General features: G+C 42.7%; 1 protein-coding gene across 1 annotated transcript; it reads right to left on the bottom strand.

Annotated features, from left to right (window-relative positions):
- Positions 1 to 53,520: 53,520 nt before the first annotated feature.
- IBR3 (acyl-CoA dehydrogenase-like protein) lies at positions 53,521 to 100,903 on the bottom strand. The gene is made up of 17 exons (XM_087684276.1): positions 100,523 to 100,903; positions 99,543 to 99,677; positions 99,298 to 99,438; positions 98,968 to 99,099; positions 98,680 to 98,868; positions 98,222 to 98,299; positions 98,022 to 98,138; positions 97,789 to 97,887; positions 97,427 to 97,553; positions 55,849 to 56,081; positions 55,434 to 55,619; positions 55,140 to 55,282; positions 54,963 to 55,047; positions 54,668 to 54,877; positions 54,436 to 54,588; positions 54,168 to 54,272; positions 53,521 to 54,058 (listed from the first exon to the last, which is right to left on the bottom strand). Exons 1-17 carry the CDS (start codon positions 100,658 to 100,660, stop codon positions 53,867 to 53,869), a joined length of 2,463 nt encoding a protein of 820 aa, XP_087540402.1. The 5' UTR covers positions 100,661 to 100,903; the 3' UTR covers positions 53,521 to 53,866.
- Between the last annotated feature and the right edge of the window lie 43,276 nt (positions 100,904 to 144,179).

The raw sequence follows: 144,179 nt of genomic DNA, 5'->3' as shown, positions 1-144,179 counted from the left end.
AAAGCCTCTACACACTTTATACTTTTGGTTGTGATTGAGGAGGGGTGTTGAGATATTTACAATCACACCTACTTTAGTCCCTTTGTGAGAAGCAGTGAAGGCTCAGGACCAAAATCTCATATGCACAGTAGGAGAAAGTACCACCACTCAATTCCTATAAAGCATTGTACTTGCACTCTTTTTCTAATGCAATGATAGTACTCTTTTCTTTCCAGTAAAGTGTCATGTCACTGTCAATACACAAGATTGTGTTTATGAGTCCAAGTCTCAATCTTGGAACCTAATTCACTTGTGTAACAATTTGTCCTAGTCAGGGTCAATGTCTTCATGAGTTTCTTTTTCCTCTTTCAACCTCCATAGCTTCCGCATCTGCCATGCTCTAGATCACGCGTATTTCACAGGGTACTTGCTTGCCTTTTGGATCTTCCTGGGGTACATCTAGTAGTGGTGGGCTAAGATCTCAGGCCTATTTCTCTTCTCCTAACTCCTGCTTGAAGTCTCGGCCCTTCTTTTGGCGGTTTCTATTGTGGGATCAAAGATGGGGGTGGATGCGGTTGGTCCTTCTCTTCAAAACCTAGCTCCTTCAGCTCATCAATGGGGTGGAGAGGCCATCTTGCCTCAAATACTAGCATTCTTCTTTTCTTGTTAGGCCAGTGCCGGTTGGGAGAGCATGCTCTTGTAGGCCGTACTTCAGGGCTATGGTGGTCAATTCTAACTTCCTTCTTGTTCTCTTCACAGAATCCTCATTGTCCACTTGTGTTACATGGAGAATTGTGCTTAAAAAGGCTTGCCGTTGTGCCTCTGAACTTACTTCTGTGGCTTCGGCTCTAGCCTCTATCAACACCCACCCGCTCCATTTCGCTATGGCCAACTGCTCTGCAAGTTCTCACACCCGTTCGAAGTTGTGCTCTTCCCACTATTTGTCTCTCTCTTTCAAATCCCCCTTGCCCTTCTCCATGCTTTGAGACAACATCATTACCACCTATTGTTGTCCATTCCATACTTCTAGCATGTGTGTTTTTTCCTTGTTCCGGTGGTTCAACTACTCCTCGCGGCTATCTTCTAGGCTTCTTACATCACGAAGAGCTCCATGGAAGTTTCCAACAACCTTTTCTAGCTCCTCATTAAGTTGTTGCATATTTACGAGGTTTTGTTTCTGCTCAGCCCACCTTGCTTCCCACTTTCCTTCTTCTCCTTCCTTTGCTTCGAGCTGCTCTTTTTGCTCTCAGATTTCTCATTGATGCTTTGCTGCTGCTGGTTTGCTTCCAACCTAAGTGGTACTAAGGCTTCTCTTTCAATCTCTAGCTCGTTGCTGCCGCTCTCTTCTCCTCCTTGGCCTTTTCTAGCTGCATTAGGAGCTCTTTGACATACTCATCACATGTTGTAGCCGTGGGCATCGTGGTGGATGATGTAGTCATGGAGGCCTCTAACTTCTACCTCTTGGGATCCTACCTCGACTTAGCATCGTGGCTGCGACGGCCGGTCTTTTAGCTCTTGTAATGGGGACCCCTACTCGTGAATCTAGAGCTATCTCCTGTATCTTCGTCACCAAAAACTCCATCATGGTCATTAACTTACTAGTGTCCATGGCAACTGCAGTGTCTTGGGCAGTCGAGGTGAGCATGGCGTGGGATGTGAAGATTGATGGGAGGGGGTGCATTGGGGCCTTGCCCGTGTTTGATACTATCAAGAGGACTGATTCAATTTTTGAGGCCCTAGCACTACTTCTTGGCTCTCCTTCCCTCCGGAGGCTCATGGTGGCTAGCTCTTCCATACCCAAAGTCTCCTCCATTGACCTATGTATGGGCTCGGCTATGTCTACATCTTCCTTTCTCCTCAAATCTTCCACCTCTTGCTCTGCCTTTCTTTTTCTCTCTTCTTCGGCCCTCTTCGACTCTCTTTGATCCCTCTTAATCTCGGCTCGTTCCTCCTTTGCCATTGTTTCTTTTATTTCCTTCTGTGGCTTCGATGGGTTTCTCTTCTGTGGCGCCTTGGGCTCTCTCTAGCCAACAGGCTGTGTCTCTTACTCTTCCCTATCACTTATAGTTCTCTCACTGGACTGATCCTGCTCGGGGTGCGGCAATCAGTCAGGGGTTTCCCCTACTTCCTCTTCACCTCCTTCTGTGTCCTTTAGGGCCTCCTGGATGATGGCCATCAGTACTCCACCAAACCTATGGTGGATGCCTTGGAGGAGGACTTTTTTCGAGCAGCTGACCTTGCTGTGGAGGTTGGGGACTCCCCTCCTACTATTGTGCTTGTGGTCAAGGCTTTTGCTAAGATTTCTATGGTCTTTTTCACAAAGGTTTTCCAGTCCATCTCATCTGAGGATCCAACTGCAATGCTTTCTAGCAATGGTACCCCGATTTTGTTCATGAGGGCATTGTACCTTTGATTGGAGAAGAGGGTATGAACCATCTTTGCCTGTAGTTTGATTTCATGATTTGGGATGTATGTCAAGCTTATCCCATCCACTGTGTGCACAATAGCCTTGCTCATCCCCAACATGCTATACACATCCCTCTTTGGGCGTTTCTCTGTCCTGCAAGCCAAACCCAGGGCCTTCACCATCACAGGGCTCAATTCCACCTCTACTTGGTGGGCTTCTTCTCCTTTTATTATCATCACCGTGCCACAGTTTCTTTTGGTGTTGAAGCTCCTCGGAAATTTTGCACACTTGCTGTAATTGACCACCTACCTGACCTTCTCTACATACTTCTGTAGGTTGCACTGGTCCATGAGTTGTTTTATGACCGGCCCTTCCATGATGGGGTCTTCTAGGTTTAGGGTGTGCTTGAATGTAAACTGACTGTAACCCCTCATTTCTATTGTCAAGTCGTACTTTGCTTGCTCTTCCTCCATGAATGGGAGCTTGCCACCTTTATCTTGCCCTACTATTTTAGCTTATTGTCATATATCATGACCCACTCTGAGTTTTCTTGAGTCAGCTTCCATGAAGAGGTAGATAAAACATATATGAAAGCTTCTTGAGAATATGAAATGCTTAAGTATAGAGTAAAATTTTTGCTTCAAGCAATCCACACGATTCAAAAATATACATGAAATTTTTCTCGTATTCTAAGTCTTGCCATTTCAACATTGATTGACGCTTAAGGCATGTTTTTTTTCTTCTTTTCCAATTTTCTTTTTATGGTTGTTTCCTTTCCACCTTACCCCCGAGAATGATTTGAATCCTTCCTAGGATTGGAGGGTGTAGGGCTAGGGATGTTTAAGAGCCTTTGGGTGGGACATGACTTTACAGAAGCCAGGCAGAGAATTGTGGGTTATATTCCAAATGAGCATGGTGGTCCATATCGCAAGGTCTAATGCCTACATGTGTAATATAGGTTAGGATATCACTGATAAGATCACTAGAGTTGATTCTACTAGTAGTGATGTGTAGCTCTTCTTTAGTAAGGACTCGATCTAGGTAATGGTGGCTCATGACATGATCTTCCAATGATTGATTGTGAGTGATAGCCAACACCCTAAAAGAGGTAGGAGCTACATAAGTGGGATCATACTCGAAGGTTCTAATGGTGCGCCACTGCTCAGCATTGGTCATGATTTGGCAGCCTTCTTATTCCCACTGAAGTCGAAGAATGTGCCATTTACGTAAGAAAGAGGAGTCGTTGGCAAGGAGCTACTTCAACTACACAATTTCTTGGTCCGTGGTAGCAAGGACTTTGCTCTTGACGTAAGATGTGATTAGGCATTGTTTGCGTGCTTGTTCAATGGAGAGTTGGTGGCAATGAGTTCCTCGATTTCCCAGACAATTTTGACAAATACAATTTCAAATTCCTCCCATGAGCAGGGTAGCGTGCACACTTCTGTTTGCTAAAGGCTCTGTCTATCGAGGTCTGAAATTTGTCAGAGAGCATTTGTCTCTAGTAGAATGCTATACTGCAAGTAAGTCTAGCCAACCGTAGCTCTCAACAAGCATGGTAAACATGGTATCCAAACGTCTCGAGCAAGCAACCAAGTCATCACCTATATTCTCAACTAAGTCAATGATGGCCAGGGTTATAATGGATCTCTGCTAGTAGGAGGGTCTAAGGCCGGCACATGGGTAAGGTTTGGTAGGGGCCAGATAGTCTCACAGCTTACCGTCGGATGCAGCTCTTATTGCAGTTCTGGCATTGGTATACTAGGGGTAGCTCGTGCAGTGCGTGGCACGCTACCAGATGCTTGGGTGGCGATTGGGGTACTAGTAAGGCAAGGTTGAGGCAATTTAGGAGTAGTGGGCTACACTTTGGATCGATAGACTTGTTGAGTTGCGATGGGTTTAGGTTTTGGAAGGGCGATAGGCCCTGCAACTAGGGGTTTTTGTGATGTTGCTATTTGATTTGCCTTGATGCTCCATGTGATTAAGCTTGAGGGAGGTGTTTGGGTAGTGTGCTTGGCCATCGAGGCTTTAGGTACCCAAATCCAGGTATTACCCCCGTAATAACCTTGCGCTTGCAGTAAGGTCTTGGGGACCTATCGTAGCTTGACCATTCGTCAAGGCCTATAATTTCTTTTGGGCCTCCTAGGTTTTGAGGGAAGGTTCCTAGCCTTGCAAGTTCATGGTTGGGTGCTCCTATCTGGTGGTCTTGGATGTTTCAGTACCCATTTGAACTAGTGTTCAAGGTTTTAGCTTTGTGGTCGGCTTTTTGGTGGTGATGAGGCTCCGTGGGGTGTGACAAATCACGACCCCCCTTCTGAGGCTTGATGGTGGGTTTCTCTACTAGTGACTTTGCAGACTGTGATGAGGTCATGTAGCCCTTGATGAAGGTTGTAATGATTTGTACATTGCCAATGGCCAGGTGAATACACTGTGACTGGTAGTCAACATTACAATGAGCCTACTTCTTAAAGGTTTGTCCTAACAACGATTTCGTACCTGCGTCTTTCACGTTTGGCAACACATAAAAGACTGTTAACCCCAAGTGAAGAAGGTGGAAGAATGAATGAAAAAGTGGGAAGAAGATAGAAAAAGAGCAAAGACACGCAGGCAGCCTCTAAAGCTAAGCTAGGGCCAAAAGCGTAATTTTAAATGAAAGGTGCCTCAAAAAACTCCAAAAGTTCGTGTAAAAAAGTGCCAGGCTCCCTCCTATGCCAATTGTAAAGTATTAATCGGGTGTAGGCTAGAGGCACAATGCTAGAAGGGGAAAATAGACAAAGGACCTTGTATATATAAAGTTCAAAAAGTGAATGGAAGCTCATTCTTTGGTGTGTGGCTAACAAGAGCTCTTCTCTTCTTCTCTTCTCTTCTCCTTGCTTGTGTGTGCTCTTGAGAGAGAGTGTGTGAGAGTGTGAGAGAGCGAGTGTGTGGGAGTGAGGGATCAAGAGGGTGAAGCTCTTCACCATCTCCTCTTCTCTTCTTCTCTTCTCTTTTCTTCTCTTCTCTTGCACGAATGGCTATGGTGGATGGAGCTTGGAGATGGAGGAGGCTTGAGGATGCTTGAGCTAGCATCTAGGATCGTGGAGCTACCGGTGTCTGCAAGAGAGAAGGCAACTCATGTTAGCATCGAGGTAAGGTCACTACACTCGTAGGATCGATGGCATGTCGGCTAGGTGAGAGATAGCCATTAGTACTCGGCTTGGAATGCTTGAAACAATAAGCGGTCCGTGGGTCTTGGCGGTTGAGTGAAAGCTCCCACAAAGACCATGGGCAACAAGCTCTCAAACTTGATAGGGACTACAACTTTGCACTTTCCCAGAAGTGTAAATGTGTGGCAACCAAATGCGCTGAGTTTGGCAATAGGGGCTTGTAACTGTGGTTTGCCTATTTGAGTCCAATGATTGTAAGTCAGGATGTCAAAGTCAATGCCCTCATCGATCAATGCATCAATGACGTATGTCTGTTGGGCTGTAATAGTCATCCGTAGATAAGCTAGAGCTACGGTTTCTTCATCTCATCTTCAACCTTCATAATGGTGGCTACTCGTATATTGACAGGGGCTTCTAGCATCGAGGGTTCGTGAAGTGGATATGTGGGGGGTAGTACTTCTTGATGCGGCTGCCATTAAAGAAGCATATGCCCTCACTTTCCAGGGTTTCAAGTTATACATTGCTGGTCCCCATTTTATGGTACAAACTCGGAAGGGTCCTAACCCCCTAAACTTCATTTTCTACTTATGTCCCTTGACCGGGTACATACCAAGTCTCCCTATGTGAAATTGTGTTGTTTGACATGCTTGTCAAACCAACTCTTGTGTCGTTCCTTTTCACAAATCAGCACATTTCCATCCATTCTTCCTTTCCTTGCCACCTTTCTTGAAGAGCGATTCTCAAGCTAGGAATGAAGAATTCTACAACTAGAATTGCATATGTTCCATAGGTCAACCTAAAGGGGCTCTATCCCATAGCCATTTTATAGGCTGTCCCATACGCCCATAAGGCTGCCATTAGCTTGTTATCCCAGTCACTGCACAAAGCATAGACTACCTTGGTCGGGACGTTTACCAAAATCTTATTTGTTCATTCCTATTGGCCAATATCCTAAGGGTAATATGGTGAGGATTTCGATGGATGATCAGAAAGGTGGATAGGAGATGAGCAATCACCTGATTGTGATGAAGTGTGTGCCTTGATCATTGACAAGTTCGATGGGGTAGCCAAATCGAGAGATTACCTGCTCCCATAAAAAATTAGCAGTGGTTCATGCGTCGTTCTTTCAGGTGGCTCAAGCTTCCGCCCACTTCATGAGATAATCACTGGCAACGATGATGTGTTTGGCTTATGAATATTGAGCCACATGATTGATAGGCCCAATGAATTCAATCCCCATTTCTCGAATGGTTGTCATGCTATAATGGGGCTTAGCTCTCCATTTTGTCATTGAGAATTGGCACCTTGGTTCATTGGCACTCATCATAGTGTTTCATGAATCGTGCTACATCTCAAAAAAGCATGCACCACCACATTTGAGATTACAACACCTTGCAGGCTATCATATCTCCATTGAAGTATCCTCCTGCAATTCCATCATGTGCCTCAACTAATATGTCATCCATCTCGTATTTACACACACACCTGCATAGCAACCAGTCTTGCCCTAGCCTATAGAATTGGCCTGCTATTAATTGATAGGGTTGGATTTTGAGAATGAGCCACCTCAGGGCCTTCTCTATGGGTCGATTAGGTAGTCTATGCTCCAACACTTGGACTAGGTCATCTGCTTAGTATGGCGTTAAGTCGGCCCTAAAGATATCTCTTTCGTTGTGGATAGGGCGAATAGATGTGCGACTAGCAATTTGTCACTAATACCCTGTCCAGTGGCTTCTCCCGTGCATATGCAGGACATATGATCAACCATATAGTGTGGTTTTCCCTTGCGAATGACAATGGAGAAGTCAAATTCAAGAAGCAGAAGTAACCATCGCGCTATGTGTCCTGTAGCACAAGGTTTGTTTACTAGATACAACAAGGCTTGATGGTCAACAAAGAAAATAAAGGGTGTAGCCAAAAGATAATGCCAATTTTTCTTTACAAAAAACACCATGGCTAACCCCTCCCTTTTAGTTGTGGAGTAGTTCATTTCTATGTCCATGAGTTGTCTACTAGCAAAGCTCACTGGATAGTCCAGTGTGGTCACTAGGCTAGCACAACATAACTCTCACTGTGAATTTTGAAGCAAACATGAAAGGTTATATTCTAGTCTGGGGGCTATTAAGATTGGTGTGGTGGCTAGAGCCTTCTTCAGTTCCTTGTATGTGTGTTGGCATTCCTCGGTCCACTCGAATATGATCAATAGCTTATACAATGGTCTAGCAATCAATGCATAGTTTAGCACAAACTGTCGTTAGTACCCCATATGGCCTAGGAAGCATGGAACTCCCTTGTAATCGATTGGGGGTGAAAGATCGACAACAACCTTGAGTTTTGAGAAGTCCATAGCAATGCCTCTCTTGGACACCACATGCCCTAGGATGCATTCATGCTTTACCCAGAACTAGCACTTTAAGGGGTTTAACAAGAGGCGATATAGTCTACACCGCTCAAAGACTTGTCTAAAAGTTCCTTCCAGTTGGAGTGAGCACATAAGTCGTGAACAAAGACCTCCAACTCTTTCCTACGCATGTCTTTGAATATTGTGCACATGAGTCTCTGAAAAGTAACATGTGTGTTAGTCAACCTGAAAGGCATGACTATGTAGGTGAAGACACCCCACACAGTGGCGAAGGTGGTCTTGTTCCTATCGTTAGGGTGCACTTGCATCTGATTGTATCGTGAAAAGCCGTCTAGAAAGCTATAGGCCTCCTTGCCCGCTACCCTCTTGAGAATGTGTTCATTATATGGCAATGGATAATTGTTCCTCTTGGTAGCAACATTCATCTTCTTGTAGTTGATGTACACTCTGATCTTTACATTCTTCTTCAATCAATCACCATGGGCGAGACCCAGTCTATGTGCTCAATCTCATAAATAAATCCTACCCTTAGGAGCTTGTTAATTTCTTCCTAGACCGTGTGAGCATGCTCGGGATTCATGGGGTGTAGTCGCTGCTTGACCAACGTTGCGTCGTTGGGGATCATGGGGATATTATAAGTTACGACACTCAAATCTACCTCTTTCAACTCATCGAGGGACCAAGCAAATACATCCATGTACTCTCGCAAGAGAGCCATGAGACTTGCTTCCTCTTCCTCGATCAAGTCATCTCGGCAATAAAGACAGGTCGAGGTGTCTCCCTTCCTTAGCTAAATTAACCTCCTTAACTTTGGCTAGTCCTTCTATTGGATCGTTCGCTTGCCCTTGTCGTTTGGCTCCTAGCAAGATCACCACCCTATCACCTTTCTTAAACTTAGTAAATCCCTTTGGTAGGTCTAGCAATTTCCTTTGCTCTTCAGCTTCTGTATCCCTAGGCTGCTTGTGGTGTTCTTCCTTCAACCTTCAATACCTCAGGTGGACTGGCAGGTCCCCTTTGGTGCATCTGGTCTTAGGTGGTTGTGGCACCTCAGGATCACTGGTTTGAACTTACCTTCGACTAAAAATAAAACTCTCCATCTTCACTAGAAGAGGGAGTCTCGCCTGGTGGCCATAGCTCATCAGACAGTGACTCTGTCCTAAGCACGGGTGCTCATAGTCAATTGCCCTCACGTGCTCCAACCCAAGCTCTAGATGCAATCCATGCACATGACTCCTCTCTTGATTCTAAAGGCATTCTTCCTACGCGGTTAGGAGTCTACTTGAATTTTCTCTATCACCTTTTCCTTAGTGTCATATTCTATCATTTCCAACTCTCCTTGGCTTCCATCACTAAGGAAACAGCAATCCTCGTATTCTTCGATAGAGCCATACTCCTCTGAGGCTGCCTGTCATCTCCTAGGCCTTGGTATGGTCTTTCCTTCTTGACAGTGTGGCTAAGGCCCGATTGTACATTAAGTTTAAGTCATGCACTTTGGCCCATCTCCACTTAGGTTTGTCCAAGAGATCTTGGAGAGGTTTAAGGTTAGTGGCTAGATTGCCTGCTAGCTTGCTTGTCAGATATTCTAGGATCTCCAGGAGTTCTCACTTGTTACTTGGGGGATGGAGTTCGACGAGGTTGGATCGTCCATTCAAGCTTTTGGCCATCATGAAAATTGGCACTAAGGGTGCATCTTTAGGCTTATCAACTCTCTTAGCAGCTTGCTCATATTCCTTAGTATCTAAGAATGGCAAGTCTATCATGGCGAGCACGTGCATCTAATCTCGCTCATCCTCAGGACAAGGGATATATTTGGTCAGTGACCCATAATATTTCCTAAATCTACGCATTACCCTTCAGCATGGTGGAGATGGCATCCAACTCAACTGGTTGTTGAGATATCGAGCTCCACTCGTGATATGCCAGGGTGACCATTGCGCATGTATGTCACCGACTTGTCAGTTTGCAGATGCGGTTGGTACACCGCCCATGAATAATAGCTAGATGACAGCTATCCTTATCTACTCTAGTTCATGGCTCAGTTAGCATGCCACCTTAGTTAGTTGAGTTTGGTTTGACACCCATATATAGGGTTCTTCTATTTCTATGTACTTGAGTTATTTTGGCTTTCACAACTAAGAAGAGGAAAACTGTTTTCAGCCTCCACCTGTGTGTGTATTCCCCCATTGTGCAAGCAAGAAAGCTACAAGTGAGACTCCTTCCTTCTCTCCCACAATCTTGACATGGTATCAGAGCCTTGTTCGTGGTAAGAAGCTCAAGAAAGCAAGCCAAGTTTGTCGTGTTTTGGTAAGAGGACCAGTGTTGCTTTCATTCTTCTGTTTTGGGAGCAAGTCTCTACAGGTAGCACAGCCGAAAAGTGCAAGAGTGCATTGTCTCAGGTTGAGACACCCTTCGCGGTGAAGCAAGAGGGCAGTATATGCTGCGGGCTAGGGCTTTAGCCCTTGGCGACCCTGTTTTTTTTATTTGAGGCCATTTCAGGGCCTGTTTTGGAGGCGGAACTTTTCTGCACAAGCACTCAGGAAAAGGCCCAGTTTTATGCTATGCAACCACTGTTCTACAGGTTGGTGAAAAGTTACTGTAGAAATTGCATCGTATGCCTATGCGCAGAGACATTGGGAGTTACAGAATCATTCTTGTTGCCTGTTGATGCAAAATCATCACTAGGAAGTGACTGTGTGGTCAAATACCACTTTCTCAGTTTTGCAGATTTGCCCTTGTGAGACTGAAGCTGTGTTCTTTGCAGTGACAGAATTATTTGCAGTGTTTTGTAATGGCGTCTGATTCTTTTTCACAGATTGTCACTGAAAAGATTGACAAGAACAACTTCCAAGCATGGAAGTTTAGAATGACGAATTTCCTTATGGGAAAAGGATATTGGGAATTTGTTGCAGGAAATGAAGAAGAACTAGTTCTTCCTAATGTTCCCAATCAACAACAAATGCAGGCATTTAAAGCATGCCATGAGAGAGCCAGGAAAGTTATGTACTGGTTGTCTATCAGCATTTCAACTCTATGATTGTGCATATTCAAGATGCAAGTATGCCAAAGGAGGCATGGGATACTTTGTCAAAAATGTATAACACAAATATGCAAGCCAGGAAAATGCAGCTCAAGCAAGAGTTGCATAATGTGCAAATAGAAAATATAAGCATCAATGACTACCACATGAAGGTGAAGATTTCAGATGCACTTGCTTCCATTGGATCGCCAGTGGAAGATGATGATTTAGTTTCTGTGACCTTGAATGGTCTAGGAAAGGATTATGCACAGTTTCGAACATCCATTTCCATCCTGAAAGATTTCCTGATTTTGAGGAGTTGATTGCTCTTCTAATTTCTGAGGAACAGAGAAATGGTGGTGCATCTTCTTCAGGAGGAGCTTCAAAAGAAGTTGTCTTCTACTCAAATGCTGGAAGAGGTAGAGGTAGAGGAGGCCGATCTGCAGGCCGTGGTAGAGATCAGAATATGCAGCAAACTCAAGAAAACCAGTCCTATGGAGGAGGACGTGGTAACTTTAGAGGCAGGGGGAGCCAAAGAGGTCATGGTGGATGGCAAAGAGGCCAAAATGCAAACAGTAATGTTGAATGCTACTACTGTGGTAAAATGGGTCATATGGCTAAAGACTGCTATAAAAAGCAAAATGACATCATGAATGGAAAATTGCAACAAGGGAATTATGCATCTTCTAGTAGACAGGGTGATGACAGAAATGAGCATTTGTTTATGGTGCAGCACATGAACAATTCTGTGACAAGTGCAGAAAAAAGCAACGATGTATAGTATGTTGACTCAGGTGCATCAAACCACATGACAGGTCATGCAGAATGGATGGAGGATGCAAGGAAAATGGAAAAACCAGGATTTGTGGAGACTAGTGATGATACTACACATCCTAGTGTGCAGATTGGAAAAATTCCCTTGTCTATGCAGGATGGGAAAAAGAAATACCTGTCCGATGTATTTCGTGTCCCGAATATCACCAAGAACCTGGTTTCTGTTGGTCAAATAGTTGAGCAGGGCTTGCAGGTCAGATTTAATCCTCATGGATGCTTTGTTGAGGATATGAAAAATAAAGGTCGCTTAACAGCAAAAGGAAAGAAGAAGGGCAAAATGTTTACGTTGGATGCAGACATGTCTGAATTGAGTGCAGCAATGTTTGCACATGGGACCAGTGTAGTTGCAGATATTGATATCTGGCATAAACGCATTGGTCATGTTAATGTACAACGACTTAAATCAATACAGGCCCAAAATATTGTTGCAGGATTGCCTAAATTCAAGGTTGCAGAAATGCATAAGGTATGTGAAGCCTGCTTATTTGGAAAACAGGCAAGGAAACCATTTCCTAGACATGTTCAAGAGAGTAAGAAGCCATTGGAATTAATCCACTCTGATGTGTGGACTACTAAAGTTGCATCTCTTGGAGGCTGTCATTATTTTGTCACTTTTATTGATGACTATAGCAGAAAAGTTTGGGTGTATTTTATGAAAAAGAAAAGTGAAGTTTTTGGGCATTTCAAAACTCTTAAAGCTATGGTTGAAAAAGAAACAGGCCTGCAAATAAAATGCCTAAGGTCAGATGGAGGGGGAGAGTACCTCTCAAATGAGTTTGCAAGGTTCCTGTAGGAGCATGGCATAAAGCAGCAATATTCATGCAGTCATACCCCACAACAAAAAGGAATTGCAGAAAGGAAAATCAAGCATATTGGAGAGGTGTCTCGTGCCATGCTCAATGAAAAAGACTTGCCAGATTTTTACTACGCTGAAGCAGCTGCTACAACAGTCTACATAATGAACAGGTCTCCTACTGCAGCAATACATTGGATGACTCCAGAGGAGAGGTATACTAGTAGAAAACCAGATATTTCTCATTTGAAGATTTTTGGTTGCATTGCCTATGTTCATGTGCCAGATGAGCTGAGACCCAAGTTGGATCCAAAAGCTGAGAAGTGCAACTTTATTGGTTACTCTCTGCAGAGCAGAAAGGGTATAGATGCTATAACCCTTCTACTCGTAAGTTTACAGTGAGCAGAGATGTTGTTTTTGATGAGATGAGTAGCTGGTATAAACCAGTAAATGTGATTGATGATGTAGATGCACAAAATGGTAATGCTGCACAGAATTCATAGCAGCAGTCACAAAATATTAGGGGACCTGGAACGTCCTCTAGCAGTGGTTCACATTCTTTGCCATGGACAGGCAGATTGAGATCAGGAGAATCTTATCAAAGCAATGCAGATAGTGGTATTCAGGTATCATGAAAAGGAAAAGAGAAGGTAGATCAGCCCATGTTTGATGTGAATGCAGGTCACTCTTATGTGGATGGTGAATCCAGTGGCTCAGAACAGAGCATTGATGATGAGTTGGGTATTCCTTCTATTGTTACACCTGGAGTAAGGAAGACCAGGGATGTTTTGAGAGCACCTGGGAGTGAACCTACTTTGCGCAGGTCTACTAGATCTAGGTATCCTGTGGATAGGCTAAAATATGATGGATTTACAGCCATTCACTATGCCTATATGGTCAAAGTGATACAGGAACCAGAACCCACTTCTTTTGAGCAAGCCATGGGAAAAGAAAAATGGGAGAAAGCCATGGATGAAGAAATGGATGCCTTGGAAGCAAATGCTACATGGAAATTGGTACCTTTGCCTAAAGGTAAGAATGCAATTGGCTGTAAGTGGGTCTATAAGGTAAAGCACAATGCAGATGGTTCTGTGAACAGATACAAGGCAAGATTAGTACTCAAGGGGTATGCACAAACATATGGCATTGATTATGAAGAAACATTCAGTCCGGTTGCAAGGATGGCAACCGTAAGAGCAGTCATTGCTATGGCTGCATCAAAGGAATGGTCTTTACATCAGATGGATGTAAAGAATGCCTTCTTGCATGGTGATTTGCAAGAAGAGGTCTATATGGAGCAACCACCAGGTTATGTGCATGCTGTTCATCCTGAGTTTGTTTACAGGTTGAAGAAAGCATTGTATGGCTTGAAGCAAGCACCTAGAGCATAGTCTGACAAGATAGGACAGTATCTTGTCACTATTGGCTTTTAGATTTCCAAGGCAGATTTCTCACTTTATGTGAGAAAAACAGAGAAAGGTATTATGCTACTTGTCATTTATGTTGATGATTTGATTATCACAGGTGACAGTGAGGAAGATATCCTTCATGTGAAAATGCTATTGAAGCACAAGTTTGAGATGAAGGATTTGGGAGAGCTGCGTTATTTCTTGGGCATTGAGGTGATTAGATCACCAAGTGGGATACGGCTCTTGCAGAGGCAGTATGGATTGGACATGCTGTCCAAATATGGGATGATAGGCTGTAAGCCTATTTCAGTTCCTTTGGAACAGAATATGAAGCTAAGCACAGATGCACGTGAGCTTCTGGAAGACCCTACTATGTACAGACGCATAGTAGGAAGTTTGATTTATATGACTATTACCAAGCTAGATTTGAGCTATGCTGTTGGATTGGTAAGTCGGTTTATGCAGGCTCCAAGGAAACAACATTTGGATGCGGCTAGACGCATACTCAGGTATGTGAAGTCCACATTGCAGTATTGACTACTTTATGAGACTGGGGTTCAAATACAGTTGCATGGATACACTGATGCTGTTTGGGCTGGTAGTATTTCTGATAGACGATCTACTAGTGGATATGTGTTCTCTTTTGGGAGTGCTGCAGTCACTTGGAGTAGCAAGAAACAACCTACAGTTGCCTTGTCGAGCACAGAGGTTGAGTACAGGGGTGCAGCAATGGCCGCATGCGAGGTAGCTTGGTTGCATAAGCTACTTTATGATATGCATCAGCCTACAGATGGGCCAGTTGTCATTTATTGTGACAACATGAGTAGTATACACTTGGCAAATAACCCAGTCTATCATGCTAGAACAAAGCACATTGAGGTGCATTATCACTATGTGAGGGAGAGGGTTTTACTAGGTCTTATTGATCTAGTTTATGTCAGCACAGAGGATCAGGTAGCTGACATATTCACAAAGGCATTGGGCGCAGAGAAGCTGCGCAAGTTTAGAGACCTGCTTGGTGTGCAGGAATTGGGATTGAGCTCGAGGAGGAGTGTTGAGATATCGAGCTCCACTCGTGATATGCCAAGGTGACCGTTGCGCATTTATGTCACCGACTTGTCAGTTGCAGATGCGGTTGGTACACTGCCCATGAATAATAGCTAGATGACAACTATCCTTATCTACTCTAGTTCGTGGCTCAGTGAGTATGCCACCTTAGTTAGTTGAGTTTGGTTTGAGACCCATATATAGGATTCTTCTATTTCTATGTACTTGAGTTCTTTTGGCTTACACAACTAAGAAGAGGAAAATTGTTTTTAGCCTCCACCTGTGTGTGTATTCCCCCATTGTGCAAGCAGCTACAAGTGAGACTCCTTCCTTCTCTCCCACAATCTTGACACTAGTGTGGTCTTTCATGTATCCATCTCTACTCTTATTGCCTCTGTTTGATTTCCTAGGAAGATCAAACCATTGCCCTAGTTTTCTATGACCCATGCATTGCGCATCTAGGGCCGGCCTAACAGGATGTCATAGTCCACTCCCTTCATGACTACAAAGTCAACAGAGAATTGGATTCCCGCAATCTTTAAAGGCCAGTTCTTTAACACTCCAAATGGCTGCACTTTCATTCCATTGGCTAGGGTGACATTGACCCTAGCATTCTGAATAGGTGGGTTACCCCAGTCCTAGAGTAGTGCATGGCTTAACACACTAACTCCTATTCGTGTATCCACAATTCCCTTTCTCATGGTGTCTCTTAGTGCTGGGATCGCTAAGAGTGCATGCATTTTGGTGCCTTCCAAAAAAGCATTCACATGTAAGTACTTTGGCACTGAGTGCAGCATCAAGCTGGGTATTTGAGTTATCGCATCATGGTCATGTAGATCAACCGCCCCTTGCTCCATTGGTCCTTCAACCCACTGCTTTAGTTCTTACCATAGTGTCAAATGCTGCCTAAGAAAATCTCCTAGGCTTAGAGTCAACGGGATGGTTACTAGCATGGTGAGGCGACCGTTAGTTTCTTGCCTCTCTCCTAACTCTTCATTTCTTGGCCAACAACCCTAACTAGTTTGCTAGCTCGTAGCATGTAGACTTTGTTTAAGTGGCACTACTACTTGTGGTACAGTTTTGTTCCTCGACTTTGGTCGTGGAGGTGAGACTGGTGTGCTTACACTTGAGAGATTATCTAGCTCATCTTCCAATATGGGCTCAGCATCCTTTAGGTGCTCTTGGGCTTCTTTTACCCAAGAGCATCCTTTAGGTGCTCTTGGGCTTCTTTTACCCAGTCCTTGACCTTTTTGATAGCCTCGAGTTGGCACTTTGGGTTGGGAAACTCCCTGACCTTTGCACTCCCCTTCTCAGCCTTCTTTGGAGCTAATGTTTCTACCTCTGCTTCTGTCACCTTTTTCCGGTAGGTAGCATCATAACACTCTTGATTTTTAGCGTGACCTTTGCGTCAGCTTTCTTTATCCTTCGCTTTGACTTTTCTTTCTGATTGAGGTTGCATCTAAGTTGCTGGGTCCAAGCAGTGATATGCCAACTTTCTTTGTCTATGCGTAGGGTCATGACATGCAGTAGGATGGGTGTGTCCTCTCCTCATTAAATGTCTCAACTCCGAACAGCCCCAATGGTACAAATGGATCATTTGCCACACTTGAGGTTGGTCTTCGTCTAGGGCATTCCGCAAACAAGTGAGTGATTCCACACTCTCGGCATCTAAGATCAGCCTTTTTCCGATTAGCTGCTCATGTTCGGGGTAGCATGAGGAGATATATCCTAGGTGTCCACAAGTCCAACTTGGATCTTCCCTCCAAAGCTCTACCTCTACCTCTCCCCGCCATCACTGGTACAAGTTGGTAATCTGTAAGGATTGCATTGCCCTCTTCGTCATATGACAGGTAGGGGTGCATGTAAGGCTCTTTTTCATTTGGCTCCTCCACGTAGTGGCTTGGAGTATCACTCAATGGACGGGTTATGTAGGGTCCATGTGGTCTAGATATGCCTATCGGGTTTATCTCCATCCTTGGAATGGTTGGTTTGGTGTCATTAGGTACCGGGAGAGCCAATGGGGCTCCCCTTCAAAAGAAGTTTTGCTGCCTATTCACTAGGTAAGGCTATCTATATGATTGTGAGTAGTACGGGAGTCTCCTCGATAGTCGATGTAGTGCATGACATTGTGACCAAACCTACTGCAATTAGCACAAGTTCAGAACCTCGGGTCCTGACACTCAACTGGCAAGTGGTTTCCACCACAATACATGCATTGGACATTAGGCCATGTTGTTCGTCTCATCATTTCTTGTAATTTGGCTAGCTCCATCTTCATCTCTACTAGCTCCGTGCCCTTTTCTTTATCCTAAGAACTTGGGCTTGATCTTTCACTTGATGTTGAAACTCTTTCAGAGTTTCTAGCATTTGTCTCCTCTCAGATTGAGCTCTTGGAGCTTCTCCCTTTGAGATGGTCATCCACTTTGATTGCCTCGTCAAAGACCCTAGCTACTGCATCTCACTACAAGCTTGAATTTTCTACCAAGGGCTTGTAGAGTTCCTCGCTTTGTATCCCATTGATGAAGATTGTGGAGACCGCTCTTTCAGTAGGTCACCCACCAGCTGGAATCCTCTTGAAGAGACTCTACACATGGGTGATGCCTTGGATTTCTATTGGGAATCCACCTAGGTCAAACTCTTCGTCCCGTCCATGGTTACTACTTGACTCACCCATGTTTGCGGTCTCTTGCTCCACCAGGGTGTCTATAAGATTAATCAAGTCGGGTAGATTCACTCCTCCAATGGTCTCAGTTCTTGCTTGGTCCTACACTTGGGGTTCTTAATCACCCGACTACATTTTAGGGTCTTCTCCTACTAGTGGGTTTGTTCTAATGGCTAGGTCTGAGTGATGTCCTTATTATTTACTGACACTCCTCAGCTTAAACTGACTTGGTGAATGTGTGCATGCTCTCTTCTGTGCAATGTGAAAAATCAGGCTCTTAGCTTTTCAGTGCACTTCAAGCGATTAAATCAATGTGGGGCACAAATGCAAAATGGAAAATGCAACTTAAGATATTCCTCTTTTCGTTCGTATCAGCCTAATGTGGCTCTAGGCACGTTATCTAACTGCTCCTAAGAATTGTCTAGGGTCTCTACTACTCCTCTCTACTTGATCACAGTGGAATTGGAGTCTATGAGTTGATTTCAGCTCTAAGTGGGTTGGACTCTTGACCAGGGCACCAGGGGCCTCCTCTAGGCCATAAGTCACAATTTCCTATGTTCTTGGCTTCTATAAGCTGAGTCGTTTATCTCAGGGGTTTTTGGGGGTCTAGTTTAGCCGGTACTTGTCAGAGGCTGCAGGTAATTTGGGCACATTTTTGTTTTGCCATGTTGGTCTGATTCCCATAGTCTGATTTTGTGTGGTCGACTCAGGTTGGTCCGATTATTGTGGGTGGTCCCGACTGTGGTGGTCTGATTGTGGGTGGTCCTTGGTGGTCCAATTGTGGGTGGTCGACTTGGGTTGGTCTAATTGTGGGTGGTCCGACTCTGGTGGTCTGAGTCTAGTGGTCAAGTGGTCCGAGTCGGGGTCCAAGTCAAATTGTGTATGTTTGACTGGACACAAGTGGTGTGAATGGTGTGTTCGATTGGGGTTGTCCGATTGGACAGAAGGTCATTTGAATGGCACCGATCTTGATTGACTAGTCTTGGTCCGCGGCGACCACAATCCTAGTCCGGACTGACCAATCGAACAGTCCAATGCTACCAGTCGGACGATTTGACTGGTCCGATTCTAGGAGTCGAACACCAATGGTTGGTCTCACTGACTATGGCAAGCGCAAACACAGATGCCGTCACGATCAATGCTAGAGGTCCCTAGGGTTTGCCACCTAACCTATAACCTTCTAGAACAAACAATTAGAACACAAGGCCTGGAGTTACTTAGAATGAAATATTAGACTCGAAATCAACATGCTCGATTCGTTCTAAACCTGCAACTCTCTCTCTGTCTTGGAAGCTCTCTCTCTCACATTGAAGTGTAGAAATGAGCTCTTCCATGTTGGTTTTGGGCTTTTAGGGTCCTATCCATCCATAACCTTCCAATTCCATGTCTTGCATGCATTAAACCCCAAACTCATTTTTTCCCCTTTTCCTTTCCCTGTTTTTCTTGTTTCACAGCAACAAAACCCTATTGTTTCCCTACAAGTTTTTGGTCCTAATCTACCTAAATGCAACCAAAAATCACAAAGAAATCCCTTAGTTGAAGTAATCTACTTGTCTACTCATCAAAAACCCCAAACACTTACATGTTTCAAAGATCAAAGCACATAAATCTCCTACCTATATCAAGCACCGGTTTGGGCGTAAAACCCTACTTCAATACCTGATTCGAAGCATGCAAGCACTCAAGGCTCGAATCCATTGGTCCTGGCAATGAAACCAAAATGTTGGGAGCTCACACTCGACCACCAAGACCCACGCACCGCTTATTGTTCAAGTGTTTCAATAAGCACTAATGGCTACCTCTCACATAGCCGACACGCTATCCCTCTCTATGAGTGTAGTGAGATTACCTCAATGCCAAATTGAGTACCCTTCTCCTTCAAGCACATCAATAGCTCCACGATTCGTAATGCGAGCTCAAGTAACCTCAAGCCTCCACCTTCAAGCTCCATTCTCCATAGCCGTGCACGAGACAAGAGAAGAGAAGAGAAAATAAGAGAAGAAGACAAGAGATGATGGAGAGCTTCTTCTTCTTGATCCCTCACCCTCCCACACTCACTCCCTCGCTCTCTCACACTCCCTCTCTCAAGCACACACAAGCAAGTAGGAAGGAGAGAAGAAGAGAAGAAGAGGAGTCTACTTTGCTACACACCAAATAATGAGCTTCTCATTCACTTTTTGAGTTTATATATAAATCCCTTATCCCTTTGGGCGCCCATCCCCTTTTTTATGTTATCAACCATTATGGCAAGGTCCTCTTTTCCCATTCCCTTCTAGTTTCCCTTTCTCTTTACCTATGCAGGTCTACCCTTTACAATTTGCACAGGAGGGAGCATGGCACTCTTTTACAAAAGTTTTTTGGGTGCCTTGCATTTAAAAATGTACTTTTTCCCTTGACTTAGATTTTGAGGCCGCCCTTGCGCTTTTGGCCATTTCCCTTCCTACTTGCTCCTTTGTGTTCGCATTTGGAGTTTTCTTGGACTTCTTTTTCTCCATCTACAACTGGGATTAACAATGGTCAAAGGTGCGCTTTGCAATACTTAATGCAATGAATCTTGATCTACATGCAAGTGGCTAGGTAAAATCTAGTCAAAGGATTTCATGCATCAAAGCTCGTTAAATAATAGAAGTATATCCAATAGAAGTATATCCAATTGTCGTAAGACATTGAGAACATGTTGCCCAACATTTTGATTCCATTGCCAGGACCAAGGACACATTGACCATGAAGTTGCTCACATACCACATATTATGGAATAGGAGGGTTGTGGGAATATCCACATTGACCATGAAGTTGCTCACATACCACATGTTATGGAATAGGAGGGTTGTGCGACTAGTTATATTTTATTTTGTTCGGACATGATTGAGATTTATTTTGGGTTTTCTAAAAATAAAAAATTGTGATATTAACAAGTTAATGACTAGGTTTACCATTGACTCATTTGTTTTATTATTTCTTAAACCATTTATTTATTCCAAAAAAATCATAGATCTTACTTGAGTGGTTGGTTTTGCATCAACAGCATTTTTTGGCATAGGTTTTTTATTCGGTTGAAGAAAAGAAGAAAAGAAGAATAAGAAAGAAGTAGAGGAGAAGGAGGAGGAGGAGAAGAAGAAGAAGAAGAAGGGGTTAGGTTAGATGAAAAGAAGGGAAAGAAAAAGAAGAGGACAAAGAAGAAGGGAAAGATGACAGAACTGGGGGGGAGGGGAAACCTCCATCTCCACCCCTACTCCCCCACCTCCATCTCCTTCTTCCCTTGCCATTTTGACCATCAGGGCTACTACACAAACCACCGGCCCTACCTACCTACCTTTTGGCCTCTCGAGTGCTGCTTGTGCTAGGCCACTTAGCCATATCAAAGAACAAGAGTAAGAATAGAGATAGAGAGTTTGAGCAATGAGCTCTCATCAGTTTTCTTCTTTATTATTCTTCATGGTTTATACCACACTAAGAGTAATGCACAATATTATTGTTGTCAAGATCTATCACTAATTAAGATTCTAATTGTGGTTGAGGTTATGAACTTAACTTATTTACCACACACACACTATACATTTGAGCTACAAGTAGATATAGCTAGATAAGTCAGGTAAGCCAATGAGCTTTATCTTCAACACTCCCCCTCAAGCTCAAGAAATGCATTGTACCCCAAGCAGCTCTCTAAAGTGACTAAACCTATATTTACCTAGTGACCGGGTAAAGATAACAACTACTTGGTCTTTGGATTTGATATGCAAGAGATCTATTTGCCCTATAAGTACAATCTCTCATATGAAGTGATAGTGTACTTCTATGTGTTTTGTTCTTGCATGATACACATGATTCATAGCCAAAAGTACACTTTTCATATTGTCACAATATGATGTGATTGTAGCATCTATCTGCATATCCAAATCTATCACTAACTTCAACAACCAAGCAATCTCGCATGCTGCTAATTCAGCACCTCTATACTTTGCCTCAGTACTAAAGAGTGCAACTATCGGTTGCTTCTTGCTTCTCCAGCTAATCATTCCGTTGCCAAGGCTAAATACATACCCACTAATATACCATCTATCATATGGGAAACCTACCCAATCTGCATTAGTATATCCCATGAGATCCCATGAGTTTCATGTGCTTACCACTCTCATAGAAGAGTCCATACCCGCTAATATATTGTCTATCATATGGGAAACCTGCCCAATCTGCGTTAGTATATCCCATGAGTTTTAGGTGCTTACCACTCTCATAGAAAAGCCCATAGTCTACTATAGCCTTGACATAGTGCATAATTCTCCTTACTTCATCCAAATGGGTTTTTTAGACTTTTGCATGAACTAATTGATAAGTCCGACTAAGTAACTGAGATCCGGCCTAATGATGGTAAGGTAGATTATGAGACTTCCTGGGCCATCCACCTTCATGTAGCTTCTTCTGTCCTTCAATTTTGAATATTCAATATATGACATGTCAAAGCTCCATTCCTTGAACATTATCGACAATTCTTACTACAAGGATTGAACCCCCCCAAGATCAACTCGACTCTACGTCAGGTTGCTTAGCAAACTACAACAATCAATAGCCCTAAAAGTTATGATGGCCAGCTAGTCAGCTCTTTCTTATCAATTAGATTGATGGTGACTAGCCCTGAGTTGCAAGCTACTCCCTAATACTTTTGTTGCAAGAAGTGTTCTAGGGTAGATGATGCTCCTCTATGTGATTACAACCTAATCATCTCATTGTTGAATAAGGTGAAAAATCTGGAAAAGCTAAAGCAGAAGACAAAGGCCAAGGCAAAGTGAAACGGAAGACAAAGGCGCACCAAGAAAAATCTAGAAACACAAGAAGCGCAAAAAAGTCCTAAATAAGGGAACAAGGCGCACAAGGAAGAGCACAAGTCAATACTTTTGTAAAAGATCGCAAGCGCATCATGGTTTAATTCAAGGAGAGCCGGGCTCTCGCCCGTGCAATTTGTAAATGTAGACGCGGGCGGTGGAAAGGAAGCTAGGAAGATAGAAGGACAATGGGAAAAGGGCCTAGGCCATGGATGGCCATGTAAAAAAGGGAATAAGGAGATGACCGCCCAAAAGGGATTTAGGGTTTTGTATATAAAGTTGAAAAGTGAATGAGAATCTCATTCTTGTGTGTGGCAAAAAGTGGCTCTCCTCTTCTTCTTCTTCTTCTTCTTCTTCTTCTTCTTGCTTGCTTGAGCTTATGCTTGAGAGAGGGAGTGTGAGAGTGTGAGTGTGTGAGGGTGAGGGACCGGGGAGGAGAAGCTCTCCATCTTCTCCTCTTCTCTTCTCTTGCTCGCGGTGATGGATCTTGGAGCGTGGAGCTTGAGGATGGAGCTTGTTTGAAGCTTGCACTTGAATCGTGGAGCTACCGGAGTGCACGGGAGAGGAAGTAATTCGATCGGCATGGAGGTAAGCTCACTACACCCGTAGATATGGATGGCGTGTTGGCTATGTGAGAGGTAGCCATTAGTGCTCAGTTTGGAACACTTGAAACAATAAGCGGTCCGTAGGTCTTGGTGGTTGAGTGAAAGCTCCCACATTTTGGTTCTGTGAGACCAACGGATTCAAGCCTTGAGCGCTTGCGTGCTTCGAATCGAGCATTGAAGTAGGGTTTTCCCTGAACCGGTGCTTGAGGTAGATAGGTAGGAAGCGAGGGAGTTTGAAGAGGTATTCGATCTCCTTAACAAGTAGGTTTTTGTTGTTTTGGACTTGGGAAATCATGATGGAGTAGAGTAGGTATTTTTCTTATAATTTTTTCTTGCACATAGGAAGGATAGGAGCAAAACATTAGAGCAAATAGTAGGGTTTTCTGTTGTTGTATATCAGGCTGAAACATGGAAATAGGGGCACAGATTCAGATTTATGGCTAGAAGAGTATAAGGGACTAACTTCTGAGGTCACAGCAGGCTGGGATGGGGCAATAAGAGGCCCAAGGAACCAGGAAAGACCACATTTGACATTTTTCCTTGTGAGAAAAGAGTAAGCTTGAGAGCCAGGGAGAGAGCGAGAGAAAGAGAGAGCTGCGGGGAGATCGTTGAAGCACCAATCAATTCAAGCGCTGCCTTGCTTCCAGGTATGCCTGGCAGTTCCTTCTATTGTTTTGCACCTATTTGGAAGCCACAACACGATTTCGTGGAGTAGGCATTGACCTTGAGGTATCACACGCAACCCGCAGGCCGTCGTCCGCACCGTCGGACCACCCCGTCCGAGTCCCCGAATCAAATTTCTCTAAAAATCAAACCACTTTCCCAATCCAACTCCCAGAATCGGACCACTATGAAAATTGGACCACTTTCCCAATCCGATTCCCAAAATCAGACCACTACAAGAATCGGACACTCAGACCCTGAAAATCGGACACACTGAAAATCGAACTTCAGAATCAGACACACAAAGATCGAATGCAAGGAATTGGACGAGTTCAGAATCGGACGCCTATCAAAATTAGACGTCCGATTCCAGAAATCGGACGTGACCAAAATCGGACCACTAGACCGATCGGACCAACCCGAAATCGAACGTCCAATTCTAATAATTGGACTCCTAAAAATCAGATATCTGAGAATTGGACAAAAATTTGTCAAAATCGGACAGGTATCTAGAACTCAAATTTTGATGCATCTAAACCCCAAAACTGACCCCAAATGCTAAGAGCTAAAGGCACATCACAGATCCATCACTGGGCTGAAACTTAGAGCAAGTAGTTCAAAATTTGACTATAAACGGTCCTCCAAATTGCGCATGGTGTTTACCGTAACGGCCCTGCGGGCCGGAGGGACTGCCCCCCCCCCCCCGGACCCCCGCAGAGGGGGCTCTACCCCCTCCGCACCTCCCCCAAATAGGTTGGAGAGAAAACGCACGTCATGACAAGTCCTCCAAATTGGACCCTAGTGCAGTAATGGCTCTACACAAGCATGGATTCTCACTTGCAAAAGAGCAACCAAAAGCCCCTACCCGAACAGAGAGAAACAGAGACCCTAGAACATCAATCGACCAATCTAGCCAACAAGGGCAAAAAGGCCACATTGCAAAAACACATACGTGTTGCATTCGGACTGCATCTAGTTAAAGTGGAAAGCAACAACATCAAGCTACAATAGCGAGAATGACTAGATATGATAGTCCTAACAATAGATGCTCCTTGAATAGCACTGCACTGATGATCCAAGACATTAGTGAAGAATCCACATCTGGTCGTGCAATTGGGGACTCAAGAGCATTTGTCAAAAGGCTTAAATTTACAAGCCAAGACTCAAAAAACGAAGACGTAGTACCACCTTCTTATCTTAGGGTCAAACTCACGGCGAAAAGAGAGCACACTATCGATGCTTTGATTGATGAAGGATCAGATTTTAATATCTTGACCTATGAAGCATGGACCCTACTAGACCAACCAGAGCTCACACCAATTAATGCAACTCTTAGTCCTTACGGGGGACAACCACAAGCACTCATAGGGAAGTGCAAAATCCTTGTGATAATTGAAACTGAAAGCTTGTCTATCCTATTTCATGTTCCTCCAAATAGTGCTAATTACGTGAAGAAAACCCTCCTAGGAAGACCCTTCAAAAGGGCAACCAAGTGTGAGGCCGACTATGTAGCACAGAGGATACACCTGACACAACCGGGTGTGAGGATAGTCACAACCTTTAGCAAGGGTGACCTCATCGAACCTCGAGGGAAAGGCAAAGAGGGTGCTGGCATAACAATCAAGCCTGCTAATGAGAGCAAGGACTTGTTGGAAGAGTTGATACAAGCACAGGTCAAACAACGAGAACCAGTGAGTGAGACCATGCCTAAGGCAAGAAGGTCAAGAGAGAATGCCAAGGACGGGCTTTGGACTTACAAATATCATAGAAGACCCCAAAAGAAGCCCAAGCCTTATAGACAAAGGCATCGATGGAGGGTCAACACAACACCACGATGGATATCCAAAGCATTGCTACGTGCTCAAGGGTATTATGTAGGTAACCGATGGATTTGGGTACCAAAACCCCCTGCTAAACCATCTCTATCAGCTGAAGGCCAAATTGCATCAAAAGCAACAAAGCACAAGAGGAAATCTAAGAGAAACTCCAGGTCTCAAGGCAAGAAACCAAACATGAGTGTTTGAAAGAAGAAACCTCAGCCTAGCATGCTTAATAAGCAGATGTCATATGTAACCATTGAGCATGTAGAAAGACCACTAGTGCTCAAGGAGATTTTGACTTTCCACCAAGAGGATAATGAGCACCAGAGGCACAACACTGCTCGTAAGAAGGCTGATTGCTCAACAAAGAAAATGGCACAATCATCTAATAACCTTGAGCAAATCATTCACCCAGTGCCAAGTCCACCTAAGAGTCCTAGATCTCCTACAACCTCTTTCCCTAAACGGACACAGGAAGCACAACAGCAATCATCAAGGGCAGCTACTCAATCCCAATCTCTATATCCATCTAAGCTTCCAAATGTCCAAGAGGTGGGACATGACACCATCCCTAGCTCTCGGCCCAAGGATATGCCTGTGCAACCTAATGTAACTAAATCAACTCATGCTCTCAATCTACACAAGTGAATGCTCAAAGGGCAACAAAAGGCACGGCCACTTCCGATCGCCCTAGGGACTTGACATCGCAATCCACCAAGATTAGCCAGCCCACTGGACTAGCTGCTACCACTTCCAATTAGGGATCACAGCAGTCTTCACAACCCCCCTTGGTCGTGACAACGACCCTTGCGGAACGTGTCCTTAGCAGTTCACCTATGAAGGAGGTGCCGCAACCAGCATCCTTGACAACTCCAGCACTTCCAAAGTGCTTAAAGCCTAAGCTAGAGGAGTTAAAATAAGGGAATTGACTGAAGAGCTAGACTCTCCAAAAAGAGAGGTAGTTGTATCCTCACAACCTAGCAAGGGTGTTCAGTAGGCCATGGCTATGCCCCATGAGGACACACTAGAGAAAGAGAATGCTGAGGCCCAGCCAAGCACATCAACGACTGACCTAGTGCAAGGTCCTGAGTCTTCAAGGGATACACCTCGATTGCCTAAGAAAAAGAAGAGAAATGAAAGAAAACAACAACGGCAGTTACAAGCGGTTGTGGACCCCAAGAAGATTGAAACCAAGAGTGCCAAAGAGCTAAGGAATAAAGTATTGAGACCATCCACCAATGAACCCATTGATGCCTCCCCTAATAGTGGTGAAACCTCAGACACATCAGTGTGCTCTGAAAAATCAAAGCAGTCGTTACCATTAATGGTTGCTTGCAACACTCAACCCATCGACAATAGAACTCGCATTGACCAATCAAGAGTGGATACAATGCTGTCACAACAAGGTGAAAAATTTATGCTAGTCACGTCCAAGGAGAACCATGACACAATAACAAAGCCTCAGGAGAAACATGGAAACCCCAAGAGCATAAGAAATCCTAGTGTTGACCAATCTTGCTCGTCTAGGCCTGAGCCCCCAACTATGCTAAAGCCTAGGCAAACTCCTAGAACCTTGCATGAGATAGCAACTGAGAAAGCCCTCGTTGAACATAGAAGTGTCGTAGAAAGCTTAACCGAGTTGGATACTAAGCTCAACGTGTTCGCACGTGTCTATGTCCTGGCAGACATGGGCGCATTCCCTAAAGAGTAGCTTGAAGAATACTTGCCATTTCCCTTATCCTAGGAAGAGCAAGAACATCTTGACGAGCACTATAACATGCTCCTATACGAACGCATGCGACTCATCTCTAACGAGGAAGCCGACGAACTACGCTTAATTGTAACATTCAATGATGTGCTCTACCAACCAAACCTCTTAGAGATAGAGCAACTAAAGCAACAATCAGAGTGTCGAAGTCAATTCGAACAATGTTGGTGTGAAAACCGCATTGCAATGGCCAAGCTAGGAGCCCAGATCATGATAGTCTCAGAGGAGCGATTGGCCAAATGGCGGTCTCAAAGAGACCCAACCTATGTGGCACCAACTTCCTTTCGAGTGGCTAACTACCATTCAAGATACGGACTTAGCTGAAACTAGTCAAGAGAACTCTCTGCCTGATAAGGTTCTCACTGAGGAGGAGTTACATGTTGCCAGTAGACTCGAACAAGGTTCCATGCTACTTGATGTTGCAAAATATCTATCAGTATTGAGTAAGCTGCCATGAGTACTAGATGCATGTGCCACACTCGAGTACAATCCGAAGTTCTACAATTGGCTTTTATCCTCGTGAAGTGACATGGATTCGTAAATATGTATATAAATAAACAATGAATTTTGTGACCCTGTATAGACAATATCAACACACACAAGCAATGATAGTCAAGCGCAGGGAGAAGAGTGGGTTCAACAGGCTAAGCTCCTTAAGTTCTCCTCTCACCACACATTTAGAAGATGTGTGACCATTCCCACCTCTAGGGGGAGGGCATGCAACCCTCATTACCACCATAGGAAGCCCTGACCAACATCTCTGAGGGTGTAGACAGGGTACTGTCCCTTTCTATACACCTTTCCCCCTTTTCGGTCTATCCTTCCGAGGATGAGCCCTGCCCCACTCCATGACAACTAGTCCATGCAACTTAGCATAAGCCAAGATCTGCTAATGGCTGGAGGCAAAATGAACATCATCATGGGGGGCCATCCCTCTACAACAAACACTGCATGCCTCACCTCTCCCCTTCTCGTCATGTGCACTTGATAACCCACTGTATAATCCCTTCCATGCAAGTAGTTTTATCCTGCCTCAAGGCCTAATCCTTGATTCGTATATTGCAGGTCCCCCTACGATAGCTGACATGGAGCACCCAATGCAGCTGGCTTACAAGGACGCTATTCGCTGTTGAAGGGAGCATGCAGCACAAGCACCCCCACCAAAACACTACGTGCCTACTCTAAAGAGGTACACGCCGAAAAAAAGAGACCCTAAATGACACAGGCCAAAAAACCCGCAAGCCAGGAGGACGAGGGCTCAAGGAAGCACACAGGGTGTGGCAACACCAGCCGTGCAAGCTCCCACTAGACGCTCAAGCACCACGTGCTCGAAAGAGGAGAGGGCAGCTCGGGACAAGCAAGAATTTGATACATTGTTTAAAAGAATCTTGAAAACAATTGCAACCAGGGACTATACCATCCGGGTCCCAGCCCGCATCTTTCTTGACCAGTCTCACAGGAGCCCCTCACCAGCACAGTCTCAGTCACCTGACCACCCAGACTCGCTTGGCCTCGTACAAATAGAGTAGCCCCATGTTGTATAAAAGTCTTATCAAATGCTACCTGGCCATGACTTTTTGTCTTTAAATAGGTCAAGTGTTGACATGTTCCCCCATTGTACAAACTTTTCATATCTGCGTTTAATATATTTCACGTCTTTAGCAAAAGAAAAAGCTAATCAAGCGCAAGTGATAAGTATCCAAGTCAACACCATGGAATTCAGATAAGTGATGTCTCCTTGCATTACACTAGTTTATTATAGTTGCGGCATATACCGTGCATGTACTCTCATGAAGTGACAAGTGGATGCATAATGATACAGGTCTTTGTGCGAAAGTGTTCAATGCCCGATCACTGCAAGACCATCGACCCCACAAAGAGCCGCGATAAAGCCACGCTGCCGAAAGTGAAAATCACCCTTGCCGACCGCCCACATCACATGGCCCAAAGCATAGTCATGGGCTACACTCTCTTTTTGGGTCAAGCTCTATAGTTGGCTCACGGTAGTTGTTACCTCAATTGTATCGACATCACATGTCGCAAAGAGGTTTGCAATATCTCAAGTGTATCTCCCCATCTCAACAATTGCTTCTCTAACAACGAGGTTAGGGCACAATCATCACTGTAATATCCATTTTCTGAGCCTTCAAAGCTTGACATTTTCCAACCCATTGAAAGGCTGATAGTCTCAACATATTGCAATGGTTATACTCATGCAAGCCCCAAAAAAAAGAGAGAGAAAAAATGAGAAAAGAGAAGAGAAAGAAAGAAAGAAAGAAAGAAAGAAAAAAGCACAAGAAAAAGAAACAAAAAAGAAAACAAAAAAAGAAAAGAAAAGAAAAGAAAAGAACGAAAAGACACGAAGCACCCACGATCACAACACAGCACCTAGGGGTCCTCAAATTAGGTACGTCCAGTGACCTTGGTCGGTTGGCTCCGTCCCTAGTCCCCTAGCCCTTTTGCATCACCCACAATTGTTCAGGGCACATCAAGGGCAGGACATACCTAGGGAGCTTGTCTCGCTGCCTATGGTTAGACGTGTCACCCTGACCCATTCGCATGATTCCCTCTTGCACTCTGTCCTTAATACCATTGCAATCAATTGTGGTAAGCACTGCACGATTGGCCATGAAAAGTACACCGTCCTCATCAAGCAAGTCCAATAGCTCCCAGCTACCAGAAGTGCGGTGTCCCTGTGTTCAATTATGCTACGTCGTACAGTCACAATGCAAAGGATGTCTCATACACCTTCACGTGCACTCTTCTCAACATGGACAACTTTGCTTCATCCACACATTGTTACGAGAAACCAACCCGCGATCTTCTAACTATGTAATATCTAAGTATGCACGAGCACTCACATAATATCTACATCAAAATATATACATTGGGTCCTCAAGTGTAGGACAATACTCTCATCTTGCTTCGAGTTCGACCTATCTCCCAAACTAATTGAACTATGTCTTGTGCACGATAGAGAAGACTAGCACTACCCCTAGGGAGAGACCACCTATGAAAGGTTTTCAATTGCAGGTATTGAAGACTCCAACGAAAGTGTTGTTCGCTCTTCATCAACACCCAACTCTGAATTCTTATCCTTTATCATCTTGTAAGCCTGCTAAGAATCGTCATGTACAGAATCCCCAACAAACCAACACTTGTGCTAGCCATCAGTGCAATCCCCAACAAAGAACAACCCTACCACCAGCCACCTAGGCCACCAACGTGCCCCCAACGACCTTCCTCCACACCACCACTAACGTGCCCCCAACGGCCTTCCTCCACACCACTACTAACACTCCTCCATGGCAACCATCAATGTCCATTCCACCCACATCTTCAGTGCATGCCAAAGCCTGTTACCTACACAGTGAGTGCCATGGGACTGGCACTCGTCTAGGAGGGGGGTGATGTTAACCCTCAGACGAACAAGGTGGAAAATCTGGAAAATCTGGAAAATCTAAAGTAGAAGACAAAGGCCAAGGCAAAGTGAAACGGAAGACGAAAGCGCGCCAAGAAAAATCTAGAAACACAAGAAGCGCAAAAAAGTCCTAAATAAGGGAATAAGGCACACAAGAAAAAGTGCAAGTCAATACTTTTGTAAAAGAGCACAAGCGCATCATGGTTTAATTCAAGGAGCGCCGGGCTCTCACCCGTGCAATTTGTAAATGTAAACGGGTGGTGGAAAGGAAGCTAGGAAGATAGAAGGACAATGGGAAAAGGGCCTAGGCCATGGCCGACCATGTAAAAAAGGGGATACGGGGATGACCACCCAAAAGGGATTTAGGGTTTTGTATATAAAGTTGAAAAGTGAATGAGAAGCTCATTCTTGTGTGTGGCCAAAAGTAACTCTCATCTTCTTCTTCTTCTCCTTCTTCTTGCTTTCTTGAGCTTGTGCTTGAGAGAGGGAGTGTGAGAGTGTGAGGGAGTGAGTGTGTGAGGGTGAAGGACCAGGGAGGAGAAGCTCTCCATCTTCTCCTCTCTTCTCCTCTTCTCTTCTCTTCTCTTCTCTTGCTCATGGTGATGGATCTTGGAGCGTGGAGCTTGAGGATGGAGCTTTCTTGAAGCTTGCACTTGAATCGTGGAGCTACCGGAGTGCACGGGAGAGGACGTAACTCGATCGGCATGGAGGTAAGCTCACTACACCCATAGATATGGATGGTGCGTCGGCTATGTGAGAGGTAGCCATTAGTGATCGGTTTGGAACGCTTGAAACAATAAGCAGTCCGTGGGTCTTGGCGGTTGAGCCAAAGCTCCCACACTCATTGAGATGATTATGCCTTCTCCCAATCTCCCCTCTATTTGTAGGGCCTCCCCCCTTGACATGCAATAGTATTCAATCTCTTATGAAGGCTAGGCCCTCAATTATGATGCCCCTAGCATGCAAGTTTATGCCTCTATCAATCCAATTTCCCAAATGCTCCAGTTGACCATTGTTAGTTTCCAATATCCACAGTTAGCATAGATCTCAATACTTTGTCCGTCCTTTTGTAGGTTATTGCTTTTAGTGTTCTTGTCCTTCTTGACAAACTCTTGATGTTTCTCATTTTCTACCATATTATTTAGCCTTTTTATTTACAAGAATAAACGGATATACAATAACTATTTTTTGTTAGCTTTCCATTTTATTTTTCCAATCTACCATCTCCTAGTTGTGAGCTCCAATTCTGAGGGAGACAAAGGAGTTCTAGTTGTGTTTGTCATTCAGTCTTGTGTATACTTCTCCCTTGGGATCATCCCTATTTAACCGTAATCAGCTTGAAACTGCAATGTAAATGATAACACTTATCATGTCATTATTTACATTTCCCAAACTAGTAGTTAGATTACATTTAATGCAATTGACTAGCTAATAGCATAGGCCAGTTGCCAGTTGGCCAATTTCAGCATGTTTTGGCTTTAAATAGCCACATCTAAATGGATAGTCATTATCTTTTTTTTTTAATCTTTTACAAGTGCTCTTACAGGGTGCAACATTCTTCTCAACCATTTGTGAGGATTTCTTGCTACGTACATTGTTTCCTTCACCATCACCATCTCAATCACATCGTCTCTCGTGGTGCCATCATTTTCTAGCTTGATGATCTGATGCCCTCAGTGATGCTTTGGGATACATGCAAGGATTGATCAATCCATCATTGTATTTAACATTATTTCTAGATTCAATGCAAATTTCTCTGTCTCTTCTACTATCTTCCTTCTTCTCCTCTTCTCTTCACGTTCATGTTTCTCTTCTATTACACGCAATCTCACATGGCATCATCACATAAGTAAGGATACTAAGGTTTCCTTTATAAAAGACCACCCGGTTGCTAAAAACACAAATTTATAGCCTATTGTTTGATCTAGAATATGTACTTTTTAGTGTTTCATAGGTTCTTTCAACAAAGGCAAACATCTACAATTGTTTATTACAGTTTAGCTAATTATTCTCTCCGTTCACACTCTTTTATAGCCAAATGCAACAAATTTAGTGTGCTTCCAAGTCTAGAGACATGTAATAACACCAATTCCAAGGCTTTCATGACCCGAATGGGGAGTATATTCCTACTTACTCTGAGAGATGGCATGATCATTGTGAATATCAAGGATCTGAATCCCATTCTAAATGGAAACTCTCTCTTGACCAATCAAATAGATCAAAGTAGTCATCTCTCTCTCTCTCTCTCTCTCTCTCTCTCTCTCTCTCTCTCTCTCTCTCTCTCTCTCTCTCTCTCTCTCTCTCTCTCTCTCTCTCTCTCTCTCTCTCTCTCTCTCTCTCTCTCCCTCTCCCTCTCCCTCCCCCTCCCCCTCCCCCTCCCCCTCCCCCTCCCCCTGCCTCTCTCTCTCTCTCTCTCTCTCTCTCTCTCTCTCTCTCTAGGGATCGCGACCCATGGGAGTTGTACGCTTGTGAAGGTGTTTTTTTGGAATTGCAAAGGGTTTCCATGGCATAAAGGTGAAAGCATTAATGCTATGGTTGGTGATGCTGACATTATGTTCCTTTCCGAGACGTGGGAGTAGGAGACGTGTAGAATTTAGAATATCCCAGGGTACATAATCCATAGCGCATATTAGCCACATGTAGGAAAAAGAGGGCAAGGAGGAGTTGCATGCATATACAAATGTCATTTGGAAGGAATGATTGATGTATGTAAAGTAGACCAACATAAGCGGTACATATGGATTATGCTCAATCACACTACACCAATGTACATTGTGGGATGTTACATTCCACATAAGGAGTCCCCCTTCTATGCACGACATGAAGTGGATTCGCAAGAACCTTTTGAAGATTTGAGTATGGATGAATGCACATATATCCAACAAGGACATGTGATGATCTTAGGTGACCTAAATGCGCATATTGGATGTATTCAATTTCAGCCCATAGGATGTGATAAGCTAGACAAGGAAGAGGTTGTGGATGTAGATGCACGTTGGTGTAGATAGTCTGAGGATACTGATATTAACGCTCATGGACATGCTTTGATGGATATGCTTGTCAAGATTGTGGGAGAGAAGGAAGGAGTCTCACTTGAAGCTTTCTTGCTTGCACAATGGGGGAATACACACAAGGGTGGAGGCTGAAAATAGTTTTCCTCTTCTTAGTTGTGTAAGCCAAAAGAACTCTAGTACAAAGAAATAGAAGAACCCTATATATAGGTCTCAAACCAAACTCAACTAACTAAGGCGGCATACTAACTGAGCCACGAACTAGAGTAGATAAGGATAGCTATCATGTAGCTATTATTCATGGGCGGTGTACCAACCGCGTCTGCAACTGACAAGTCGGTTACATAAATACACAACGGTCACCCTGGCGTATCACGAGTGGAGCTCGATATCTCAACACTCCCCCTCGAGCTCAATCCCAATTCCTACACACCAAGCAGGTCTCTGAACTTGCGCAGCTTCTCTGCGCCCAATGCCTTTGTGAATATGTCAGCTACCTAATCCTCTGTGCTGACATAAACTAGATCAATAAGACCTAGTAAAACCCTCTCTCGCACATAGTGATAATGCACCTCAATGTGCTTTGTTCTAGCATGATAGACTGGGTTATTTGCCAAGTGTATACTACTCATGTTGTCACAATAAATGACAACTGGCCCATCTGTAGACTGATGCATATCATAAAGTAGCTTATGCAACCAAGCTACCTCACATGCAGCCATTGCTGCACCCCTGTACTCAGCCTCTGTGCTCGACAAGGCAACTGTAGGCTGTTTCTTGCTGCTCCAAGTGACTGCAGCACTCCCAAAAGAGAACACATATCCACTAGTAGATCGTCTATCAGAAATACTACTAGCCCAATCAGCATCAGTGTATCCATGCAACTGTATCTGAACCCGAGTCTCATAAAATAGTCCATACTGCAATGTGGACTTCACATACCTGAGTATGCATCTAGCCGCATCCAAATGTCGTTTCCTTGGAGCCTGCATAAACTGACTTACCAATCCAACAGCATAGCTCAAATCTGGCCTGGTAATAGTCATATAAATCAAACTTCCTACTATGCGTCTGTACATAGTAGGGTCTTCTAGAAGCTCACCTGCATCTGTGCTCAGCTTCACATTCTGCTCCAATGGAACTAAAATAGGCTTACAGCCTGTCATCCCATATTTGGACAGCATGTCCAATCCATACTGCCTCTGCAAGAGCTGTATCCCACTTGGTGATTTAATCACCTCAATGCCCAAGAAATAACGCAGCTCTCCCAAATCCTTCATCTCAAACTTCTGCTTCAATAGCATTTTCACATGAAGGATATCTTCATCACTGTCACCTGTCATAATCAAATCATCAACATAAATGACAAGTAGCATAATACATTTCTCTGTTTTTCTCACATAAAGTGAGAAATTTGCCTTCGAAATCTGAAAGCCAATAGTGACAAGATACTGTCCTATCTTGTCAAACCATGCTCTAGGTGCTTGCTTCAAGCCATACAAGGCTTTCTTCAACCTGCAAACAAACTCAGGATGAACAGCATGCACATAACTTGGTGGCTGCTCCATATAGACCTCTTCTTGCAAATCACCATGCAAGAAGGCATTCTTTACATCCATCTGATGTAAAGACCATCCCTTTGATGCAGCCATAGCAATGACTGCTCTTACGGTTGCCATCCTTCCAACCGGACTGAATGTTTCTTCATAGTCAATGCCATATGTTTGTGCATACTCCTTGACTACTAATCTTGCCTTGTATCTGTTCACAGAACCATCTGCATTGTGCTTCACCTTATAAACCCACTTACAGCCAATTGCATTCTTACCTTTAGGCAGAGGTTCCAATTCCCATGTAGCATTTGCTTCCAAGGCATCCATTTCTTCATCCATGGCTTTCTCCCATTTTTCTTTTCCCATGGCTTGCTCAAAAGAAGTGGGTTCTGGTTCCTGTATCACTTTAATCATATATGAATAGTGAATGGCTGTAAATCCATCATATTTCAGCCTATCCATAGGATACCTAGCTCTCGTAGACCTACGCAAAGTAGGTTCACTCCCAGGTGCTCTCAAAACATCCCTGGTCTTCCTTACTCTAGGTGTAACAATAGAAGGAATACCCAACTCATCATCAATGCTCTGTTCTGAGCCACTGGATTCACCATCCACATAAGAGTGACCTGCATTCACATCAAACATGGGCTGATTAACCTTCTCTTTTCCTTTTCGTGATACCTGCATACCACTATTTGCATTGCTTTGAGAAGATTCTCCTGATCTCAATCTGCCTGTCCATGGCGAAGAATGTGAACCACTGCTAGAGGACGCTCCAGGTCCACTAATATTTTGTGACTGCTGCTGTGAATTCTGTGCAGCATTACCATTTTGTGCATCTACATCATCAATCACATTTACTGGTTTATACCAAACAACATCTCTGTTCACTGTAAACTTACGAATAGAAGGGTTATAGCATCTATACCCTTTTTGCTGCAGAGAGTAACCAATAAAGATGCACTTCTTAGCTTTTGGATCCAACTTGGATCTCAACTCATCTGGCACATGTACATAGGCAATGCAACCAAAAATTTTCAAATGAGAAATATTTGATTTCCTACTAGTATACCTCTCCTCTAGAGTCATCCCATGTATTGCTGCAGTGGGAGTCCTGTTCATTATGTAGACTGCTGTAGCAACTGCTTCAGCCCAATAAAAATCTAGCAAGTCTTTTTCATTGAGCATGGCACGAGATACCTCTCCAATATGCCTGTTTTTCCTTTCTGCAATTCCATTTTGTTGTGGGGTATGACTGCATGAATATTGCTGCTTTATGCCATGCTCCTGCAGGAACCTTGCAAACTCATTTGAGAGGTACTCTCCCCCTCCATCTGACCTTAGGCATTCTATCTGCAGGCCTGTTTCTTTTTCAACCATAGATTTGAGAGTTTTGAAGTGCCCAAAAACTTCACTTTTCTTTTTCATAAAATACACCCAAATTTTTCTGCTATAGTCATCAATAAAGCTGACAAAATAATGATAGCCTCCAAGAGATGCATCTTTAGTAGTCCACACATCAGAGTGGATTAATTCCAATGGCTTCTTACTCTCTTGAACATGTCTAGGAAATGGTTTTCTTGCCTGTTTTCCAAATTGAGAGGTTTCACATACCTTATGCATTTCTGCAACCTTGAATTTAGGCAATCCTGCAACAATATTTTGGGCCTGCATTGATTTAAGTCGTTGTACATTAACATGACCAATGCGTTTATGCCAGATATCAATATCAGCAACTACACCGGTCCCATGTGCAAACATTGCTGCACTCAATTTAGGCATGTCTGCATCCAACGTAAACATTCTGCCCTTCTTCTTTCCTTTTGCTATCAAGCGACCTTTATTTTTCATATCCTCAACAAAGCATCCATGAGGATTAAATCTGACCTGCAAGCCCTGCTCAACCATTTGACCAACAGAAACCAGATTCTTGGTGATATTCGGGACATGAAATACTCAAACAGGTATTTCTTTTTCCCATCCTGCATAGACAAAGGAATTTTTCCAATCTGCACAATAGGATGTGCAGTATCATCACCAGTCTCCACAAATCCTGGTTTTTCCATTTTCCTTGCATCCTCCATCCATTCTGCATGACCTGTCATGTGGTTTGATGCACCTGAGTCAACATACCACACATCATTGCTTTCTTCTGCACTTGTCACAGAATTGGTCATGTACTGCACCATAAACAAGTGCTCATTTCTGTCATCACCCTGTCTACTAGAAGATGCATAATTCCCTTATTACAGTTTTCCATTCATGATGTCATTCTGCTTTTTATAGCAGTCTTTAGCCATATGACCCATTTTACCACAGTAGTAGCATTCAACATTACTATTTGCATTTTGGCCTCTTTGCCATCCACCACGACCTCTTTGGCTCCCCCTTCCTCTAGAGTTACCATGTCCTCCTCCATAGGACTCGTTTTCTTGAGTTTGCTACATATTCTGATTTCTACCACGGCCTCCAAATCGGCCTCCTCTACCTCTGCCTCTACCTCTTCCAGCATTTGAGTAGAAGACAGCTTCTTTTGAAGTTTCCTCCTGAAGAAGATGCACCACCATTTCTCTGCTCCTCAAAAATTAGAAGAGCAATCAACTCCTCAAAATCAGGAAATCTTTCACGAACGGAAATGGATGTTCGGAACTGTGTATAATCCTTTCCTAGACCATTCAAGGTCACAGAAACTAAATCATCATCTTCCACTGGCGACCCAATGGAAGCAAGTGCATCTGCAATCTTCTTCACCTTCATGTGGTAGTCATTGATGCTCATATTTTCTCTTTGCACATTGTGCAACTCTTGCTTGAGCTGCATTTTCCTGGCTTGCGTATTTGTGCTATACATTTTTGACAAAGTATCCCATGCCTCCTTTGGCGTACTTGCATCTTGAATATGCACAATCATAGAGTCTGAAATGCTGATAGACAGCCAGTACATAACTTTCCTGGCTCTCTCATGCCATGCTTTAAATGCCTGCATTTGCTGTTGATTGGGAACATCAGGAAGAACTGGTTCTTCTTCATTTCCTGCAACAAATTCCCAATATCATTTTCCCATAAGGAAATTCGTCATTCTAAACTTCCATGCTTGGAAGTTGTTCTTGTCAATCTTTTCAGTGACAATCTGTGAAAGAGAATCAGATGCCATTACAGAAGACTGCAAAAAATTCTGTCACTGCAAAAAACACAGCTTCACCCTCACAAGGGAAAATCTGCAAAACTGGCGAAAGTGGTATTTGACCACACAGTCACTTCCTAGTGACGATTTTGCATCAACAGGCAACAGGGATGATTCTATAACTCCCAATGTCTCTGCGCACAAGCATACGATGCACTTTCTACAGTAACTTTTCACCGACCTATAGAACAGTGGCTGCACAGCATAAAACTGGGCCTTTTCCTGAGTGCGTGCAGAAAACTTCCGCCTCCAAAACAGGCCCCGAAATGGCCTCAAATCAAAAAAACAAGGTCGCAATGGGCTTCACCGTGAAGGGCGTCTCAACCTGAGACAATGCACTCTTGCAATTTCCGGCTGTGCTACCTGTAGAGTTCTGCTCCCAAAACAGAAAATGAACTACCTGTAGAGTTCTGCTCCCAAAACAGAAAATGAAAGCAACACTGCTCCTCTTACCAGAACACCACGATCTTGGCTTGCTTTCTTGAGCTCCTTACCACGAACAAGGCTCTGATACCATGTCAAGATTGTGGGAGAGAAGGAAGGAGTCTCACTTGAAGCTTTCTTGCTTGCACAATGGGGGAATACACACAAGGGTGGAGGCTGAAAACAGTTTTCCTCTTCTTAGTTGTGTAAGCCAAAAGAACTCTAGTACAAAGAAATAGAAGAACCCTATATATGGGTCTCAAACCAAACTCAACTAACTAAGGCGGCATACTAACTGAGCCACAAACTAGAGTAGATAAGGATAGCTATCATGTAGCTATTATTCATGGGCGGTGTACCAACCGCGTCTGCAACTAACTAGTCGGTGACATAAATACACAACTGTCACCCTAGCGTATCACGAGTGGAGCTCGATATCTCAACAATGGTTAATGGTTTGCACTTGTTAATATTGAATGGTATGAATTGTTTCCCTAATACTGAAGGATACACGTGCTACTCAGCTAGTAGTGGTTCTAGTGTGATAGACTATGCAATGGTACACATGAATGATTTATGCATGATCAGAGAGTTCTGGTCAGGTGAAAAACATCCAGAATCAAATCATATATCTTTGGGCTTGAAACTTGATATTTTCCACCATGTAGTACATGCAAGGGACAAAGAAGGTAGTACCGGTGCATTCCGTATTGATGTTGACAAGAAACAAGCATATGTTGGTCACTTGGATAGTCTTATGAGAGCAATCTTACTAGGAGCACATGGGTTGATCTGAGAGATGCAATGTTAAATATGACTATAGAGATTTTTGGGAAACCAAAGAGCTGTCACAAAAATGTAAAGGGGTTACCATGTAAGAAATGGTTTGATGATGAATGTAAGGTTGCATGTAGAAAGCTGAAAATCCTCCCTAAGGGACAAGAACGAAGTGAGGCAGAAAAATGATATAATGCTTTCACGCATAAAAAGTGACGATGATATGTAGTGGCCAAAAGAAAGTGAATATACTAGGGATTTTGAGAAATGTCCAAGGCAACCATGGAGAAAATTGCAAACCAAACAGTCAAACGTTATGGGGGATCTTATAGATGCTGGCATGCTATCATACGTTACAGAACTTTACATGCATAAAGGGGTATATCCCATCAAATGTGATGTACATACACAGCCATTTAGTGCTCTGTTCACTTTAGAAACATTGGAGGCAACCCTCAACAAGATGGCTAATGGAAAATCATGTGACACTTTGCACTTGAAAGCGGAGATGTTGAAATGGACGATAAAGGAGGTGAGACTATTCATGTTGCATGTGATACATCATGCTTTTGCATCTAGTTTTTCCAAAGAATGGTAGGAGAATTAGATGCAACCATTGTATAAGGGAGGAGATCACAATTTTCTCACAAACTACCGCATGATTATGGTCAGTTCAACCATGGCAAAGCTAGTCAGCACTATCTTAGAAATGCAATTGAGTAAATGGGCAGAAAGTAATAACAACGAGCTTATGGACAAGCAGGTTTTTTCCCTGGTCATAACACCGTAGACCATTTGGTTACTTTATGTGTGCTTATGGATGAGAGTCCACTTGAGGGAGCAACCTTGTATTGTTGTTTTGTGGATTTTAAACGGTATTATATGGAGTGGAAGTGTGGGGGGGGGAGCATCTCCTCATTTGCATGGAACGACATTGAGAAGCTGCAGAAAGCTTTTATCCGTAGACATTTGGGCATCAAAAGCACCACACCATATATACTTATGATTTTGGAAACTGGCCGTCGGCCAACCGAGGTACATGTTATGATCTGAGTTCTGAGATATGCCACCCAAGTACGTCAAATGGATGAATGGTTTAAAGGGTGGGGAGTGGATAGATATCTAGATATGGCATCCGAAGATATATGCATGGACATGAGCGTATCAAGCAAAACATCAAAGCAAGGGAGCAAATGGCAAACTTTCTTATTACAATTTGCATATATATCCTTCATGTTTGGAATCCTATATGTAGGTAGAGGCACACACACAGCCATACATAGCCAACCCGCTCTCAGTGATATTTAGATAGAGTATTGCACGACTTCAAACTTGATCACATACTTTATTGATTAAGATAAGTGCATGGAGTGGACAGGCAAGAGAGATGAGGTTATGCAAGTTGTGTGGACTACAGAGTGTAGAATCAAAGGAGCACATGATTATGACATGCCCAGCATATGCACACATACAGACTGACTTTGATATCCCTTTACAGGGGCCACTTCACCAATTTTTTACCACTACTCCTATATCAAAGTTAGGGGCTCTCATCACCCGCATGTTACGCTTTCGGGAGAACCACGCTGCATAGATCATTCTTTCACCATAGCTACCCTTTCCTACCATGGGGGAGGAGAATCATTGTATATCTGCAAAGATCCCATGGGTCATAATTTGGCCTTCCGCGGACGATAATAAACCTCTCTCTCTCTCTCTCTCTCTCTCTCTCTCTCTCTCTCTCTCTCTCTCTCTCTCTCTCTCTCTCTCTCTCTCTCTCTCTCTCTCTCTCTCTCTCTCTCTCTCTCTCTCTCTCTCTCTCTCTCTCTCTCTCTCTCTCTCTCTCTCTCTCTCTCTCTCTCTCTCTCTCTCTCTCTCTCTCTCTCTCTCTCTCTCTCTCTCTCTTTGCATGTCTCCCATTAGGCCTATCATTCAAGTGGTCCTAGGATGCCTATGATGACACATTCTGATCAAACGCATGTTCTTTTGAAGACCATTGGATGGACTAAATTACTCCCTTTTTTTTTGCAAATTGGAGTGTATTCTTAACACCTTCAATCTTTGGGCTTTTGTCACTAGCCCTATTCCTCAACCTATGGATGATTCCACTATTGGTTCGATCCATAGATTAGCCAATAGTGGGATTCTCCACAGGCCAAGGAATAGGGGTAGTGACAAAAACCCTTTGGCATAGGCTCAATTATTGAGTCTGGTCTTTTTTGTTTATGAACCTTCAGAATTCTATCCTTTTTCATGTGTACAGGTTAAAGATGGCAGCAAAATTGTGGACAAAGATCTCTTCTCTTCATCTTTAGAAGAAATTTTCCCACCATATAACCTTGGAGAAGAAAATTTTCATACTCTTGGTTTGATGAGTCTCCTTCCATGAAAGATCACATCAATAAACTAGCGGATATGAGAGATGAGCTTGTATTCCTCAACAAGATAATATCTTAAAAATATATGGCAATTATTCTCTTGACTCAGCCACCATCTCCAAAGTACAATATGTTGTACACCATCCTTCTTACATAGAGACTCAAGCAACTCTTCTTTGGGAGGAGTTAGCCCCACATGTCTTGGATCATGATGATGAGCACCTTAACGAGATAGAAGCTAGTGGATCTGCCTCTAGTAAAGCTTTTACTATATGTACAAGAGAGAGAAACAAGGAGGGAAACAAGAAAGTGAATAACAATAAGATATGCGATGATAATAAGGATGAGAAGAAGTTGAAGCCCAAGTGCCCACACTATGGATAGGTCACTCATTCCGAGGAGAAGTGTTGGCAAAAGTACCCCCATTTGAAGCCAAATGACGCAAAGGCTACCCCCACTACTACAGAGGTTGTTTTTGTGCATCTATTTGAGGTGGAGGATACTGCTCTTGCTTTCTTCACTTAGGAAAATCCATGGCTCATTGATAGTGAAGCTGCTTCTCATATGACTTACCATCGGGATTGGCTTCGGGATCTTCATTTGAAAGGGGTTCTAGTCACCATTGGTGATAACTCTTCTATGCCAATGCATGGAGTGGGGACCATTTCCATTTTTCCCGATTTTCAAGCCTCATGTGGCAAGCCAAAGTCCTTTATATTCCAAATTTGGGCTTTAACCTTCTTTCCATCCATGGTTTGATGTAGCAAGATGTTTTCATTAATGATGACACTTATATAGGATCTATTCTTTGGATAGATACATGAGGTGGGCTTTACAATCTCACAGCCATTGCTACAGGGACTTCTAATGAGCTTGGGCTCCTTTGGCATGCTTGTTATCGACACCTGAAATTTGGTGCAACACCCAAGGCTTCTCAAAAGGACTTAGTGGAGAGTTTCTCTAATTTTTCACCTATTCACACCTTATGCCGCCCTATTTGCTTATGAGGCAAGTAGCATAAGTAGCCTCATCCACAAGTTGCTTCATGCAAGACTATTACAGTAGAACTAGCTCACACAAAGTTATGCGGTCTATGGGCAATGTCTCCCTTGGGAAGGCCAAGTATTTGATGTTGATTGTTGATGATTTCAACATATATATATGGTCGTACTTCTTAGGGTACAAGAGTGAGGCATACTCCAACTACTATGAGTCGAAGATCTTTACTGAAATGTAAACATCTTTCAAATTTTGAACTCACCATCAGAGAATAGTATGGTGGAGCATGCAAATTGGACCATGCTTGAGATTTCCCTAGATCATCAGTCTACCTTGCTCCCTTTAGGGTGAGGTAGTTGCTATAGCAATGCATATCCATAATAGGTCTCTAACTTTCATATTGCAAGACATGACTCTATATGAGGCTTTCTTTGGGAATAAGCCTTTTGTGTTCCACTTTCACATACTTGGGTGCGATGCTTATGTCCATGTGGACAAGAAAAAAGGAGACAACAAACTTCACCCAAAGTCAAAGAAAGTAACCTTCATGGATTATAGCATGACCATGAAGGGCTACATACTCTATGATCTATTGACACAAAAGATTGATGTGATAGATGTTATCTTTGATGTGGCTTTAGCCTTTGATGACCCCATTGTCAAGATTGTGGGAGAGAAGGAAGGAGTCTCACTTGTAGCTTTCTTGCTTGCACAATGGGGGAATACACACACAGGTGGAGGCTAAAAACAGTTTTTCTCTTCTTAGTTGTGTAAGCCAAAAAGAACTCAAGTACATAGAAATAGAAGAACCCTATATATGGGTCTCAAACCAAACTCAACTAACTAAGGTGGCATACTAACTGAGCCACGAACTAGAGTAGATAAGGATAGTTGTCATCTAGCTATTATTCATGGGCGGTGTACCAACCGCATCTGCAACTGACAAGTCGGTGACATAAATGTGCAACGGTCACCTTGGCATATCACGAGTGGAGCTCGATATCTCAACACTCCTCCTTGAGCTCAATCCCAATTCCTGCACACCAAGCAGGTCTCTAAACTTGCGCAGCTTCTCTGCGCCCAATGCCTTCGTGAATATGTCAGCTACCTGATCCTCTGTGCTGACATAAACTATATCAATAAGACCTCCCGCACATAGTGATAATGCACCTCAATGTGCTTTGTTCTAGCATGATAGAATGGGTTATTTGCCAAGTGTATACTGCTCATGTTATCACAATAAATGACAACTGGCCCATCTATAGGCTGATGCATATCATAAAGTAGCTTATGCAACCAAGCTACCTCACATGCAACCATTGTTGCACCCCTGTACTCAGCCTCTGTGCTCGACAAGGCAATTGTAGGCTGATTCTTGCTGCTCCAAGTGACTGCAGCACTCCCAAAAGAGAACACATATCCACTGGTAGATCGTCTATCAGACATACTACCAGCCCAATCAGCATCAGTGTATCCATGCAACTGTATCTGAACCCCAATCTCATAAAGTAGTCCATACTGCAATGTGGACTTCACTTACCTGAGTATGCATCTAGCCGCTTCCAAATGCTGTTTCCTTAGAGCCTGCATAAACTGACTTACCAATCCAATAGCATAGCTCAAATCTGGCCTGGTAATAGTCATATAAATCAAACTTCCTATTATGCATCTGTACATAGTAGGGTCTTCGAGAAGCTCACCTGCATCTGCGCTCAGCTTCACATTCTGCTCCAATGGAACTAAAATAGGCTTACAGCCTGTCATCCCATATTTGGACAGCATGTCCAATCCATACTGCCTCTGCAAGAGCCGTATCCCACTTAGTGATCTAATCACCTCAATGCCCAAGAAATAACACAGCTCTCCCAAATCCTTCATCTCAAACTTCTGCTTCAATAGCATTTTCACATGAAGGATATCTTCATCACTATCACCTGTGATAATCAAATCATCAACATAAATGACAAGCAGCATAATACCCTTCTCTGTTTTTCTCACATAAAGTGAGAAATCTGCCTTGGAAATCTGAAAGCCAATAGTGACAAGATACTATCCTATCTTGTCAAACCATGCTCTAGGTGCTTGCTTCAAGCCATACAAGGCTTTCTTCAACCTGCAAACAAACTCAGGATGAACAGCATGCACATAACCTGGTGGCTGCTCCATATAGACCTCTTCTTGCAAATCACCATGCAAGAAAGCATTCTTTACATCCATCTGATGTAAAGACTATCCCTTTGATGCGGCCATAGCAATGACTGCTCTTACGGTTTCCATTCTTGCAACCGGACTGAATGTTTCTTCATAATCAATGCCATATGTTTGTGCATACCCCTTGACTACTAATCTTGCCTTGTATCTATTCACAGAACCATCTGCATTGTGTTATCAAGCGACCTTTATTTTTCATATCCTCAACAAAGCATCCATGAGAATTAAATCTGACCTGCAAGCCCTGCTCAACCATTTAACCAACAGAAACCAAGTTCTTAGTGATATTCGGGACACGAAATACATCCGACAAGTATTTCTTTTTCCCATCCTGCATAGACAAATGAATTTTTCCAATCTGCACAATAGGATGTGCAATATCATCACCAGTCTCCACAAATCCTGGTTTTTCCATTTTCCTTGCATCCTGCATCCATTTTGCATGACCTGTCATATGGTTTGATGCACCTGAGTCAACATACCACACATCGTTGCTTTCTTCTGCACTTGTCACGGAATTGGTCATGTGTTGCACCATAAACAAATGCTCATTTCTATCATCACCCTGTCTACTAGAAGATGCATAATTCCCTTGTTGCAATTTTCCATTCATGATGTCATTCTGCTTTTTATAGCAGTCTTTAGCCATATGACCCATTTTACCACAGTAGTAGCATTCAACATTGCTGGTTGCATTTTGGCCTCTTTGCCATCCACCACGACCTCTTTGGCTCCCCCTGCCTCTAGAGTTACCATGTCCTCCTCCATAGGACTGGTTTTCTTGAGTTTGCTGCATATTCTGATTTCTACCACGGCCTCCAAATCGGCCTCCTCTACCTCTTCCAGCATTTGAGTAGAAGATAACTTCTTTTGAAGTTCCTCCTGAAGAAGATGCACCACCATTTCTCTGCTCCTCAGAAATTAGAAGAGCAATCAACTCCTCAAAATCAGGAAATCTTTCACGGACGGAAATGGATGTTCGGAACTGTGCATAAACCTTTCCTAGACCATTCAAGGTCACAGAAACTAAATCATCATCTTCCACTGGTGACCCAATGAAAGCAAGTGCATCTGCAATCTTTTTCACCTTCATGTGGTAGTCATTGATGCTCATACTTTCGCTTTGCACATTGTGCAACTCTTGCTTGAGCTGCATTTTCTTGGCTTGTGTATTTGTGCTATACATTTTTGACAAAGTATCCCATGCCTCCTTTGGCATACTTGCATCTTGAATATGCACAATCATAGAGTCTGAAATGCTGATAGACAGCCAATACATAACTTTCCTGGCTCTCTCATGCCATGCTTTAAATGCCTGCATTTGCTGTTGATTGGGAACATCAGGAAGAACTGGTTCTTCTTCATTTCCTACAATGAATTCCCAATATCTTTTTCCCATAAGGAAATTCGTCATTCTGAACTTCCATGCTGGAAGTTGTTCTTGTCAAGGTTTTCAGTGACAATCTGTGAAAGAGAATCAGATGCCATTACAGAATACTGCAAAAAATTCTATCACTGCAAAAAACACAGCTTCAACCTCACAAGGGCAAATCTGCAAAACTGACGAAAGTGGTATTTGACCACACAGTCACTTCCTAGTGACGATTTTGCATCAACAGGCAACAAGGATGATTCTGTAACTCCCAACGTCTCTGCACACAAGTATACGATGCAATTTCTATAGTAACTTTTCACTGATCTGTAGAACAGTGATTACACAGCATAAAATAGGGTCTTTTCTTATGTGTGTGCAGAAAACTTCCGCCTCCAAAACAGACCCCGAAATGGCCTCAAATCAAAAAAACAGAGCAACCTAGTGTTAAATCCCTAACCCGCAGCATATACTACCCTCTTGCTACACCGCAAAGGGCATCTCAATCTGAGACAATGCACTCTTGCACTTTTTGGCTATGCTACCTGTACAGAGACTTGCTCCCAAAACAGAAAAATGAAAGAAACACTGGTCCTCTTACCAGAACACCACGAACTTGGTTTGCTTTCTTGAGCTCCTTACCACGAACAAGGCTCTGATACCATGTCAAGATTGTGGAAGAGAAGGAAGGAGTCTCACTTGTAGCTTTCTTGCTTGCACAATGGGGGAATACACACACAACTGGAGGCTGAAAACAATTTTTCTCTTCTTAGTTGTGTAAGCCAAAAAGAACTCAAGTATATAGAAATAGAAGAACCCTATATATGGGTCTCAAACCAAACTCAACTAACTAAGGTGGCATACTAACTGAGCCACGAACTAGAGTAGATAAGGATAGCTGACATCTAGCTATTATTCATGGGCGATGTACCAACCACATCTGCAATTGGCAAGTCGGTGACATAAATGCACAACGGTCACCTTGGTATATCACGAGTGGAGTTCGATATCTCAACACCCATTGATGGTGTTTCAAGTGCAGGTGGCTCTTCCTCGTTGATTGCCCCCCCCCCCCCCCCCCCCAAACATCAACCCCACCCCTCCCTTCTCAATTAACTATTGGCACCCCTTCTTGTCTTCAACTCCTCCCCCTATATCCCTCCTCCCCCTTCTACTCCTCTTCCACCCTTGACGGTTTCTATTTCTACTTCATTGAGTGTTTCTACTCCATCCCCTTATGTGTCTTTTGGGACACTTGAGCTGTCTAAGGAGGAGCCCTCTTCATCTAATGAGGGGGATGTACCTCTACCTAGTGAGCAAGACTTTGTTTTCCATACATGTGCATTACAAGTACCGAAGGCATCTGGTATCTCTCCTTTCCATTCACAAGAAAACTAGGAGGTTGTGAACCAGAAATCTCCTCCTCTAGGATCAAGAAGACAAACTTGACATCCATCTAAAAGACAAGCCAATGATGATGGGTTGCAAGATCCAATTTAGCTCAATGAGTAGATATATAAGCCATAGGTGCAAATCCCTTGGCAACAAGCCTAGCTTTGTGCTTGTCCAAGGATCCATCACTCAGGTACTTAGTCTTAAAGTCCCACTTCACACAAATCACCTTCCTATTTTGTGGACGTATAACCAAGGCCCAAGTTTGATTTCACTCAATAGATTGATTCCTCCTACATGGCACAATGCCATATATCCTATGCAACAGTCTCATCAACTATAGTCAAATGATGATCCTGAAGAATCTGAGAGGTAAGAGCATAGTTAAAACAAAGGAAACTATCCCACAAGGCTTGTATCCCAATTGATCTATGTGGGCTAGAAGGGGTTGGAGGAGAGTGAATAACACCTACATCCTCATGAGCCCTCGATACCATCGAGGAATGACCTTGCATTTTGAGTGCTGCTAGTAGAGTAAACTCAAGGTTTGGATACACAGAGACACACTTGAAAATCAAGACACACACCCAACCACTAAACTAGATCTAATAGTTGGCATCAAATTGGGTTTCAATCGCTTGTGCAAAGTCCTCAACACCTTGGCTTGATTTCCTCCAATTAGGACCAGATTCTAGAGCTTGGCATTATGGGATTTTTTATTCAAGCTTTTTAAAGCCTCTTTTTGCACTATTGCAACTATTATGCAAGCTATTTCGTCCTTTTTTTGCAAAATCTTTGGCAACTACTAATACTGTAGGTAAAAGCCCTTACAGTCTCCTTTGTATTGTATTATATAGCACAAGTTGGTTTTGTGCATATTTTTCTCTATACAAAAAAAAATTATATCAATGGTGATGGCTATTAGTTTTGTGCATACTTTCCTCTACACAAATAACTTTTACATCAACTACAATCAATGGCCATGGCTAGCAACAATGGCATACTCCATACGTTGGTTGATGAGAAATCAACCATCCACTACGGGATTATATGGTGCATCATGTATTGATTACAAAAGGGTTTTTGAACATTATATAAGAAATTAAAGCACATCATGGTGGTGTTTTGGATACTACGTGTTGTTGAGGATATTGCAAATTCTAATTCTTCTCCAATTAATGCTAGAGTGGGAACACCACCTACTAATGAGAAAATTCATTTGGATCGTAGAGATGTAGATACTCATGCCTTGATTGCATTGGTTGTCAAATGTACCATGATGCGAAATATTTGCTCTTGTACTAATAGTTAAAGATTCTTAGAATATACTTGCACATTTGTATCAAGGAAGAAATGAGGCATGTGTTACTTGCTTACATAAATAGTCAAAGAGTGAACGAAGTTGATTCTATGAGTAATTTTTTGACAAATAAAAAAGACCTTAATGAGTAGCTAATTGGTGCATTTGAGATTTTACCAAATAGTTTGATTATACAAATTCTTAGCTAAATGTTGCATCTACTCATTGTTTAATGATGAAAGGAAATCTGATTTCCTTGTCATTTAATGAGTTGGTTTTGCTACAAGAAAAACAACCTCAACAAAATAGGTTCATCATACATGTTGCAAATCAAGTTGTTATGGCTAGTTAGATACGTAAAGAAAAAATGGTTTTTTTTTCTAGTAAGCAAAAATATGCAGATGTTATTCCAGACAATGAAGGTTAATAAGGATAAGAAAAAAATAGTAAAATATATTAGAGGTATTACAGTGTAAAAGATCATGTCATTAAGAATTTTCCTAAACTGACCATGAAATAGGCTAAGAGGAAATACGCTAGTATGTTTCTTACATATACCTCTCCTAAATCAAAATTTGCAAATGTTGTGCAATATACAAAGTGAGCATTTAGAATGTAGTACATTTATGATTGTTCTTTATATGATTCATGCATTTCTTTTGTGGAGTCAGATTTATGGCACTTTGATAGTGGTGCCACTAAGCATATTACAACCCAATAGTCTATTCACTTCCCTTAAGACTACTCCTAAGGATAGTACTATCACATATTTCAATGAATCCTCTAAAGGAGTTAGCAAAATTTTGTTGAATATTGTTATTGATAATACTTTCACGCCTAGAAATGCTTTACACATAACAAAGATCAAGAAAAATTTGCTATCTGTTTTTGCACTTGCTAAAATTTTATTGATGTAAAGTTCTTGATGTCTCATGTGGGGATACAATTATTACATTTGGTTCACTATGTTGTGGGATATACAAGCTCAATAATGATGAAAGATATGTGGAAGACATGGCAAGTGTAGTTGCAAATTCGCATGCAGTTTTAGGTGAATAACTTAGGTATTCACATTTTGGTCATCTAAATTTTGCTAGCTTGCTATGTCTCCAAAAATTGATATGGTGTATTTATCACCTACTCTTAAGATACCTCTACAAAACACATTTATGAGAACCGCATGGTGGAAATTCAACATGCTTCCTTTTCAAAAGATGGTTTAGCAAGAGTTTTTCGTACACTACAACTTGTACATAGTGATGTTTATGGTCCACTAATGCAAACACCATCTTTTGGTAACTCCCTATACTCAATGACTTTCATTTTTTTTTTACTTTAGGCATGCATAGATATATTATACCTTGAAACTTAAGTCTAGTATTTTTATATTTCAAGAAGTTTGTAAGCACAACTGAAAATTTTTCAAGATGTGAAATGGGCACTCTTCATTTTGATTTGAGGGGATACTATGTATCTAGGGAGTTTAATGTATATTTTGGTTGAACATGGGATAAAACACCAATAAACAATGTCTTATACACCACAAGGAAATTATATAGCTAAGAGAAAGAATAGATCTCATAGAGATGGCACGATGAATGCTTAAAATTCAAGCTTTGCCACATAGATTCTGGCCTAAGTATGTTTTGTGTATAGCTAGTTAATAGATGTTCCACCAAGGCATTGCAAATTATTGCTCTATATGAGGCTTTGCATTGTAACAAGCCAAATGTTGCTCATTTACGTGTTTTTGGTTGTAGCTTATGCATAAGCACTAGTACAATGCAAAGAGTTGGATGAAATGGCTATACCTTTAGTATTTACAATACTAAAAGCAAAGACTACAACAAGAATACCTTTACTTTCATGTACTAAAGAAATAGATGTATGCTCACAAGTTATATGTTACACTCTTTTACTTACATGCAACAAAGAGACAAATGTAACACACACACAAACACACACACACACACTGGGAGGACAATCTTATAACACATACCACTTTTTGAATTGAGAGGTTTGAAATATGTTGTAGGGTCAAGAGGCCCTTTGGAGGTCCAAGATGTCCTTTAGCCAAAGTCAAATTTGTATATAGCATAGATAATCCAAGTGCAATGAGATGTAAAAATTTGAGAGGCATTTAAAAGACAAGGCAAGAACGCATAGTTCAAAGATTATGGGAATCATTGCCATAAGAAATACTACTAGAGAGACAAGAAGCAAAAGTTCATAGCAACTATTGCTATAGAGTACTAATGTTTTTGATATTCAATGCTTGCCATTAGAGAGAGAGAGAGAGAGAGAGAGAGAGAGAGAGAGAGAGAGGGAGGGAGGGAGAGAGAGAGAGAGAGAGAGAGAGTGTGTGTGTGTGTGTGTGTGTGTGTGTGTGTGTGGGGGGGCATTGAGATCCTAAGTTTCCCAATGAACAAATTCAATCGTTTGCTTTCCATCTCATTTATATAAGTAAAGCAGCTCCAACCATACAATTGAGTGATTGAAGCCAACTGGCACTCAATAATTGACTTAACCCATGGTTCATTTTGCTTTGCTCTTGGACACAATTTAGCTTCCTACTTTTTAGATCTGTACATTACCTTAGCCATCTTGATTATAGTGCACATACACCCAATTTCAGCACATCCAATGTCATCCTTCAAAGTTCTGGTCTTCTCAGAAGTTTGTGATCTTTGATACATCTCTTGTAGTGACTCTAATAAAGTCCCATGATCTTCGCACAAATGTAAAGAAGAGAATCCCAAAAAAAAATTGAAGGGGACTAGCATACCTAATTTGAAAATGCAATTCATAAGCATCCACCCATATATTCTCAAGAATTTAGATGATCAAGGGTGATAATGGATAGAAGATGTTCTATGGGTACAAAACAAGACTTGCATGATATACTACAAGGGACAAGCATAAACACTATTTGTAACTGAAATACATGTAATAAAATGACTCATCATTTGGATTGCATAATAAAGGTTCATCTATCCAACTATGGAAGGTCCTTTCTACACGCCAAGCACAGGCCAAAGATGGCCAACCAATTTTGGGAACTAGGTATCTTTTTAAATGTTATAACCATGAATAAGAATTTCTTGGGACTGCAGTCTTATCTGCTTAAAATTAGTATATTTCTCAAAGGTGACACACTACTCCACAATACATTTTTAGATCTCCAACTCCTAATGCATAGTTGAGATTGTGCCTACTATTATACAAGAATTTGACTTCCACAATCTAAAGATACTAGGCAATATCCAAAAGTTATGATAACATAGATGAAACCACTCTTACATTCCCCCAACACACCCTTTGTTGTAAGATGAACTTGGCCAATTTTTTAATTGACCTGAGCCCCTAAGCAAAATGCATGAGCTAGGAATCGTGCACATAATTAGTGAGCATTAAAAAAGCTCTCCAAGAATATTGTCTTCTCCACAAAGTGTGTTATCGAAAACACAAATTAAACATCCATTTCAGAGACTAACCAACTAAAGGGCAACCAAGATTCATACTAATTTACAATAGCCATATTTAACTCCATACATGCAAAGGTTTCTTAAGCATCTACTTATGAGTGGATGTATGTAGTAAGTACTATACCTTTCCAGTGTTCCAGCAGAACTTCCATGCACATTTCATACCAGTAAAAGTTGCTTTGGCCAATCAACTCAACTTTCTCACTCTTGACGACCAACTATAGATTTTCCAAAACTTTCAATTTGGAACACTTCAATGCTCATCAAGACCATGCTATTAGGGTTTGCATACTCCTCTCCCGCACCTAGTTTTTCATATTGCACAAATCCTGAGACTACCAGCACTCTACTCTCTCTAGTCAATCCAAAGATTATCAGCACTCTTGTATTTGAGGACCCTCCACATAAAGAATGGAAAAACTCCACAAAAGACTTAGCAGCTAGTCCAAGGGCTCACCTCCCAGATTGGGATGCTTTCAAACTTACTCAGTACTATTGTGAAACCAGTATTGTAGGGCACTTCAACTTGTTGATTAGTCATCTACAGAACTATAAGATAGAAACATACAACAGAAACCACCATTGAGCAACACTAGGAATCACAATGCTTCTAGTAATTGTGTGCTTGACTGGCATCACTTTAAATCTTTGATTGGCTTACCTGTAAAATATTTTATTGCAAAGGTATTATATTTCTCAAAGCATGCTATTCTGAATTGCATCAAGCACCTCTCAAAAACAGATAGCTTTCAATAACATAAAGAGTATGTATCACTTGGAGACGGGACTTTTTTTGCAATGACCTTCATACAGTGTTGTGAAAAGACCCAGCCATTGACCCTCAACTTGAGGGACTTTAGTATTTATATTTGCAAACTAAGAGGAAGCATGGCACAAATTATTACATCATGAACAGCTCATAAATAAAGTAAGCGGCCCCTTGCAAATTGGAGTTCTTAAAACCAAGATACATATATGAAACCTTCTCATAATGCAGAGAAGACTGCCCTGCTTAGCAGAAGAATATTGTTGCCTAGAGCTTTGACCTTTTCAATTCAAGTTTTGCTATTGTTTGTAGATGGACTTCATCTGGCCCATCAGCAATGCGCAGTGTTCGAGCAGACGCCCACAAATGAGCCAGTGGAAAATCTGAGCAGACTCCTGCTCCACCGTGGCATTGTATGGCAGCATCGAGGATCTTCAATGCCATACGGGGAGCTGCAACCTGTCCAAAGTGCATTGATTAGCATATTAGGCTATACTCCAAGGGCCCGTTGTACATTATTTGTCAATTACCTTTGATAGTCAGCAACCTCTGATTATCCTAATCTTACCTTTGCCATTGCAATGGCTCCTCTTGCCACCTGATTGCCATGAAGGTCTAGCTGATTTGCCGCATGCAGCACCAGTAACTTTGCTTGTTCAGCATCCAGACGACACTGGTAACAGCAAAACCAAGTCACTTGGATTTTAAAGACACTAATACATGTGGCCTTATAAGGATGGCAAAAGAGTTGAGAGAAATCAAACACTCCCCATTCTGAAAATTCAAAATCCTGCTCGACTTGTAGATTGCTTTCTTGCATTATCTTGAATTCCTACCTCGGCAAGTAGGGTACTAAAGGAGCCGTGGCGAGCTAACGGTTTATTAAAAGCAACTCTTTCAAGAGCTCTCTTTCTCATCAACTCAATCCCACGTTCGGCAGCACCAACAAGTCGCATGCAATGATGCAATCGTCCTGGTCCAAGTCTTCCCTGATAGAGCAGAAGGGGTATCCTTTGAAAACATCATTCTGTGCATGCAAACCAACTGCTACGAAACTAAAAGCCTCACCTGAGCGATCTCAAACCCACGGCCTTCCCCTAGGAGAAGATTTTTTGCAGACACACGAACATTTTCAAAGATCACCTCAGCATGACCATGGGGGGCATCATCAAAACCAAACACAGTCAAAGGTCTTACAATTTTCACCCCAGGAGTATTGATGTCAACTAGTATCATGGATTGTTGCTTGTGCAGAGAAGCCTTTGGATCAGTCTTACCCTGATAACCAGTAGTAAGAATCAGCGCCCATGTTTGTCAAGAAACAACATCGAAATAGGGGCACCCTCTTGCCTTTAGAGCTTACCATCACAATAAGCACTTTACATCTTGGATCCATAGCACCACTTGTCCACCACTTATGACCATTTATAACATAATTATCTCCTTCCCTGCATTGAAACAAAGACAATCTTCAGATATTTCAATAGACAACAGAAGTACCATCCAAATTAAATATGTTGATGATTGCTGAAATCTAAACCTGGTAATAGAGCATGCAATATTTGTTGCATCTGATGATGCAACCTCTGGTTCAGTCATGGCAAACCCCGACCGAATAGTACCCTCCAGTAAAGGTTTCAGCCAGGTGGTTTGCTGCTCTGGGCTTCCATACCTCAGTAAAACCTACAGAAATAGTACCAAAAAAATTAACCTCCACTTCAGCATGTTGTCTTAACAAGCTCTGCAGGTATCCATGTATATAGAGCACTGCAGCCACATATATGCCATCTACTCAGTTGGACATATATCTAAGCAAAGAATCACGAGATCAAACCTCCATATTGCCAGTATCAGGAGCATTACAGTTGAAAATTTGAGGCGCCAATAAAGAGTGGCCCATTATTTCACAAAGATGTGCATACTCCAGATTACTCAAGCCAGCTCCAAGTAGTCTGTCATTCTCTGCATGAGAACAGACACTACCAGAAAATACTTTTGACGCCAGTGCTGCACTATCAATCTGCATGAAAAATGACATTTGTATTTTAAGTCCATTTCAGTTTAGCAAAAATGCTTAGATACTTCTCACATCTCTCTCAGTGTTAATCTGTTCCGCCAATAATCACTACATATCTCATCCTACAATAATAACTGTCCATCCTCCAAACAATGCTGGGCTAACCAAATTCATGAAATCCCAAAAATATGCACTCTAAATTGACATATAAAGAGAGTGGCATAGAACATACAGGAATCCATAAGTTCCATAGGCCTTCCCCCTTGGCCAAGTGTTGAAGTTTCTCTTCTAACGGATGCACTGTCCAGCGCATTTTTGACTGAGCATGAGCAGTAAACAATGGTTCATTTGGATAAATATATTTATCCATGAACCTAAGTAGCTTCCTCATTAATTCTTTCACCCTTTTAGAAGGAGCAAAGCCTCTCAAATCCCCTTGCCCTTCATCAGAGAGTAAATCTGAACCTGAAAGGAAAAGTGCCCAATATTTTAATACAAAGCAGCTGCATTCTAGTTCTAGTATAGATTATAGAGAATGGAAATGACGTGACAGATGAGGTAATGAGGCAAGGGCGAGAAATGCTGGCATGTGCTGAAGTACACAAATATGTTGTGCAAGGAATAAATGAGAGTTCAGCATAACATCTGATCAGTATGTCTCAATAAAATGACATTACATCTACTTGTCTGTTCATTTTAGAGTTATATATATATATATATATATATATATATATATATATATATATATATATATATATATATATGACACATTTAAAAAACTAATGTGACAAATAAGGTAATGAGACAAGGGAGGAAGAAATGATGGCATGTGCTGAAGCACACAAATATGTTGCGCAAGAAATAAATGAGAGTTCAGCATAACATCTGATCAGTATGTCTCAATAAAATGACATTACATCTACTTTGTTCATTTCAGAATGAGAGAGAGAGAGAGAGAGAGAGATGTATGACACATTTAATAAACTAATGCAAACAAACACAACGATGAGAACTTTGAAGCAATGAAATGATTACTTCTTCAATACTCACCAAATGCAACTTGCTAGAATTGAGCCTATCCCAAAGGACTGCACAATCCATGGGTGAACCAATAGTGGGACCCTCCATGGGCCGAGGAATAGGGGTAGTGACAAAGGCCCAAAGATCAAAGGTATCAAGAATACCCTCTACTTTGCAAGACCAAAGGGAGTAAAGATCCGTCCAAACGATTTTCTTTGGGTAGAGAAGGAAGAATAGGTGTCATCATAGGCATCCCACGGCCAAAAGGATGGGCCCTATGGGAGACATGAAGAGAGGGAGGAGGAAATGGTTCCTCCGATCTTTGTGACTTGTCAAGAGAAGGTTCCCATTCATAATGGGGCTCAAACCTCCAATCTTCACCAGGATCATACCGCCTACCAAAAGGGAATGTGAATAGACTCCTCATCTTAGTCATCAAAGCCTTGGAACGAATGATATTCAATGTCTCTAGACCTACAAACACACTAAATCTATTGCCTTTGGCTGTAGAAGAACCCAAATGGAGAGAATAATCAGCTACACCTACAAGAAATGCCATTATGCATGAATTTACATACATGAAGTGTGGAAACATTATGTATCTAAACATCAAGGCTAGAACTTGCCATTATAGAGGTCTTACCTTGATTAGTGCGACTTCCAAGATAGGGTCTAACTCCTTACAAGTTGACTACTAAGTTTACACTTGGCACACAAAATAAAAAACTAAATTGTATTGCTAGTGAAATTATTACAATGAAAAAGACCTACAAGTCTAATCTAGACAAAGATTGTCCACAAAGATGAATGACATCCATATATGTTTGTGGGTTCTTATTTTACGATTGAAATGCTTCATTACAAGTTCCTTGTGGTATTTTTGAATTCCTAGACATGCCTTGCTCAACAAAGGAGACTACCAATCTCAAAAAAAAAAGAGAAAAAGAAGTACAATCCATGTTGAGGAGTCTAATCCAAGGAGGAAGACCAAGCCAAAGAATATCATTCTTGTTGCCTTCCTAGAGTCCTATGATTTGGTGGAGCTCATGACCAAGGCTATAGACCGTCCTACAGCCCATGATGCCTCCAAGCTTTCTGCTAATGAGAAAGGTATAGGCACATTAGGACAAAATGAATGCCTGCATCCCCTCTTTTCTCTTTCTCTCTTGCACTCCAGCTCTTATTGCTCACATCAACCACTTGATCATGGCTCTGTTAGCAGTCATGTTTGTCATGCTTTGTCATCTACTGCCTATGAGCCTCCATTTGAGTCAAATGAGGACTTTTGGAGCTCTGACATGTTTGTCATGTGTTTGATGTGGGAGGCTATTCACTCTAAAGTGGCTGTCTAAGTGCATTTCTATGCATTTCTTTTGTTTGTCGGGTTCTAGTGTATTTTCCATGTGTAGTTTCTACATTTCCCAAGTTGTCCATACCTACCAGACATTGTCCTTGCCAATTGGGATTTTTTGCTGGACATTTTGCATTTTTCAGGCATTTATTGTGCCACGACCTGCATTAAATGCTGGTCGGCCAGTATTTACCGCATTTCAAACCACAAGTCAATCAATTTAGGGATTTTGTGCATAGAAACAAGGGACGGAGAACGGGAACAGGGTCGGGGATAGGGACGGGGGTCAGCCAAAACCAGGGAACGGGGACAGGCGGGGAACAGCATATTTAAAAAATGCATTTTCACATATAAAACGTTTTCAGCTCATCACATTGGACTCTACTGCAATGAAATATATAAACAAGCACAGTTTGAGCTTTAAAAACATCATCTTTCATTGAATTTTATCAGCTTATCCCATGACGAACATGAGATGAGCAAATGACAAATACAAACCATATGGATAAACTTTAACAATCAATGTATTACAAAAGAGCATGCGTCCAAACTCCACTGTGCCCTGTCATTGTTCATGTGACATGAAAGCTTAAGAGTTCAAACTTCAAACTTCAAACTTCAAAGATAGGAACTAAAAACAAATGTTCAAGGAGAAAAAGAGTGAACATTGAGTAGTAAAAGATGAAAGACTAAAGTAGCTTTATCATTCATGACATCATGTAGGCCCTAGGGCGTAGGCAACAGCCAGCTAGCTGCTAGGCTGTAATCAGCCATAAAGCAATATATGGCCGATGAACTTTAGTATTGAATTAGCCCAAATCTAGAGGAAATTATCATCATCTGCAACAAAATGAGCATCTACAAGCTGTGGCAATAGGTCATGACATCATATACGCAGCTGGCAGTTGGATACCAAGCTATAACCAGCCATAAACTTGGAACCAACATGCAAAATGAACTCTAGCAAGGAATAAGGCCAAATCTAGAGGGAATCATCATCATCTCTAGCAAAATGCACATCTGCAACTCTTGAAGTGCTAGCCTCATGATCATGGGTGCCATGCATAGTCTCCATATAACGAGTATGCTCCTCCTCGTGCTCCATCTCCCACTGGGTAAATGGATCGGCTTGTGATGTAACACTTCTGCAAAGCATTCTCAAGTTGGCACTAACAAAGACCAAATCATTTGCTTTTTCTACTCCAAGGCGATTCCTCTCCTTTGAAGCAATATGACTGTAGGTGCTCTGTAATTGCTCCAAGCAAGAGGAGCTCACTGCTTGACTTAAGATACAAACAGACAACTTCTGCAACTCTGGCCCATCTGATCCAAAATCCTCCCACCACAAAGATGCCCCAACCCTGCATCGGTCATGCAGAGCATCCGCATAGCCATAAGAGTTTTTTGCTCTCCTATAGAGAGCAAGCTAATCTCTAATTTTCCGCCTAGTGTCAACATTAGGCACCATGCGCTCAAGAATTTGCCTCCAATGGAGATTGACCTCAGCATCATTTTCTTGATCCTTAGCTCAAGGTCCAAAACAAATGCAACTGAATACAGAGGTGAGCTATAGGCATTCCACCTCTCAATACACAAATCATGTATCTCCTCATATTGCTTAGCATCAGGCACTAAATATTTTAACTTTTCAATCATCCTATCCATTGCCTTGTACACTTTGCCAATACATGGTTGCATACCATCAACGAGTCTCAACAACCATACAATAGGCACAACCATTGCATCAATCTTTTTTACATTATCCCAAAATTCATTGCTCTCTGCATTTTCTCTATATGTCATGCCCACAAGAGTGACTACCAATGAAGAAGTACTAAACTCATCACTGACAAACATCTCACTGCACCCATGCATTCTATGAGGCCTCCCAACATCAAAAAGTTGTAGGCAAACCATGTGTCTAAATACTTCAACATCGTTTTTGACCTTTTTGTAAACTCATAGAGAAGGTATTGGTTATTTAAAATAAAAGTAACCATTTGATTTGCATCATGTATCACAAGAAGGACCCATGATAACTCACCAATCTCCTTCAAAAGGTTATTCAAGCAATGCGCCATGCAAATAAAAAATGTGATATGCTTATACACTCCCTGAACAATGGCACCTGCTGCCCTATTTGTAGGCTCACCATCAGCCACAAAACCAACCACCAAATGTGGCCCAACAATCTCAATGGCAGATATCAACTCTACTGCAAGCTAATCTGCGGACTTCCCAGTCTCTGAAGCATCATGGAATGACATAAAATACATCTCTCCTCGAGAATAATCTACAATGCCATGGATAGACCTCTTTCTTGTGTCACTCTACCCATCAACGATAAGTGTGACACCATTTTTCTCCCAATCTCTCTTTATGTTTGTTGCAGCTTGCTCCACAACACAATTTTCCTTATTGGGCAAGGTAGTGCGTAAAGTCTCAAAAGAGGGGAGCGCATGTTAGGCCCATACTCTCTAACCTTCTTCAACATAGCTCTAAAGTACTCCGACCTGTTATGCTAAGAAATGCTCTTAGTCACTTAAACAGCCCCAAAACATGCTTATTTTAGGCTTATTTTAGCCAAAACCCTAAAATGGGAAGCAGATCGAGAGAGTTAAGTGGGAGAGAATCTAGAACCCTAATTTTCTATAAATTGGCAACCAGCCCTCCACTCTTCCCTTAATCTCGTTTTTGCACATTTCAGGTGTTTCAGCTTGCTGCCCACACCCCATTTGCGGAGGACATCTCAGCCGAAGCTGTCCATTACTATCTCCATCACTTGGCGCCTGATTTCCAGCCCTCTTCACGTAGTTTGAAGCTGATTTCAGTCAAGCGGCTACTATTCCTGTGCAGACCTGCTACCGTACAGCCTACCATATCATCATAGTCCTGCTGCCTACGTTTTCAGTCTCTCTCTCCTGCAGACTGTCCTACTTGCGTTTTTAGTCTTTCTCTCACCTGCTGCCTACGTTTTTAGTCTCTCTCTCTCTCTCTCCTGCAGGCTGTCCTGCCTACGTTTTTAGTTTTTCTCTCACCTACTGCCTACGTTTTTAGTCTTTCTCTCTCCTCAATGCTGTCTACACCAGATCTAGCTTCTCACTGCTGCATTTGTTGGTGTTCGACATCTGGAGACTGCCTTGCTGCGATTTGGGATCCGTTCGGAGTACGACACACTCTCCAGCTCATTACCCTTGCCCTGATCCTTGAGATACAGGAGTTCGAGGTTCAGTATTCATTCATTGCATAGTGTGTTTGCTGCATGAGCATCGTATTATTCAGTAGTTATATCACTTCATTTATTCACTGTGTTCATTGTCTCTGAGTTACCCTAACCCTAACTGTGTTCTTTTATCAGTTTGTGCTTTGTCGTACGGTTTCTGTTTATGTTTTTGTGTTAGGATATTTCTTAACATGGTATCAGAGCGTGGTATTCTCTAAGAAACCTAAGCCTTTGATCTGAAAGCTCTACACAAGAAGCAAGAACAGTAGATTCAAATGACTTCGAACACAACAACACCGATTCACTCTCCAAGTCCAACTATGCCGAGAACCGAGCAGGAGTGGACTGATCAGCTTGCTCCAAAAAGTTTCGACATGGTGGATGACACTTCTGATTACATAGAAGAACAGTTAGGCAAGTTAACCTCTGAAGAATATAAACTGATCATAGCTTATAGACAAAAGAAGATTGAGGAACTCGATCAAAGAATTGCCCTTCAAGAAAATCTCCTAAATGAAGGTATACATGAATTTCTCTCTTTAGATTTTGCGCGTAAGTCTGATGATGTTGCAGGGCCATCGAGACCTCCATCAAGGATGGGCCCTCCTGTTGGAAGACAAGACCCAGGGTATGTTCATTTATTTCATCCACTTCCACCCACTCCAATGCAAGGTACATTAGATTCATCTTTTGTGCCTTTTTCTTTTACTTCTACTTTGCAATATTCTTGTAAAGATCACGTGGAAGAAAGAGTATAGTCTGTTGACTACGGAAAAGGTTCTCTTGAGGACCAATCCTTGTATATTAACACACATCGTGGGGATTATAAGAAAAAGCCAGGTACCTCTTCTTCTAACCTTCCTTTCAATCTACTTCACAAAATCCGAATGAATTTGGTGTTCCTGTTTCTTCATTGCATGGTGCATCATCATCTTCACATTTTCATTTTCAATCATTAAATGATAAAAATGAACAAAATGCATTTGCACCTCATACACCTCATTTTCAAAACCCACCCATCCCACCACATTCATCCTTGCTTCTCCACTTCCATTCACACCATTCACTTTTCCATTTCAAACACCTTATGTCGCACCGCACATCACACCAGGGGGTTATGGAAACATAGGCACGTCCTTTAGGACCTCATCCTTATCTCTGCCGGGTGGTGTTCCACCTACTTCACACACACTTTTGGGATCATTGCAGCCTGGGTATCCCCCCCAATCTCTCCCGAGTGAGGATCAATTGACTCCACAGTTTGCCTCCACGACTTTCTCTAGTGGACCTTCTAGTTATACTGTTGTACCCCAGCCTCACTTTGGACAGGGCTTCCCTGTCCCAATACCTTCACATACACCGGCACCTTATGGAAACATTCATGTTCCAGTGCCTCCACCTCAATCGGCACTCATTGAACACTCACAACCTACTTCTGCCTACCCATCTTTTCTCCCTCCTCCTTATCAAACACGTCCACCTCCACCATCTTACCCTTCACAATCTTATCCCCCACATCCATCTTACCCTACCTACTCGAAACCTCATGGTTCTAGCTCGTCTTCTGCCAAACATGCATTTAATGACAAGACTCATTTTAGCGGGTCAAACTTTACTACTTAGTTAAACTTGATGAGACATGTCCTTGACTCCTAGAACCTATGGGATCTTGTGCAGGGGTTGGAACCCCAACCCGATCCCGCACTTGTTCCATACAAGGTTGTCCGCTCATGGAAGGCTAGGACTGCCTCTGCTATTGTCGAGCTGATGCACGGCTTAATGCCTGAGTTTCATTCTCAGCTTCAACATTTTGACTTAGCGTCAGAGCGATGGGCACACTTGACTGACCGCTATGCGGCTTGGGATAGGACCCGTTATATTAATCTTGACCATGAGCTTCAGCTTTTCAAAATCACTGACCAGGATGACTTGAAAGTCAAGTTGGCTGAGTTTCGACGTCTCCTCGCTGAATTCTCCACTACGGGAACTCCAAAGTCCTCTGACGATCAAGTCACATTGTTTCTAAACAAACTCCCTAGGAAATACTTCAATTTTGTGGAAGGCATAATTTCAAAACCTACCATGCCTACATTCTATGAATTTGAGTGTTAGTTGTTGCATCACACACGGTTGTTCGATTAGTTTCATATGAATTCCTCTTCAAAGGGGGCTCTTGTTGCTCATTCTCAGAAAGGGCAAGAAGGGAAGGGAAAACAAAACCAAACCTCCACTCAAAATCAAAATCAAAATCAATCCGGGAAATCACAAGGAACATCCCAATCTTTCAAATCTGGGTGGCAGAATGTACCTAAAAAGAATAGGTATTGTCAACATTGTCAAAAGACTGGCCATTTTGACGACGAGTGTCAATCAAAGGCAAGAGGCACAGCACCAAAACCCAAGTCTCAAACCCCTGCCCCTCAATCGGGCAACCCCCTGCAGGGAAGGCAGGGTGATGACAAGTGGCAGTTTAAAAGGTCAAACTCACACTGCCACCACACAGCCATCTCAGTCGACAACGTTCTCAACTCCAGAGGGCTTGTCTGACTAGTCTGTAGAGGCCCACATCATCTCCATAGATGACATCAGATGTGAATCTCGTCCATATCTATAAGTTGCCTCTTAACGAGGTTACCGCAGAGGCCCACTCAACACAACCAAGCACTTCAACTTATGTTTGGATTGTGGACAGTGGAGCTACACATCACATGACTCCTATCGAGGACATCTTCCGTACACGAGCCCCTGCAGTCGGGCGGGTCCGCATAGGAAACAACTCCTTGGTCAAGATTCAGGCACAAGGTTGCATCAGTTTTGCCACTGATAAGGGTCCCGATCTGGCTACGCTGGACAATGTATATCAGCTTGGGGTGAACTTGTTATCTGTTCAGCAGCTTTGCCGATTGAGGCGAGCGGTTTTCTCTACAGCGACCACAGTCAAGATGCTTGACTCTTTGACTGGTTTAGTGATTGCTCGCGGTGAGGCACAGCCTAATGGCCTATACCACATGACACACTTTCTAACCGAGCCGACAGCCGAGGGCTCCGTGTTCCATAGCTTCCAGACCTTAGCCATCTCTCGGGAGCCTACGAACAACGAGCGTCTTTGCCATTTTCGCTTAGGGCATCTTGGTTATGACTCACTTTATGAGTTGTCACGCCGTGAGATGGTTGAGGACCTTGCACGCCTGAAGCTCGCTCAAGATGTCTGTAAAGCTTGTCAGCTCGGGAAGCAGCACCATACCCCATTTCCTCAGCAGTCCTCTCATAGAGCTAAGGCGCCTCTTAGATTGATTCATGATGATCTTTGTGGGCCGACATCCACTATTGCCTTGAATGGTGCACCGTATTTCTTTTTGATGGTGGATGATCACTCTAGATACTTGTGGATGTACTTCCTCAAGCATAAATCTGATGCTTTCACATACTTTTCTGCTTGGGTGCTGTTATTCATAACCAGACTGGTCGTCGTATCAATTGCATAAGGAGTGATAGCGGTGGTGAGTTTATCTCCCATGAGTTCTCCGAGTTTCTACAGCAGCATATCATTTCTCGCCAACTCACCTCTACCAACTTGTTAGCAAATATTAGTCAGCTCATGGTGTGAGTCTATGTGCAGAGGCTGGGCATTTTATGTAGCATTTTATGCAGTATTTTATGGCACATTTTTGTGGCCATTTATGATGTATTTTTAGCATTTATTGCTGGCCGACCTGCATTTTATGCTCCCCACTTTTGTGGCTATTTATAGGGCTCCTCCTCCACAGTCTGTTGTACTTCATCCATCAGTGGAGATCCTTCTGGGAGAGAGGAGCCGGTGCTGAGGAGCCCACGCAGCCAATGACTCACCGTTGTATGCTGCTGTCTCGTGTTCGATATGGATTCCATTTCCCGAGCATACATCTGAGTTCTCATCTGTCTACTGTGTTCATTCTTTCTTCTGTCTTGTGTTTCAGCATTTATTTCAGCATATTCTTTACGCTTCCATTGCTGCACCACTTCTGACATGGTATCGGAGCTCAGGCTGCAACCTATTTGTGCTGTGTTTTCTTGCTGATTTCAGGATTTACACCCTTCTTGCTGATCAGGCGGCTGTCCTTCCTGCTGGCGACTGCTGATTTGCTGCTGGCGACAGTGTTTCAGCATTTGCGTTTACTACTGTTCCACTCTTTGCTGCCCGTGTTTTCTTCATCAACCTGCTGGCAACAGTCTTTAGCCCCTTTTTCTTCAGTTTGCAGCCTGTGTTTTGCTGTTTACAGCATTATTTTTGCCTGTTTTTCTGATTATTCAGGCCGTTTTTTCTGTTTTTGGCAGTTTTTGACTGATTTTTTTCACTTTGTGCAGCAGCTTTTGGCTTATTTTGGTCAGCCTTTGGGTTATATTGCATGTGAACTCACTATTTTTGGTGTTTTTGGTTGCGTTTTGGCTGTGCTCACTCTCCCAACGACCCTCTTTTCTTCTACTTCTCTTCTTATCCTCTCCATATGGCTCCTCCGTGCACTTTCTACAAGCTCCCCCTGGAGTTTGATGAAGTGGCCAATGCTTTGCGGGCGCAGACATCATCGTCTCCTGTCAATTTTACACATATGACCCCGATGCTTCTTGAGCATGAGAAATCCTTGAGATTACAGGGGCGGCTTCCGGCACATTATGGAGGTGAGGCTTATGTAGCTTCAGAGAGGGGTGACGAGAAGAAGAAGTCGAAGGCCCAGTGTTACCACTGTGGCAAGAAGGGACATTTGCGGAAGGACTGCAAGAAGTTAGCGGCTTCCAGGAAGAAGGAGCAGCAGACGAAGCGGGATGCTGACTCTTCCGATGAGTCCTCTCCTTCATCAGACTCCGACTCCGATCCTCCGCCCAAGGAGAAGTCCAAGGCGCGGAAGGGATCCTCTTCTTCGGATCGCAAGAAGGGCTTGGTGGCCCCTTCCTCGGCTGCTAGTGGTGGTGATGAGGTCATCCCTCACGACTCTCTTGTGCCAGAGAGGGAGTGTGAGCGGGTGTTGGTGGGGCTGCAGTGCCTCATCTATATTTTGATATAGATGCACAGGATCCAGAGAGGGATGTCCCTGACGCATCGACGGTATCTGGCAGTGAAATCCTAGAGACTGGAGTTGATTTCTGGGTTCATGATGAGCTGTTCTTCTTGACAGAGAGCGAGAGGCTTTCGTCTGGAGCTCCCATGAGGGGACACTTTGGTGGTTTGGCCAAAGGCGGGGAATCCATGGTCACATGTTCAGAGACATGTTTGGCAGATTGGCTTTGTATGTCCCGGTGACATAGGTGACATTACACAGAGAGCTGCTATGAGTCTTCTCTATTTTCAGGTGTTGTTGGTATGATCGACATCGACATCAGATACTCTCCGAGGCATCTTGGTGGTGGGCTGGCCACTCACCGCTTGGACATCCATGGTCCTTCTGGTGTTTCTTTGTTGTGTAGTTTCTGATTCTCCATCAGTGTACTATTTTATTGTATCAGATCACACATGATCTGAGAGAGGGTGTTAGCAAATATTAGTCAGCTCATGGTGTGAGTCTATGTGCAGAGGCTGGGCATTTTATGTAGCATTTTATGCGGTATTATATGGCACATTTTTTTGGCCATTTATGATGTATTTTTAGCATTTATTGCTGGCCGACCAGCATTAAATGCTGGCCGACCTGCATTTTATGCTCCCCACTTTTGTGGCTATTTATAGGGCTCCTCCACAGCCTGTTGTACTTCATCCATCAGTGGAGATCCTTCTGGGAGAGAGGAGCCGGTGCTGAGGAGCCCACGCAGCCAATGACTCACCGTTGTATGCTGCTGTCTCGTGTTCGATATGGATTCCATTTCCCGAGCATACATCTGAGTTCTCATCTGTCTATTGTGTTCATTCTTTCTTCTGTCTTGTGTTTCAGCATTTATTTCAGCATATTCTTTACGCTTCCATTGCTGCACCACTTTTGACACAACTCCCCTTCTCAGAATGGAGTTGTAGAGTGTAGGAACCGGACAGTCATGAAAATGGCATGCTCTATGCTGTTCTCAGTAGAGCTTCCTGAGCGCCTTTGGGTCGCGGCTCTTCCTCAGAATATCCAAAAGAGGCATTTTTTTGGCTCTCGGCCTGTTATTTCTCACTTCAGAGTCTTCGGGTGTCATGCATACACACACACACCTAACGACAAGATAGGAAAGCTTACTCCCCGAGCCGATCTTCTTATTTTTGTGGGATATTCCTCTGAGGCGAAAGCCTATCGTTTGTTCAATCCTCGGACAAACAAGGTGATCGTTAGGCGAGATGTCGTCTTTGACGAGAGGGATAGTGTGCAATCTTCTGCACCGAATTCCGATCCGATTCCTTCTTCCACATCATCGGAGATCGCGCCTATTGAGCCTGGTCTACTTCCCGCTTCTAACCTTCCCCTTCGCAAGACCCGTTACCTCGCTAGTACCAGCAGACATTGCAGGATTCGGGGATCCTACCACTAGATTCCACTACAGAGGAACCTAGAAGATCTGCCCGGCTCACTCCTCAGGCATCATTTGTGTCGCTCTTTACAGCTGATTACATAGCGCATTCTGAGCCGGATACATGGCAGGAGGCTCTTCAGCACCCTCTATGGCGAGTGGCCATGGAGAAGGAGCTCGAGAGTATTGATCGAAATGCGACTTGGACATTGGAAGATAGTCCGAGCCACAAGAAAGTCATCGAGACAAAGTGGATTTCTAGGACTAAGCTAAAAGCTTATGGGACTTTAGACAAGTACAAGGCTCGCCGTGTAGTGCAAGGGTTTCGACAAAAGCATAGCATTGATTATGAAGAGACCTTTGGCCCTACTGCACGGTTGACTTCCTTTCGGTTGCTACTCGCGCTAGCCGCTTACCATGGTTGGCCGATACATCAGATGAATATCAAGAGTGCCTTCCTAAATGGTTTTCTCGAGGAGGAGATCTATGTGGAGCAGCCACCAGTCTTTCCTTCTGGTAACCCGAGGAATAAGGTATTCCGCTTGCATAAAGCTCTTTATGGGCTGAAGTAAGCACCGCGGTCTTGGTTCTATAGGATGGATGAGTTCTTACAGACTCATGGATACCATTCTACCCCTTATGACCCGAACTTATATGTTCAATCTACTGCAGAGGGGGTTAGCTATATCCTGTTATACGTTGATGACTTACTCATCACAGGTTCAGATTCTGCTCTCATAGCAAAAATTAAGGCTAAGCTTCAAGATTCATTTAAAATGACAGACCTTGGTTTGTTGTCCTATGGGGGCTGTATTTTTGTGTCACAGCAGAAGTACGCACTTCACCTCGTGGACCAATACACTACGGATCAGACATGGCCAATGGCCACACCTCTTGATCCTACTGTCCACTTGTTAAAGAATACCTTAGGACAGCCCTCCGATGACCATACCTATCACTTTGTTGTAGGAAAAATTCTTTGGTTAATTCACACTAGGCCAAATTTAGCTTACTCAGTTAGCATACTCAATTAGTATTTCACAACACCTAGGATACCACATTGGACTGCATGTCTTCGTGTGTTGTGTTATTTGCGGTGTACTTTTTCTTATGGCCTGACATATGGTTCTGGTTTATGTTTGCAAGGGTACACTGATTCTGATTGGGCAGGAGATCCTAATACTCGGCATTCCCATGGCGGCTACCTCTTTACCTTGGGCAAAGCGTAAGCAAGAGACGGTGGCGGCTTTCATGGCCGAGGCTTTGTACCGGGCTCTCTTTGATGGCACCACCGAGGCCATCTATCTAAGGAGTCTACTGTCGACACTTCATTTACCATGTGACTCTTGTCTATTGCGACAACCAGAGTGTCATTGCCCTTGTGGGCAATCTGATCATCACACCACGGACACGGCATGTGGAAGTCCACTTTCACGTTTCCAGAGAGTAGGTTGAGCTAGCCACTATTCGCCTAGAGTTTGTGCCTTCCTCAGATAATTTTGCAAACATTTTAACCAAAGCTGTCAACCGGCCGGTTCTTCAGTATCTACTACCCAAGATTGGCTTGGGTACACCCTCCCTACTTCTTCAGCTTGACGGGGAGAGGGTGCTTCCCTCTTGCTTTCCCTTCCAGTTTGAGAGGGGGCGGCTTCTACTCTTGATAGTGACAGTGATCATGCTTACATTTTTTAGACATTACATTCATTTATTCTTTTGTATTGTATTATGGACATTTGTAACTTCATCCGCATTGTCAGGATGACATGATTGTAAAAGGGCACTTGGACAAGTGAACAATTCCCCTGCAAGAGCACTGTCCAAGTAGCACTGTTGCATAGCATATTGCATAAGCATGTCATCTTGCAACGCCCTTTGCATTACCCCATGCATTGGCATTCTATTCATATAAACATGCATCTGTGCACATTTATCCCTCTTTGGTCTTTTGGAGTGGTCGACTCTAGGATCCACCATATTCGTGGCATAACACACAGTAGTTCTCCTAAAAGGCAATTTCCCTACCCTTCCTTGCTTGCTTGCTTTGCTTGTCTTGCTAAGCCCACCATCATCTTTTTTGCCTCTACATATATTCACCACATGATTGGCACACACACACACTTTTATCATCCTTAGGCACCTTATCCTAGTCAGTGTGAGGGATTGGCTTGCTAGTTTTATGAATGACTTGGTGAATGACTTGGATTTAAAACTCTCTTTATCCTTTCGTATCTGCCACTTAATCGGCCGCTTCCCCTATATTCCGTATGTATTTTCAAAACACTTTTCCAACCAAAAAGAAAACAAAAAAACAAAAAAATAAAATTTTTTATAAAAAAAACCAAAACACGACAAACAAAGTTCATTGTTGTATCCATCTACCTTTGTAGGACTTGGTAGACCCTTGGGCAGCCGACTTGCACCCTTGGTCCGATCCCTCGCCTCTCTGGGATGATCACGTGGGCTCCCTTGGTAAGATAACCATCTTCTAAACTTTGTAGCACTTAGGAATGAGTAAGCTAAGGATCAAGTATCCTTTCTTTGTAGAACGCCATGGTGAGATGTTGTAGTTAACAAGGACTACATGTCACACACTGTAAGCAATTGAGTGGAGACCAAATGGGTTCAAACCATCCATAGCAAGATCGAGATGAACATTCCTTGGATCTTGTACAAATCTTGGAAAGGTAGATTCAATGCAACTCCATGAGCATGAATCCGCTTATATTTGTTGGACTCCATCTGTGGATCTATTCTGTGCATGCAACGTTGTCAATCTTGCCATGCCTGATGTACGAAACATGTGATGTATACGGGGGATAAGTGGAAAGTGTCTAAGAACTTTCTAAGGGATGGTTTGCCCTTGCAACTCCTATCAATACCTATGAGCATTACACTTTGGATATGTCTCCATAGACCCGTACTCTCCTTGAAACTGTAGTCTTGATAGCCCACTGGGCAACCGACACGCACCCTTTGTTTGATGCCCTCGCTACTTTGGGGTGGGATGTCTTGGGGTAAATCAAAATTCAGGCTAACCTACTTTTCTAGCCCTATTTTGGGCCTGAGAGGAAATGTTGTGCTAAAAAATGCACTTAGTCACTTAAACAACCCCAAAACATGCTTATTTTAGGCTTATTTTAGCCAAAACCCTAAAATGGGGAGTAGATCAAGAGAGTTAAGTGGGAGAGGATCTAAAACCCTAATTTTCTATAAATTGGCAGCCAGCCCTCCACTCTTCCCTTAATCTCGTTTTTGCAGATTTTAGGTGTTTCAGCTTGCTGCCCACACCCCGTTTGCAGAGGATATCTCAGCCAAAGCTGTCCATTGCTGTCTTCATCAATTGGCACCTGATTTCTAGTCCTCTTCACACAATTTGGAGCTGATTTCAGTCAGGCGACTGCTATTCCTGTGCAGACCTGCTGTCGTACAGCCTGCCACGTCATCACAGTCCTGCTACCTACGTTTTCAATCTTTCTCTCTCCTGCAAGCTGTCTTGCCTGCGTTTTTAGTCTTTCTCTCACCTGCTGCCTACGTTTTTAGTCTTTCTCTCTCCTGCAAGTTGTCCTCCCTACATTTTTAGTCTCTCGCTCACCTATTGCCTACGTTTTTAGTCTTTCTCTCTCCTCACTGCTGTCTGCATCAGATCCAGCTTCTCACTGCTGCATTTGCTGGTGTTCAACATCTGGAGGCTGCCTTGCTGTGATTCGGGATCCGTTCAGAGTACGACACACTCTCCAACTCATTACCCTTGCCCTTATCCTTGAGATACAAGAGTTCGAGGTTCAGTATTCATTCATTGCATAGTGTGTTTGCTGCATGAGCATTGTATTATTCAGTAGTTATATCACTTCATTTATTCACTATGTTCATTGTCTCTGAGTTACCCTAACCCTAATTGTGTTCTTTTATCAGTTTGTGCTTTGTCGTACGGTTTCTGTTTATGTTTCTATGTTAGGGTATTTCTTAACACGACCTAGGGACATAAAATAATAAACACGATAATTATCATGATGACATGATTTTAGAATAAGTTATAAGTTTATATTATATAAGTTATAACCAAGTTATAAATTTAAAGATTATATTATTTAAGGGAAAAAAATATAAATAGTAAAGACTCCAGCATATCAATTTGTAAAGACTCAAAACCTGGTTGTATAAAAGGCAATATGGTCGTGGCAGAAGAAACGAGCCACTACTGAATCTGTCTCCTCTTTTTTTATTGGGGCGTCCCAACTTCCCTCGAGAGTAGTCTGCATCTAATGGTCGAGGACGAAGACACTGATGGTGAATATGGACTCAATCCAGCAACTCCATGTAATGTGGATGCTACACTCACTACTGTAGATGAAGCTCGAGGCCTATCAACTGCTACTGTTGTTGCTATCACTATCGCAAGTGCAGCTGGATCGACCACCACTTATGCACGCCTTGATGCAAATAGAGCCTCTTGTCCAGCTTCCCTCGAGAGTAGTCTGGCATCTAATGGTCGAGGATAAAGGCATTGATGGTGAATATAGACTCAATCCAGCAACTCCATGTGATGTGGATGCCACACTCGCTACTGTAGATGAAGTTCTAGGCCTATCAGCTGCTACTGCTGTTGCTATCGCTATCGTAAGTGCAACTGGATCGACCGCCACTTGTGCACGTCTTGATGCAAATAGAGCCTCTTGTCCAACCACGCGATCTAGAAGTCCCCTTCTCTTCTCCAGCGTGACATTGGGACAAAATTGCACTTTCAATCTTGGCTCATGCAATAAATGGGCCCTTACTTTATTTGCGCCACTTATACGCCGGTATGGACACAGCTTGTATGACCAAGGGCGTGATCCACCTCCACTTGATGGACGTTGAGCATTTACCTCATCCCACCACGACCATGTGTCGGAGCATCTGTCTCTCCCTCAAACCCAACAAGCCGGTCGTGAAGAAGCCATGTTGGTTGCTCAAATGCTCATTATGGGACCTGGGTGGCTGATGTAGAGAGGCTGGAAGCCCAAGCTGCAAGGAGCAAAAAGAAGAGAAGATGATGATGATGATGATGATGATGATAATGAAGAAGACGAGGAGGAGGAGGAGACGAGAGAAAGAAGAAGAAAAAGGGCTACGGGGCGGGCTACGGGGCAAGCTGCAAGGCGGCTGCAAGGGGAGTAGGAGTTGGAAACTGGAGCAAGTGTCACGGAGTCGCGCGGGAGTTGCGCGAGCCTGGCAGGGAGGGAGACACGAAAGCGAAAGACAGGGGAAAGAAGACAATCCAAAAGCGGGGGATAGTGACTGTCCGTCTCTTGATAGTTCCATCCCCGACAGGTAACACATCCCCGGGACGAGGGGGACAGCCGCCCCCTTGTGACACTTCTAAACAGGGACATTCCCTGTTCCGCCTCCACGTCCCGCACATGCGTCCCATCTCGGGACGGTGTTCTAGCGTCCCGAGGGCCTAGGACGGGCGTCCCTTGTTACTATGATTTTGTGGCTATTTATAGCTGTCCCCCAATCAACAGTCATTCATCTTAGTCAGTCTTCTTCCTCACCAACAAGTGCACACTCCAGTACTCCCTCTCCTCCGTCCTTGGTGATGCCATCGTCATCAACCTCATCTAGTGCCCTCACTGACACTATGGGCTGCATGCAAGGATTGATCAGTCTCCTACTACTTTCCCGTTTATATCAATATTCTTTCTAGTTCAATACAGATTTCATTCTTCTTTCCTTGCGGTCTCTCTCTATTCCTTTGTCTCTGTGTTTCCGTTCCTTTCTATTGCGCACTCTCACATAGTATTAGAGCATGGTATCATTGCCTGAAAGAGACACAGAGTCCGTGATTTGAGTAGAGGAGGCCATCCACATCTGCATTTGCTGAAAACGCAAGCTTCTAACATCATCTAGGGGCCCGGCAACTACTTCTAGCCATTAGCCGACACATCTCCATCAGTGTTTTGTTCAAACGCAACCTTTTGGGTGGTGGTGAATGTTTCCTGGCCACAGGCATTTGTCATTCTCCAATCAAACGCAACTTTGGTGAAGCGAGCGACAACATCCTAATCAGCATTTTGTGCTTTCTGCATCCTTCTCTGCATTGACGATAGCTTTCACCCTCAACCGGACCTTCTACATCAAGATCTTAGCATCCTCTAGCAAATTTCTTCTTGTTTCAGGGCTATCTACCAAGAAGATGCAAATTTCTTATGGGTATCTTGTAGGATTTTGAGGATGTCTTGCCACCAGTTCCATGGCTTTGATGATACAAATGAGGAGCTTTTTCAGCACTCCTTCGAACGGCGACAAGATTATCATGCAGATCATAAAGAACGAAGGTCACCTAGTCCGTTTGTTCAGGAACCCTCTCCTCCCCGTTCTCTCCATGTCTCACAAAAATCCCGTTCTGCTGGCCTCCATATGCCATCCATGGCACCCTCTATACAAGTGCCCAAACTCCCTTCTTCACCCAAAAAGAACTGGCTTGATGGCTCAAACTGCTCGCTTTGGTTGTGTAAGGCGGAGTGTACCCTTGATACCTTTAATCTTTGGGAGTTCGTTACCTACCCTATTCCCTGTCCAATGGAGGATCCCATCATTGGATCATCAATGATCATGCGGCCTTATGTGATCAGCTCAACTCTAGAGCCCAGTCTTTCCTCTTTATGAGCTTACAAGATTCTGTCCTAGTGCATGTGTGCAGGCTATGGAAAGTAGTGGAAGTGTGGACAAAGCTTACTTCTTTGTACCGTTAGAAGACATTTTCCCACCAGATTACCCATGAGAAAAATTTACGAATACACATTGTTGATGATTCTCCTTCCATGAAGAAACATATTAACAAGTTAGAGAATATGAGAGATGAGCTTACGTCCCTTGGCAGGATGATCTCTTGAGAGGATATGGTTATGATTCTTTTGACTCAGTTGCCATCTCCCCGGTTTCATGTCTTCTACACTAGCCTTCTTACACCGAGAACCTGTGAGAAGCTTCTATGGGAGGAGCTTGCCCCACTTATTTTTTAGCATGATGAGCGCGCAAAAAGAGGTTGCAAGTGGATCCACCTCCACCAAAGCTTTTGTTGCAAGTTCACGAGGGGGAAAGAAGAAGAAAGGGAAATCACAAGCAAAATAACATGAGAGTTCTTCCAACTCTCACTCTGACTCGCAAAAGCCTAAATGCCCATACTGTGGGAAGAGGACACATCCAGAGGAGAAATGTTAGAAAAAGTGCCCTCTCCTTTGTTTGGGAGAGTTGCATTGCTTTGCCATGGAACCCTTTGTTTCATGCTAGGTCGAAGCACATTGAGATATAGTGAGATTTCATTGGGGATATAATCTTAGATGAGACTATTGATGTGGTATATTGCAAGACCGAGAATAATTTGGCAAATTAGTTTACAAAGGCACTTTCTCAAGTCGTTCTTTGAGAGCACTCCAGATCTCTAAGCCATATGCCTTCCAGGATCTAAGAGGCGGTGTTAGAGATTTAGTCATCTCCTAGACCTGTCATTGTCAGGCTACACTTGTATAGTTAGCTCTCTTAGGCACAGTTATGCATTTCTTGTTAGTTTTTGGGCATTTTCAATAGTCACCAAGAGCAAGCATTTTTCCGAGCAAGTCAGACTATTTGTGGGCAGGTGGCAGTGCCACGTGGCACAGCAAATGAGATCACTAATTTTAGGCATTATTTTATGTGCTATTGACTAGTTTGGCAGCTGGTTGACCAGTTTTAGCTGGCCAACCTGGTCATTTTATAGGTTTTTTTTTGCTATTTATACCCAACCGCATTCAGTCCACAATTCACTTGTGTTTTTAGGTGGTGAGAGAAAGATCAGCTCGAGAAGATACTTCGACAGCCCGTTTGTCAAAAGATAACGTACCAGCGACATAGTAGAACACTGAGTGAACTCGGCAACCATGGAGAAGAGAAGAGAAGAGAGAAGAAACTCTGATGAATGTAATGATGAAGTTTTGAATCATGGAGTGAATGTGATACAAGGGAACAAGGGTGTTGTGGCACAAGGAAGATGATGAAGACAGCCACGAACCACGAACCGCAATGTCCTCCTAAAGGGGTGTGAGGGTAGTGGAGAGGTTGGAGAGAAGAGGTGATAGTGGACTGAATGAATCAGCCGTGAGGAATGAGAGTGGCCTATAAATAGGCACAATCAAAGTCCAGGATGGCGCCCCTTTTTGGGGCTGCAAACCCTAAACGCAAAACGCAAAAAACGCAAATTACGGGTGAAGGGTTTCTCAACACCCCCTCTCAGGCCCAAAAAGGGAAACAAGAGAAGAGTGAGGTGGAGATGCAATGCTACATGTTGAAGAATGCTCATGCAGCAGGTGCCACTTGGACAATGTCCCTCGTGGGGAAATTGTTCACTTTCCCAAGCGCCCTAGTACAAAGATGATGAAATCATGCAATGCATAGGAGGAATGTCGGACTTTGTGTGGTACCGAGAACCATAAGAATATGTCTGTACTCGACCTCGAGAGTAGGCTCCATGCTGACCAAGGGACGAAGGAGATCCACCCTGTAATCTAAGAATACCGCCTTAAAGGAGACCCTTGAAGATAGTCACGAGACTAGATGAGCTATAGAACCCGAAACTCAACCTCAGGAGAGAAGCCACTAGCTCCGTGACTCCATGTAGAAGGAATACGAAGGCCTAGCCACCAAGTCGCTGCTGAAGATCCAAGGGCCCCGATCTAGATAGATCCTCTAGATCCTAGGTATAAGTAGAGGAAATGACTACTCAAAGGAGAGCCACTCCTCGAAAGTGAAAGATGGTGGTGTGTGAAGAACTTCATGGCACAGAGGGTCCATCTCTGAATCTAAAGGAGTAGAAGTAGGAGCCCCCTCTGAAGCCGAAGAAGAATTGGAAGCCCCCTCTAAGGGCAAAGCAAGAAAATCCCCATATGAATCCCAATCTGAGAGAGAAAGGGGTTCAAACCACTCATGGCTCACGGACTGCGAAGCATCAGATGAAGAAGGAAATGCCACCGGTCGTGCCGAAGAAGGTATCTGGGGCTTAGAAAAAGAAGCCGGAAAGCACCCAGAAGTGGCCTCTTGAACCTAAGTGGAAGAGAGTGGGGAAGAAGGAGGCTCAAGATGAGTCAAGGGTGAGGAACAATTGCGGGCTCTCGGGAGAGTGGACTGTGGAGGAGATGTGGGCTGGGGAAGCCACTGTACCCGAAAGTGGATGGGGAAAACCTCCGCGCAGTGGGGTGGCCTCCAAGAGAGCTTATCGCCTCGTAAGGTCTTAGAGCCTCTGTGTGCTCGAAAGGACTTAGTGCCCGTTGGGTGCGGCTTATTACCTTGAGCATAATACTCTAATAGCCGCTGCAAAACGATCTCTGTGGACTAGAAAGGAGAGGTGGCACAAGGAGTGGCTGGTGGAAGATGTATATACTACGGAGGGGTTGGGAGCAAAGGTCGATGTTGACAGTCTTCAGTGGGATGACCATTCGTGCCACAGTAGGAACACCCAATAGAAAGGGCAATCTGTTGGGGGAAACGCCATGGTACTGGTGTGGCAAACTAGAGAAGGGAGGGTTGGAGGGAGAAAAAGGATATCTCCCAATGCGCAACGAAAATGATAGAGAAATCAAATGTTGATGCCGAACTCGCCACCGGTCTGTCTTCTCTAATGAGGAGAGAGAAAAACTAAAAAACGCATGTGAGGAGAGAGAGAAAGACTAAAAACGTAGGCTACAAGAGAGAGAAAGGCTAAAAACGCAAGAAAAAACAGCAGCAGCAGTCAATATGCTGAAATCAGCTCCGAACAGTGTATGATAGGCTGGAAACAGGCGCTAGACTGTTGTAGACAGCAATGGCCAGCTTGGACTGAGATGTCCTCCACGTTTGGGGTGTGGGCAGCAAGCTGAAATACCTGAAATCTGCAAAAACGAGATTGTTTTCTGAATGAAGAGTGATCAGCAACAATCGCTTTGTTGTAAACAGCTGCAAACTACGGGTGGAAGCTTCAAAACAGGCGCCAGACTGTAGATGACAGGAAGGGACATGTGAGACTACGATGTCCTCCGCGAAAGGGGTGTGGGTTGTTGAAGGAAGAGGAGCACAACTGAGAGAGATGGAGATCAAGTAGGAGTGAGCGTGAAAGTGTGTCGGCTAAAGAGAGTCAAAGCAAAGTGAAAAGTACGAGTCAATTAGAGTGTACCAACAATGTGTCAGTACACAAAGAATAAAATGTATTTATACTTAGGGCACGTAAAGGGTGCGTTCACATGTACAATGTGCGTGTACTATACACGGAGATTACCGGGCCTTTATCCCAACAACCTCCCACTTAAAGGTCCGATATGGACCTCTAGCTAACCAAATCCCACTAGTCGAATGCAATGCTCGTGCTGAGCTTTGCTTAGACTTTTAGTGAGAACATCTGCAAGGTTATCTTGTGTTTTAATCTTGGTCAATGTGATTTGACAATCTTCTAGAATCTGTTTGATGAAGTGATATCGCACATCTATATGCTTTATGCGTGAATGATACATGGCATTCTTGTTAGCAGTCATGTTTGTCATGCCTTGTCATCTCCTACCTGTGAACCTCAGTCTGAGTCAGACGAGGACATTAGGAGCTCTGACATGTCTGTCATGTGTTATGATGGGGGAGGCTAGTCACTCTCGACTAGCTGTCTTAGGATGTGTATTTCTTTTTGGCCTCTTTTAGTGGGCATACACTGGCTGCCCGGCCACTTTTTTGGTCACTGATGTGGGGTGCCCATTTTAGGGCATTTTTAGGGTTTGCGCCCATTTTAGGGCATTTTTAGGGTTTGTCCTTGTGCCTATTTATAGGCAGCCCCCCTCCCCACTTGATCACTTGTCTTCTTGCAGATTCCGACACTCCTTCTCTCCCGTGGTGGTGCTGCCATCATCATCAACCTGATCTGGTGCCCTCACTGACGCTGTGGGCTGCGTGCAGGGACTCATCAGTCTCCTTCCGCCTTCCAGTTTGTATTCAGCATTCATTTCAGTCAGTGCAGATTTCTCTTCCTTATTTTCTGCTTTCTCTCTCTCTCTCCCTCCGTGTTCGTATTCCCTCTTCCGCAACACACTCTCACATGGTATCAGAGCCGAATGAGAGTACACGGAGCTGAGATTTACGAGGAGATCACCCAAATCTTTGCGTTTGCTGCTGGCCTCATCCCCAACAGCCAAGGCGGCCCTTCCAGGAGGTCACAATCCTTGCATTTGCTGCAGGCGCCTTCTCCAGTGGCTGCCACGTCATCAACAACCTCTTCCTGCTTGCGTTTTCAGTCAGGGCGGCCCCTCCTACAACTGGGCAACACTCCTCCAGGCTGCGTTTTGCTGATCTGGCTGTCGTTCCATCTCTAGGCGGCTCTTCTCCTGCTGGCGACCTATTCCCAAGCTGCATTTTGGTGCTGGCGGCTTCTGTCTTGTTGCTATTCATCAGACAACCTTGCGTTTTGCAGCTCCGGGTGTCTGTAGGCCTCCCCCACCTGCGTTTTGGTGATTGGTGACCATACTGCTGGTCATTATTCGGCATCGGCAAAGTTTTCTTTGGTGTTTGGTGTTTTGCAGATTGGAAGATGTCTTCTCATCAGTTTACGGGCTTTGATGACTCAGATGACGAGCTTTTGTCTCGACACTCATCTGAACAGAGGCGTGATTTCTATCACGAGGACCGTCGTCCGGAGTCTATTCCTCTTTTCCGTCCCCCTTCTATTCATGTATCTCGGCGAGCCCCTTCTAGTGGGCCGAAGATGCAGCCTTTGGTACCCCCTGTACAGGTACCCGTACTTCCTCAGCTGCCCAAAGAGGACCGGTTGGATGGCTCCAACTTTTCTCTATGGTCCTGCAAGGTGGAGTGTATCTTGGACTCCTTCGATCTTTGGGAACTTGTTTCTGTTCCTATTCCCCGGCCTAAGGTGGATCCCGCAGATGGGACATCTATGAATCGTGCAGCCTTATGGGATCGGCTCAATTCTAGAGCCAGATCTTTCCTCTTTTTGAGTTTGCAGGATTCTGTCCTTGTTCATGTTCACAGGTTGAAGACTGCAGCAGACGTGTGGAGAAAGCTCGCGTCTCTCTATCAACAAAAGACGTTTGCCCACCGGATATCTCTCGAAAAGAAGTTGCGGATGCTCGCTATTGATGATAGTCCTTCCATGAAGGACCACATCAATAGATTACAGGATATGAGGGATGAGCTTGCATCCCTTGGTCGGACGATATCTTCTGAAGACATGGCTATGATTCTCTTGACTCAGCTGCCATCGCCTCAGTTTGATGCCTTCTACACCAGCCTTCTTACTTCGAGAACCCGTGCCCAGCTTCTATGGGAGGAGCTATCCACGCTTGTCTTGAAGCATGACGAGCGACTCAGAGAGGTCAGTGCTAGTGGATCCAACTCCACTAGAGCCTTTGTTGCAGGTTCGGGAGGACAGAAAAAGAAGAAGTCAAAGGCTAAGAAGGACAGTTCTTCAGGCTCTGACTCAAATTCAGAGAGACCGAAGTGCCCACACTGTAAAGGGACACATCCCAAGGAGAAATGCTGGAAGAAGTACCCTCACCTTCGTCCGGGAGCGAAGGGTGGATCTACATCGGAGCCTTCTTCTACCTCTACACCAGCTGTTACCCATGAGTCAGTGTTCTTTCATATCCATGCTTTGGAGGAGGATCCTTCTTCCGTGGGCTGCAGTGTCTTCTACGCAGCCTTGGTTAGTGGACAGTGGTGCTTCGAGTCATACGACTCCCCGAGGTGATTTGTTACAGGATCTCCGTCCATCAGAGGGTTCAGTCACTATTGGTAACATTTTATCGGTGCCTATTAGTGGTGTTGGCACATTGCCTTTGTTTACCGACCGACCTTCGAGCTCCTTTTCACAGGCCCTACATATTCCAGATTTGGGTCTTCCCCTCCTCTCAGTTTATGGCCTTACGAGGCTTGGCACACGAGTGATCTTCACTGAGCATGCCATTGTTATTGAGGATTCTTTTACAAGAGCTGTCTTATCTACAGTTTGGCAAGAGAGCGGGCTTTACAGGCTCCATTCCCCTTCTTTGATGCAGGGTCCTCCGCGGCAGTCTATTGCTACACCCGTTCCCGCTTGTGCACCTTCTATTCCACAGGTTCCTTCCCATCCCCCACCTTCTCCTCCGGTGGTTCCCTCGTAACCCCCATCCCTTTTAGCGGGGGACGATCTTGGTGATGTGGCTGTGGATTCCCTGGCCCCTAGTGTTTTAGAGGGGGATTCCCAAGATCGTGAGGAGCTCCTTCAGGGGCAGTCTACATCGACGGACTTCATCCACATTGGCATTCCTCTTGCCACCCCAGGATCTATTTCTTCTTCGGCCTTCAGCCACATCCAGGATCTGAGAGGGGGTGTTAGCAGTCATGTTTGCCATGCCTTGTCATCTCCTGCCTGTGAGCCTCAGTCTGAGTCAAACGAGGACATTAGGAGCTCTGACATGTCTGTCATGTGTTATGATGGGGGAGGCTAGTCACTCTCGACTGGCTGACTTAGGATGTGTATTTCTTTTTTGCCTCTTTTGCCACTTTTTTGGTCACTAATGTGGGGTGCTCATTTTAGGGCATTTTTAGGGTTTGCGCCCATTTTAGGGCATTTTTAGGGTTTGTCCTTGTGCCTATTTATAGACAGCCCCCCTCCCCACTTGATCACTTGTCTTCTTGCAGATTCCGACACTCCTTCTCCCCCATGGTGGTGCTGCCATCATCATCAACCTGATCTGGTGCCCTCACTGACGCTATGGGCTGCGTGCAGGGACTGATCAGTCTCCTTCCGCCTTCCCGTTTGTATTCAGCATTCATTTCAGTCAGTGCAGATTTCTCTTCCTTATTTTCTGCTTTCTCTCTCTCTCTCCCTCCGTGTTCGTATTCCCTCTTCCGCAGCGCACACTCACAATTCTTAGCCAAATACACAGCACTTTGGCTATCACATCCCAAAACTGCACTACCCATAGACGTGCCAAGATCATTTGCAAGTTTGCTCGACCATATAGATTCCTTAGAAGCTTTAGTAGCTAATATGTATTCAACTTCAGTGGTACTCAGTGCAACAATGTTCTGCAACCTGGAACACCAAGAAATAGCCCCACCAGCAACAGTAAAGACATGCCCGCTGGTGGATCTATGTCTGCATCACAATACCCCTGCAAACTAAGTGCACCCTGCCCATAGCAAATACTTTTTCTTTGTGTACCCTTAAGGTATCGAAGAATACACTTGACAACCTCCCAATGTGCTTTGCCAAGATTTGACATAAACCTGCTAACGACTCCCACTGCATGAGCAATGTCTGGACGAGTAGCAACCATAGCATATATAAGAGAGCCACAAGCTGATACATAAGGAACTCCCTTCATAGCATTTGCTTCCACATCATTTTTCGAGTTGTTGCCTGTAAGGGTACCCCAAAAGGCTTAGCTTCAGCCATGTTAAATCTATCCAACAAGAACCTAGATCCTGCAATCTGATACCATGTCAAAAGTGGTGCACAAATGGAAGCATAGACAAGTGCTGAAATAAACTGCTGAACATAAGACAGAAGAGAAAGAAAACAAAAGAACACTACAAAAGAAGAGAACTCGGAGATGTGCTCGCAAAATGGAATCCATATACCAAACACGAGAATGATGCGTACAACATTTAGTCTCTGGCTCCAAGGCACTGGCATCGACTCCCTCTCTCCACAAAACCTATAGGTGATGATCCGATTGAATGAGGAGGGAGCCGAATATATAAAAAAGAAAATAATGCCTACAATAGGGGCACATCAGCCAACATTTAATGCTAGTCAGCCAGCATAAAATGCCCCAAATAAGCTTCATAATAACCATAATAAAATGCCTAAATAACCTAGCCATGCCCAAAGACTCACACATGAGCTATCTAGACTACTAACAGGATTCCCCGCCTTTGGCCAAGACTACCAAAGTGTCCTCTCATGTGAGCTTGGACTAGGAGTCAATCTTGCTCTCTGTCAAGTGACAGCCCATCATGAACCTAGATAGCAATCCCAGCTTCGGGATTTGAGCTTGCAAGACTTCAATCAATGCGTTAGAAAGTCCCTCTCCGAAACCTATGCACCTATATACCTATATGAATGATGCTCACCTATCCCATCTCACCACCCTCTCACACTTTCTCTTTAGCACTGGAGAGTCATAAAGAATGACCACATCATATGTACTAGAAAGTAGGAGGGGCTACCAAGCCCTTCCTACGAAGAAGATCCTATCCACTACACCTTGGCCACAGGATTCGAGTCGAAGTCTAAGAATGAGAATTACTCAATGGAGGGGTTCAAATCCTACTTCTTCCTCTCTTTCTTCCTCCTCGAAGCCACTAACTCTTTGCAATCCTTGCACAAATGTCCCTTCTTACCACAATGATAACACTAGGCCTTCGACTTTTTCTTCTCGTTACCTCTCTGTCTAATGGAAGCCTCCCCTGTAAACACAAAGATGTCTCATGCTCAACAAACATCAAGGACATCTGTAGAAAATTGACAAGTGTTGATGACATCTGAGCCCACAAAGCATTGCCTACTCCATCAAACTCCGAAAGAAGCTTGTAGAGCATAGTCCCCACAAGATGAGCCTCTGGAAGGCTAGACTGCATGTATCAAAGCTGGTCCTATACCTGTGTGACATGAAGTAAGAAAGATTGAATAGTATCCTTAGGCTTGAACTTCATCTGCTAGAGTTGTCTATAAAGAGTGACAATACGCATAGGCGAAGAAGCCTCGTACAACATCTGAAGCTTCACCCAAATCATGGGAGAAGTCCTGCAAGTAGTGACTCCTGGAAAAACTTCTTTGGAGACGCAATGAAGAAGGGAAAAATATGCACGGGTATCATCAGTATCCCACATGAGCACATCTTCTCATAGTTGTCCTCATCAAAATCTGCTGGAAGAGGAGTAGGATGAACAAGACACTCACAACCTCCAGATACAACATACCATAACTGCTTCTACATAAACTAAGCTTTCATAATAGCACTCCATGTGAGATAATCAAGACCATGTAATTTGCCATCAATGTGCAAAACTAAGATCCTGAAATCTGATACCATGTCAAAAGTGGATGCAACAATGGAAGCATAAACAAATGCTTTAATAAACTGCTTAACACAAGGATAGAAGAGAAAAACACAAAAGAACACTACAAAGAAGAGAACTCAAAAGAATGCTCAAGAAACGAAATCCATATACCAAACACAATATGACACATACAACAACAAGTCAATGACTTGTAGGCACAAGCACGAGCTCCCTCTCTCCACAAAACTTGTAGGTGATGATGTGAAAGTGTGGAGGGAGCCCCAGAATAAAGAGGACAAAAATATGCCATAAATGGCAACAGGTCGTCCAACATAAAACGCCCAAATGCACATCCTAATGACCATAAGAAAATGCCTTAATAACCTAGCCATGCCTAACATAACACAAACTCACATGTGAGCTGTCTAGACTCTTAACAAGTCCGACATAGCTAGGTATCCATGTGGTCTTTACCTAGGATACTGTGAATATTAAGGACTCTTCTACAAGATCTATTCTTTGGAGAGGTACTCACGAGGATGGGCCTTACAAGCTCACAACCCCTTCTCATGAGCTTGGGCACCTTTGGCATGCCCATTATGGGCACCTCAACTTTGACGCAATACGCAAGGCTTCTAGGAAGAACTTAGTGAAGGGTCTCCCTAATTTCCCTGCTATTCACACTTTATGCCCTAAGCAACCTCATCCACAAGTTGCTTCACGTAGGGCTACTATATCACTAGAGTTGGTTCACACCAACTTATGTGGACCTATGGGCACCGTCTCCCTTGGGAAGGCTTATTGTTTGATGTTGATTGTTGATGATTTCAGCAGATATGTGTGGCCATACTTCTTGGCAATACAAGAGTGAGGTATACTCCAACCTCTGTGAACACAAGGTGCTTACCGAAACACAGACATCTATCAAGGTTCAAGGTATATGAGCTGATCACAGTGGCAAGTTTTCTTCTAATGTTTTTCCTAAGTTTTGCAAAAATCACGGCATTCTGATGGAGTATTTCCATTTGAACTCACCATTAAAGAATGGTGTGCTAGAATGCATCAATCAGACCATGCTTGAGATGGAGCAAAAGATATTGGACCATCAAAGTCTATCTTGCTCCCTTTGGGGCGAGGCAATTGCTTCAAGGGTGCATATCTGCAACAAGTCTCCGACTTCCACATTACAAAACATGACTCCATATGAGGCCGCCTTTGGAAAGAAGCCTTCAATGTTCCTCTTTCACATCTTTGGGTGTGATGCTTACTACAACCCATCGACACGAAAGATTGATGTGAGCCGGGATGTTATCTTTGATATCACCCTTTGATGATCCCATTGATGGTGATTCATGTGCATGTAGTCCTTCGTCATCGACTTATCCCCCCTCCCCACCATCAATTCCACCCCTTCCTTCTCAGTCACCTATTGGCACCCCTTCTTCATCTTGGACTCCTCCTCCTTTTGCTTCTCTTCCACCCTTGATGGCTCCTTCTATTTCTACTTCATCAAGTGTTTCTACTCTTTCCCCACCCCCCTAGGTCTGTTTTGGAGGACTTGAGCTATCTAAGGAGTCTTCTTCTTCTAATAAGGGGGATGTACCTTTACCCAATGACGGGGGGGGGGCGGGGGGGGGGGGGGGGGGGGTGGCGCGCAGCTTTCCCAAAATGCGTGCTTTATAGATACTAGAGGCCTCTCAGTCTCCCTCAAAGCAAGATGAACCTATCACCATTCCTTGGTGGTATTGATAGCTCATAGAGGATGCAAGTGTTCTTCACTTTCCTGCAACTCCTTCAAGTCCATATAGATCAGCCAAGATACGAGCCCAACAGGATACTTCACTCTATGTGAACTATGTCCTCATATCTCAAGTTATTCAAGCAAGAGCCTACTATAGTTGATGAGGCTCTTGCATAGGATATATGGCGTCATGCAATGTAGGAAGATCTTGATTCTATCAAGCGCAATCGGACTTGGGGGTTGGTTATGCATCCATGAAAACGAAAGGTGATTTGTGAGAAGTGGGTCTTTAAGACCAAGTAACTAGCTGATGGATCCTTGGATAAGCACAAAGCTCGGCTTGTTGCCAAGGGATTTGCACAGAGGAAAAGATTGGATTATTCCGAGACTTTCGCACCTATAGCTTAGATGTCGACTATTTGAGCTATCTGGGCTCTTGTAGCCCATCACCACTAGCATGTCTTTCAAATGGACATCACATTTGTCTTTTTGAATGGTGTCCTAGACGAGGAGATTTATGTTTTACAGCCTCCTAGTTTTCTACATAATGGATCTAGGGATCCTTCACTTCTTCCTTGGTCTAGAGATCTATCAAATGGCATAGGGCATCTTCATCTTCCAACACAGATACATCTCCAAGCTTCTTTCGAAGTTTGGTAGGGCGAGTGTTGGTCTATTTCTTGTGCCATGGACCCCAAGTCCAAGCTTGTGGCAACTGGAAAACCCCTACTTGATGCTACCTAGTACAGGTGCTTTGTTGGTTCTTTGGTCTGACCTATATACACTAGGCCGGATATTTCCTTTGTGGTGGCATTGTCGTCTTCTTTCATGAAGACTCCTACTCAAGCTTACTAGCAAGCTGCTTTGCACATGTGATGCTATTTACAAGGGACTCGATCCTACATGATCATGTAAGAAGAGGGGGCCACTCTTTCGGGATGGAGTGACTCAGATCAAGCAGGTGATGTGGAGTCCATACGATTTAGTACAACTTATGCTCTCTCCCTTGGATCGCAAGCTATCTCATGGAGCAATAAGAAGCAACCTATCATAGCCTTATCTTCTATAGAGGCAAAGTACCAAGCACTTTTTACTACAGCTATGAAGACAGTTTGGCTCAATCAGATGTTAGTTGGCTTTCCACACACCGGACCCACACAGTTGTGTATGGATAACCAAAGTACCTTAGCTCTACCAAAGAACCCTATGTTTCATGCTCACACAAAGCACATTGAAGTTCAATATCATTATGTCCACAAATGGATCATGGATTTCGAGTTAGTATTGGTCTACTGTATCACAATGGATACCGTAATGGAAGCATATATGTGTTGAAATAGAGTGCTAAACACAAGACAGAGAGAAAAGAATAACATTGCAAAAGAAGAGAACTCATAACGCTCAAGAAATGGAATCCATATATCAAGACATGAGACAATACAGAATCGATGTGAGTCACTGGTTGTAAAGGCACTAGCACTAGCTAATGCAATAGTATGACCAAGACTATGTGGGTGAATAATCAGGAAATACCAAGCTCCCACTCCTAGGAATATCCAAGTAACAACCTAGATATGTAAAAGCAACTAGCAGTGACTAGACATACAACCAATACTAAAGTTTGTCATAAACATAAGGGAGTCAATAACCAATACATCCCACATGCATAGACATCTTGTTGAGATCTCAAGATCAAGTGCAAAGATGTGTCAAATACACGACTGACTAAGCACAAAGCAATGAAGCTCAATACATAACCAAGAACCATGTATACATTATTGAATCCTACTAACAGAGGTAAGTGCCAATATCCAAAGTATGTAAATCAAATCAGCCCACTAGTAGATGTAACCGCATCCAAAAGCGAGAAGATGACCTGCCCTTTAAAGTCTCAAGAGTCCAAAGCTAATCTATCTATCTGCAAAGGTGTCTTGCCCAACCAAGAATTGTTGGCAGATATGTCTACTCATGTGTGAGTCTATACATGCTAGATTGGGTTGGGCACATGACCAATATTTTAGGCATTTTATTGTGCATTATTTGTGGAATTTTAGGTCATTTTATACCAATCGATAGACATTAGACCATCTGCTATTCATGGCATATTTATTGCCTATATATTCTATCTTCTCCTCATTCAATGTATTCATCACCTAGAGGTCCTATTGGAGAGAGGAGTCAATGCCAGCGCCCACGTAGTGAAGGGGAGAGTGCGCAATGAGAGTGCGAGACAGAAGCGAAAGCAACAATGTTGAGAGTGAGAGAGAGTGAATGCAAAGATAGGTGTACCAGATTGTGATGGTACACAAAGAATAAAAGAATGTATTTATATGTTGGGTACAATAAGGGTGTGTTCACACCCGTATATCTTTATACACAGAGACGAAGGAACTTTACACCCAACAACCTCCCACTTAAAGGCCCGAAGTGGTACCTTTAAGCTAACCAACTCCCACTAAACAGATGCAATGCTCATGTTGAGGCTTTGCAAGACTCTTAGTGAGAATATCTACAGGGTTATCTTGGGTTTTGACCTTAGTCAATGTGACTAGACCATCATCCAAGACCTGTCGAATAAAGTGGTACCTAACATCTATGTGTTTGGTACGTGCATGGAACATGGCATTCTTAGCCAAACATACTGCACTCTGGCTATCACAACCAAGCACTAGAGTACGTGAAGAAAGACCAAAATCCTTGACCAAACGGCCAAGCCAAATAGCTTCCTTAGAAGCTTCTGTGGGTGGCTGAAATATATTCAGCCTTCGTAGTACTCAATGCCACAATGTTCTGCAACCTTGAACACCAAAAGATAGCCCCACCAGCCAATGTAAAGACATATCCACTAGTAGATTTCCTAGTGTCAAGATCTCCTGCCATATCCAAATCACAAAATCCCTACAACTCTAGTGTACCCTTTCCATAACATACACACTTTTCATGTGTACCTTTTAAGTATCTGAAGATACATTTCATTGCTTCCCAATGTGGCTTGTCAAGGTTAAACGTGAATCTACTAACAACTTCCACTGCATGAGCAATGTCAGGGTGAGTTGCAGCCATGGCATACATCAAAGATCCACAAGCTGATGCATAAGGTATGCCCTTCATAGCACTAGCAACTGTATCATCCTTTGGGGAATCAGCTTTGCCAAGCTTTGTATATAGCAGTAAAGGCACACCAAGAGGCTTAGCATCAGCCATATTAAACCTATCAAGTACTTTGCTAATGCACTTATCCTGTGAGAGAAACAACAAGTGTTGCCCTCTATCTCTTTTAATGCACATGCCCAAAATGTGTTCAATCGCCCCCACATCTTTCATTAAGAAGGCTGAACTCAACTGCCTTTTAAGAGCATTCAAAGTACTCTCATGCTTTCCTGCAGTCAGTATGTCATCCACATATAAGACTAGCATAATAAGGCTACCATCATCAACCTTTTTAGTGTATAAGCAGTGATTTGCATGATTGCGTTTAAATCCATGGTTAAGCATGAAGGTATCAAACTTTTTGTACCGCTATCTAGGGGCTTGTTTCAGCCCATATAAGCTGCGTTTCAGCTTACAAACCAAATGCTCTTTGCCCGGGATTTCAAAACCTTCGGGTTGTTTCATGTACAGCTCTTCATCCAGGTCACCATGAAGAAAAGCAGTCTTCACATCCATCTGATCCAACTCTAAATCCAAGGATGCAATGAGAGCAAACAAAACATGGAGCATAGTCATCTTCACCACTGGTGAAAAGACCTCCTAGAAGTCTATGCCTTCCTTCTGTGTATAGCCCTTAGCAACCAACCGTGCCTTGTACTTAGGCTTCCCATCAATCCATTTCACCTTGTAAACCCATTTGTTAGGGATAGCTTTTCTATCCTCGAGCAAAGGTACAAGCTCCCATGTGTTATCTGCATACGGAGACTTCATCTCTTCTTGCATAGCAAGCTCCCACTTTCTCTTGTTTTCACATGACTGTGCCTCTCTAAATGTCAGAGGCTCACCCTCATCAGTCAAAAAAATGCAGTGAAAATGATCTGTATTGTTAGGCAATGGATCTACATCCTCAGGTATGTGCACATCATTACCTGGTGGCTGGTTTTCAGCATTTCCTTGCTGCTGTAACCTGTTTTCAGCAGGTTCTTCTTGCTGTCCTATTCCATCCTGCGCATCTATTTGCTGTCCATTATCTTCTGGCTGTAGCACAATAGGTTGTTGCTCATTTTCAGCATCCAAAGGAACAAAATCTTCAGCTAATGGCTGCTGAATGGCTGGCTGTTCATGCTGAAATTTGACCTTCTTTTTGTCAAGGTCACCATGTGTAGCATTTTTCAGCAACTTTGACTCATTCAATACTACATCTTGGCTGCGTACTATCTTCCTGCCCTGAGGAAGCCAAACTCTATAACCCATCTCTCCCTCATCTCCATAACCCATGAAGATGCCCTAGATGGATTTCATGTCTAGTTTGGTCCTTTGATCTACAGGTACATGCACAAAGGCATCACAACCAAAGACACGCAAATGGTCATATGAAGCAAATTTGCCAGACCAAACCTTTTCAGGAATGCCATTTTTCAATGCACGATTGGGAGAGTGATTGCATACATGAACTGAGTTTTAAAAGCCTCTCCCCAAAATTGCTGTGGAAGATGACCTGTGGACAGCATGCATCTAACTCTCTCACAAAGTGTGCGATTATATCTTTCAGCCACGCCATTTGATGCAGGATTCTAAGGGGCTGTTAACTCCCTCTTAATACCATGCATCTCACAAAACTTTTTAAACTCATTAGAGACATACTCACCCCCATTATCCGTTCTTATAGCTTTCAACTTAAGTCCTTTCTGTGTGGTAACAAAAGCATGAAACCTTTTAAAAGCATCCAACACTTCCTTTTTGCTATTTAACACATACACCTATGACTTTCTCAACCTGACCTAGTGCCCTGACTCATGCTTTGGGCTGCATGCAAGGACTGATCAGTCCACCCTTGTATTCAACATTCATTTCAAATTCAGTGCAGATTTCTCTTCTCTTCATGCTATCTTTCTCTTCTCCTTCTCTCCGTGTTCGTGCTCCTCTTCTGTTGCACACTCACATATCTATCCACTACCCATCCATGCTGCCCTCCTATCTAGTGTTTGCCCACCTACCCACACTCGTCTGCTTGCCCGAAGGCCGCTTGCTTTGCCTATTGCCCATCAAGGAGGTGTCACCTTTGATAGAATACAATCAAAAATAGATTTTCTATACTAAGGATTGATGATACCCTTTGATTGGTTAGAAGGAAGAGCAACCTCAGCAAAATAGGTCTTAAAAGTGGGTATCATTAAAATACATGTAAGGCCTGGTGCATAGGACTGCTTTCAAGACCAATTTTAAATATATGTATTCTTGGTCATGCCATTTGGACTTGCACCTGTAACATTTGATCACATGAGTCATTCATGAAAGTGTCAGAGTGCAGCGGTGCGGAAGCGTAGGACTGAGAGAGAGAGAACGCAGAGAAAGAAGAGAGAGAAAGAGACAGTGGACGATGAAGATCTGCTGTATAAAGAATGCTGAATACAAAGATATGCAGATATATACACGGGCGCAGTGCGCTGGACTGCGTGTCTCCACCTCGACGATGCAACCTGCTATCCACCTCGAAGTCGGCTGCAGTCTGCACTGTCTGCTGTCTGCTGTCTGAAATCTGCGAACAGAGACGGAATCTGCGCGTGTCACCGGTCTGTAATCTGCGAGCAGAGAAGTGTACCAGACTGCTGAGAATGTCGGGTATAAATAGCCGAAAAACGGGGGAAAATAGGGCGCCAGAAATAGCCAGGCGGTTTAATGCAGCAGACTGGCTGCTGCAGGTCGGACTGCCACGTGGCAGTCCGACTGCACCAAGCTGAAACCTCTTGCCTGGCTGTGATCTCTCTAACACCCCCTCTCAGAGCCTGGGCGGGGCAGAAGCCTGAGGGATCTGGAATGTCTCCGAAGTAGAGCCTGAGGTAGCGCCTTCGTAAACAAATCCGCAAGATTGTCCTCCGTCTTGCAGTACTCCACAAGGATGGTCTCATCCAGAAGCTTTTCTCGGATGAAGTGGTACTGGATCTCTATGTGCTTCGTCCGGGCATGAAAAACAGGGTTCCTTGCCAAGGCAATGCAACTCTCATTGTCACATCGCAGCAATGTAGGACGAGTCTGGGGACACCCAAGCTCCGCCAATAATCTCCGAAGCCACACAACCTCGCAGGTGGTGGAAGACGCGGCCCGATACTTCGCCTCAGTAGACAAAAGGGCTACCGTGGGCTGCTTCTTGCTACTCCATGAAATAACACCTGCACCCAAAGTAAAACAGTAACCTATAGTAGACCGCCTGTGGTCCACATCACCGGCCCAATCCGAGTCGCTCCAACCTGCAAGTACAAGATCTGACCCATCTGTCCCTGCGGGGTAATGAATCCCTAAATCAGACGTCCCCCTCAAATACTGAAGTATCCTCTGAGCAGCCTGCCAATGCACCGTCTTAGGTTCACTCATGAACCTTGCCAAGAGCCCAACAGCAAAACATAGATCAACCCTGGTGTTGAGAAGCCAAATCAAAGATTCAATCAACTGTCGATAGCGGGACGCATCCGCCAAAGGAGAAGCTGAATGGGAAGTGGCCTTCCAATTCGGATCCATAGGAGTAGATAGGGCCCGACAATCCTCCATCTCAAAAGACACCAAGAGCTCCTGTACATATCTCTGTTGAGAGATAAAGATCCCCCTCTGAGACTGATAAATCTCATGGCCTAAAAAGAAATGGAGTAGACCCAAGTCCGTCATCTCGAACGTCCGATGTAAAGCTAACTTCGTCTCCTGGACCTGCTGTGCATCATCACCTGTGACAATCAAATCATCAACATATAAGACAAACAACACACAACCATCCTCGGAAGTGTGAACATACAGCTGCGGATCGGCCTTGGACCGCCGATATCCCAATGTAGATTGGAAGAACGAATCAATCTTCTCATTCCATGCACGCGGAGCCTGCTTGAGGCCATACAAGGCCTTCTTCAACCTGTAGACTTTCCCATCTGAAGATCCAAAGCCAGGAGGCTGCTCAACATAGATCTCCTCCTGCAAATCACCATTGAGGAAGGCCGACTTCACATCCAACTGAAAAACAGGCCATCTCCTATGACCAGCCAAAGCAAGAACAGCTCTAGTGGTCGCCATACGAGCTGTGGGGGCAAAAGTATCATGACAGTCAATCCCTAGGCGCTGTGCAAAACCTTTAGCAACAAGGCGAGCCTTGTGCTTATCCAAAGTACCATCGCTGAGGTATTTGGTCTTGAAGACCCACTTGACTCCAATCACCTTCTTCTTTGGGGGGCGAGGCACGAGTGACCAAGTGCCATTCCTCTCAATAGCCTCCAACTCGGCTTCCATAGCTTTCTTCCATGGTGTGGACTGTAAAGCCTCCTTCACGGAGGTGGGCTCCCGATCCTGCATAACACAGGTCATCAAACAATAGTTGGAGCAAACAAGCTCCGTAGAATGTGCCTGGTGCCTCCGTGACCGCCGCGGACCATCCTGCAATCCCCACTCCTCAGAAACCCCCTCGATTCCTGAAGCACGGAGTGTGTCACGGGCCCAGCGAGGAGGAGGCCGAACCTCCCCTCGTCTTTCTCCATCAGCAAAAGACTCTGGAATATCCACCGACGGAAACTCCTCAGAGGTGTCCGGTGGAACAGTAGACTCTGTGTCAGAAACAGAATCATGATCAAAAGGCACGGGCTCCAGTGGAACTGTCGAAGGAGCCCAACTCTCCCCTGGATCTCCAAGAACGGGATGCTCCTCACCCGTTGAAGTAGCCGGAACCTCCACAAACCGCACATCACGGCTACTGTACACATCCCACTTGACGGGATCATACAGTTGGTAGCCTTGGGACTGGGAGCTATAGCCAACAAATACCTGTTTTCGGGAAGCTGCTTCAAATTTATCACGGTGAGCCTTGGGGATGTGAACATAGGCATCACACCCAAAGACCCGAAAGTAAGAAACATCTGGCTTCGTCCCAAAATAAGCCTCAAATGGGGTCATCCCTTCCGCGGCCGAAGTAGGGGATCGATTAAGGATGTGGACTGCAGTAGCCACAGCCTCGGCCCACAGAACCTGAGGGGTCTGTCGGTGCTCCATCATGGTACGCACCATCTCGATCACACTGCGGTTCTTTCGTTCAAGAATACCATTTTCTTGAGGAGTATTGGTATTGGCAAACTCTTGGTGAATTCCTCTATTTGCACAAAACCGAGCAAATTCATTAGAAACAAATTCACCTCCCTTGTCGGATCGCAAGGTCTTCAACTTCCGGCCTGATCGGTTCTCCTCAAAGAGAAGCCAATCCTTGAAGTGCGAGAAAGCTTCTGACTTTAGTGCCAAAAAATAGGCCCATGTCATCCTGCTGTAGTCATCCACGATCAGCATGAAGTACGAGCTCCCACGCAAGGACTCGTTCCTCATAGGGCCACATAGATCCGTAGATACTAGCTCCATCGGTGAAGTAGACCGCCGCGAAGCTGTGTGGGGAATGGCATCTCTATGCTGCTTCCCCCGAATGCAGGAGACACATGGCTGCTGGCTCACCGCTATATCCGGCAACCCTCGAACAAGCTGTCCACGTGACGCCCTCCGAAGATAGTCATAGTTCAGGTGACCAAACCGAGCATGCCATAACTCTGACTGTGACTGAGAGGTAAGAAGAAGAGTAGAGAGGGCGGTGAAAGACTTTAGTTTGTAAATGCCGTTCTCCTCATATCCGGATGAGAGAACCTTCCTCGATCCACGATCAAGGACTCGCACCGTAGTACTATCAAACTCCACCAGAAGACCAAGGGAGCAAATCTTATGAACTGAAAGGAGATGGTACCCTAATCCTAGTACATGCAAAACCTCTGAGGTATGGGTACCACCTCGTCCATCCGGAATAAGCTACATCTTACCCCGACCTGCAACAGAAACTGAAGAGCTGTCTCCAATGAGAATCTGCCCACGCGAGGGTCGCAACTGGGCAACACCATCTGATGAAGGAGTCATGTGCCGTGAGGCACCACTATCAACAATCCACTCTCGAGCTTGGGAAGCCGTCATCGCAGCATCAGAAGCATTCGGTGAAGCGTCCTCAATGACAGCTAGATGAAGAAATGCAGCTGATGAGGGTGCAGCCACCGCTCCAGAATCCTTGGTGCCCTTCTTCTTGGTGTCCTTCGTGTCTTTGTTAGGGCAATCCTTCTTTCAATGGCCAGTCTTTCCACAAATATGGCATGTGGAGTCTTTGCCCTTGTCCTTCTTGGACTTGTTATCCCCCTTCTTCTTCTTTTGGTCCTTCCCCTTCTTCTAAGAGGCTTGACCTGTCAGCGCCTCCGACTTGGAAGCATTTTGTCCCTTTAACTGTTCCTCTTGGTCCAAGACCATAGGAACCAACTCTTCCCACCGAAGAGTAGACTCTCGCCCCGAAGCAATAAGGGCAGAGTAAAATGAACCGAATCGTGGCGGCAACTGGGACAATAGTGTGATCGCCATGTCTTCGGAGGAAATCGGCTTCCCCGCATTCTGAACCTGCATCTGTAGCTGCCTTAGCTTGTTAATGTGCTCCCGTAGCGAAGAAGACTTATTTACGGACAAGGTCCGCATCTGTACCTCCAAAGAAACCCGCTTCATTAGGGTCATCCGATTGTAGATCTAATCAAGCTCCAGCCATATCTCCCGAGCCACCGTCAAGTGCTCGATGTGAGCGATCACGGCTGTAGTGCATAATAGAAAGAGAAAGGATCGAATCCTGGCATTCAGTTTGTCCCAATGAGACTGGGCCTTGGCCAACTCCGCACGAGCATCGGAAGAGAGTTGGACTCATCTCTTACCGAGGGCCGGTCAATCTCCTCCTGTACCAACTCCGCCAAATCATAGGACTCAAGAATGGCCAACATCATGACGCGCCAAACGCGGTAGTTGTCGCCGTTGAGCTTCTGATCTGTAGGAAGAGCCGGTAAGACAAGCACCTTCCGGTCCATAATCGCCTGGAACTCCAAGTCAATCTCTGTAGACATCTTCACCTGCAATGCCTTCACAAACGCAAAAGCAGCCCCCTCTGACTGGGAAAACTCAGCCTGCTAAGACTCTTCCACGTCCTGATCCTTCTTCTCCCGCCGGAGGCGATGAAAAAGTAAAACCTGCACTTGTAGGCTGAAAACTCAAACTTCCTCCGCGTCAAACAGCAGTAAACAGCAGCAAATCCACCACCTGTACTCCTTTCCTGTGCGCCCACACTCGTTTCAGCCTTGTTCCAAGGCGCAGCCCTCCTGTCTGCCCTTAAACGCAAAAAACGCAAATTTGTGTCGCGATGGAAACTCCTCTTCAGGTTGATTCTGCACTCAGTCAGCCCTCAAACACTGCTCTGATACCATGTCAGAGTGCAGCGGTGCGGAAGCGTAGGACTGAGAGAGAGAGAACGCAGAGAAAGAAGAGAGAGAAAGAGACAGTGGACGATGAAGATCTGCTGTATAAAGAATGCTGAATACAAAGATATGAAGATATATACACGGGCGCAATGCGCTGGACTGCGTGTCTCCACCTCGACGATGCAACCTGCTGTCCACCTCGAAGTCCGCTGCAGTCTGCACTGTCTGCTGTCTGAAATCTGCGAACAGAGACGGAATCTGTGCGTGTCACCGGTCTGTAATCTGCGAGCAGAGAAGTGTACCAGACTGCTGAGAATGTCGGGTATAAATAGCCGAAAAATGGGGGAAAATAGGGCACCAGAAATAGCCAGGCGGCTGCAACTGGCTGCTGCAGGTCGGACTGCCACGTGGCAGTCCGACTGTGCAGTCCGACTGCATGCAGTCCGACTGCATGCAGTCCGACTGCACCAGGCTGAACCTCCTGCCTGGCTGTGATCTCTCTAACAGAAAGATCAAGTTTTTCAAACCTACACGCCTTTCATTGGTACATTCTTTGATGACACCGTAATCCACTCCAAAAATGGGGCAATAAATTGAATGCATTCGACTACTCCATTGAAGGAACTTACAAAACAAGATCTAGTTATTACTAGGAAAGAGTGGAAGCAATATGCAACTTTCTAAGGCCGTGGTCGTACTACAAGGGATTCATGTGACACTGATGAAATTGCTTTACCTCTTCATGCATTATAGAAGAAGGGAGTCCTATTCAAATGGGTAGATAGGGAAATTGCAGCAGTCAATAAGATGAAAGAAAAGCTCACTTCGGATCCAGTGTTAATCTTGTCACATCTTCGAAAAGCTTTCATTGTTCAGTGTGATGCACGTAGAACAGCATTGGTGCGAATTCTAATGCAGCTAAGCCATGTTGTGGCATCTAAGGGTAGAATTTTACAAGGTGCAGAGAAAACTTTGCAGGTTGGTGAGGAAAATTTGATTGCTATAAGGTGGGACTATTTGGATTGTTATAACCTCTAGAATGCATGCTAGGGGCTGGTTCTGTTGCCCAAACTAATCGTCAAACTTTGGATATTTTCCATCTCTCCCTCCCCCCACCCCCACCCCCCCAAAAAAAGAAGGGAAGCTGGAACTCTCTTCTACATTGTTAATCATTCCCCTCCCCCTTTTTTTCAAAGAAGAAAATCTATCCTCCACAACCCCACCCTCCCTCCACTGAAAAAAAAGAGCTCAAGTACAAACCTTACCCCTTAAGAGCTGTTTTATACTTAGCCCTCACTTAAGTACAAAACTTGGCCTGCAAGAACAGTATATAAGAGCTTCTAGAACTGTTTTATGAATGAGGACTATGAAGACATCAAAAGAAGGAAGGGTCGGTATTGGAAGCAAAGTTAAAAAGATATTAGCACAATGTTTTGCAGTTGTTAGTTAGAATTCTTTGCCTCAGTGACTAATTGAACAAAACGATTGGGATGGCATTCTTGTTCATGTCATTGCAAACAAACAAAATGTGAATAAAAATGTGAGAGAGAAGAAGCGGTATACTTGCAGACAATCCAGGGGGGGTATCAGGAAGCACCGAAGGACGTTCAATGAGCTTCAAAGCAACCCTTGTAAGATAACGAGCGAAATTCCCTGCAGTGTCACTTCCTTTTCCTCCAGATGCATTCCCCTGAAAATATGTGTATATCACTCTAGTTTTAGCTTTAGCTTTATGAGGTGCCAAACTCATGTAGAGGCTTGATTATTTTCAAATTTCATGTGAATTGCAATCTCACTTACACAAAAATACCTTCACAATCCCTAGTACATACTCATATGAGCCCTTCATACAAAAGCCTACAGTAATAGCACGGGACCCCAGGAGAAGGTAAGAAATAGGGCCAAAACTAGACCACTACACTCACTTGTAGATAGCGTAGGTACACCCCAGCTGAAATGGCTGCCAACCGGAACAATGACAGTGCTACATAGAATGTCCATGTTTCAGCCGGCCAAGGGACTCCCTGTAACCATAAACATAACAGGTTTAAAAACTCTTCTGGCCAAGAAACTCCATGTAATCATACATATAAAGGGTTTACAACAGTGTAGAAGCCAATTGCAAGCATGTCAATCTGTAAGAGCGTTATGCACTCACTGCAGCAATACAATATTCTGCAAGGTAGCTTTCTTGAGAAGGAATTCCTGCCGGAACATCTTTATCAAACCCATAAAAAGAAGGCCCTGGACTCTCACGATTGTTAACAAAATATGGCTGCAAGAATGATCACACAATGCTCCATTGGTTACAAAGTGACAAGTAGCATAATTTACAGCACGCATAGAGCAGGAACTCACCATGCAGCTGTAAGCAACATCAGACATCTGGTTTCCCAACGTTGACAGCTCCCAATCTAATATAGCTATCACTCGGACCTAAAAAACAGCAATGTGAATTGAAAGCATTTTGACTAGGAGAATGCGTCATGGATGCTATTTGTCTTTTAAAAACTTTAATCACAGTTTATATCACGTGTCAAAACAGCAATAGAAAACAGTCAGTGAAGGAAAGAAAGGTGAATAGCTTATGAAAAATGGGGAGAGCTCTCCATTGCTCATAAAGCCAGCTTGCACCTCAGCATTCATTAATTGTAGACCTATAATGCCAACCTATATAAATTTGCTGCTTGTAAATCTGTCCCAAACATTTAGCCTCTCTAATACCAGGATGTTAAAACACTGATTAAGCTTCAGGGAGACCTTCCTTACAATGATCACACAAAGCATAACTGATGGATAGCTAAGCCTGCCTCTACCTCAGTTGGGTGGAACACAATATTATCTATCCGAAAATCTCCATGAACAAGCCCTGTCCTTGACCCTTTTTGGGAATCTTCAGCTGGAATATGGTCCCTCAACCAAGCAATCAGGTGTAGCATTTCCGGATCAGGATCAGGTTTCCCTTCCCCTGTTGATGCTAAATATTGTTTGGCCCACCTCTCAACCTTTGAAGTTGCCAAAACAAGCAGAACAGCAATCAGATTCGATACTGCCAGTTCACAGACCACATAAAGTTCAGAAGAAAAGTCTTAACTGCTAAGTACCTGCCTTCTGCAGTAATTCTCTCTTCTTCCATAAGTCTCCAAGCCAATAACATCAACATCTGCTCTGTGGATAGATGCAAGTGTTTCAGCTATAGCAGAATATACGGCAGAACGATCTTCAGGCTTCAGCTCCTGTAGGTTTCCATTGAAAGAGGTTAAAACAAAAACCAGCTCCTCGTTTCATACCTCAAGGTTGGATTCTTTAAATCCACCTATATCCTCATCACAAAAAATTGACATGAGAATAGTTCTGGTATCCTATACTGCTCATGTTCAATTTAGACATAAACAATGAGACCTTCATGGAGCACAAGGAATACAGCAGCATACTTTCAATCCTGGATCAGTGAATATGCGCCCTTTCACATACTCCATCACATAGAATGGTGTACCAATAATTCTGGGATCATTACACATACAGTACACCTTGGGCACCGGAACATCAGTTTTTGTACCCAATGCAGAAAGCACCTGCAAGAAGCAAAAACAATGTCAATAGTCAGTAAATCCTTTGAATCTGTATTAAGGAATACCAGCACCAGAACAAGCCAGAAACATCGATAATTTTGCAGTACCTGATACTCTCTTTCTATGGCATGGGCAGATTGCAAAAGCTTTCCTGGAGGTTTTTTCCGCAGTACATATCGACTATTTGAACCATAATATTCCACCTCAAGGAGGTAGGTTGGATTTGATTGCCCATGTCCAAACTGCATAAATAAGGCAAGGGTCCGTAACTTTCCTTGTCAAGAGTTGAAAACTGCACGGTCAAAACTAGTGCACCCATTCCAACTTAGAAAGTGCATGAGTTAGACATGCATCAATCCATTTATGTGAGTTTGGAAAACACATGCATCCATGAAGTGAACCAACATTTGGATGGTCGGTGTGCTTTCACAACCATTAACATTCGTTTTCAATGTATGGTAAGGTTGAGGTTTGTTTTTTAATCAGCTCAATGTCACAATGGTCCTGCTGCAGCCTTTCCAATTCATTTGTACTAGGTATGCATTTTCAAGTTTTATTCTTGAACTCAATGACCATCCAACCAGTTCAGTTTAGGCTACAGGATTTGAGGCCGGCAATCAGCACTTGGTCAATTGCAATGTAATAGCTTCTAGCGAGAAGCAATGAAGTTGCAACTTTTTCTTCCATTTTTTCACTAGCTTTCGAAAAGTGGTTTTTGCTAAGAGAGCCAGCTATCGAGCCAATGTTTCAATATGTATTTTTCACAGGTGCTATACTAGATCTTTTGGACACACATATGCTCTAATGGAAGACAGCCAATCCAGTGGTATTTGCAGACTTCTGCTGCTGCAATGGTTGCATGAATTTTCCATGCTGTTGATTTAGATATGGACGTGATAGTGTTTTACCACTGTTTCTAGTGTTTTTTCTTTTCTTTTCTTCTTCTTTCTTTTCTTTTCTTTTCTTTTGAATATATTGCACTGTGTAGTGGATTCTCGTTGTAAGTGCATGACTTGATAAGACAATGGACAATGGTTATATCCGGGGGGGGGGGGGGGGCGGGGGGCTGTCCCGCTGCTTTGCGCACCTGAAAGACTTTGATCGTCGCAGGCGGTGGAGGGAATCCATCGACGGTCTTCTGCAAGTAGTCGAGCAGGGCCTCCTCATTGAGGCGATGAGCAGCTCGGACATCGTTCAGGAGGGGAGGAAACCCGGGTTCCGCCATGAATGAGAGAGAGAGAGAGAGAGAGAGAGAGAGAGAGCAATACAAAAAAGCTGAAGGGGCTGGGGGGAACGCGCAGCTGTACCTCGTTCTGTTTTATATTTTCTAAGAAGTGCCGCAGTGCCACCGACGGGAAAACAAAAGAATCTCCCAATCGGGCTGATCCCTCGGGGGCCGGTGTCCTAATTTTACCGGGGCTTTTTGGTCGAAAAAAGCTCACGAGCATCACCGCAAAGAATCACAATCGCATTCGCCCCCTGCGACCTCGTCATCCTGATTCCTAGGTTTTCCCTCGACTAAGACCTTCCTCTCTCTAAGGTAAAGGGCCCAATAAAGTACCACCCTCCAAAAGGAAAACCCACCCCACCCCAATTGAGTGACAATTTTATAAGAAATATGTGGTTTTTTTAATCGCTTTATAATATAATATGAATTTTTTAAAATTTCAAATGAGCTTAACTTAAGTCAAATAATTGAGCTATGTAAATTTTTTTATATTTTAGATTTTGTAAAACCTTAAAGTAATGCATCCTCGAGTGTCGCTCTATTGGCCTCTCACTATCCATCTTTTATGAACTTTTCATTTGTAACTAAGACTACTTGATAAAAATATCAAAATGTCCTAATATTTTTTCTTTGAGCTCTATATAATATAAATAGTTTGACCATTAAAAAACATTTATGCAACTCACTTGGAAAAAAAGATTATAATGGAGGATTGTTAGATGATAATCTATTGGCCCCTTTACCCTATTAGGGCATTAGAGCTCTTGTCAACATTAGCATTCTTGCGATTGGTCTTATCCATGAGCATGCCACTCTCAATCTGATGCTATTTACTTATGGCATTGTGAAATGCATCTTGACTCTCAAGCAACGTGACATTCAAGAACATAGCCTTTATTGAATCCTAGAACATGAACTCTTGAGTTGCCAACTAACTAAAAATAATGTGAAACTCAATTAGGTAACTAGACACGAAAGTATCTTCTTTCATCCCCAAATCAATGACTCGCAACACTCTTTTTCTCATAGAGATCTCCACCTTCTATATCTTTGGCATTGAAATGTACATTCTTTGATAACGTAAGCATAACTGTAAACTCGACAAGCTCATTTAGCTCCAATGATCATTTACATCCACAATTTCAGGACCTATACCTTTAAGGCAAATGGGTTGTATATGCTTATTCTACACTGAGACGTAGCAATTTTGCTCTTTCTAGTGTGCCAATTTTGTCCCATCAAGCTTATTGATGTTAAAAAGTCGTTCTCTAATAACGAAGCCACATTCACGCTTCACTAAAGTTTACTAAAATCCAGCACAATGTAAGAAAACTACTTGCTTGGCATGGTTCCAATTGAATTTTTGCAGTACTCAACATGTAAACCAATGTCAAAATAACCATAAAAGAACAATTAAGTGAGCTAGAATATCTATACCACTATCTACCCATCGTCTCTACATTAGAGCATCAATGTATTGCATAAAATGAATAAGAACTTGTAGTTTAATGCATCAATGTATGTTGAAAAAATGACATGGATAGAGCATGGTTTAGCTCAATACATCAGTTTCTCAACTTAGTACGTTGTATGTATACAGGCACAATATATAGCAATCGGGGGTATAGCATAGGTAGAGTAGACGAACAACTCAATACATTAGTTGTCCACTAGCAATATGCAATTCAAATACTACAAGCAAGCAAAATGGTAATGCTCACATTAGTACAATGTCTAGCTCCATGCATACCAATGTGTTCCTTCAATTGACAACAAGCTCACATTGAATGCATGACTCCCAATAAATCACTATTCTACTAATTCATGCAATGCTAGCTTTCATAGCTCAATTGCTATAAGAAACCTTGAGATACATTTTACTCGTATCTCAAGAAACCATAAAGAGTGCTCAAAACACGCTATCTCTCTTTACTTCCCTACATAGTATGCCTTTTATTGCAAAATGTAGTGCTCACTTCGAGTGAAATAGCCTTTCACAACATAGCTTACTATGCCAAAAGGATAGAACCTTGGCCCACATCTTACATTGCTCACTTCAATCAAGATAGCCTACTGTGCCAAAAGCATAGAACATTGGCCTATGTATTGCAACTATGCATAATAGTATTGATTAGTCTCTAACTCCTATAGTAAGGTCAAGCCTATACTGCTATTACTACTACTCGAGTTGATGTTGCCAATCAATATAACCTATGTTGCACTAAGTGTAAGGCCTATCTTGCATCCTTTAAGTGCATCAATGAGAGTAGCTACTCTATTGCACACCATGCTCCAATCTCTCAGTCAAAGGGTGCCTTAAACTAGTAGCAACCGTCCTCAATATGCTCACTATCCCACATATCAATACTACATATTACTCTACATAATAGTACTTTTAAACACTAAGTAGGATTTTTCGAGCAAACTATAAAGGTTTGTGGTTAATTGTATCTGAATAAATCTAATGAAGAAAAGAAAATTTGTTCAAAACAAGTAGCATTTGGGTTAGCTAAGGAAAGATTTACCTTAAGATTATGCCTATATTGAGTTAGAATCATCCTAATCAAGTAAGGTGAGCCATCACTAAACAAACTCATTTTAATGTTTACCCGTACAATCTAATACAAAAGTGTGTCCCAAGAAAAGACTAAGAGTGTGTATGTTATAGATACTCTACAAAGATTATCATATAAGTATACAATTTTTAAATTGAAGTTAAAATATTTAAACAAGAGGAAGACAACAAGATTTCATATACTAATAGTAAGGGTTAATAGACCCCGTACAAAATTGTAGTTAATGCAACTAATACCCCTTTTTCATTACAAAAATGGTTAAACCCACATACAGAACTAGAAAAACGAGCTTCAATATAAAAATTTATTACTACAAATGAGAGTTGATAAAGTGACAAAAATACATGAGCTGCCAATTAACAATTGAGAGGCCAAGCATAGATGATTATGCTTAATGATGCACATGAAGTGAGACTTTAAAAGAAAAAAAAATTCAAGCACATACCTAAGCAAGGCATTTTTAGAATGACTAATAAAAAGATCCACTTTTGTGAAGAGATTAATATTCGCATTACTATAGCTTTATTATCTTAGTCAAACTTTGTAAGGCTTTGAAAAAAAACCCTTTTTAACCATTCTCTCTTACAATCAATGTGATAGGTGGGAAGGAGGAAATGTAGGAGAGAATATAGGATAGAGTATAAGAGAGAATGTATGAAAGAATAGAGGAGAGAATAAGTATTTAAAGAGTTCAACTAAGGTAGGTGAAGAAAAAGAGCCAACTAATAATGATGGAATCTCTCTCTCTCTCTCTCTCTCTCTCTCTCTCTCTCTCTCTCTCTCTCTCTCTCTCTCTCTCTCTCTCTCTCTCTCTCTCTCTCTCTCTCCATGTGGTAGGTGAGACAAAAGAGGAGAGAGTGGTTGAAGAGGATAAAGAGGATTAGGGATGAATATTAGTGCCTAATAACAACATAGTGGTGAACTAATGATGAAAAAAGTGTGGAAGATCTAGTTCCAAGGATGTTGCTCGCTCTAATACCATGTTGAATTTTGGCACCAATAATGTTCATGAGCTTGAGACCTTGGCTATTGAGGATGGTACCTCAAGGTTCTCATGATGTTTGTTTATGGATGAGAATGTGTGTAGATGAAAAGAGAGAGCAAGATGGACACAAGCTAGATGCAAAAGAGAATCATATTCTTGGTGATCAAGAGTGTAGATGTTAAAATGTGAAAGAGCATCTTGTATAGGCCAATGAAGCCCTCATGGGCTAAGTACAACTCCCCTTATTTTCACCGAGCAGAGGAGGATTCCTATGAGCCTTGTTGAAGAGTGATATTTCAATAGATCATCCACTATTTTCTTGGCTCCTAATCTTCGTATGATCAAGTGCTACATTTTCAAGCTTCATTATGGCACTCTTCTAGAAGGAAATGATCATCTATTTCACTATTTTATTGGCATTCTTATTCCCCAAAATCCTAAATTACAAAAATGGAGAGCCATGGATGCTTCAAGAAAGCTTCAAGATTATATTTATGAAGGCTTTATATTATGATCCATGGCTTCTCTATAGTGGATATTCATCAATATTTCTCAAAGAATCAAAGGATTGAAGTTTTATTATCCAAGTTTAATACTTAAAGCTAGAATTAGGGGATTTTATCATCTCAGGCCTTTCTTTTATTATTGAAGTGCTCTTATTCATGGTGAATTATTTGAAGATCAAGAGAAAGTGGTTTAAGAAGTCTCAAGCTTATTGCAGCAACCTATGGGAGCATTTTTGCATTCAATCTTCAACTAACTTCGATATACAAGATATTCTTCATGAATTTCTTTTAGACATCTCTTGATTCCTTCTATTGGACCATTTCCAATAGTTGCAAAGAGATTTAGAGTTATCATCGAGTCATTATTGAGTCTTTCTTTTCATGACATTGGATGTATAGAATCAATCAAACATCATCAAGGGATTCATTCCAGCAAGAACTCTTAAATTCTCCATTCTAATCTTTCAAAAACTCTATCCAATAGATCATCAATGCTTTGGATTCCATCTAACCCAACATCTAGTATCTTTCTATTGATCGATTCAATCATAAAGAGGGTAATTGTATGACGAGTGAGTCTAGAGAAATGCATTGAGGTAACACCTATCAATCTCAAGTCCCTTTCATTCCTTTCCAATTTGAAAAAGCTTCTCCTTTCCAATCTGGAAAGGCACTTTCCTTTGAGTTCATTCTTATATTCTTAGCATCTAGCATTATTGTGATGCAATGACCATCATACCCATACATAAAAAAGGTGGATGTTGGGGGAGGCAATGAGACAAAATAGAGGCCACCTCCCTCACTATCAAATATTCTGAAATGATGCACCAACCAACCCATAGAGGTACCTTGCCCACCCCTCCACTAACTAGGGGAGAGGATGTTTAGTAGTTGTTGAAACATGTATCTTGAGTAGTGTTGACCTGACCCCTTAGGATTGATGCACTAAACTAGTCATTTGAGTCTACCTCACAACAAAAAGTATAACCTTGATCCAATGGGATCAACCTAAGGGATCTATGACCTAGCAGTCTCTATCAGCATTCTAGCACCCTACCAGAAAGATCGCATTGTACTCAATCAAGGTTGAGAGGGGACTAATCACCATACTTGGTTCAAAAAGAGTGAGAGATGAGGGGAAGTTGGGCTCAACCCCTTTGCCCATAATGCATAATCTCATCTATGGCCCACTAAAAAAGGTTTAGTTGGGATCTATAAACACTAGTCCTAGGAAGTTATGGTCCAACTCTATTCCTATATCATTATTCGAAAAGCATTCACGAATAATTGGATCCACCATTCGTTGATGAAGAGTGTCATTGTGGCGACTGTCCACTCACTTTCCATGCACACATTCTATATGCTTAGTTGTTTAATTAGGCTGTATCACACTATGAGTCATATAAAAACAACTTCCTTATTTAATCCCATTACATAGTGTTCGTTTCACACCTTTTATGACAACACAAAAGCAATGAAATAATATTTTCCAAATAGTGTTAACAACAATTTCCACAAACTAGTCTCTATCCACCAAGACTAACAAGATACTACAACTTTATCATGGATATACCTCCTTTCTCAAATATCCCGACCTTGATCCAGGTCTTATACACTGTATGGACCCTCTCTTCTAATTGGAGTCCCTCTAGTGCCCATCATTATGCACCATGCTTGCCAAGGAGTTTTGTCCCAATCAAAGAATCCACAACGAGTATTACGTAAGTGACTAGAGCCCCATTGGTTCAGTTGTTTCCATAAGGGTGAACCTTCCTCGCACATTCTCCAGCCACTAAATGTAATCACCATATGAAGAGTTATGTTGGACAAAAAAATTTAACACTCTTTGGCAAGATGGTGAACTTCTTTGGGCTACTAATAATCTAAGAGTAAGAGAGGGCATTGGCAAGCTCAATATCAAGAAGATGGTGTATTTTAGTGATATGAATATCATTTATAGGGTTAGATTTATGGCCTCTTCAAGCTTCTATTTTTGGGATAATGACACATAAGGTGCTACATGTTTTCTATAGTGGAAGACAAAGCCAAGCTAGAAAAAAATAAGGCTAAAAAGGGGGGGGGGGGGGGGAGGAAGCAAGGGGAGAATGTGATTTTTGGTAGAGACCAAGGCTATTAAGGGGAATTGGTTGTGGTTTGGGAGGCCCAAATTGCATATAGTGGTGGTCATCATGGTGAATCTTTTGGGATCTCCTTATCAATGGATAAATGAGTGTAACAACATGATGAAGAAATGTTTGTGATCAAGAGGTAGCTATCAAATTGCAGTATCATAATCATGAAGAGTTATTATAAACTTGTGAATCATCAATATCATTAGAAGACTACATCAATGTTTCTAGGTTGATATCAAGAGTTTGATTATGGCAAAAAGGCTAAAGGAGATTATTGTCATCACATGATGGATCACATCATGAAGTAGCACAATATTCTTCATAGGTTGTTTTTTATATTCCATGGTAGATAGAGCACCCTATTCGCTCTCAATGATTATAACAGTGGTGGTTGTTGATTGATATTTTATGTAGCAAAGTAGTAGCTTGGCAATTGGAGGACAACTACATAGTGAAGTGAGAAGGAGCCATTGTGTTAAATGTGCCATTGAGATTAAAAAATGAGGATGGCCAACTTTGGCCTAGAAAAGAGTGTGCGGTTGATTGCTAGTGAAGGATTGATTGGGTGATTAGTATAGGTAGGATTATTTTGGTTAGGGAGGACAAGTAGTTCTAGTCTAAAACAAGGCCAACAAGCTATTGCTTATGAGGTAGAGAACATTCAACACAACATGAAGAAGATTGTAGAGGCAAGGAAGCCTTATGGGGTCTAGAGATATTTGAAGGTGGAGGATATACTTTGTTTGGTAGCAATATATTTGTTAACTATATTGGTTACGTGATAGCATATGTTAGGCTTGAATGATAAATCAATGAGGGAATAGGATCACATTCACTATTAGGTGCTTCTACTCGTATCATATAACTTATATGAGAAGTAATCGATTGAAAACTTCTTTTGAGAGTTCTTCATCATTTGCAATTTTTTGATTACATTTGTATGTTGATCATCTAGATTGGAAGAATTTCAATGAAATTGGAGAAAGAAATGAGTTGAAGACACTTATGTACATCGTGATAAACTAAGCATCGAGATTTTACTCTTGAATTTATCAAATTCTTGGTATTGGCATATCAGGTATTTTATTAATTATTGGGTTTAGGGTTCAAGTTTCATGATAAAAATATGTAACTTGAATCAATGGAAATATATGGGCTTTGAATATTGCTTTCAGATTATAAGTATGTTCATCTTTTTCTTCTCTTTCTACACTTCTTGAACTCTCATATAGCTAGAGGCCTAGCATCTACTCAACTATAGTCGCACAAAAATTCCATTGACAAATTTTTGGTGAACCTAACATGAAATCGGATGGGGTGGGGGTTTGGACACGTGATTCCAATTGGCTAAACATGTGGTTTGTAAGGGGAATGCGATGCAAATGTTTCAAGCATTTGCAATGTATATACAACAATAGCAAGTCACATTAAGACTAAAGACAATAGTGATACAAAGGTGCTTTAGTCAATCATAAGTGAATTGGATCAATTTGATGGATGGGAAAGCTCTAAACATCTCAGAATCTATGACAAGGAGATACAACTACATGGCGTTCTAAAGAAGATCAAGTGATAGTTTATTTTGAATTGATTTTGTGGTAAGTGAAATTAAGATGCGTGTTTGAGACATATGGTTAAACGTGGCACAACCTAGAAAAACCTCATGAAAGATATTAAATAAGAGTATAACATTATATTAGAGAATTCAGGAATCTCCCAATTTCCACTCTCAAATTAGAAATAAATATTTGACCATGTGACTAAATCTTAATCTTTTTTTTGAAGATGGAACTTGATACTATCATCTATATAGTATCTAAAAAAAGTTTCACCTTCAAGGAAGGAGGTAACAATTGGACCATGTGACCAAATATTGACCATCTTATAAATTCCCAAAGTATATGAAAATTCACAAACTCCCTAATATATTGTTGTGTTCTATGAAGGATCTAGAGAAAAATGATGATCTAGAGAAAGTCAATATGAGGTCTTATGAACTAGTGTTAGCAAAACTATTAGAAGAGCTACACAAGCAAACAAACTTAAAGAAAAAGGGCGATCCATAGTGCTAGAACCTTCTTTGGATTGTGTTCAAAACATTGAAGATACAAAGGACTTGTTTGATGTGTTGTCTAATGTTATAGATGTGTTATCTACATATGTTTTAGCTAAGGATGTTGATGATATATTGACTAGGGATGCTAATACGATATCGGATATATTGTCTATTGCTATACATGTGTTATCTATAGATGTTTTGATTGAGGTTGCTTGTGATACATGGATTTAGAGTATTGATGTGTGTTGTCCTAGGTTAGGGTTATGATATCCAACAAGGGAATATTAGAGGATGGAGGAGTTTGGGATGGGCTAGAGTATCCCTTTAGTCTTAGTTGGAGACTGATTAAATAAATTAAATAAATATTAACTTGGCACAATATGAAAAATTTTGTTTTCAATTGCTTTCATGTGATGCTTAAAGGTGTTCAATGAACTTTGTGTAATGGGCTAATTAATGAATTGTTTTTATATGTTCTCATAGTCCTGCTAGGGCCTAATTAAATAATCATACATGCCATGTATACTGGATCCAGATGTGGATATTGGTCATGATGACACTACCTTACCAACAAGTGGACCCAATTAGTCATCAAGTGCTTTTGTAATGAAGAAAGTAGAAATAGAGCTAAATGATCACTACCTAGGATCAAGGTCTTAGATCTCAACTAAGCACCAAAGTCAAGATTATGCCTTATGGGTAGAGAGATCCAACTTAGCTCCCCCTCATCTCTCACTTTCTTTGAAGCAAGTGTGGTGATTAGTCTACTCTCGACCACATTCAATTGCAAAGTGGCCTTTTTAGGTAGCTACTAGGTGGATGCTAGAGACTGTTAGGCCAAAGGTCCCTCAAGTTGATCCTAGTTGGTCGAGCCCAAGATGCTCTATTGCAAGGTAGACTTGGAAGTCACTTGAACAACTAAGTGCTCTATTGCAAGGTAGACTTGGAAGTTACTTGAACAGCTAAGTGTAAGAATCCTACTCCTCCATAGGTACATGGGTCAACTAGAGTGAGTATTCTTTATAGAGGTTAAGATATGATGGTTAAATAATTCGCCATTATGAATATATGGTAAATGTTGTGAAATCAATTGATTCCAATTGTTGTTATAAAGTTTTGGTCATGTACAGTGGGAGAAATCTACGAATGACAAAATGACTATGTTAAATGTAAATTAGAGTTGAGATTTGGTGCCATTTCTTGAGAGAAAAAAAGATATAGGTTCCAAATGGGTTTACAAGCTAAAATATAATGTAGCTGGAAGTGTGAGCAAGTATAAAGCAAGGATTTTGCCAAAGATGTTATAGATAGATTTATGAGGTTGATTGTGAGGAGATGTTTGCTTTAGCGACAAAGATGGCAATTATAAGAGTTGTCATTATAGTGGATATAGAAAAAGATTGGATGCTACATCAAACGAGTGTAAGTAATGCATTCTTGCATGGTAAGTTCCAAGAAGTGTATGTGAGCAACCATAAGGTTATGAGAGTTTATATTACCTTACTTATGTGCATAAGGTTGAAACCAAGAGCATGGCATGACAAGATATCATATTTTATTATCTTACCTATGTTGGTTTTTATTTGGAAAATGTTGATCACTTGCTTTACATGTGGTAGAGTGGTATGGGCATTGTTGTAATTACACTATCTCGGATGATCATAATATTGGGGTTGTCAATGTACACGAGGTGAAGCATGCTAAAAAGGTGACTCAACTTGATCTATTGTTGTAAAAACCTCAACATTTTCATGCATGAGTATAATCAAGAGACAAGTGAAAAAGAAACTTAACATGAAATATTTAGGAGACCAATAGTACTTTCTTAGTATTGAGGTGATTTTGAGAATGTGTAAGTGTATATGGTTGTCATCACAAAGATAGTGCATTTGGGTATATTGACAAAGTATGAAATGGTTGATTATTATAAGCCAATCTTGATACTATTGGATCAAAATCTGAAGCTGACTATTATTGATCTGAATGAGATATTGGAGAATCCCACAATGCTCAAGAAGATGGTGAAAAGTTTGAGCTTCACTACTATCACCACGTCCAATGTAAGTATACAATTAGTTTAGAGAGCCTATTTATGTAGATTCCTCACAAGCTTTAAACATTTTGAGATGTAGCTTGTGATATCCCAAGGTGACATTAGATTATGGTATCTTTTATAGGGCTAATTTGATGGTGTAGTTGTATGATCACACGTATGCATATTGCATAGATAGTGTATGTTAAGATGTCAAGTTCCACATAAGCTAGCATTTACTACACACCTTGGTGATGTGGCAATACTTTACTCACTTCCATGTTTGGTGACCAACATGGAGGATGTGCCTATGATTTTATAGCTAGATTATACCCATGTAGTCCACTCTTGTTATGGCACATTCAATGTGCCACCTCCTCTGCCCTTAGCGGGTTCATACTTAGTGACCGCATATACATATGCTATTGTACATTCATATTAGTCATTTATCATATTATACACTAAGTTCTTGTGCATGGAAGAAGAAGAAGAAGAAGAAGAAGAAGAAGAAGAAGAAGAAGAAGAAGAATAATAATAATAATAATTCAACCCTACTTCTCTATGTGCTCAAGTCTCCATTGCATGTGCTCTTTATTTCGTCACCTCTCTCTCCTCTTGTTGGTCTATATGGTATCATAGTAGTTCCATGGCTACAAAAGCTCAATCAAAGATAGAGTGAAGGTGATGGTACATAAAATCAAGCAAGCAATAGGTAAGAAGCTCTGCCATCTTGTTTGATTTACATGGGTATACTATAGATTCAATTGTGTTTGATGTTTACAAGTGCATAGGCTATAGATTATGGATCTATAAGGTTTCAAGTGTTTGATAGGTTGTAGACGCTGAGAGCATCTATATAAAGATTGCATATTGTAGTTTTTGTTGTGTAGTTAGTAAAAAAGGCTATGTGTTTTGGTTGTAGTAAGCTTAGTATTGGCTTGGGTGCAAATTGTAGGTGTTGCAAGGTTTCTTATATTGTCAAAATGTTTGATAATTTTGATTAGATTATCAATGAGAGCCTTGATAAAATTAATTATCTTACTTGGTAGTTTCGGATGCCAAATTTCCTGAAGGGAAAAGACATTTGGAACTACATTGAAGGAGACACGGTAGTGGTACTCGAAGTCCCCTAGTGAAATGCTCTTGCAAAACAAATAAAGGCTAAGAAGGATTGGGAGTAGACACATAGTAAAATAATATATTGGCTGTGTGAGTATCATAGATAGTATAATCGACTATTTGCAAGAATGTGAAAGTCTTGCTATTGCATGGAAGAACTTAGTAAGTTTGTTTGACGTAAACATAAACCCCCGAAAGCTATAGCTCAAGTCATACTTGAAATAAGTTAAAAGAGGGAATCTATCCATCAATGACTATGTATTACAAATTGAGATTGTTATGGAAGCTATTGGATCTATTACTGTAGTAGTAGTTGATGATAGTGATGTTGTGCATGTATGGTTAGATGGACTTGGAGATAAGTGCAAGAGCTTTAGGTCATCTATGAATACCATATATGATATCCATAACTTTGTAGATTTGATTTCTATGCTAATGCTTGAGCCTGGGAAGAACCTTGGTTTGAATTCCTCTTTTCCTCAAAGTAAGATCAAGTTTTGAACATATTTTTTACTCTAGTAGCAGAGGTAGAGGTTATAGCCAAGGCCAAGGTGGTGGTTGTGGTCCAAGTTATGGTGCATAGCCAAACTAGGAGAGGATAGTCTCAAGGAAGGGGGAGCCAAAGAGAGAAAGTTATAGGTTTTAACTTATAATAGTAGAATTCTAGTGATAACAAGGAATCTTGGCATTGTGGTGAGAAAGACTATATTTCTAGTAGTTGTTTAAAAAAGAGATCTGAACTTATAAATAGGAAAAAGCAGCAAGGTAATTATGCTTTCACCAACAAAAACAATGATGGTAGAAGTGAGCAACTATTTCTCATGTAGAATTTTATGAATAACATGATTGTTGATGGTTCATCTAAGGATGATGTATGGTATGTAGACTTAGGTGTCTCTAACCATGACTTATCATGGTGAGTGCTTTAGAGAGATGGGAAGTTTAGAGTCTCTAGGCTATGTAGAGATAGGGGATGATACAACCCATCCCATTACTCACATTGGAGCTATTCCATTGAGTACGTAGGATGGTAAAACAAAGTACTTGGCTGATGTGCTATATGTACCAAGCATAACTAAGAGCTTGGTTTTCATTGGTTGGATGGCGGAACATGGATTGTAGGTTCAATAATGTAGCAGACCTTGTAAATAGTCATAGGTTGATTGCAAAAGGTAAGAGTGCAAACAAGTTTAGTTCACATATGATGGTTTTTATATAGAGGATTCTATAAATGGTAGGTTGATTGTAAAAGGTAAGCATGATGGAGTAGATTGTTTACTCTTGATTTAGGTCCACCTGCAAATGAATGCTGGTATGTTTGTGCAAGTTTAGTTGTTGGATTTGACATTGAAATTTGGCATAAGGAGATTGGTCATATAAATGTGCACCATTTGAAAATTATGCAATGAAAACATCTTAACCCCTTCTAAGAGGGCATGACACAACAAAGGAAGAAAGCATGCAAGAGAAAGACAAATATTTAAGAATATTGAAGGACATGAGAAGCAAAAATTAGAGCAACTATCCAATGAATGTAATTTTTGGGTTAAATTTTTATTTTGAATTTATTTTGTAAAAGGGAGCTAGCTCTCATGCAAATTGTAAAACTTGAGTGAGGTACGAGTGCAAGAGATCTCAGCCTAATCAGTTAAAAAACAAGTGTAAAAAAAAAAGAGCGTGTGCAAGGTAAGAGACAACCAATCTAAGACAATGCAATGGGAGGGTGCCCAAGAAAATTAAGACAGTGTATAAAAGCTAGAAAGTGAATGGATAATCCAATGCAATGAGAGGGTTCCTAAGAAAATTAAGGTCATGTATAAAAGATAGAAAGTGAATGGAATAGCTCATTCGTGTAGTGTGCAATCTTGTGAGCTCTCTTCTCATTACTTGTATATATCTTGCTAGAGAGAGAGAGAGAGAGAGAGAGAGAGAGAGAGAGAGAGAGAGAGAGAGAGAGAGAGAGAGAGAGAGAGAGAGAGAGAGAGAGAGGGGGGGGGGGTTGGGGGGAGTATGAGGTAGAGTGAGGGACCAATGCAGGAGAAGCTCTTGCTTCCTCTTCTTCTTTCTCCTCCTCTTTTTCTTCTTCTTCTTTTACACATGGAGCTTACATGGTGATTAAAGCTATGGAGGTGGAGCTTGCTTGAGGCATGTTGCTTAGAGCATGGGGCCATCAACTACCCTTTTGTAGATAGACTATAACAAGAATGTAAATCGATGAATTAAATATGTTTGTTTGTAGAGTCTGTAATGGTTATGTGAGAGGTAGCCATAGCCACATTGCTCGAGGTGTGTGAAACAATAAGTATTCCATTTATGTTCAACATGCATGGCTTGTGAAAGTGAGGACATTTTAGTTCCATTTCTAGGATCATCAAAATTGAGGAACTAGGTGCATGCCCTTTATGACAAGCAGGGCAAAATAGGAGCTTGCATCTTAAAATGTTTCACAGATTAGCCTAGGATCGTGTGTTTGGATTTTTGATGGAATCATATGTAGAGTTAACTTTTAGTAAGATAGAGGCATGAAGAGCTAAGGTTTAAAGATAGTAAAATCAAAAATATAAATTTTTTTAGTATTTGTGTTGATAGATAGAAAACCCAGAAGTAGGGTGTAAAAGAGTGGGGATAGACAGGTAGGACACGGATTAGCATGGAATACCCAGTTATACTAACAGGGTATATAAGGTGTTGAGAGACCCAATTAGGGCATTAGTTGATCAATAATCAAATATATTTTCTCCTTCCTCCTAGTTTTCATGGCTTCCCTCCTCTTTCTCTCTCTTTTTCTGTCTTTCTCTCTCTTCTGCTAGTCTTTCTCTCTCTTCTTCTCTCATCTTCTTCCTCTTTCTCTCTCCTCTCTACAGTCTCTCCTTTCTCTCCTTCTCTCTCCTAGGTCTCCTTCATTACAGTTGGTATCAGAGCTTAGGTATTTGGTCCCTTGTTCTTTCTCTTTTCTCACATCTAGTTCTTTAAAAAAAAAAAAACTAGTCAAATAGGTACAACATGGACAGCAGGAATTGTAAGGAGTAGTGATGGAGTACCACAGGGGATGGCAGCTTTCTTGAAGACCACACAAGCTATGGTAGGAGGCTTGGACAAATTGGAGGCAAGGGGATAAAAATGGCAATTCACTTTCAATCCCAATCAAAATTTAGAGGTTTGGCAAGGGTTTGTTGTTTTCTGTAAGTAGCCACTGCAGGCCACCAGGTTGGTTGCCATTTCCATAGCCATTTATAAGCATGGGAGCCAGTGCTCCTATTTCCCCGGAAGGCATGCACATGTTCTTAACATGCTGCACAATGCTTGGCCACACATTGGGGCCATTCCGCTGCTCCTCGGCCGCGATGGCACCACCATCCACATAGGCATTATATCTAGTCTGTTGCTGTTGCCGCTGCCGCCGAAGTTGTTGCTGCTCTTGCCTTGAGTTAGGCAGCACCACTGGCTTGGCTTTGTCTGCATGGGAGCAAGGCTTATCTGTCATGGCGTCTTCAGCTTTCTTGACATGGCCTAGGCCAAGGCGGAGGTCTGTTTCTTCGAGATTGAGGTTGCATGCGATCTCCACACCTGTAGGAGAGGGATGGTGAAGCGCGGACGAGACCTCGACAAGACCAATGTAGTCGTGCTCTTTGAGAGTGGAGCCACTCTGGACGGAGATCTTGGGGCCTTCAACAGGATGCATGGCGGGCTTGCAAATGGAACTGCAACAAAGATTGTCACTGGAGGCTGAGAGAGAGTCTGTGAAAGGGTCTCCTTCACTGTCTCGAGCTTTCCCCCCGTTCCCTCAAAACCCCTCCCAACCACCATCTCTACCTGTCTCATCCCCGCCCCCCAACATCTCTAACCCCTTCTCCCCTTTACCCCACCCCTACCCACCTGTTCGACTCTTCCCTCAATCCACCATCTCCACCAGACCCCCCTTCTCCAACATCCCTCTTTCTCTACCTTCCACAACTCCTCTCACGGACCACACCAAACCCCCCCGCCCCACTATGACATCACCACCATCTCCATCTCTCTAGCCCCCCCTCACCATCCATACCTCTTTGACGCCCTCAACCACCCTATCTCAACCCCCCAAACCCCCTGTCATTACACACACCTCCGGTAGCACACACTCCTATCACGACCTCAGCACACCCTAATACTTGTATTGCATTGGAGAGTCTCTGAGTTTGAATTCAAGGATTCAAGAAGAAGGATTTGTGAGTAGGAGAGCCACCACACAAGGAGCATTGACTACTGGACAAGAGCAGCAAACGAGGAACTGTAGCCACGTTGGCAAGGGAGAAGCTTAGAAATTAAAAGGTGGTGAGGAGGAGGTAGGAGCTGCTCCTGAAGGAGGGTTTCAAAAGAGGAAAGGGTGGCCTACAAGACAACAAGGGGGTGGTGATCCTTCACGGGTGAGAGGCTCCATCTTGGCAATCGGATTGGCCCATGTTTCTATCCAAAAGAACGATCTCTGAGTTGTAGGATCTAAGAAGGGGGCTCATGCCTCCTCTGGTCTAGAAGGATAAGAGGATGTGGCTCAACTGTGTTGCAGTCCTCAAGAGTTAGTTGAAGAAGAGAGGAGGAGGGCTCCAAACTGACAGGGGCCGCCTCTGAAACAAGGTGGTCAGTTGCTCTTCTCGAGGAAGCGACTACAATAGGGCAGATGGTGGGTCTACAAATGCTCAGGGAGTGAGGATCCTCCTCATCGGGGGTTGGGAGCTAGTAAACGTGGCATGCTGCTGCACTCTGAATCAAATGATGGGAGACAGAGAGGAGAGATAAATTAGTGACACACAAAGGAGATTACTCATCTACCTCGTGAACAAGTCAATGAACACCATGCGAAGGTACCAAAGAATTTGCCTTTCTTGCCTCAGGAAGTTCAAGTCCCCAGATCCATACAGTTGGCCCAGCATCACTAGAAATTGGTCTATCAGGATTGCAACTCTGCTTCAAGTTTATCTATCACTTTGTTTATAAGCATTATAATACTTGGTGTATGGGACTTTATTACAGACTTGGGGTGCTTTGAAAGTATTTGGCCCAAATATTAAGATCTTATGGGTAATCTTCTCCACCACTTATGGGCAATCTTATGGGTGTCACATTGTGTCATTGAGATTTGACATCAATATTAGGAGTAGCCACAAGCTTCAACAAGGAAGGATATACGACATTGAAGGCCCCGCATACAACCATGGGCTACAAGAGATGGGCAACCACAAAGCTCTTGAAGAAGGCAGCCAATAACTCTACCCTAGGCTTGAACAAGGTATGCCAATCAATTCTTCCTCTCTCTTTTACATCCAATTGTTGAGCTCAGCCACTTGATGAGAGAGATGGAAGAAATTCTTGGGTTGAGAGTGCCAATTGGATTCCCATCCTCAGTCCACACCCTTGGAATGCATGCACGGCTGAATGATCTTTAAATTTCTTTCCCATTGATCAAGATTTTACTCTAATCCTTAACCATACTCTCGTTTTGATTCCGATTGATAAGGAAAAAATTGTAAGAAGGGTAAGTCATGCAATCAATGAGTCATTGAATTGCATAGGTAACCCCTTTCCCCATCCCATTTCCTTATTGATCATGCATATCATGAAAGGCCCAATCCTCAATTTGTAAATGCATATCATGCTGGTTGCTTAATAATAAATATCTGCCATGTATATTCCGGGTGAGGAAAAGCCCGATGCCAGGCGAGGTGGCAAGACAAAAGAGGGGTGACCCCCCCTTGCCATCAAAGACCTTGAAGAGGTGCATAACCCAGCCTAGGGGGAACTTTGCCCACCTCCCGATGATCTAGAGCCCAAAGATTCTTGCAGGTGCAGGTACACTTGAAGGAATAGCTTGAGCCCTGATCATTTGAGTCTACAGCCCTCTACATGCATTGGTAATGTCATGTATCACTTGGAAATGTATGGTGGATGCATGCAGGAAGGGCAAGGTATGTAGTCATGAAAATGGTCTCAGCACTAGAACTATGGATGCAAATGATGTACGGCTCTATGTGGCATTGAGAACCACCATTGAGGCCTTGGATGTTTTGGAATAAGAACCTCACCATTGGGATAAGGTATGCTCTTTGAAGGAGTCCTTGCAGTATTGCAGATAGCCAGTCCCACACAGTCAGCCTGCAAAAGTCGATTACAGCAAAGCCTTCTTGTGTGATTGAGCATGGGCCCTATAGCTCCATTTGAAGAGGGCATCCCCCCCTTCGATCTGAACCAAAAATCTCCCCATTCCACCCTATGGTTTGGGAGATACACTCAATTTTATGCTCGGAGGTACTGTGGGACAGGCAGCAGTCCTACACAGTCAGCCCACAAAAGTCGATTACAACAAAGCCTTATTTTATGACTGAGTGCGGGATCCATAGCTCGATTCAAAGAGGGCATCCCCCCCTTTGATCTGAACCAAAAATCTCCCCATTCCACCCTACGGTTTGGGAGATAAGCTCAAAATTGTGCTCAAAGGTACTGCGGGACATGCATCAGTCCTACACAGTCAGCCCATAAAAAGTGATTACAACAAAGCCCTGATCATTTACTATCAGAGATATTTTTACATATCTGGTAGAGGGGATTGAGAGCTTTAATTTGAATCAAAAAATTTGGCGATCGGAGCTTCCTAGCTCAAGATATTGCCATTTCTATAATGGGGGGTCTAGTGGACTGCACTTGGGATGGCATGCCACAAGGGTAAAGCAAAGGCCCAAGAGGACTTCCAACGTGAAATAAGGGACTCCCGTGCCTCGATGAATGATCCTAGCTCAACCCAAGAGGATTGTGAAGACATGTTTGAAGAGGGTGCCCCCGAGATGGACGGCTTCTCTATGCTCAACCATACTCTATGCCAACATGAGACCGGTCATGCCGACCGGCATCGAGAGTTGGAACAACGCCATAGGGAGATGGAAACTTGCCAAGATCAGCATCATTCCGAGATGATGGCCAAGATGTACTTACTCATCGAGTGCATGGGTACCCTCATCCCCTCCATCGCACCCTCCTCGGCTCAGCCCAAGGAGCATGTCCCTTCCTGTGAGGCCAACTCCCCTCCTACCTTGAAGACGAGGCGTAACCCACAAGGTGTTGGTGGCACCCATGGCCTTCCCCATAACACCTATGAGCTGGGTGAGCCCCCTATGTGACATGATGAACCCATTCTCCCATCACCTGTGACGAACCCTTCTAGCCCATCCTTGGGACATTAGCTCCCCCATAGTGGAAGCTATATGCAAGGGCAAAATGCAAATTTTGGGCAGCATAGTATGTAGGATGCACATGGGTAGCATGCACATGGCAGTTTTGGGTAGCAAGGACCCAATGTTCAGTTTGGTTTGCATGTATTGCATGGGTAGCATGGAAATTTTGGGCAGCAAGGCCCTAATGCAGGTGCACATGGGCAGCATGGGAATTTTGGGCAGCAAGGCCCTAATAACCAGTTTGGTCCACATATAATGCATGGTCAGCATGGCACCCATGGACATTTTGGTCAGCAAGGCATGTATGGGCATTCTCACAGACATTATGAGTACCATGACCATAAGCATGGGTTTGATGTGCAAAGGCAAGTGCATGCGTCTACTTATGGTCAACATGCATATGATGAGTGTGAATATTTTGAGTAGCATGAATCTAATGACTATATATGTTCTTATCAACTACATTCTGGTCACATACATGGACAACCATCTAGACAGCATTATGTACATGGACAACATCATGCAAATATATATGAGTATGTACATGGGGAGCAACATCATTATCAGCAATGGAGTGCTCGATATCATCAGCCACTTGATCATTACTATAAGCAACATGCGCATCCTTATGAGCCACGAGATACTTCTTAAGAACGATGCCATGATGAGAGCATCTCACTGCTGCAGGCTCATGAGTAGATGCCCCATCAACCCAAGGCCCTTAACTTTGAATGCCCAGTAATAGCCATGCATCTGAAACTCATGGACATGAAATGCTTAGGGATTGATGCATTGAATGCTGTATTGATTGCAGCCTCATCTGCTCCAGTCCGATTTGACCTAGTGGTTCCCAATGAGTTTATGGACAAGTTAATGCATGCTACCATATGGGTCAGTAAGGATCTTGTGCCGCCATCAGTGCTTGATGATGACACCATGAATTACTTCTATGATACAGCAGATGCATTGGATCACAATTATCCTTTTGACCCCAGTGGTAGTATGGTGACCCATGCTTGTATGGATGACCCTTGTGCTCTTGATGCTTATTATGCAGGTTATCCATTTGATCTCGGGGAACGGAATGGTCTTGGAAAAGCCCTATCCTGATCAGCATTTCACCAGTGCAGTTCTTTCCCTACTTCAAGGATGCAATTTTGATTGAGTAGTAGCTAAATTTGCCCTAGTCTGAAATGCAGACAACTTATAGACAGCATAGGAAGTTATGACCAGTTTTCTCCAGCAGGCCTATTTTGGACAACATGCTGTCCACTGTTTGTCAGCCCCTAATTGTCAAGAATTGGAGGCCAAACTCATATGCTATCAACTTGCACATGTCATACACATCATGTACACAATTCTATGCCCCAATTCCACATGAGATTGTACTTCACCATACCCATATTCTCCTTTGTAATGCTGAGTAGAGTAGTACTCTGCAAACCCCCCCCCCCTTTCGCTATGAGCCATAGGTCCTGTTTTTGTCCTTGAGGGCAAAAACCTTCGAGGTCGGGATGGAATGTAAAAGAGTGGGGATAGATGGGTGGGTAGGACACAGATTAGCATGGGAATACCCAGTTATACTAACAGGGTATATAAGGTGTTGAGAGACCCAATTAGGGCATTAGTTTATCAATAATCAAATTTATTTTCTCCTTCCTCCTAGCTTTCATGGCTTCCCTCCTCTTTCTCTCTCTTTTTCTATCTTTCTCTCTCTTCTGCTAGTCTTTCTCTCTCTTCTTCTCTCATCTTCTTCCTCTTTCTCGCAGTCTCTCCCTTCTCTCCTTCTCTCTCCTAGGTCTCCTTCATTACATAGGGGTGTTAGGAAGCTCAAGGCTTGATAAGATATGTGATTCTTGGGTAGCAGACCTTTTTGCTATTGTGTGGCTTTTGCTTTTGGGGCATTGGCTATATGCATTCTTACTTTAGTGCTTTTTGCCAAATGCTAGTGGGTTGGGGAAGATATCAGAGTTGGAAGAGACAAGTGAGAAGAGACCATGTTGGGAGCATGTGGGGAGAATGAAGGAGATAAAACGTCAGATCAATTGTGACAAGGGCATTCCCTATTTCATCCACAGTGAATAGATACCTATAGATTCTATGGGTCTTCATTGTTTGGTTGATTCATTTGATCTTTGATTATTTATATTCTCTCCATCCTCAATGAGTTGGATGCTTAGTTGTCGAGACTTGTGATTACTTATCTTTTCTCCATCCTCAATGAGTTAGATGCTTTGTTGTCAAGACATGTGACTTGGTTGTAATAAGGTTGGTGAAAAGGTCTTAAGACCTAGAAATACCCAAATCAGCATAAGGGCCTCACACCCTCCATAAGTGCAATAAGGAAGAGAAGGGCCATTGAATTTAATTAGCATATAAGGTTAATTCAAGCCGTGAGAAGGCAAGGCCATTTGATTAAGAAGGTCTAACTAGGTCTCGCTACAAAAGCTTTTTGTAAAATTGGCCTATAAGGCCTTTGTTAAAAAAAAAAAGATTGTATTCGCCACATCCAAAATATGCCATTGTTTTTTAATTTAAAAAACCTTATATTCGATTGCAAGTGGTGAAGGCCGAATTGGCCTTTGTTATTAAAAAAAAAAAGCCAAGTTGGAGCTGATGAAGATCCTACAATTTTTGAAAGAGAGACCATAGGAAAACCCTGGTGCAAACCTAAAACCACTCAAAGTGCTATTGGAAGGTCAAGGATGGAAATGGACTAAGGTGCACAATCCGAATTCACTCTACAATTGGGCCCTTCTGAAGAACACCAAGTTGAGGTAAGAAGCAATGACTCATGATGAGTATTCTAATGTAGAAGATATGGAAAGTGTGTATACAAGTTGTGAACTAGAAGAAGAAGCCTCAACCATAGGGCTCAAAATTAATTAACTCTAACACTAACGAACATGTGATTGAATAAATCATTGTTGACTTCAAACCTAAGGCAAGGCACGAGATACTTGTCAATGGAGTAGTTAGGATGGATTATGAGAGTACTTGGCTAGAGTACTTGGAAGTGCTAGATTATGAGTCAGTGGGAGTTAGCCAAGTGGATTAGTGATGTTATATGAAATCAAGACTGCTCCTTTTGAGCTCCATTGCTTGGATAATCACCCTCGCCTAGAAAAGTCTATGATTTTGACTCCAAATTGGAAGTTAGCTCAGATAATGACCTAGAAATCCATTCGCTACCTGAGACCTAGCGTACCAAGAGGGATCTTCCAATCCACCTATAGCACAAAAGGTTAAAGGAGAAGAGGAAAAAGCTTGCCAAAAACATTGATGTTGAGAAATAAAAGAAACCACAAGATCTCCCTAAAGGATTCACAAAATTCCAAAAAGGATATTGGCCCTAAAAGAGGACAAACCAAATAGTGACAACTAAAGTCAAAGACATTGATTTAGCAATATAGGGTGAGGACTCTAGACCCGGTTTTCATTAACAATCTTAATGAGGATGAGGGAACTAATCCCATGAGTCTCTAACTACAAGAGTTCGAGGATGTGTTCACTTGGTCACTCTAAAATCACAAAGGAGTAGATCCCACGATTATCACTCATAATACCCTTATGGTGCTAGATCCGATGCTAATCATGTCAAAAAGATGGATCTAGAATATAGTTGGATGGAAGAGAAGGAGAAAACTCATTATTACATTGAATGTAGTTAATGACAGTCACACGAGTGAAATAGTTTCCAAGATGGAAGCTTGGACTCATAAACAGAATCTTGCATGTGTAGGCAATGACATTGTCACTTGAGTGAAAGGACAAAAGTACTATGACATTGCATTCAAAATGATAGGCAAGTACAATGCTTTATATCTTTAGTATAGGTGGCACTTTCCACCACTATGCTTATGGGATTGAATAACCCTACATATCCTTAGCCCAATTGCTCCATACAAAGGGGCTACACTTAGTGTGATTGCCTAACTCTCAACAACCCTCCTCAATCACAACCAGAAAGTCACGAATTGTGCAAAGGCTTTAGTGAGTCGCCACCTCTGCACAGTGTGGCCACACCAAAAATGTTGTCACAACAAACAAAGCTAAGTGTGGGTGCCAAAAACATGGTAGACGTCCTGAGGCTATAATAGGGGCTTCACACAATGTACATAGGCTGTAGTGCTAAGTTACATGAGGAGTTTACAAAGCTTATGATAGAAGCATTAGGGCAAGGTTAGACAGTCTATCAGAAAACTAGGAATAGAAGGATTGGTGAGGCTTGTCCTTCTATGCTTGATGGTCTTCTTCTTCTTTCATTGCTACAAGATAGGCCTTTTGAAACCTCTTTCTAGCACGACAGAACTTCTAAGTGTGTCCAGTCCTTTTGCAAAAGTCACACATTAGTTGGTCCTTTTTTCCTTTATTCCTGTTGACACACCAATTGTTCATCTTTTGCAGTTTCTTCTTTACCTTTAATCTTCTTTTCTCATTCCAATAAAGAAGCCTTAATGTCAACCAATTTAGGATTTGCCATATTGATTAAGGTGGTTGAATCATTATCATAATCTAGATGCAAACTTTTTAAGAAGGCAACAATATATATATCTTCATCCATTTTCAGATTTATTTTTGCAAGCTAGGTTAGAAGACGATGCCAAGGATGTATTAGGCTTCATGTCTAGTCTAAGGAATTCAATTAGTAATTTATACTCAGAAGACTTTGACTGGGCAACAAACAATGTGTCCAATCTATCCCAAGTGTCATGGGATGTGTCACAAGCATCCACATGATGAATATAGCTGTCATCCAATTCGCACTTTATGATGGCTTGAGCCATGCCATCACTTTTCTGCTAGGAAATTGCAAGAGTTGCATCCCGGGGCTTCTTGTCTTGTCCACTAGTGATGGCCCATAGGCCTTTCTTCATCATGATCAACTTTATCTGTATTTGACCGACTCCTTTGAAGCGGCATGGCAGGGAGTCTTTGCCCATGTTGAGTGACTAGAATAGTAGCAAATCAACACAAAAAATCTAGGTCAGATCAGCAAATGAGCTGGTTGTGTCAAAGGACACAAGTGGCAAGAGTCACTAGATGAGTGTTAATAGACACTATGCTTGAATATTCTTGGGTCTTCCAAATCTTCCAAGATCTCCCCTCCTTGCTGGTTTGATGGGAAAATCTTGTTGGAAACTTTAGTGCTTAGTTAGATTAGAGTGGTAGGACCTTCACTGTGTTGGGAGGAGTTCAAGTGGATTGCTTGAGCTAGGAATAATGAGAAATTGGATTGGAAAAGAGCTTGAGCTTGGTGACTATGGAGTCTCTATTAGGGTTTGTAGGACATCGTTTTTTGTTTTGTGCAATAGCTACAATGGATCATTTACCACAATATTTATGTGGAAAGTAGCTTATGTGCAGGCCTTCAAAGGCCCTATATGTGCAAGGTGAATCATAGATAGGTTGAGTGGCACAAATTGTCAGGAATCGCGTGATGGGGGAATTTGCTTGAGTTGTTGCGCCAAAACACACATTGTATATACAAGAGGAAGCTCACTCAAGAACACAAGAAGAGAGATGGAGGCCAAAACGTTTTCTTGCTATTTTCTTCTTCTTCTTCCACACACTATACAATGTACACAAAGTATAGATAAGATACAACATAAAGGAAAGTGGCCTACTAAGTCAAACAGTACATAACCGACTACACTAATCGACTGGCGCTATGTGTTTGCCAGCTGTAGGTAGGTGTAAAAACCTAAATATAATAAGTGATAAGTTAGTGGCCATGTGAGTATCATAATGACCACCAACGTGCTAAGTATAGACCTGCGGACCCATCTAGCCAGGCGGTCCATCATCAATGTCTGCACATGTTGAGCTTGCCATCTCAACACTCCCCCTCAAGCTCAACTCTATCTCTGCAACTCCAAGTAAGCTTCGAAACTTTCGAAGCTTCTCTGCACCCAATGCCTTTGTGAAAATGTCAGTTATCTGATCCTGTGTGCTGACATATACCAAGTCAATCTCTCCTGCAAGTGCCTTCTCTCTCACAAAGTGGTAGTGCATCTCAATTTGTTTTATCCTAGCATGGAATACCGGATTCCTAGCTATTTGTATGCTGCTCATGTTGTCACAATGAATGACAACTCGACCATCTCCCTGCACATCCAAATCACCTAATAACTTTTACAACCATACCACCTCACATGCTGCCGTAGTAGCACCTCTATACTCAGCCTCTGTACTCGATAAAGCAACTGTAGGTTGCTTTTTGCTGCTCCATGTAATTGCTACACTACCAAGGGAAAACATGAATCCACTTGTAGATCTTCTGTTTGACATGCTACCAGTCCAATCTGCATTTGTGTATCCAAATACATGTACGTCCTTACCTACCTCATAAAAAAGTCCAATGTAAAGTGGACTTCACATACCTCATATGTCTAACTACATCCAAATGAGGCTTTCTAGGCATCTGCATAAACTAATAGACAAGGCCAACAACATAGCTCAAGTCTGGCCTTGTGATAGTCATGTAAATCAAACTCCCTACTATCCTCCTGAATATAGTAGGGTCTACTATCTCATCCCCAACATCAGCACTCAACTTCACATTTTGCTCCAATGGTACTAAAAGAGGCTTACATGCTATCATACCATACTTGGATAACATATCCAAGCCATACTACCTTTGGGACAGCCATATACCATCATCACATTTGATCACCTCAATACCAAGAAAGTATCTTAGCTCACCCAAATCTTTCATCTCAAACTTCTTCTTCAAGAAGTCCTTAACTTCAGCAATCCCATTGTCACTATCACCTGTAATAATCAAGTCATCCACATAGATGACTATGATGACCAAACCTGCATCTCCCTTTCTCACATAAAGTGAGTGATCAACATAAAAAATACAAAATCCAATATTGACAAGATACTCTTCCATCTTGTTAGACCATGCTCTCGGTGCTTGCTTCAGCCCATAGAGCGCCTTCTTTAACCTGCACACATATGTGGGATGCTCTAAATCCTCATAACCTGCTGGCTGCCCTATATACACTTCTTCTTGCAATTCATCATGCACAAGAAGACATTCTTAACATCCATTTGCTGCAAACTCCAACCTTTGGCTGCTACCAAGGCAATCACACACCTAACAGTTGCCATCCTAGCAACTGGACTGAATGTCTCTTCATAATCTATGCTATATGTTTGAGCATAGCCTCTTGTAACCAGCCTGGCCTTATACCTGCTAACTGAACCGTCTGTATTATGCTTGACTTTGTAAACCCACTTACAGCCAATAGCTTTCTCACCATTAGGTAAGGGTACCAAATCCCAAGTCTTATTGGCTTCTAATGCAGCCATCTCCTCATCCATTGCTGCATCCCAATGAGCATGACCAACAACATCCTCAAAACAAGTGGGCTCAACATCCTCAACTAGTTTCACCATATAAGCATTATGGTGAGTTGCATAACCTTCAAAACGAAATCTTTTAACAGGGTATCTGACCCTGCTAGCTCTATGTACCACCAGATCACTCAATGGAGCCTTTACATTACTATGAGCTCTCTGTACACCTGGCATCCTGACTGAAGAAATGTGAAGCTCATCATCCAAACTCTCCGAACCACTAGAATCTCCATCAAATTCTAAATGACTGGTATATGCATCATTACCATCTAGCACTTTCTTCTTTCCTTTGTCCTTCCCTGCAACACTTATAAATCCACCTAAAGATGTGGGGCTAATCCTTAGTCTCCCAAACCAAGGGCTCACCGTAGGTGTAGTACCAGATGATGTTTCTGGTCCACTAAGACTCCGTGATTCTTGTTTATCTTTCTACACATAGTTGTCCCGATCATTATCATCATCCAAAACATCACCAGCAGGTGTGTACCAACTTCCTATCTCATCAAAGATAACATCCCTACTCACTCTGAACTCACCTGTAACAGGGTTATAATAGTGATACCCTTTCTGCTCTAAAGAGCATCCAATAAAAACACATTTTTCTACCTTTGGATCAAGCTTCTTCCGTAGCTCATCTAGCACGTGAACGTATGCAACACAACCACAAACCTTTAAGTGCGATACATCAGGCTTCTTGCCAGTAAAGCATTCTTTAGGAGTCATCCCATGAACTACAGCTGTGGGAGTTCTGTTCATAATGTAAACAACAGTATGGACAACCTCAGACAAAAAATGTTTGGGCATATTCTTTTCAGCCATTAATGCCCATGCAACTTCTGCAATATGCCTGTTTTTTCTTTCTGCAACACCATTTTGCTGTGGGGTATACCTGCAAGTAAATTGCTTCTTTATCCCATGAGTCCTCAAGAAGCCACTGAACTGATTAGAGAGGTACTCTCCCCCTCCATCTGATCTCAAGCACTTTACTTTTAAGCCTGTTTCTGTTTCCACAGCTGCCTTGAAAGATTTGAAGTGCTCAAACACATCACTTTTTTCGCCCCCAAAGCATGGTACCAGCGGATAGATAAGTTCTTTTTAAGCTTAAACTTCAAAAGATGTGCCTTAGTCACTATTTTTTGGGAATTGAAGTCTAGCAAGAGCCAGGAAAGATCTTTATCTCTTAGAAGAAGTATGTATTGGAGATCTTGAAGGCATTTAGCATGACTGAGTGCAAGGAGATAGCTACACCTATGGAGGTGAATGCAAAGTTATTCATTGAGGATACATCAACACTAGCAGACATTTGGAGGTACAGGAGGATGGTTGGCAGTCTGATCTACTTATGTAATACTAGACTAGATATTAGTTTTGCTATTGGTCTTTTGAGCAGGTTCTCAAACAAACCTCATGAGAGTCATTGGAAGACTGGGATGTGGGTGCTTAGATACTTGAAGGAAACTCTTGACTATGGTATCACATATAGTTTCGAAACTTCTCTTGTGGGAAATTGTGACTCAGATTGGGCAGGAGACAATGATTCCAAGAAGTTAGTTTCTAGTTATTTTTTCTCTTTGGGTTCAGGAATTTTCTCTTGGATTAGTAAGAAGCAGCCAACAGTGGCATTGTCTTCTACCAAAGCAGAGTACAAGGCAGCTTGTTTTGCTGCATGTGAAGCAGTATGGTTGAGAAGAATCTTATGGAATATGGAAGTGTAGGATGAAGAACCAACTGTGTTGAGATGTGACAATCAGAGTTGCATCGCCATTGCCAAAAATCCAGTGTTTTATGCACGCACCAAACATATAGAGATCCAGTATCACTATATGCGTGATTTGATGGAGGATGGGATAGTGGAACTGTTCTACTATCCGACAGAGGAGAATGGAGCAGATATCTTCACCAAAGCACTTACGAAGGATCTGCTTCAAGTTCATCTTCAGAGACTCAGCATTGGGCGGAGAAGATATTTCACCTATGGGTAGACTTTTAGGGGGTGTTAGATATGCTCAATGCCCCACCCTCATAAGGTGCCACCAATGATCCATGGTGCTCAAAGGTATAAGGCCTCCATTATGAAGAGAAGCCAAATGTGAGCCCAAACATTGGTTGCGTCTTGACTTGTATATTAGATGAGGTCTATGTGACCGGATGACAAAAAGGTGACCATTGTGGGTCTAATCTTTGGGTTGGACTGAGTGGTTAAGCTAGTAGCAACTTGAGGCACATTGCATCGAGTTGCAGGGTAAGGGAGTTAAAAGGGGCCCCTATTTTGGGGTTAAAGGGAATATTCCCTAGCTGACTAGTGGAGACTCATATGGTTATAAGTCGGTCATGCCGACCTAACTGCCTTCACGGGCTATAAAAGCTAAACCCCTTCACAGCCATCGATCATTTATATTTCACCCAGTCAGAGTTGTTCCAGCTAGCCTTAAGCTCTTCACCTATCTTCTGTCTAGATCACCATCTAAGCTTCATTGTGGAAGTGTACGGGTGGACATAGCCATCTCTGTATTAGTTGTTTGGAGCTAAAGAAATTTTCTAATTCTCCTCTTATCTGTTGTGTACTCTCTATCTCTATCTCTTTCTTAAATTCTATTGCACCGTGTAATTTTTTACACAAATATCGTCATTCTTAGCATAACAATGGGCTGTAATATGACCTGTTTTGCCACAATAATGACAAATAATAGCAAAATTTCTAGAACCTTTGTTTTGCCATCTACCTCTTCCTCTAGAGCTTCCCCTGTCTCTAAAGTTTTCTCAACCTCCTGAAACTTGCATTTCACTAAATTATTGATTTAACCTATTTTGCCGATTATTCCTAACACATCCCATACCACGGCCTCTCGAAGAGGATCTACCACGTCCCCTTCTTGAACTTGAGTAAAATGCTTGGACCTGTTCACCATTTCTTTTAGACGAGTCACCTTGTATATTGATCTCTTCAGTAATCATGAGAGAGACCAGCTCATCAAAATCTAGAAATGGCTTTTGTACCTATACAGAGGTAACAAAAATGATTTCCATGCCTTCTTATTATTAAGGCTACTCAAAATGGATGAAACCAAATCATCATCATCAAAGCATTGCATCAATCACTGAGATAAAGCATCTGCAATGCTCCTCACCTTCAAAACATACTCATTGATAGACATTTTTCCTTTCTTTAAGACTTTCAACTCTTGCTTGAGTTGAATCTTTTGTGTCTTTGTTTTTACTAAAAACATGTTTTTTGCTCATATAGCAAATCTCACAGCAATCTAAGATTTTCACTCTACCCTACTTCTGGTGCCTCCACATGCACTATCCAAGAGAAAGAGTGGAAGGATGGGAGAGCTTCTTACCCGTTGCTTTCTTGCTCGAGCCTTGCTTCTTTTCCTTTACTTCAGCCTTCAAAATCAGCCTCTCTCAATGGCATTGCTTGGATATCATGTCAAGAATCGTGTGGTGGGGGGACTTGCTTGAGTTGTTGTGCCAAACACACATTGTATACATAAGAGGAAGCTCACTCAAGAACACAAGAAGAGAGATGGAGGCCAAAACGTTTTCTTTATGATTTCTTATTCTTCTTCCACACACAATAGAAATGTACACTAAGTATAAATAACATAGAACATAAAGGAAAGTGGCCTACTAAGTCAAACAGTGCATGACAGACTACACTAATCTACTGACGCTATGTCTTTGCTAGCTGTAGGTAGGTATAACAAACTAAATATAATAAGTGATAAGTCAGTGGCCATGTGAGTATCATAATGACCACCAACATGCTAAGTGTAGATGTGCATACCCATTTAGCCAAGCAGTCCATCATCAATGTCCGCACGTGTTAAGCTTGCCATCTCAACAACCAATTGAAGAAGTCAAGGTTGTATTGGTGGGGGAATCATAGAGTTCTAGGATTGCAGGGGCTTGAGTGAGACAAAAGACATATGCGCTAACATCAAGTACCATGCTCCCTACTTCTAGCCTGCTAGCCACATGTAGATCTTCTTTTAGAAGCAGCTTATCATACAAGGGATGTTTTTGGTGGATAGTGGCAAAAAGTTGGACCTCATGGACCATTTCCAACACTCTTAATGAGGTTGGGGCAATGTACGTGGGATCATGTATTGATGTCCAAAGGGCTTTCCTTTGCTCGACAATTGTCATTAGTCGATGGCCAATTTTGGCTGCCAACTTTGGTTGGGGTACCATTTCTACACAAAGTTACCTTGTCCTTTCCCTCTTCTCTTGATTGCTTCGAGCTTTTCCTTGGTTGTCTCACATTGAGTAGTATAGAGTGAGGGTAGTTAGGGGTTCTGGTATGAGCTTTGTGTGCTCTGGTGTTGGCCTTCCATGTCTACATGGACGTATGCAGGTGTGATGGTTGTCAGCTTGTGATCAAGCTTTATCATGCACTTCATCTCTGGTCCATAGGTTAGATGTGCTATCTCTTTGGCCAAATCTTTGAGAGATTTCTCCTTAACCTAGGCTTTAGGTGCTTTGGAAGTGTTGGAGGTGTCAAGGATGTTGGTTGTGACATCTATTTCGTAGGTGAATTTTTAAGGACATGTTCCACAAGGGGTGTTGTCATGGCCAAACACTATGATTTCTATGATTCCTCAGATTGAAAGTAGTAGCGGCTAGTTCAGTGGACTGGCTACTGTTGGTAGACTGCGGTGTCAATTCCTTAAGCAGATTAGAAGTGGCTGTGTCTTTTGTTGCCCTTTGTGCATTCACTTGTGTAGATCAGAACTAATCATAGTGGATTGCACAGGCATATCCTTAGGCTGAGAATTAGGGGTGGTGTCATGTCCTACCTCTTGGACATTTGGAAGCTCAGATGGAGATAAATATTGGGATTGAGTAGCTGCACTTGAAGACTACTATTGTACTTCCTGTGTTCGTTTAGAAAAAGAGGGTGTAGGAGATTGGGGACTCCTAGGTGGACTTGGAACTAGTTGGAAGATTTGCTCGTGGCTATTAGATGATTCTGCCATTTGCTTTGTTGAGAAATCGGCCTTATCATGAGCAATGTTGTGCCTGTGGTGCTCATTATTCTCTTGGGAAGTCAAAGGCTCCTTGGAAACCATTGGTCTTTGTGCACACTCGACGATTATATCTGATATCCGCCTGTGAAATACGCTAGGCTGAGGATCTACCTTTCGAATAGTCATGTTTGGTTTCTTGATTTCAATTGTAAGGGGCTTAGTCACTCCAATGTTGTTGACTCAAGACTTGGATTTTAATTTAGATTTCCTCTTGCACTTCTTTTCTTTTGATACAATCTGGCCTTCAGCTGACATAGGTGATTTAGTCGGGGGTTTTGGTACCCAAATCCATTGGTTACTTGTGTAATACCCTTGAGCACGTAGCAACATTTTGGATATCCATCACAGCATTGTGTTGGCTCTCCATTGATATCTTCGTCTATTAGGTTTGGGCTTCTTGTGTGGTCATCTACGATATTTGTAAGTCCAAATCCTATCCTTGGCATTGTCTCCTAACCTTTTTATTTCAAGCATGGCCTCACTCATTGGTTCTCTCTATTCAACATGTGCTTGTATCAACTCTTTCAACAAGTCCTTACTCTCGTTACTAGGCTTGTTTGGTATGTCAGGATATTCCTTGTCTTTCCCTCGAGGTTTGATGAGGTCACCCTTGCTAAAGGTTGTAATTATCCTCACACCCAGTAATGTCAAGTGCATCCTCTTGTGCTACATAGTCAGCTTCACGCTTCGTCGCCCTTTTGAATGGTCTTCTTAGGAGGGTTTCCTTTCCATAATTTGCACTATTTGGAGGAACATGGAATAGGATAGGCAAGCTTTCCACTTCAATAGTTACAAGGATTTTGCACTTCCCTATAAGTGCTTATAGGTGTCCCCTATAAGGATTAAGAGTTGCATTAGTCAGTGTGAGCTCTAGTTGGCTTAGTAGAGTCCATGCTTCATAGGTCAAGTTATTAAAATCCACTCCTTCATCGATGAGAGCATTGACACTGTGCTCTCTTTTTGTGGCGAGTTTGACCCTAAGATAAGCAAGTGGTACTATTTCTTTATCTTTAGGGTCTTGGCTTATAAGTTCAAGCCTTTTGATATAAGCCTTTGAGTCCGCAACCGCACAATCAGATGTGGATTCCCTATTGATGTCTTGGGCTATCTACGCAGTGCCGTTCAAGGTGCATCTATCATCAGGACTGTCATGTCTAGTCATCCTTGCAGTTGTAGCTTGATGTTATTGCATTCCACTTTGACTAGATGCAGTTCGAATGCAACATATACATATTTTGTGGTGTGGCATTTTTTCCCTTGTTGACTAGATTGGCCCATTGAGGTTCTAGGATCTCTATTTTTCTTTGTTCGAATATGGGCTTTTGGTTGCTATTTTGCAAGTGAGAATCTATGCTTGTGCAGAGCCATTACTACACTAGGATCTAATTTGGAGGGACTGTCACGACATGCGTTTTCTCTCTAGCCTACTTGGGGGAGGTCTCGGGGGGGGGGGGGAGACAGTCCCCCCGGCCTACACAGCCATTATGCTAAATACCATGCACGAATTGAAGGACCATTCATAGCCAAGTTTTGAGCTACTTGCTCTAGATTTCAGCCCAACGATAGATCTATGATATGCTTTTTACTCTATATGCTCTCTGGGCCAGTTTCAAGGGTTAGATGTGTCAAATTTGTATTCTGTTCACCTTTCCAATTTTGATAGTTTTCTATCCAATTCTCAGAGGTCTGATTCTCAAGAGTTTGATTATCAAAATTAGATGTTCGATTTTAGGTTGGTCCAATCGACCAATCGAATGGTTTGAGTTCGATTTTGGTGGTCTGAATATGGGTTGGTTTGATTTTTGTGTGTCCAATTTTTGTGCGTTTGATCTAGGTATCCGATTCTAGGAGTCCGATTCTGGGATGTCTGATTCTCGAAATTGGATAGGGTATGTCCGATTGGATAGGTTAGGTTGGTTGAATTTGAGTGTGTCCGATTTTCAAAATCGGACAAGGTGATTCAATTTCAAAATCCAACGAGGTCATAGGTCCTAGTGTTGATCCTCAGGATCAACATGTAGTAGTGGTCTGATTGTTGGGGTGTTCAAGCGCCCAAATTCTGGGAATTGAATGCTTGCAGATTGTGTCCGATTCCATTAGCATGTAAATAATGGCAACAAAAATTGCTTCATGCCAACGCTTTTTGGCTATGCCCATAAGCAAGATTCTATGAAATCCAAGGGTAGAATCATAGAAAGGTTTCTACACACTTGATCCAAGCAAAAAACTCCTATGGCCTTCGATCAATTCGTTGGAAGCACCAAGTCTCTCACAAGCTCTAAAGCTCTCTCTCTCTCTCTCTCTCTCTCTCTCTCTCTCTCTCTTTCTCTCTCTACTGCAGAACTTGAAAATGAGGTCTCTCTTTTCCCCTAGGGTCTTAAACCCTTGCTAGACTTAGCCTTAATCTACCTGATCACTCCCCGTGAGATTCTAATGCCTCTAAGCACTCATTTTTCCCAATTTTCTCCCTATTTGTGCCATGTTTGGGCATGTTTCATAGCACAAACTCTAAAGCTTTTTTCTTTTGATTTCTTGGTCCTAACCTACTCTAAATGCAACAAAAATCAAAAGCAAAATACTAAAATGATTCCTCCTACTTGCCTAATCATAAAAAAACCAAAATACTTACTTGTTGCAAAGATTACAAACTTGAAATCTCCTACCTATCTCAAGCTCTGGTACATGGATGAAACCCTTCATTGCTCAATTTGAGATGTGCAAGTGCTCAAGCTTGAATTCGGTGGTCCCGGAAAGAACCAAAATGTAGAGGCAAAAGCTCACGCTCAACCGCTAAGACCCACTGATCGCTTATTATTTCAAGCGTTTCAAGTGAACACATATGGCTACCTCTCACCTAGTCGATGCACCTTTGATCCTACCAGGGTGTAGTGAGCTTACCTTGATGCCCAAATGAGTTGCCTCCTCCCTCAAGTACACCAATAGCTCCATGATTCGTGATGCGAGCTCAAGCAACCTCAAACCTCCACCTTCAAGCTCCATCCTCCATAGCTCATGCGAGACAAGAGAAGAGAAGAGAGGAGATGATGGAGAGCTTCTTCTCCTTGATCCCTCACCCTCACACACTCACTTCCTCACACTCTCACACTCCCTCTCTCAAGCACACAAGCAAGCAAGAAAGAGAGAAGAAGATGATTCCACTTTGCCACACACAAAAGATTGGGCTTATTCATTCACTTTTTGTCTTTTATACAAAATCCTAACCCTAATTCCCTTTGGGCGGTCATCCCCTTATCCCCTTTTTTACATGGCCGTTCGTGGCCATGTACAAAATCCTAACCCTAATTCCCTTTGGGCGGTCATCCCCTTATCCCCTTTCTTAGATGGCCGTTCGTGGCCTAGGCTCTCTTTCCCATTGTCCTTCTATATTCTTAGCTTTCTTCCTATTGCCCATCTACCTTTACAATTTGCACAGGAGGAAGCCTAGTGCTCTTTTACAAAAAGTTCTAGGGGCGCCTTGCATTTGAAAATGTGCATTTACCTGTGACTTAGCTTTGAGGCCACCCTTGCACTTTTGGCCGTTTCCCTTCCTGCTTCTTCTATTGTGTTTGATTTTCTTTTGGATCGCTTCTTATAGCTCCCAACTTGCGCTTCTCCACTTTTTTTACATTTTTCTTGTTCTGAGGTTAGTAGAGAAGGTTCAGTAGAAAACCAAATAGCTTGTAAAGTTGGAGAATGAAATAGAAAAAACCACTCACAACTACACAACTCCAAAAGCAACTAGACTATGAAGTGCAGCAAAGGAAAATCTTGAGTCAAACTTGGCAAGAACAACAAACCATGCTTGAAGCCCTCATGAAGCAAGAGGAAAGAAATATCGATGTCTTGTGAAACATGGCCACCTTCTTAGCTCAAACTAAGTGTGAAAAAAACTTCGTAGTTGAGAGGGCTAGAATAATAGAGAAAGTGATACAAACTGAGCAAAAAAGCTTCATTAACATGTTTCTTGAAGTATGGGAGCCATGTGAGGAGGATAGAGTAGCCAATCTTAAGAATAAGTTATAACTCACTAGGAAAGTACTCAAGCACCATCTAGATATAGGAATTCCCTTGTTGGAATACAAGATGACAAAGATTTGTATTTTGGAAAAAGAGAGAGAAAATAGAAAAAAGAAAAAGGGAAAAAAAGTTTCACTCATAGTTACAACAATTGGGGGGACTCTAATTCCCTAGCCCTTCCCCACCTCGCAGACTTAGGGCACCTTAAGGGTTGTAACGAGTGAGATACATAGGGACTAGGGGTTAGATACCCAGTCACATTGACCAGGGTATATAAGGTGTAAGAGTCCCAGTTTAGGGCAACTAGTTATTATTAAGAACATACTCTTCACCTTCATCTCCACCTTCCATGACTTCCTCCTCCTTTCTCTCATCTTTTCTATATTTCTCTCTCCTTTTCTAGTATTTATTTCTCTTCTTCTTTCTCTCTTTCTCTCTCTTCAGCTCATTGTCCTCTCTCTTCTTAGCTTCATTCATTACAAGTGGTATTAGAGCATCAGGCTTTGGTCCTTTTCTTCTTTCTTCTTTCTTCCTTTTTAAATCCTAAACCCTAGTTACTCATGTTACAAGTATAGGTACAACAAAAAAAGGATCACAATTAGTCTCGGCTTTTTGGAGCAAGTAGGAGCTATGGCTGGAGACTCAAGCATGTCTAGAGGTAAAATGGCTAACCTAGCAGGTCATCACTCCTTTTTATGAAAATTTTAGGGGTTCTAGGCAAATTTTTGAGACTCATGAGTTAGGAGAGGGAAAAAATCTTAGTTATTTTTTGCCTTAGCCCTTCTTCTCTCTCTTCTCTTGGAAGTTGTCATGGTTGCCGGCCCCAAAAATCTCCAAGAACTTGCTCCAGCCTGCCCCAAACCACCATCAAGTAGTGGAACCTTGTTATTGGCACCCTCAGCTTGAGATCAACAAGTAGTGGAGTGGGGGGGTTGTTGCCCTTGAGGCTTGTAGGATAGCCCTCATAAATTTTGACACATTTTGCGCTGGCTACCCCAGCCTGCCCCAGCCCTCTTGTTGCTTTCCTGCTGCTCTTTGGCGTTCTTGGCCACCCTAGCGCACTCCTTCAACACTCTTCCCCTTCCCCTCTTAGCATTCTTGGCCCTGGAACAAACTTTGGATAGTAGAAGCTGGACAGTTTAGGTAGCCATGGATTCTTTACTTGGAGCTATCTCAATTATTAAAGCTTAACCCAAGCCCTCCCATCCTAGAAATCTCAGCCCCTAGGAGCTCCTCTAGCCACTCTTGATTTCTCTTATGGGATTGAAGATTTGGAGCTCAGCAAGCAGTGATTTCTCAAGGGCAGCCATAAAAGCTTTATTTGAAGCTTTCCATCAGCAAAGGTTAATCTTCGTACAAGCTCAAGAGCCCCCCCTCCCCTCCCCAATTAATGGAAGCATTCTAATGCTCAAAGTCTTCATCATTGGAGTGCTCCAACCAATTGGGCTTGATTGATGGAGTAATCGGCATCATGGTGGATCATGATCCAATTTTCTTCCCCAAACAGTGAAGAGATATGCCAATTTGATCTTAATCTCTCATCTTAATCCACTTTGTTGAGCTTAATTCATTTTTTTGGAGAGATTAAGGTTGCATAGGTTTTATTAGTTCACTCCTTCATTGTATGCATGTGCCTACTGAAATCAATATGCCGTTTGCCTCCTAATGCATCATGACTAATCCTAAATCAATTGCAATTACTAGCATTAACTCCTTTCGGATCTTGTGTGCTTGGATTAATCCCAAGTGAGTAATAAGCCTTTATAAATGGGTAAATTGTAGCCAACGAGCCATTAGATTGCCAAGGTAATCCCTATCCAAGCTCTTGTTCATCCTTGCATATCATGAAATGACCCAATGTATCCTTTTCAATGCATCTCATGTTGGTTGCTTTAAAAATGTCTCCAATGTATACTCCGATTGAAGAAAAAGGCCGATGCCAAGTGAGGTGGTAAGCCAAAAGAGAGGTGACCCTCCCTTACTACTTAAGACCCTGAATGGGTGCACAACCTGACTTGAGGGAACTTTGCCCAACTCCCAATGATCCGGAGCCCAATACTTGCATGCATGTGCAGATACTCTCCTATGGTCACTACCACTCTTGATGAAATAATCCCCTTTGGACACCCTTTCTGTGCTTATGGCATCCATGCATGCCACTTGAGGTGTATGTAGTTAGAAGTGATGTATGGCATTAAGCTCTACTTATGCAACGATGACAAAGAAAATGAACATGTAACTATGCTTGGGATTGTCATTAGTATGCTCAGGATGCTACTTATGATGTTGCTCAAGCCCCTTAGTCTATGAGCCATTCATATAGTGCATTTGGATTAGGGGGTAGACAATGTTTTTAGTCATAGTCAATCAGGATAGTCCTAATTAATAAAAAATCTCCCTAATCAGAGCTATGGTTTGAAAGTTATGGCCATTTTTGTGCACTGAGATCACTGTGGACAGGGTGCAGACCACTCCAGGATAGACACAAAAAACCAATTGCAAAATTTTTGATCATTCATCTCAAAGTGGGCTTCCTTCCCTTTGATTTCAATAAAAAATCTCACTGATTGGAGTTTCCCACCAAAAGTTGCACCCCATTTATTGACAGGGGGTCTTGTGGACTACATTTAGAGGGTTGGCCAAAAAGGCAAAAGTAAGGCCTATGAAGAACTCTAGAGAAAGAATAGAGACTCCAAGACCTCCATGAATGATAAACTAGCTCACAAGATCACCAAGGTGATATGCATGAGGAAGTGCCTGATATGGATCCCTACAGTAGCCTGCTCAACCACACTTTATGTCAACATGAGCTTCGTCACATGGAGAGGAATAATGACATGGTCACCAACCACCACCAAACGATGTCCAAATTTAATGAAACAATTGAGAAAATGGCCCTCTTGAACCCTAGAACTCAGCAAATCTTGGAGTAGCTCACCATGAGAAGGCAAATGAATCCAAGCATGAGTCTCGCCACCCCCCACCACTAGAGCCATTGTATGGTCCACAGGGCATTCTTGGATGTAAGGGTATTCCCCCTTCTACCTATGAAGTTGGTGAACACTCTAATTCTCATGACAAGCCTATGTTAAGATCCCCCATCAACCATATAGCCAACCCTCTAGTGAGGCCCTCTCCCACCATTGGTAGAAGCTTCCCTGCTCTCTCTCAGAGCCCTAATGGAACTTATATGAATCAGCTCCATCATAGAAAGTATAGTATTAATGGCTAGCATGGCAATCATGTACATCAAGGCAATAATGGGCAGCATAGGATAAATGCACAATATGGTATGTATGGGCAGTAAGGTATGTATGGGCATCATGGTATGTATGGATAGAAAGGGTTTGATGGGCAACACGGCCCTCATGATCTCCATGACAAGATTCTACTCACTAAGTACAATGGGCAATCTTCTTCCCCATTAGACTTGGAGGAATGGACCTCCAAGTTAGAGTCCTACTTCAATATCTACCCCTTCACTAATGTTCAAAAAATTATATTTCCTTCTCTCCACTTGGAAGGACTTGCCCATACATGGTGGCGCTATACCAATAGAGAGAATCATCAATTCATTGATTGGGAAGACTTTAAAATGCATATGGTTCAAGTATTTGTATTCCTTGTGGAAAAAGAGCAGTTGGAAAGACAATGGTACACTCTTGACCAACGTAATCTCATTGTGCGAGAGTACAAAAATAAATTAATGAACTTGACCATGCATGTGGAGAGCATTAGTGATGATGCCAAATTGCATAAGTACATTTATGGGTTGGAATCGAGCCTATCAACAACGGATGTCATAGCTCAAAATCCTACCACATTGTTTGATGCCATTGAATTGGCTAAAAGATAGGCAAGGAAGCACCATAAGTGTAACGTGTTCACCTGTCCACTTGTAGGACACGTCTTAGTAGCCCATCGGGAAGAGAGTATAGAAAGTGCCACCCGACACTCCCACGGAATGTCATGGGGTTTGTGATCTAGGTCTTCCCGAGTCTACCACGAAGCGGAAGCAATCCGACCGTTCCCACTTAGGACTGACCTGAATAAGGGTTTTCCTAATGGTCAAGTTCCTAGAAAGTAACTAGCGTCGACCCCATATGAACTTCTTTATGCAAAAATGTCAGGATCGAAGCGGATTCATGCTGCACTTGGTTCAAGGAGAATGGGAAACAAGAGGGATGCAAAGCTCGACCTCTTTGCCCATAAGGCATAGTCCCATTACGTTCCCCTAAAACAGCACAAATCGGGACTCTAGCTTCCTAGATTCTAGGTCATCGTTAGTTTGTTGTTAATCCCGTTGAGAAAAGTTCCCGGCCAACCGGGACCACCCTTCCGTAGACCCATGGTCACATCCACCGCACTTTTCTCAGGGTGCTTTAGTTATCTAATTACCTACCACATTTAGTTTGACAAGCAAAGACAGCTTCCTTAATTAGCCAATTATTCACTGGTTCCTTCACGTAACTTAGGCACTGACATAGAAAAACAATGTCAAACAAGTTCCTTTTCAACATTTGATCTTTATTTATCAGTCTTTGGAATACATCATATAATCCAGCCCGAAGACTATTCCATAATTTGCCCGAAGGCAATTCCATAATCTGCCCGAAGGCAATTCCAGCAATCCTCAAGTATTGCTATTCCAAGTTTCCACCCGTAGACTAGTATGCGGGCCTCGAGATCCAATCTCGAGTCATGTCGACCTCTTGTGTAGAACCTCAAAGCAAGGGATTTATGGCCAGAGCCCCCCTGGCGCCAAAGTGTCCTCCTGCTCCAAGTAGTACCCACAGAGAGACTTCTCGCGGCGGGTTCGGTCCACGTACCCGGTGCGGCTAACAACCCCCTTGGATAGGGTCAGGTAGACAGTCGGGGGTAACTGATGCTGCCTCTCCCTCCAGGCCTTCAACCTGAAGTGTTAATTATTTTTCCATCTTTAGTTCCTTGAGCAAAGAAGTACAAACAGTGCTCCTAACTGTACAAACACAATCAATCTAGTGGTCGTTTGTTTGGCCTACTGCTAAGGTGTGAATCCTTCTCCCCGAATGCATCCAGCATTCGATCTGGGGTCAATTGTGACTTGGCAAGATCCCCAAGGGTTTTTGTTGTTTGTTTACCCTTTTATCCTTGGGTTACGGTTTATACCCTGTTTCCCCAAATTAACACATACCTTAGGTCCCTTATATTAAGGTCAATAAATCCTGACAACCTCGTTGTCCTCACTTGATTGGTCAATTTCTTGCTAGGCAATACATAATTTCCTTAACTTGGCAAATCAGCCTCAAAGAAGGGTGATGTAGCAGGATGTCTATTCATCCTCTTAGAACTCGCCAATCTTGTTCTAAGGAGTGGCAAATCTATTTTGTGTTTTAGTCACAAAATCATGCAATGTTGCAACTTGTAGTACGAGACAAGTGTCGCACCTAACTTGTGGGTTTATTCCTCCCATCACACGGTATTCCTTAGTCAAGAATACCTTGGTCAATATGTAGGGTTTGGTAGTCCTCTTGACCCAATCCAACCCTAACCCTACTAGGCCAATAACGCTTTGGCCTTAGGGTTCCTAAATTCATATGGAGGCCTAGTATTTAGTCAATTGATCCTTAAGGTGGGAACCCTAGATTGTTCTTTAATGGGCGTTTAGCTAACCCTAACATTTCATGAATGTGGGTAGGATCTTTGGGATCGAAGGTCTTGGCTTGGCATCCCAAGTGCGATACTAGGCAAAATTTTTAACGTAACTAAACCCTACCTAGCATTTTGAGGTGTTCATCATCCTAACTATTTATGCCTTTATGAATCCCATGTGGGTTAAGCTATTACAAGCGATTTACCTAAATTGATCTAATTGTCTTGCGACAAGAGGTGATCTTTTCTTAGAGACTCTAATATTTTTCCTAAAAGATGTAAATAATTGCAAGATATAACATTCCATGCAAATATGCGATTCATAGACTTTTTCCTTCTATGCAACTATAAAAAGTATAATGACTATTTCTTTTCCTTGCCTAAACTATAATGATTGACAATTTAGGGCTAACTCGTATAAACTCTACATTGATTTACATCAAGAACTATGCTTATAAGCCTTTCGTTTAATGCAATTGAATGCAGGCTTTAATATGATAATTTCATCCATTTCCAAGTCCAACTTTGATGAAAGAAGTCCATGCATAAATGTCATGGGACCATTATTGATTTAATTCGTCCTTTAGCACTTAGCCCAACCTAGGATGTAATTTTCACCACATGCAATTTGCAAGGTACATAAATCCCTTTCATGCAATGCAACTACTTGGACAACATCTAATGGACGTCAACAATTATCTCATAAGAGTCACAACTAGGAAATTATTACCTAAATGCATTATGCGCTGTTCTTTTTCGCGAGGCAATCAAGGATGCATTTAGACAAATCCACCTTTTATGCAATATGCGTTTAGGATTACAACTTGGAAGTGCAAGAAATTTCAAATGCACATCATGCGACTAATTCTCGTACATCGGCGATCAATTTAAATTTCCAAACATGATCAAACTTGCCTACTAGAATTGGACATGCCTAGTGCATTCTTTCCATGCGGAATCAATTTTTAAGAACCTGGGCATTGAGATTCAGGGTGTTATCTACACGCGAACTCGGAGTGGAAGCTCTCGCATGTGCGCCTCTCGACATTTTCTTGGGAGCCATTGACGACGTAAATATTTTGATTCAGCAACTCTTCCTTGGGTTACTTTCGCATATCGACTCCTCTCTGCCCGGGATCTTTTCTTCTGCACAGGACACGGCCTTGTGGTTGCGGGTTTAAAGCACCCCAGGAAGGCACGGGAGAACAGGGTTTACAGAAGCTTAAAATTGGAAACTTCCAAAGAAGCTTCTAAGCTTCTTTCAAGAGCTTATGTGGAGAGAGAAGATGATTGGGAGACAGGGGAGGATGACGATGAGCAAGAAGATGATGATGATAATGATTATGATGATGATGGTGCAAGTGGAGGCGAGGCGATAGCCTGGGTAGCAGCGAGCTAGCGATGGTGTGTGGCGGCTTCACGACGTAGGGCGGCAGCTCCTCTCTCTCTTCCCTCCCCCCCAAGCTAAAGGGGGAGGTCATATATAGGTTGTGGAGGGGGGGAATAGCCTCCCACGTGGCTGGCTTGCATGCCTCCCCTCCCTCATGCTTCTCCACTCCACACCACTCCATCTCATGCTCTTCCCACACTCCCTCTCCCCGCCATGCATCGGCTGAGGGGGAGGGGGTTAATAATAAAAAAATTTGCCTCAATTTTAACCATTATCCCCTTTTTTCCCTTTGAAGGGATGTTCCCGTGTGGCCTACGGGTTTTGAGCATTGGCCTCCTAAGCTTGATGCAGTGAGGTGTTTATTGAAGCACGCGGGGTAAGCACTTAGCCACCAACATTATTCCGTTGCGGGAGATTACTTTGCATTGATTTTGCGTGAGATGTGTGGGTTTTTTTTAGGGTTGATTAATATTTTAGGAGGAAATATTACAATAATAATGTAAGTTTTCAGCAAGGTTATGGAAAACCCTATACCCCTTCAAGATCAGCCTCATATGGAGGTGGTTTTAGAGGCAATTCCATGCCTAATAGTAACCCCAAAATACCCACTTAACCCCCTTCCATGCTGAAAGAAAACAGGGCACTTTTGGGACATCATTTGGCTCTAATGCTGAGAGTAAGTATGCTGAAATTAGACACTCCATTGCATCACCCTCCAATGGCTCCAGTGGTCAACGGTTCATTTCACCGGATGTTGTGAAGAAACAAAAGGAAAGAGGCCTATGTTTTAAATGTGGGGATAAGTACACTGTTGACCATTCCTCTAAGTGCCCTTATAAGATAGCCAATGTCAAGGTTAATAGCATGTATGTAATGGAAGATTGGCACAATGATGAGGAGGATGACTTACTTGTTGACAATGATGAGCATGTTGAGGATGTGGATCATGATTAGTTCTATGACTTAGAGGATGGGTTCCCTTTTGACCTGGGCAGTTGTCCATCCCAGGCACTTGATCTAACATTCCACTTGACTACCACCTCCCTTTGCTCCATCTCTTTGGATGCTTGGATGGGTTCTTGGATCCCTAGCACCCTACGCATTCAAGGCAGTCTTAATGGGAAGCATGTCTTTATCCTTGTGGACAGTGGTAGTACTTACAGTTTTGTCAATAAATCAGCCAACACCATTGATCATTTGAAATACACCCCTACAGAATTACAACATCCCTTGAAAGTTCAAGTAGCAAATGGAGAGAAAGAAATCAACACACATGTATATCCTACTATAGTCCCCCTATGGTTGGTCGAAAATTATGTGGCATTGGTTGACCTAATTGCCTTAGATATGGGCCCCATTGATGTTGTCTTTGGTTATGATTAGCTGAAACAATTGGGCAAAATTGCTATGGACTTCTCTCAGCTCTATGTGGAGTTTCTAATGCATGGACAACTCGTCTACTTAGAGGG

This window comes from Lygodium microphyllum, chromosome 9, assembly GCF_053477565.2.
Source record: "Lygodium microphyllum isolate KBCC chromosome 9, Lygodium_microphyllum_v1.1.10, whole genome shotgun sequence".
NCBI classification, from domain to species: domain Eukaryota; kingdom Viridiplantae; phylum Streptophyta; class Polypodiopsida; order Schizaeales; family Lygodiaceae; genus Lygodium; species Lygodium microphyllum.
The sequence above is the reverse complement of the archived record's forward strand: the minus strand, read 5'-3'. Positions and strand labels throughout refer to the sequence as shown.

Bases quoted from the DNA above. Each gene is read 5' to 3' on its own strand.
- IBR3 (XM_087684276.1), bottom strand. From the start codon at position 100,660: ATGGCGGAACCCGGGTTTCCTCCCCTCCTGAACGATGTCCGAGCTGCT. The intron at 97,888-98,021 runs GTGAGTGCATAA...TTATGGTTACAG, and splicing joins CAGAATATTGTATTGCTGCA to GGAGTCCCTTGGCCGGCTGA. The intron at 54,059-54,167 runs GTAAGATTAGGA...CACTTTGGACAG, and splicing joins GAGCCATTGCAATGGCAAAG to GTTGCAGCTCCCCGTATGGC.